Here is a 132,952-nt window from a genome sequence, read left to right on the forward strand (position 1 = left end):
AAGGACTCTTACTTTTGGACTTTATTGATTTTTTTATTATTCTCTCTATATTGCAGTCAGTTTCTTTACATTTATTTGTTTACATGTGTATGCTGTGCACAGTTTTTATTGCACTACCAATAAGTGGTAATTCTGCCTCACCCGCAGGGAAAAGAATCTCAGGGTAGTATGTGATGTTGTGTATGTGCTCTGACAATAAATCTGAAATCTGATTCTGATCCTGTGTGTTCCTTGAGTGACTGGTTCCCAGCATTAATTCTGAGCTGAAAGCCAGTGAGGAGGTGACCTTGCTTCCATGGGGCAAGGAGTGGGGTCTCGTTCTCTGACCCTTTTCTGTTTTCACTGTCATGTCGAGAGTAAGGGTCATTTCAGCTCTAATCCAACCTCCTGATTCACAAATCCCAAAATCCATCCCCTGACTCCAACTCCCACACAATATCTGCTCATGTCCCCTTCCACCAGGATGCAGTGAAAAGTTTTGTTTGGCATGTTTTCCAGGTACATTGACTCGTAACTTAAATAGAGCGGACAACGCGATAACGCTTGTCAACGAAGATTTTGCTTCCTGAACACTTTTGGTGCATTTGATGGATTTTTGGGCTGCTGATCAGACAAATCGCCTTCAAAATCTCCTATCACGTCCTGTTCCTTAGATTCCTATAGATGTGTTTCTGGGAGATAAATTGTAAAGGTTTGTTAGAGTAGGTCACATACAAACACTTTAAAACAGATCTTATTTAAAATACTGGAGCTCTGCCCCATGCTAGACATGTCGGGGCCTCAGAGCCTTTGCAAAAGCTTTGAAGAGGGCCCAAGAGACTTCACTAATGGATTGTTGTTTAAAAAAGGCAACAAATGAAAGAGCTTGTCGGAGCCGCTGATTGCCTGCAGTGGAACTTGCTGTTCTAGGAGGGTCATATGGTTTTGCAAGCAGAGAGAGTCAAAAAGGCTTTCTCTATGTGTGTTTGTGTGCGTGTGAGAGAGAGAGACACACAGAGATTAGTTTTAAAGTCAGGATCAGCAACTGGAACTGGAATAGGACAAGCAGTCAAGCTTGTGGAAAACCCCATTTGGAAGATGGGTTGTGAGCGCTTAGTTCGGCCTGGTCAAAGCCCTTGTAGTTCATGCAAGAGGAGAGGACTGGCTGTCTAATGTTTCACTTGGAATAAGGGAAACAAAAGGGAACTCTATGGTGACCTGAAAGAAAGAGGTTATCATCTGGAGAAACCTGACAGGGCAAGTTTCGTCAGCAAGACACTGGAGTGGCTGATGGAAGTAAATCAGTTCTGGGTATCCTGGAACAATAAATCTCTCTTTCTGAAAACTGACAAGAACCTTCCTGAGAGGTAGCCATTTACCAAAGCCTGGTGAACTTTATACATGTTAAATTCTGTGCACAGTATAAGAATTGTCTGCAACCAGTGAACTTGGAGGAATGAGAAGTGAGATTGGACTGTGAATCAAAGAACTTTTCTGAACTTGCACACTGTGGTGATATGACCACTAGCCGACTGCAGGGGGCAATCTCTGTACCTGCAGGAAGATCACCGGAGGACAGACCACACCTGGCCGACTGTCAGTCAGCCGACCTGAATAGACTTAACTCCAGCCGGCCGGCTATCAATCAACCACCTGGGATATAATCCCGAGCCAGTCACTCGGAAGCCATCAGTACAACTACCGCTGTAGCAGAGACTTTTAACTGAATAAAGCCTGTGTATGGTCTTTCTCGAGTTTTGTGTCTGCTCACTGCTGCAGCCGTGCATCACACACACACACACACACACACACACACACACACACACACACACACACACACACACACACACACACATAACATACACGTGTGTGCTTAGATTTAGAAGGGGATTGTAGGTTAGTTAAATCAATAGTGATAAGTTAAAATGTGATTCTGGTTTCATTTTTAAAGATATTAAAAGCAACTTTTGTTTAAGTAACCATTTGTCTTGGTGAATATCTATTGCTGCTGGGTTTTGGGGTCCTCTGCGCTTGTAACAGGATATAATCTATTTTTGTGATTTCATGTCCTATTTTAAGTCCACCAATATATTTCCCACAAAGCAAGCTGTTTAGGTCAGTCCCAGCATGCCTGGGCATGCACTCAGGGCAGGATCGAGGATCTGCTGGTGAGGCCGGAGGAAAAAGCCTTTAAAGAAGTTGTTGAGAATTTTTTTGGCAACTACAGAGCACCTAACTACATCCAGCTGATCAACAACGTGCTTCAGGCAGACATGAAGTGAAACATGTCATTGCAAATTCATTTTCCACATTCGCACTTGGGCTTCGTCCCTGCTGATCCTGGTGCAGTCAGTGACGAACACGGTGAAAGGTTTCACCAGGACATTGCGGAAAGCGGCTTCAGGGCAACTGGATTCCATCAACGCTCACCGACTATTGTTGGACACTGACATGAGAAGCATCGGATGCTGAGCCAAAACGAAAATCAGCGGCAAAACATTTTTAGGTCAGTTGAACTAACGCAATGTGTCAGCGTCATTTTGCGATCAAAAGTTAATTTAATGTTTCTCCAACTTCCTACGTGATGCTGCAAATCTGAAATTATCTTTGTGTTCACCTGGATGTTGTCTATCACAATCCCCAATTTCTTTTCAGGAGGCAAACCTTTTGAAACAAGTTGTTACCCAATGTAATTAAGCAAATGTGAGGTGTGTAGAGTTACAACAAGCCACCGGGGGGGGGGGGTGAGTTCAAATCCCATGCTGTCTGTAAGGAGTTTCCTCTGGGTTTCCTCTGGTTTCCTCCCGCCATTCAAAACATACCCGGGTTGTACGTTAATTGGGTGTCATTTGGTGGCACAGGCCCGTGGGCCGGAAAATCCTGTTACCGTGCTCTATGTCTACATTTTTTTTTAAATTAAAAAACAAATTTTCCTGCTTGATACAAGGGGTGATAAATTTGAAGTTGAAGGTGGGCATTGGAATTAAGTAAGAAGAAGAAAGCTGCATAAAGCTCTGGGGAAGGGGATTAGGCAGGTAAAGAGTAACATGTTAACGTGTTGGTCCAAAGTGAAGAGATGTTTATGGAGATTTTGACAATTTATCATTTGTCATCCTTGCGGGAGAGAAAACAAAGACTGTGCTCTACAAATATGTCAGGGCAGCTGACTGAACAAATCATCCATGATACAACAATTTCACTCATCAATTGAACCATAAAATGTTCTGGGCAAGTGTCTGGGCAAGTCACGGTGGACATGAATCAAATTTTTATAGTCATGAGCATTTCACACAATTCGTTGTTTTGCGGCACCGTTACAGGTGAAAGATTGCTATAAATTACATTAAAAATAAATTGGCGTAAAAGTGGGGTAGTTTCTGTGGGTCATTGTCCGTTCAGGAGCCTGATGGCAGAGGGAAAAGGCTGCTTTTGTACTGTTGGGTGTTCGGCTTCAGGCTCCTGAACCTCCTTCCTGATGGTAGCAGAGTGAAGAGGGCGCAGCCTGGGTGGTGGATAGAGCCTGCTTTCTTGAGACACTGCTTCTTGGAGATTTTCTTAATGGAGTGGAGACTGATGCCCGTGATGGCACTGGCCGAGTTCATAACCCTCTGTAACCTCTTCTGGTCCTGTGAATTGGCACCAGACTGCGATGCGACCAGTCAGAATGCTCTCCACGGTTCACGTGTAGAAATTTGCAAGCGTCTTTGGTGATGTACCAAATCTCAAGCTCCCCACGATGTATGGCCACTGTTACCTATACCCGGATGTTACCCAGAGCAGCCAGGGTCAGAGGATAGTAAGCTGGGGGTGGTAATACTGCCAGTAATTAAAGGCCATTGGAAGGGTACTGAACAGGCAGACAAAGGGCAAAGTTAACGTCACCAGTACCCCATTCCAGGATATCAAGGAGGAGAGCAGTCTTCACTGCCCCTCACTGTCATAAGGTAGTTCCTCGATCCTTACTGATAAGAGCGGGATTTAGCCATTTGGCCCATTAAGTCTGCAGCTCCTTTCAAATCATGGCTGACCTGTGCTCCCTCTCAACCCCATTCTCCTGGCTTCTTCTCCATGACATAGAACATTAGCATTTGAGGAACGTTTGACAGCTCTTGGACTGGACTCCTTGGAGTTCAGACCAATGAAGGGGGACCTCATAGAAGCATTTCGAATGTTGAACAGCCTGGAGAGAGTAGATGTGGCAAAAGTATTCCTATGGTAAGGGAATCTAGGACAAGAGGGCATAACATCAGGATTGAAGGGCGCCCGTTTAAAATAGAGAGGCGGAGTAATTTCTTCAGCCAGAGAGTGGTGAACCTGTGGAATGTGCTACCACGGGTGGCTATGGAGGACAGGTCATTGGGTGTATTTAAGGCAGAGATTGATAGAGATCTGAATATCAAGGGTTATGGAGAGAAGGCAGGGGAATTGGGGCCGATTGGGAGAATGAATAGGCCTATAATAGAATATGGAGGAGACTCGATGGTCTGAATGGCCTATTTTCTTCTATATTTTATGGTCTTTATATTGTAACACACTATAGATCCTTCGGCCCATGATATTGTGCTGACCTATGTAAACCTACTCCTATAAATTTTAAATGTAGACATACAGCACGGTAACAGGCCACTTCGGCCCCCAAGCCCATGACGCCCAATTTACACCCACATGGAGTACGTTTTGAAGGTAGGGACGAAACCAGAGCCACCCAGGGAAACCCCATGCAGACACAGGGAGAACTTACAAACTCCTTATAGATCGCGTGGGATTCGAACCCTGGTCCCAATTGCTGGCGCTGTAAAAGCATTGAGCTAACTGCTGCTCCAACAATCTAACCCTTCCCTTCCTCAGACCCATAACCCTCTTTATTTTAACATAGGGACGTAGGTATAATAGGAACATTTAAAAGACTCTTAGACAAGCACGTCTAAGTAAGGAAACAAGGGTTATGGGTGTGAGGGAGGGAAGGGTTAGATTGTTGTAGAGTAGGTTTACATCGCTCAGTACAACATTGTGGGCTGAAGGGCTTGTACTGTGCTGGAATGTTCGATGTTCTATCCTCACCCCAGACCCACACATATCAACTTCTCTGCTTTTTGCTAACTTCCTCGCCTTTTCTTTCCCCTTCCCCTTTATTCCAGTTCTCCCCTCCCTTCGCCGCCTACCCACCCAGCACTTTCTCCTCCCGCTCATCACTGCTGGGTTCTCCCTCCTTCACCTATCATCTCCTGCCTTTCCCCCCATCCTTTTGTTCAGACATCTGCCAACACTCTCTCATACTTTGATGAAGGGCTCAAACCCGAAACGTCGGTTCTGTATCTTTATCTTTGCTGTATAAAGGACACTTGTTTGACCTGCTGAGTTTCTCCAGCGTCATGTTTTTTACTTCAACTGCGGTGTTTGTAGAATTTTTGTGATTTACTTATCTGTGCTACCTGAAGGCAGCAATCAATGCATTTGTCGTGAATGTTCTTCTTGATGGAAGGGGATGAGGAGGGTGTGGTCGAGTGTTTTAATATGTTGGCTGTTAAAATGTTTGAGTGGTTGAGTCTTTTAATATGATGGCTGCTTTGTAAGGTAGCAGGAGTAATAGATGGAGTGGAACGAGGGGAGGGTGTGCATGAGAGGGATTACTTTAGGTGATATAGGGAAGGAAAGAAAAAGTTTGAAAACCAGTTTTAATCGTTCCTCATTGACTCGTTATGTGCAGGGTTTCAGAACCCCAAAGGAAATGGGCCAGTGACCATTTTTCTCAAGCCAAATATTTCAGTTACAATTGGGTCTAGAGCAGTGATTCTCAACCTTCCCTTCCCACCCACATCCCACCTTCAGCAATCCCTTACTCATCACAGAGCACCAATGGCACAGGGATGACTGAAAATGGGATGTGAGTGGGAAGGAAAAGGTTGAGAACCACTGGGTTAGTCAATTCCTCCCCTGTATCAAGTTCAAAGCAGTGACTGTAAAATAATTCATGAAGGCACTAGGAGTGGGAGGAGGAGAAATGTGCTGCTGTGATCTGCTACGATGATGGGAGCGGTTTCAGTAGATGGAACCATATAACAACTACAGCACAGAAACAGGACAGCTCGGCCCTCTAGTCTATGCCGAACACCTGCTCCCATTGAATCGCATAACTGTCCACACCTCTCTGGCATGGAGGTGCCAATGCACAGGACAGGAAACGGCTATAGGGAGTTGTTAACTCGGCCAGCGCCATCGCTGGCACCCAGCTTCACTCCATCAAGGACATCTACAAGAGACAGTGTCTCAAGAAAGCAGCCTCTATCCTCAAGGACCCCCACCACCCAGGCCATGACCTCTTCACTCTGCTACCATCAGGAAGGAGTTACAGGAGCCTGAAGATGAGCACCCAGTGGCACAAGGACAGCTTCTTCCCCTCCGCCATCAGATTCCTAAATGGACAATGAACCACAGACACGACCTCACTCTCTCTTCTTTTGCACTTATCTATTTATTTTAAAATACAATTTACAGCAATATTTTCACCTGTAATGCTGCCATAAAACAACAAAATTTTGGTTCTGAGATCGATATGTATATCTCTAGGCAGGAAAGGTTTTCAAATCTTGCAGAGAGATTTGGATAAGTTAGAAGTTAGAAGAGTTGGCAAATGGAGTTTAATGCTGACAAGTGTGAGGTGCTACATTTTGGTCGGACTAATCAAAATAGGGCATACATGGTGAATGGTCGGGCATTAAAGAATGTTATTGAACAGAGAGATCTAGGAATAATGGTCCACAGTTCTCTAAAGGTGGAATCTCAGGTGGAGAGGGTCATGAAAAAGGCCTTTGGAGTGCTGGCCTTTATAAATCAGGGCATAGAGTAGAAGAGTTGGGAGGTCATGTTAAAATTGTACAAGGCATTGGTGAGGCCAAATTTGGAATATTGGGCGCAGTTCTGGTCACCGAACTACAGGAAGGGTGTGAACAAAACAGAGAGAGAACAGAGAAGGTTCACCGGGTGATCCCTGGGTTTCAGCACCAAGTTAGGGCTTTACTCCTTGAAGCGTAGAAGGCTGAGGGGGGGATTTGATAGCGGTCTTTAAAATGTTGAGGGGGAGAGAGAGAGTAGATATGGATAGACTTTTTCCATTGAGGGGAGGATAGAGGATATGAGCTGAGAGTTGTGGTGGGGGGGGGGAAGTTTAGGTGTAACAAAAGGGGAAGCTTCTTCACTCAGAGAGTGGGGTCTGTGTGGAACAAGCTTCCGGTGGAGGTGGTGGAGGCAGCTACAAGATTATCTTTTAAGAAAAATGTGGAGAGGTATATGGATGGAAAGGGTATGGAGGGTTATGGGCAGAATGCAGGTCAGTGGGACTAGGAGAAGGTAAGAGTTTCGGCACGGACTAGAAGGGCCATGATGGCCTGTTTCTGGGCTGTAATGGTTATATGTCCATGATCTTAGTGTCATCTGCAAACTTGCTGATACAATTTACCACATTATCATCCCGATCACTGATAGAGGTGACAAAAGCACTTGACATAGCACCGTTACTTGAGGAACACCACTGGTCATAGGCCTTCAGTCTCAGAGGAAATTAGCTGGGATGGATTTGGATCAGGTCAGATACTGGCTGGGACAGGTATGGAGTGGGACAGATATGGAGTTGGACATATATGGAGTGGGACAGATACTGAGTTTGACAGATATGGGCTGGGACTGATATGGAGTTGGACATATATGGGCTGGGACTGATATGGGCTGGGACAGATATGGAGTTGGACATATATGGGGTGGGACAGATACTGAGTTTGACAGATATGGGCTGGGACTGATATGGGCTGGGACAGATATGGAGTTGGACATATATGGGCTGGGACTGATATGGGCTGGGACAGATAGGAAGTTGGACGGATGCAGGGAGATACAGAGATCATGTCAAGAGTGTGAACGCTAAAATCCGGTGTTACTTCACCTTGAGCACAGGGAGTGATGCTCTGACACACCAGGAGCAGGGGGAGCAATGCTGTGATACACCTGGAGCAGGGGGAGTGACACTCTTACACACCTGGAGCACAGGTGTGTCAGAGCACAAACGCAAAGTATTTTCAAATAGTGAGTAGGTCAAAAGTTTTAATGCCGAGCGGATGAGGACAACTCGTAAGATTTTACCCCGTTCCGACACCTGTGTTAGAGTGTCTTATATGTGTTACTGAATATTGGCAAATACAGTAGGATGTCAGATTGATTGCCAGAGAACATACATGACATCACATACAACCCTGAGATTCTTTTTCCTGTGGACAGACAGTATTTCCACTTACTGGCAGGTGCAAAAAAACGCTGTACACAACATAAACATGAAAACAAATAAAGAAATGTAAACAAACTGTGCAATACATTGAGAAAAATATCAGTAATGTGCAAAAGTAAGTCCTTAAATGAGTCCCTGGTTGAGTTTGTGGTTGAGGAGTCTTTTGGTGGGGGGGGGGGGGGGAGCAGCTGTTCCTGAACCTGGGGGTGCGAGTCTTGTGGCACCAAGACCTCTTCCCTGATGCCAGCAGCGAGAACAGAGCGTGCGCCGGAGGGTGTGGATCCCTGATGATCGCTGCTGCTCTCCGATGGCAGCGTTCCCTGTAGATGTTCTCGATGGTGGTGCCTGTGAGGTCCTGGGCTGTGTCCCCTACCTTTTGCAGGGGTATTGATGGCCCCATACCATTCTGGGATGCAGCCGGTCAGCACACTTTCCACCACACCTCTGTAGAAATTTGCCAGGGTTTCTGGTGTCATACCAAATATCCGCAAACTCCTGAGGAAGTGGAGGCACTGTCGGGCTTTCTTCACGATGCTGTTGGTGTGTTGGGTCCAGGAAAGATCCTCTGAGATAGTGATTCCCAAGAACTTAAATTTTCTTAGCTCCCGCAATGATCATTGGAATGTACACCTCTGGTTTTCCTTTCCTGAAGTGAAATTATATGTGAAACTATATTTCACTCCGGTTGTATCAGGAGGAGATTACAATATATATGCTCCCAGGAGAGAACATCTGTTCTCCCAAATGGGTTCAAAATACTGAATAAGAAGTTCAATCAGTGATGAAGCCCCACTGGAGACTGCAGACGCTGGAACCTGGATCAAAAACCAATCTGCTGGTGGAGCTCAGCAGCGTCAGTGGGAGTCAAGCAACGGGTGAGCTTTTGGGTTGGACCTCTTCCTCGAGCTGCCCGTTCCCTCCGAAATTTTCCATCCTGATGAAGGGTTCAGGTCGTTCTTTCTCTCCCCCGATGCTGAACAGCCTGCTGAGCTCCTCCAGCAGGTTGTGCTTGATCACAGAGATGGCAAGGCTGTCACATGAGGAGAGTTTATAAGAATGAGAGGAGAAGGCAGTGAAATATACCAAATCCTGACAGGGTAGATGTGTGGAAAATATTCCAGTCCCCGGCGTGTGCAGAAGAAGGGGTTACAGTCCAGTGGTTCTCAACCTTCTTCTTTCCACTCGCAACCCTAGGCCATCGGTGCTCTGTGATGAGTAAGGGATGGCTTAAGGTGGGATGTGGGTGGAAAGAAAAAGTTTGAGAACCACTGTTTTAATCGTCCCTCTTTGACTCGTCATGTGCAGGGTTTCAGAGCTCCAAAGGAAATGGGCCAATGACCATTTTTCTCAAGCCAAATATTTCAGTCACAATGGGGTAGCAACTACTTTAAGTATTCCCTATGCCATCGGTGCTCTGTGATGAGTAAGGGATTGCTTAAGGTGGGATGTGGGTGAGAAGGGAAGGATGAGAATCACTGCTCTGGACCCAATTGTGACTGAAATATTTGGCTTGAGAAAAATGGTCTTTGGCCCATTTCCTTTGGAGTTCTGAAACCGTGCACATGACGAGTCAATGAGGGACGATTCAAACAGTGGCTTTCAACCTTCCCTTCCCACTCACATCCCACCTCAAGCAATCCCTTACTCATCACAGAGCACGGATGGCCGAGGGATTACTTCAAGGGGGATGTAAGTAGAAAGAGAGAGGTTGAGAACCACTGATGTAAACAGTGTGGTACTGTGATGGTTAATGCCTTGTTTCTCCCTCTGTTGTGGAGTGAGCTATTTAATCAGAGAGAGAGCTCAGTGTATTGCATAACAGGCAGGGGAGTACAGTGGGAAACAATAGGCCTGGCTCCTGGACAAGTGAAGAGGCTTCCTGTTGGCTCCCAGCCTTGGAGGGCGATTCCCCATACGGGGTGTGAGGAAGGAGTAGAGAGAGGTTGCGGGAGCTCTGGGGCTGAGCAAGGAGGGGGGAGGGGGGGGGGGGGGGGGCTGCTTCTCCTCTCTGTCTCCGCTACTCCTGCTGGTTGGTAGGATCTGTGCGAGTGAGGTAATGTCCCAACACTTGGCCGTGTGTCCCGGCAGTGGGAGCTGGGTGGCGGTGGGGCTTTAGTGTGGCAGGAGAGAGCGTTATTGGGGGGCTTGGGGTGGGGTGGGGAGGGGGCTTGGGGTGGGGTGGGGAGGGGGCTTGGGGTGGGGTGGGGAGGGGGCTAGGGGGGCAGGCACTCTCTCTCTGTGCAGGGGGGAGGAGGTCGAAGAAGCTGGCGTATGAATGGATACACAAACAATAGAGGAGGTGAAGTCTCCGCAGACCAGAGGCAAAAGGGATGGATGCGACCCTCCTCCCCAGGTGGGTGATGTGCCCGAGAAGCGGCTCTGCCTGCACGAACGCCCGTGGCTGGGGATGGGGACGTCTTTCCTTGAAGGGGGTGGGGGGGCTCCACTTTGTTCCACTGTGCTCCGGCGGAGGGGTCCTTGTCTGACCGGAGGGTGGGCTTTTGGGGGAAGCCCAGGCTCGCTCCCACTCTCGCTGCTACATCGAGCCTTTGTCTCTTGCTGGTGTTGTTGAGGGGCAGTGGGGAGGGGGGAGGTGAGAGGAGGAGGAGGAGGAGGAGGAGGGGGGGGTTCCTCCGCCGAGGGCAGTGGGAGGTGGTGGGGATCCGTGCCGACCCCCCGAGGCTGCGGCTGTGCGCTCGACGCGGTGCGATGGACCCGGCTGATGGGAGGGGGGCAGTGGGAGGGGGCAGTGGGAGGGGGGCAGTGGGAGGGGGGCAGTGGGAGGGGGGCAGTGGGAGGGGGGCAGTGGGAGGGGGGCAGTGGGAGGGGGGGAGAGGTGGGGGGGATGATGTAAGAGGGGGAGAGACAAGAACGGGGCGAGAGGAAGGGAGTGGGAACAGAAGGGGGTTGAGAGAGAAGGGGCAAGAGAGGGTGGGAGAGGGGGTGGAGGAGAGAAGGGGATGAGAGGGGGTGCATGAGAGAGAGGGGACGAGGGTGGGGGAGGAGGAGAAGGGAGGGGATGGTGGGAGAGGGGGTGTAGGAAAGAAGGGGATGTGAAGGGAGGGGGAGAAGGTGCATGAGAAGGGGAGAAAGGGATGAGAGAAAAGGGAGAGGGAATGTGATGGGATAGAATGCAGGAGTGAGTGAGGGAGGGAAGGAGAAACAGGAAAAATAATGGGGAGAGGGGGGAGGGAGGCAGGATGGGGGAGAGGAGGTGGGAGAGAATGGGGAGGGCCAACAATCATCAGCAAGATGCTGTGAAAGTGTAGGAGGAGCATGTAATGTGAGGGGGAGAGAGGAAGGGTTAAGAACAACAGGGTATCTGAGACAGGGGTGGGAGGGGGGGGGGGAATCCTTGTTGTGGAAAACCCTTGCTTTGTTTCAGACAGCCTCTGTCTACTGCTGCTGTTTCTCTCTCTCTCTCTGTTATTTGAATGCCTAATTCCCTGATGCTCACTGACTGAGATGGTGTTTGAGCGTTCCACGTCCTGCCACCCTTTCATTGCCGTGTACTTTTTTGCTGCTACGATATTCTGTCTCCTTTCAGTGGTCAAGATGTGGCCAACGACCAAGTCCGCAGAGGCTGGGGTCGGGTGCCGGACACGCCGGAAAAGCTCAGTCAGTCATGCAGCCCTCCATGGGAAGGGGAGGCAGTTGACGTTTCGGTCTTGAGCCCTTTGTCTAAGATGGCAGTATAAATTAGTGGGGGGGTGGAGGAAGGGGGTAGCTGAGGCTGGCAGGTAAGAGGTAATGGAATGGATACTGATGGGAGGGTAGAAGAGAAAAGCTGAGAAGGAAGAGAGATAGCTCTCTGGTAGGAGAAGGAAGGGAAGGGGGTGGGGAACTGATGGAAGGAGCAGAGGGGGTTGACGGAACGTGGAGAATTCGATGTTAATGGTTGGAGAGGGCTGAGATGGAGTGAGGGAGGGAAGGAGAAATGAGGTGTTGTCCCTCCAGTTTGAGGGTGGCTTCAGTTTGACAGTGCATGAGGCTATGGACAGACGTGTCGGCGTGGGAATGGGAAGTGGAATTGAAATGGTTGGCTCTGGGAGATCCTTGCAGTGGCAGCGAAGGTTCTCGACGAAGTGATCTCCCAGTCTGCGGCAGGTCTCTCCGATGTAGAAGGCTGCATCGGGAGCACCGGAGGCGGTCGATGACTCCCACAGATTCACAAAAGCATTGGTGGGACTGGCGGGGGTCACAAATGGTGGTGAAGGAGGTGATGTGGGCGCAAGTGTGGTATTCCCATGGTGGATAGTCTAGGACCAGTGGGCGCAACTTCGTAAGAACAGAGATGCAGAGGAATTTCTTCAGCAGGAGTGGGGGGGGTGGGGGGGGGTGAATCTGTGGAATTTGTTCCCACAGGTAGTTGTTAAGGTCGGGTCATTGGGTGTATTTAAGGTAGAAATTGATAGGATCTTGATTTGCCAGGGTATCAAAGATTATGGGAGAAGGCCAGAAAGTAAGGCCGAGTGGGGAAATGGATCAGCTCATGATTGAATGGTGGGACGGGCTCGATGGGCTGATTAGCTCCTATATCTTATGGTCTTTCCTGTGGTTTCAGTGGTAGGTGCCAAGGGGTGATTAGTGGGCAAGGATGAGTGGACGAGGGAATTGTGGAGGAAGCAAGAGGAGAGGGGAGTGGAAGATGTGTCCAGTGATGGGATCCCATTGCTAAAGAAGCAGAAACTTCCTCTGGATGCTGCGTGACCTGATGGGTTTCTTCAGCACTTTCTATATCTCACTAGATGTGCTGTATAACTGAAATCGTTCATTCTTTTCGGGACCAACCGGTGTAATGGTCTTCTTTGTCGTTTTGAGGGAGGATCGTGGAGTGACAGAGTGTAGAAACAGACCCTTTGAACCAACTTGCCCATACCATCCATCAAAAAAAACCCCACTGTTCCAAGTTCTCACTGATACTTTGGGTACCCACATTTGGATTATGGCCTGCAATCTGCAGCCAAAGGCCTCAATGAGCGTTTCCACCACCAGCTGAAAGCAGCTTTGACAGCAGGTCAACGAGAGTTTGCCCAAGGTCCTCCTTGGCACGTGCATTGCTGTCAAAGCGGACCTCAGTCGTTCAGCTGCAGAACTGGTACGTGGCACCACACTGGCACTGTCTGGCAAATTTGTTGTTTTGTGTATGGTAACTGCGCTGTACGATCCGTCCAATTACGTTGACTGCCGACAGGAAAGCATGCAATCGGTCAGACCAACACCTACGTGATTGTGTACTTGTGTGGGTCGGGAGTAGAGCTGGTCACCGCTGGCGACGTACACTCCCGATTGTGACAGGCTGCTGGCTGCTCCTGTCAGCTGTGGCTTTGTGGAAGCACCCTGGACTCTGAGACAGGGGGTCGTGTGTTCAAGGCCCACTCCGGAGGCTTGAGTGCAGAGTGGAGGTTGGAATTTCCAGCGCTGTCTTTGTCCCCTAGATATCTGCAATAAACCCCTCATTCATTCACAGTTAGAGCAGAGGTAAGGAGACACTTCTTCAGCCAGAGTGGAACGTGCCACAGACTGCTGCGGAGGCCAAGTTACTGGGTAGATTTAAAGAGAAGGTTGATTGGTTCCTGGTGCGTCAGGATGTCAAAGGTTACGGGGAGAAGGCAGGAGAATGGGGTTGAGAGGAAAAATATATTGGCCACGATTCGAATGGCGGAGCAGACTAGATGGGCCGTATGGTCAAAATCTACTCCTACGTCTTGTGTTCACTGAGGGAATGGAGGAACTTGCCGACGAATGTAAACTTTGAAGTTGAGTGGGGCGGATAACAAGAATGTATGGATTTAATTTTTGTCGATGAAACATTCTCTGGTTTCAAGCAACAGTTACCATGTTACTACAGAGGCCACTATTTTCTTTTTAATTGAGCTGAATTGTTTATTGTAAGACATACAGTGAAAAGCTTTGTTTTGCGCGTTATCCAGACTAGATAGCCCTTACTGAGGTACAGCTGGAGGTGCAATAATTATCGCGCAGGGTGTGGTGTTACAATCAGTTGGAGTGTATGGTGCAGAGTTGCACAGAAGTGTAGGGTTTCATGTTGGAGTAAGTCAAAGAGTGCTGAGACTAAACACAGGAAAAAGTAGTTACAGAATAGATCAGGCACCACCTTTTACCAACAAATTTTCCATGCGTCAGACTGAAAGCAGTAGGAAAGAAACTGCCTTTGTATCTGCAAGTTTGTAATTCAAGCTCGAGTATCCTCTCCTCGGCAGAAGTGAGGGTAAAGAGTTAAACTAGAGAGTCAGCAGACACTGGGGTCGAGTGCAGTGCACAGTCGTGCTGGAGAAACTCAGCAGGTCACCCAGCGTTCGTGAGAAGTAAAGGATAATTAACGTTTCAGGCCTGGGCCCTTCGTCAGGTGCAAGCAAGAAGCAGGCAGGCACTGAATTTAAAAGAAAAGGTGGGGTGTCGGAGAGGAGGGAGGAAGGGGCAGGGGGAGGAGCACAGGCTAACAGGTAAGAGGTCACAGCAGGATACAGGTGGGAGGGTAGGAGAGGGGAAAAATACTGATGAGGGAGAGGGTAGCTCTTGGATAGGAGAGGGAAGGGAAGGGGTGGAGAGCTGGAGATAGAGGAACTGGAAATGAGAGAGGCGGAAGGGAGAGAGGAAATTGGAGGTCCATGTCAATGCCATCAGGTTGGTGAGTGCTGAGATTGAATGCAAGGTGGTGTTCCTCCAATTTGCGGGTAGCCTGGGCTTTGCAGTACATGAGCAGAGTGTGTGACTGGGGAGGGACAGGTCCTCTAATACAATGGCAGCAGTCCTAAGGCAATGGGAAGTATGCTCTGAGTCACTGGAGGGGAGAAGGTGGGCTGGCTGCTTTCACAGCTTCCCATAGTTTCTCACCATCTTGGATAGAGCAGTCCCTTTCCTGCGCTGAGGTGCATGTGCAGGGTTCAGAGGAGGTTCTCAAGGATGATTCTGGGAATGAAAGGGTTATCATATGAGGAGCGTTTGACAGCTCTTGGCCTGGACTCGTTGGAATTTAGAAGAATGAGGGGGGATCTCATTGAAACATTTTGAATATTGAAAGGTGTGGACAGAGTAGATGTAGAAAGGTTCTTTCCCATGGTGGGAGAGTCCAGGACAAGAGGGTACAACTTCAGGATTGAAGGGAGTCCACTTAGAACAGAGATGTGGAGGAATTTCTTCAGCCCAAGGGTGGTGAATCTGATGAATTTTTTGCCACAGGTGGTTGTGGAGGCCGGGTCATTGGATGTATTTAAGGTAGAGATTGATAGGTCCTTGATTCGCCAGGGCACCAAAGGTTATGGGGAGAAGGCCAGGCAGTGGGGCTGAGTGGGGAAAGGCAGGGCTGACTTGATGGGCTGAATGGCCTATTTCTGCTCCTGTGGTGCACTTGTAAATCTCAGTGAGAGACATTGGGAACATGGTAAAATTCATTTGGCCTTTGAGAAATTAAAATATTGGTGAGCTTTCTCGATCATGGTCAACGTGGTCGGACCAGGGCAAGTTGTTGGTGGTGTTTAGAGCCCAATGCTCAGGGTCAGAATTTATTGTCACAAATTCGTTGTTTTGCGGGAACATTACAGGTGAAAGTATTGCTGTAAATTACATTTTTATAAATAAATAAATTAGTGCAAAAGGAGAGAGAAAAGTGAGGTGGTGTCTCTGGGTCATTGTTCAGAAGTCTGGTGGCGGAGGGGAAGGAGCTGTTTCTATTTCGCTGGGTGCTCATCTTCAGGCTTCTGGACCTCTTCCCTGATGGTAGCAGTGGGACGAGGGATTGGCCTGGGTGTGGGGGGTCCTTGAGGATAGAGGCTGCTTTCTTAAGACATCCTTGATGGAATGGAGACCGGTACCAGTGTTGGCGCTGGCCAGGTTCACAACTCTTGTTTTCCCCTGTCCTGTGCATTGGCACCTCCATACCAGACAGGGTGCAGCGTCAGAATGCTCTCCACCTGTAGAAATTTGATGACATACCAAATCTTCTAAAACTCCTCGCCAAGGATAGCTGCTAGTGAGCTTCCTTTGTGATTGCATCGACGTGGAGGCCCCAGGACAGCTCTCCACCTCGGTACAGCTGCGAGGCTCAGGGATGCCGACCCCCTTCTGTTTGCTGAGGGTTAATGAGCAGGTCCTTTTGTTTTGATGACAGAGAGAAGTTGTCATCCTGGCCCCAAGCCACCAATCCCTCCACTTCCTTCCTTCCGATAATCCGTCTCATCCCTGTCTGAGATTCAGCTCCCAACGTGGTGTCATCAGCAGGACTGCTGGGCTGGGATACTGCTTCTTCCCGCAGGCTGTGAGATCAATGAACAGCATTCTGTAACCGTGGCTCTCATTAATGAAACTGAGTAAATTGTTTTACAATGTTCATACAGTAAAAGTCCTAAAATCCAAGCTGGTCGGGAATTGGGTCTGTCGGGATTTTCGGATTTTCCAGATATAAATTTTTTAATTTAGACATTCAGCACGGTAACAGGCCTTTTGGCCCACGAGCCCGTGCCGTTCAATTACGGCCAATTGATCTACAATCCCTGAAGGGTGGGAGGAAACTGGAGCCCCCGGGAAAAACCCACATAGACACAGGCAGGACATACAAACCCCTTACAGACAACATGGGATTTGAACCCAAGTCCTGATATCTGGTGCTGTAACAGCATTGCACTAACTGCTGTACTAACTGTACTGCCCTCATTCTTGGGCAGTATGTTTAAAATTCAAATTAAAGGAGAATAAACAGGTAAATTTTGATAGTTTATGAACAAAACACTTTTTCATATAAAATACGAAGTACAGAAAAATAATATTTTTCTTACATTTCCACCACATTATCATGGTTGCTCGTTGCACACACACAATGTCTTTGTGTTACTTGGGAGGCTTCTTCAATAATGTAAAGATGCAAGATCCAAATAACAAAAGAGACTTTACTTACTGATGCCTTCCAACTTCTCAGGAAACTGTTCACACAGACTCTTTACATATACATCCGACCCACAATAGTGCACTACAGTTACTACAGTGAGAAGGGTGTATTCTTACACGATTACAAAATAGTTCACATTATCCTGACTATAAACCCCACACACACACACACACACACACACACACACACACACACACACACACACACACACACCAAGAGTTTTTGAGGTTTGGATTCTCGGGTTGTCTGGATTTTTGAACTTTTGCTGTGGACGGCATGGTTGATGTAGTGGTTAACATAATGTCTTTACAGCGCCAGCGATCGGGACCAGGGTTCAAATCCCACGCTGTCTGTAAGGAGTTTGTACGTTCTCTCCTTGTCTGCGTGGGTTTTCCCCAGGGGCTCCAGTTTCCTCCCACCATACAAAATGTACTGGGGGTTGTAGGTTAGTTGGGTGTAATTGGGCAACACGGACTTGTGGGCCAAAATGGCCTGTTACTGTGCTGTAGGTCTAAATTTAATTTAGTTCATATGGATTTTTATCTGTGTGTGTGAGAACTGTATGCACTGTGGTCCAGAGGAACACAGTTTGGATGGGAGGGTTATGGAGGTGCAGGGAAATGGGAACAGGCAGACTGGATGGACCAAAGGGCCCATTTCTATGCTGCAGTGTTCTATGGTTCTAAATAGGAGAGGAGGGTGCTGCCTCCAATCTCCACGGATCACGGTCTGCAGGTCGGATGATTTTCTCCCAGTCCAGCTAAACCCGTCGATTTTGCGTCCATGTGGAGGTCCAGTGCGTCTGTCCCCTGCCCAATCTCCTCGCCGTGCAGGGACATAGGAGCAGGCAGAGGCCCCTCCAGTCTGCTGGACCATGATCACTGTAGCTGATGTCCTAGATTCTCCAGGGATGCTCTTCTGTGCCAGTTCCCCATGGCCTTCAAGCTGAATTTGAGCCTGCAGTCACTACTTCAGGTGGCAGCTCACTTCACACCCTACTCTCTGTGTGAAGAAGTTCCCCCTCATGTTCCCTTTAACCTTCTCCCCTTTCACCCTTACCCGTCTCTAGTTCTTGTCTCACCCAACCTCAGTGGAAAGAGCCCACTTGCATTCACTCTCATAGTGTTTAGCTCAATGCTATTACAGACCAGTGACCTGGGTTCGAATCCAGCATTGTCTGTTAGGAGTTTGTATGCTCTCCCCATGTTTGTCCTGAGTGCTACAGTTTCACCCTCCAAAACATACATGGTTGTAGGTGAATGGGGTAATGACCATAACCTTGTGCTCAATGTCAGCAAAACCAAGGAGATGATTGTAGACTTCAGGAGAAAGGCAAGGGAACACTGCCCAATCCTCGTCAAGGGCTCAGTAGTGGAGAGGGTCAAGAACTTCAAATTTCTGGGTGACAGCATCTCCGAGGAACTGTCCTGAAGCCTCCATGTTGATGCAATCACAAAGAAGGCTCGCCAGTGGCTAGACTTTGTGAGGTGTCTGAGGAGGTTCATTATGTCACCGAAAACTCTCGTAAAGATCTACAGGTGGACCGGGGAGAGCATTCTGGCTGGTTGCATCATTGCCTGGTATGGAGGTGCCAACTCTCAGGCAAGAATAAATGCCACAGAGATGTTAACTCAGCCTGCAACATCATGGACACCACACCATGAGGACATCGACATGAGGTGGGGTCTTAAAAAAGCAGCCTCTATCCTCAAAAGACCCCCCACCGCCCAGGCCGTGCCCTCTTCACTCTGCTACCATCGGGGTAAAAGTCCAGGAGCCTGAAGACGAGCCCCCAGCGGCACAAGGACAGCTTCATCCCCACTGCCATCAGATTCCTGAATGATCAACGAACCAAAGACACTGCCTTACTTTTTGTGCTCTAATAGTATTTATATAGTGATGTTGTAAGACGGTTATAATGTGAATGTTTGGACTGTGACGCTGCCACAAAACCCCAAATTTCATAACTTGTTCATGAGGATAAATCCTGATTCTGGTTCTAGTTGGAGTATAACTGGGCAGGACAAATTTAAATAGCTTAAATTGGCTTTTACTGTTCTGTCAATAAATTTAAATTTAAAATTTAAATAATTTTGTATGCCTCTATCAAATCGCCCCCTCATTCTCTGATGCTCCAGGGAATCAAGTCCTAACATGTTTACCCTTTCTCTGGAACTCAGTTCCTCAACTCCCCTGATCTTCAAAAAAATTATTGACCTTCTCTTTTAATCCCTCCCCATGAGCCCTTCTGGAGTAGAAATCTCCAGAGACTCATCAAACTCTCCAAAAAGAATTCCTACTCCCCTTGGTTTTAGACAAGGGCACCAGATGCTGGCATTTTGAGCAAGCAAAGAGGGGCTGGAGGGTCTCAATGGGTCAGGCAGTGTCCGTGAAGACAAATGGTCAGTCAACGATTTAAGAAACGCAAGAACGTGTGTAATAGGAGCAGGAGTCGACCATCCGGTCCAATGTGGTGATGATGAGGCTTTATAAGAAACTCCATGTGGAGAATTGTGGGTAGTTTTTGGCTCCTCATTTCAGAAAGGATGTGCTAACATTAGAGAGGGTTCAGAGGAGGTTCACCAGGATGATTCTGGGAATGAAAGGGTTATATTTTGGAGCGTTTGACTGCTCTTGGCCTGGACTCGTTGCAATTTAGGAGAATGAGAGGGGATCTCATTGAAACATTTTGAATGTTGAAATGTGTGGACAGGGTAGATGTAGAAAGGTTGTTTCCCACAGTAGGAGAGTCTAGGACAAGAGGGAACAACTGAAGGGCGTCCACTTAGAACAGAGATGAGGTGCAGTTTCTTCAGCCAGAGGGTGGTAAATCTGTGGAATTTGTTGCCACAGGCAGTTGTGGAGGCCGGGTCATTGTGTATATTTAAGGGAGAGATTGATAGGTTCTTGATTAGCCAGCGCATCAAAGGTTGGGCAGTGGGGCTGAGTGGGGAAATGGATCAGCTCATGATTGAATGGCGAGACAGACTTGATGGCCTGAATGGCCTATTTCTGCTCCCATGTCTTATGGATGTAAGAAGTAAGTTTTTTCATACAGCGCGTGATGGGAGCATGGAATGTGTCGCGCAGCAACGGTGGTGAAGACAGGTACAATAGGATCTTTAAAGAGACCATAAGATAGGTACGTAGTACGGAGAAAAATGGGCGGGGGGGGGGTGGTTTGTGCAGTCGGGAAGGTCTAGGAAGTTATTAGAACTGGTTATTAGATCAGCACAATGCTGTGGGCCAAACGGCCTGTACTGCGCTGTAGATTTCTATGTTCTAAACACAGGAGACACTCGGCAGGCCAGTCAGCACATGTGGGGAGATGACCGAGGTTAACGGTCCAGGTGGAAGATGCACAAGGCCACGGCTTGCGGCTCCATGAAGTGTTTCCAGTATTTGTCTGGGTTTGTTTTTACTGTTTCCAACATCTGGTTTTTAATCCCTGGATTTTCATCCGCAATTCCCTCGTGGGTATAACCCGCTCTGTAATTGCAAGAGTTTCTATTTCTACATATTCTGTGGTCGTCTTGATGCAAAACACTGAGGCTCAATGCATAGTTCTGGCCGAGCAGTTTTCCACAGCTGTACTGCAAAGGGATTAGCAGGAACACTCTGTACGATCCAATAACTCTTTAACTCTGGATTTTTTTTGCGTGAAATTTGGAAGGATGACGATAGGATAGATAAGGCAACACACAAACGTGCTGGAGAAACTCAGAAGGTCACACAGCAGCCAAGGAAGTAAAAGGCAGCCAACATTTCAGACCTGGGCCCTTTGTCAAGGTTTGAGCAAAAACAGGCAGGCACCTCACAAAAAGGTTGGGGGTGGGGGGAGGAGAGGAGGAACAGGCAGGGCAAGGAGGAAAGGCCCACAGGCATGAAAGATTGTTGGTGAGTAACCATCTGGGAGGGTACAAGGGAAAGCAGAGTATCTCTCTGAATGGAGAGGGGAGGGGAGATGGAGGGGTAAGGAAAGAGAGAGTCCCAGGGGAGGGGGTCAATGTTATTAATGCCACCTGGTTGGAGAGTGCCCAGATTGGTCGTTGCTCCCCCAATTTGCAGCAAGGCGTGATTTGGCAGCGCATGAGGCCACGGGCAGACATGTCGGTGTGGGTATGGTAGAAAGCGGAATTGAAATATTTGGCCCCGTTATTGCAGTGGACAGAGCCGAGGTGCTCAACAAAACGATCTGCTGGTCTGCGACCAGTCTCTCCAATGTGGAGGAGACCACAGCGAGAGCAGTGGATGCAGTAGGCGGCCCCTGCAGGTTGCTTCACTTGGAAGGACTGTTCGGGGACACATCTGGTGGTGAAGGAAGGGGGTGCAGGGCGCAAATGGAGCATCTCCTGCCATCACAGGGGGAGCTGCCTTGGGGAAAGATTAGTGGGAAGGGATGAGTGGGTGAGGGGGGTCACGGGGGAAGCGGTCCCTGCCTAAAGCGGAGAGGGGAGGATGTTGGATATATTTGAAATTACTGTATATTTTAAGTGCAGGGTAGATAGTATTTTTTTTCCATTGGTAGGGGTATCTAGATGACATCGGGTTAAACATGAAAGATAGAGGTAGGTAAGTTGTTCCCATTGGTGGGGGAGACCAGAACTAGGGGACATAGCCTCGAGATCCAGGGTGGTAGATTTAGGATGGAGATGAGGAGGAACTGCTTTTCCCAGAGGGGGGTGAATCTGTGGAATTCGCTGCCTGTTGAAGCAGTGGAGGCGACCTCAGTAAATATATTTAAGACGAGGTTGGATTGATTTCTACTTCGTTGGGGAATTAAGGGATATGGGGAGAAGGCAGGTAGGTGGAGATGAGCCCATCATCAGATCAGCCAAGGTATCATTGAATGGCGGATCAGACTCGATGGGCTAAATGGCCTACTCCTGCTCCTGTTTCTTAAATTTAGACATACAGCACGGTAACAGGCCCTTCTGGCCCATGAACCCTTGCTATCCAAATACCCCAATTAACCTACCACCCCTGTACAATTTTTTGGGGGGGGAGTGGGAAGAAACCGGTGCACCCTGGCAAAACCCACACAGGACACAGGGAGAATGAAAAATATCCCTTACAAACAGCGCAGGATTCGAACTCAGGTCACTGGCGCTGTAAACCGCGTTGCACTAATGCTAACCGTGCCACCAATGTTGGAGGAACGAGATTTAGAGGGGGTCTGAGGGGTGGATTTTGATCCAGAGAACTGTTAACCTCTGGAACTCGATGCCAGAGGAGGTGATGGAATCGGATACAGTCACCATGTTTAGCGAGAAGTTGGACGGGCAGTTGAATCACAGGAAAGAACATGCAGCTATTGAGGGCAAATAGGGTTGGTGTAGGCAGAGAAGAGTTTAAAAACTCACAGAAATGCTGGAGGAACTCAGGAGGTAAAGATATTTTACAGGTACAAAGGTCAAGGTTCCATTATTGTCACCTAACACTACATTTAGACCAGTGGTTTTCAACCTTTTTTGCCCTAGACTCCACTTTAATTATTCAAAAAAATGTACAACCCCACCGTTAGTGGAAAAAAGTTATATATTCAAAAGAAGTTTTAATTAAATAATTTACTGCAAGATTATTTCAATGCAATATTTCATATTCAACTATGACTTCAATGTCAACCATCTCAAACACACATTCAACAATTGTCGTCACTTCATTGGGAACCTTGCCCCGACACTGGCTGCAGAATTTTTTGATTCGAGGGACTAATTTTGTTAGTTTCAACCTTACAACTCAATGTTTTGTAATTTCCAGTTGGTTTCTCTTAGCTTGTAGCAAATCACCTAGCAGCACTGAAGCCACATTCTACTAAATAAGACTATGGAAAATGTTCCCTTGCTAAAGTAGTCGAGTCTGGGTATCTCTTTTCAATCTCCTTAGATTAGACGGCCACATCATGGTTCATTTCACTTTGAACAGAGCTTTCACAGATTCATCATGTTGCAACTCAGATAACTTCTCTTGGTATTGCACAGGAACTTCAGAGAAGTCCACCAGCAATGGGTTGAGTAAACCAAGAGGGAAAATCCACTGCCTTTAAATCACAAAATCTATAATTGAAGCCAGTAACCAACATTTTCAAATGGTCAAACTATTTTTAAAATTATTTCCCAAAATATTCCTGCACCCCACTAAAATATTCTTAATCCCCAGCAAAATATTTCCATGCCCCACCTTGAGAATCTATGATTTAGAATGTAACATTCATGAGATTCTTTGTCCAGCGCCCCTTGCAGAAATAAGGACCCAGCAAGGAACAAACTCACAGCCCCAGATCCTCTACAAAACTAGCGGGTTCCTACGGAACCATCGACTTGTCCCTCTCTGTCAATGGCTCTAACAATAAAATGCATCAGACTTTGCATGTAGTGAGCCTTAATTGTGGCTCTTCGACCTTGGTCACAGGGTGGCAATCTCACACGCTTTTCCGTAAAAGCAAACACAGCTTTCCTCGTCAAGCAAATTTGTGTAAAATGAGTATTCATAAAGCAGGGCTGTACCTGCGCAGAAGTTTCGGGCCCCAGCGCTTCTAGAAGATATAAGCAAAAACCAGGAAGGCGTCTGAACAAAGGCTAAAGAGTGGGAAGGGTGTCCAGACCTACAGTCAAAGGGTGATAACTTGATATGATAAGAGGAGAGGTGATGATTGATTTTGGCTCTGTGAAAGGAGACAGAGGGAAAATGGAAGAGAGAGAGAGAGCTGAGGGTAAGAAGATGGAGGGGAGGGAAGAGTTCACGGAAACTGGAGAAGTCGATGTTAATACCATCTGGTTGGAGGGTGCCCAGACAGTTGCTTATACCTTGAAGAAGTGCTCAAGGATGAAACCTCGGTATATCTTTTGCCTCCTATGGACACTGTGAGACCGGCTGAGATCCTCCAATGTTTCTGTGTGTTTTTTACTGCAATCACAGCATCTGCAGACTTTCGTGTTTCATTCTAGATGGGGAAGATGGCCAGCATAGATATTGTGGGCTGAAGGGCCTGTGATTTGAGGAGCGAAGCAGGGTTGGAGGAGGTATCTTCCTAGTGAGGAGCGGAGCTCAGACCACCATCTGCTGAGAGTCCACGGAAATTCCGAGAAGTGACGAGGAGTTCCACTCTCAGCCAGCATCGCTGAATGAAAACAAAGTAGATGATGGCGTGAGAGAGGGCCCACTGAGCCTGCTGGCCAAGCAACACCCACAGACTTGTCCATTTTAAACTCCCCACACGACCACCATATGAACCTTCCCAGGGAAGGGGGGGTGTAATTCACAGGGATGTAGGAGGCATTCAGAGAACCCAGGGGTAAACCCATGTGGTTCCAAGGAGAACGTGCAAACTCCACACAGACAGCCCTAGAGGTCAGGATCGAACCCAGATCACTGGAGTTTGAACATAGAATGTAGAAGAGTACAGGCCCTTCAGCCCATGATGTTGTGAGGCCCCATGTAAACCTACTCCACAACAATCTCAACCCTTCCCTCCCTCATACCCGTAACCTTCGATTTTTCTTACATCCATGAGCCTGTCCAAGAGTCTTTTATTGTACCAGCGTTCACCACCACCCTCGGCAATGCATTCCAGGCCCCCACTGCTCTCCCCCTTCCCCCACCCTTTTGTTAGGACACCTGCTGACATTCTCTCATACTTTGATGAAGGGTTCAAGCCCGAAGCGTCGGTTCTGTATCTCTGCCTTTGCTACACGAAAGACACTGTTTGACCTGTTGAGTTTCTCCAGCATTTTGTGTTTTTACTTCAACCACGGTGTCTGCAGATTTTCATGACTTACTGCCTGTCCAAATTATTCTTAAATGTTAAAACTGAGCTCGCATTCATCACTTCAGCTGGCAGCTCGTTCCACACTCCCACCGCTCTCCGTGTGAAGACGTTCCCCCTCACCCTTGACCCACGTCCTCTGGTTTGTATCTCACCTCCCCCCAGTGGAAAAAGCCGACCTACATTTACTCTGTCTGTCCCCCTTCATCATTTTAAATTCCTCCATCAAATCTCCCTCATTCTTCTTCGATCCAGGGAATAAAGTCCGAACCTACCTTTCCCTGTAACTCATTTCCTGAAGTCCGGGCAACATCCTAGTAAATCTTCTCTGCACTCTTTCTATCTTATTGATATCTTTCCTGTAGTTCGGTGACCAAAACTGCACACAATCCTCCAAATTTGGCCTCACCAATGTTTTGTACAACTTTACCATAACATCCCAACTCCTCTACTCAATACTTTGATTTATGAAGGGCAAGTTGCCAAAAGCTCTCTTTACAACCCTATCTACTTGTGATGCTACTTTCAGGGAATGATGCATCTGTGTTAGAAAAAAAAACCTACAGCACAATACAGGCCCTTTGGCCCACAAAGTTATGCTGAACATGTCCCTACCTTAGAAATGACAAGTCTTACCCATAGCCCTCTACTTTTCTAAGCACCATGTACCTATCCAAAAGTCTCTTAGATCCACCTCCACTTCCGTTGCTGGCAGCCCATTCCACGCGCCCACCACTGTCTGTGTATAAAATTTACCTCTGATGTCTCCTGCATCTTGAACCCATGTCCTCTTGTGGCAACCATTTCAGCCTTGGAAAAAAAACCTCCGACTATCCGCACGATCAACATCTCTCATCATCTTACACACCTCTATCGGGTCACCTCTCATCCTATGTCACTCCAAGGAGAAAAGGCCGAGTTCACACAACCTGTTTTCATAAGGCCTGCTCCCTAATCCAGGCCACATCCCTGTAAATCTCTCCACCCTTTCTAGGGCTTCCACATCCTCCGGTCGTGAGGCAACTAGAACTGAACATGGTACTCCAAGTGGGGTCTGACCAGGGTCCTATACACTGTAGCTACAACATCTGTATTCCCAGATCCCTCTGTTCTACCATACTCCTCAGTACCCTACCTCCATTTAAAGCAGTGGCCCACCCTTGGTGAAGGTTTTTGGGGGATTCTGGTTCAGTGAAGGTTCCCTCTGAGCTGGGAGTGTTCCCACCGTCTCGCGCAACGTTCCCCGCCATCCTCCGAGAGAGACGGAGGAATGATTCCCTCAAGACAAAGAGCTGCAGCTGTGTTGGGGAGTGAGTTCCTGAGCGGTTTGGGAGAGGGAGCAGCCTCGCACTTGAGTCACTCAGCATGCGTGCCAAGAGTTGGTTTATGGCCTGAGAGACGCAAGTTCAAATCCCACCATGCCAGCTGGAATTTATATTCTGTTAATTAAATAAATCTGGAATAAATCAGCCTTGGAAAGTCATTGATCGTGGTACAAACTCCAGTGTTTGAGAAGTAAAACATGAAAATCTGCAGACACGGTGGTTGAAGCAAAACTACAAAGCAGGTCAAACAGGGAATTTGATATAGCAAAGGTAAACCTTGGTGAAGGGCTCAAGCCCAAAACGTCGCTTATGTATTTTTACCTTTGTTTCTTAAAGGACAATGTTTGACAACTGTTCTTTCTTTTTAAATTTTTAAATTTGAAAAATTACTATGAAAATCCATTAAGAGGGTGTTAGACGTAGCTGTTCAACAAGTGGTACATCAAGGCAAGTGTATAAATTGAAAAACGCGTCCACAAATCACAGTCTGGGTTGAGAATTATATTTGAACAAAAGGAAAAAGGGTAAAGAGAAATAGAAAAAAATCCCAGCCCTTTCCCTTCCCATTGTTTAATGTTAGGACTGAAATAACAGCAAAGGGAGAAGAGAAAAAGGAATCTCAAGTCAGGCAGTCAAATTATGTTGATCAATTATAAAGTGGGAAAGTGAGTTGTGAATGACCCCCCCCCCCCCACCCCACACAATGTCTGAAATCTTAGACCTGAATGACTAGCTGAATACCGAATCTTTTCCCTATTCAGACAGGACCTGATGTCCCCCAGCCACCGGCTGTGAGCGGGCGGGAGGGGGAGCATCCCTCCATTTAAGCAAAATCGCACGCCTTGCCAAGAAAGAAGCAAAGAGGACGACCCTTAACTGGAGGCAAAAGAGCGCCGTCCTTTCCTGCTGTACCAAAGAGAGCAACCAAAGGATTCGGTGCTAATTGTATGTTCAGAAATTAAGGATAGGGTGCGGACAATCTCTCCCCAGTACTTTTCCAGATTAGGGCAAGTGCCGAACATATGAATTAAGGAAGGATTGACTGTTTTATATCATGTTCTGGACGGAAGTGGCTGCTGTCAGAATCAGGTTTATCGTCACGAACAAGAATCACAAAATTTGTAGCAGCAGTGTCATTCATTGCAAAAATTGCTATCAATTACAAATCCTTAAATACAAGATTTAAAAAAATAATTAGTGCATGTGATGTGTCTTTTATTGTAATAAAGATTCTCGGGTTCTTTTAAAACAACTATATTTTATTAGCTAAAGAATTCCTTCAGGACTGAGTGGAGGCATCCATCTTTAATCCAACCAAAGCTGCAACAAACTAGTCTCTGACTCCCTCCAGTGGTCAGGAGTATCACTAGCACTCTATTATTACATCCTCTTTCCTTGAGATGTTTAATCTAGCAACATGACACACTAATACAGTATTCATTTCAATTTAAAGTTCAACACAAATGCAAACACAACATCAGCAGCACAAACTTTTTAAGTGAGCAGTTCTTTTTCTTTTTTTCTTGATTCAGTCTGTCGGGTGCTTTGATTGTGCGTGTGGATCCTCTCAACACAGGTGCTTGTGTCGGCTCCGCTGGTCCACTACGGTCCATCACTGGTGGTGTTTCCTCTGTTGCTGTGCAGGCCGGATCTTCTGTATTTGTCTGTTCCTGCAGTGTCTCTTGCATTTTCAGCAGGCTCTTTCGATTCCTCCTCAGTATTTGACCCTCCTCTGTACTGACCGTGTAGGATCTTGGATTTACTTCCTCCAGAACAGTGGCCTTTTGGTCCCAAGCGTTGGAATCTGAGTCTCCCTGTGTCATGTTGTGCCAGTCGCCGAAGCTTCTTGTTGACTTGTCATAGTTTGCTTTTTGTTTCCATTGCCGACGGTTTTGTTTCTGTTCGACATCTTCAACATCTCTGTTCTTGTTTGGGTCTGCAGAGTAGGGAAGTGCGGTGCGTAGCTTACGTACCATCAGAAGCTCGGTGGGTGACATGCCATGTTAAAGTGGCGAAGCTCGCCAACTCAATAGTGCTAAATGTGGATCTGAGCCACTGTCTAGTACTTTCTTGAGCAACTGTTTAACTATGTGATCTCCCTTGTCTGCTTTACTGTTTGACTGTGGATACAGAGGACTTGAAGTCACGTCAAAAATCATACTCTTCTGCAAAGTTCTGGAATTGTCTGCAGCTGTAGCATGGTCCATTGTCACTGTGGACAATTTGAGGAATTCCATGTCTTGCAAAGATTGATTTCATATATTTGATCACACAAGCAGCAGACAGGTTAGGAAGCAGCGCATTCTCCAGATAGTTCAATAGATAGTCAGTAACCAGCAAGTAATTAATTCCATCCATGTGGAACAGATCAGTCCCAACTTTCTGCCACAGTTCTGCTGATAAGTCAGTTATGATCATGGGTTCCTTCGTCTGCTTTCCGTGATGTTTCAAACAGGTCCCACAACTGGAAACCATCCTGTCAATGTCAGCGTTTATCCCTGGCCAATAAACAGCAGCTCTGGCCCTCCTTTAGCATTGTTCCATTCCAAGGTGCCCCTCGTGCACCCTTTTCAGCATCTCTTGCCACAGTGATTGAGGAATGATAATTCTTCTCTGTCTGAGTAGCAGCTCATTGACAATCCTCAGCTCAGCTCTGATGTTGTAGTACGGCTGACATTCACTTCTAGGCCATCCTTCATTCGGATTCTTGATGACCTTCTGTAGAATGGTGTCCTTTTCTGTTTCAGCTGCGGCCTGCTTGGATTTCATGTCAGATACAGGAAGAGATTCAGTGATCAGGTTCACGTGGAGATTCACATCAATATCTGTGGAAATCTCATGGGGTGCTTCACTCTGCACCATTGCCCTGGATAATGCATCAGCTAACACCACAAGTTTCCCTGGTGTGCATACCCTCTTGACTAGGCTTAAGTTTTCAGATGCTTTGTCACCCAGCAGTGATTTATGTCCATCTGGGACCACTGTGAACTGGAGGTGATGTTTTATAACCATATAATTACAGTACGGAAACAGGCCATAATCGGCCCTTCTAGTCCACACCGATTTATGTGAAACTCAACTAGTTCCACCTACCTACACCCTGACCATAACCCTCCAACCCCCTCACATCCAGGTACTCATCTAACCTTAAATGACAGAATTGACCCTGCCGCAACTACCTCTTCTGGAAGGTCATTCCACTCAGCCACCACTCTGAGTGAAGAAGCATCCTCTTATATTACTTCTCAAGCTTTGCCCCCTAACCTTCAACTTATGACCCCTTGTTCCCATCTCCTCTACCCTCAGGGGAAAGAGCCTATTCACATCCACTCTATCTATTCCCTTCATAATTTTAAATATCTCTATCAAATCCACTCTCAACCTTCTACGCCCCAATGAATAAAGTCCCAGTCTACTCAGTCTTTCTCCGGATTCTAGATGCTGCAATCCAGGCAGCATTTTTGTAAACCTTCTTTGCACCCTCTCTACCTTACTTATATCCTTCCTATAATTTGGAGACCAGAACTGCACACAATTCTTTATCTTTAACTTTCACCTTGAGTTTACATGTACCTTTCATGTCGATGCTCTGTCCATGGATGTATGGCTTTATCTTCATTGACCTTTGTCACTGTGACCAACTTGAAAGGAACATTTGCTCCTTTTGTATGTAATGACATAGTCCACTTGTCCTGCTCCACTCTGTTCATGCTTAGGCTGTTCAATGTCAATTGATTTCAAATCTTTCTGCACTACCATGCCTACAAAGAGTATATCACTGAGGTCAGTTTCTTTTATATTGTGTACAGTTTCACTTCTGTTTTGTTTCCCTTTGGAAAAACATTAATTTGTGTAATGATTCTGCACTTTGAACTTATTACAGAAGTTTCCACAGGTGGGGCATTGTTTTGGTGGATGTTGAAGGCCACATCATTTGCAATTGAATGTCTCTCCATCATATTATTTCCCATATCTTGTTTTTTGTTTATATATGTGGACACACCCTATGGCGACGGCTATGCCTTAGTTTTTACTGGCATTTGCCAACTCACTGAACTTTTTTGCATGTTGCAGAGTTAATTCACTGTCATGGCTTCCCTTCACAGCTCCAACTAAGGTAACTCTGTCTCTTGCATCAACCCCTCTCTCCCTTTCTTATCAATAATTCCGAACACAATTTGATCATGGATCATCGAATCTTGCAGCGATTGAAAATTCCATGTTCTTGCTGTTAATTTCAAGTCCGTTAAAAAAGTATCAAAGCTCTCTCCCTGTAGCTGCGTGTGTGAGCAAACATACCTCTCGAACGTTTCATTTTTCTTTGGTGAGCAGTATTCATCAAATGTCTCAATAACCTTGTTGAACTTGCTCTGGTCTTCTGCCAGTGGAAAAAACAAATGTATTGAAAACCTCTAGTGCTTGAGGTCCCACCACAGTAAGTAGCAGTGCAATCTTCTGTACATAAGGTTTGCTATCGAGCCCAATGGCTTGTGGGTACAGCATGAATCTTTAAACAACCTCCACTTGTGATCGACATTTTCAGTCCAGTTTACAGCATCAGGAGTCTTTAGAATCTCCATATCTCTGCTGATAACCACTGATGCACACACCTGGTGTTTTTTTCCACTCCTGGTACCATGCATATGATGTGATGTTTCTTTTATTGTAATAAATAAACTTGGGTTCTTTTAAAATTACTATATTAGCTAAAGAACTCACTCAGGACCAAGTGGAGGCATCCATCTTGAATCCAACTGAAGCTGCAACAAACTAGTCTCTGGCTCCCTCTAGTGGTCAGGGGGATCAATACAGTACAAAAAGAGAAAAAAGTGAGGTAGTGTCTGTGGTGTATTGTATGTTCAGAAATCTAATGGTGGAGGGGAAGAAGCTGTTTTGATGCTGTTAGATTATGGACGGAGGACCCAAACCCGAACGGCTGCTGTGTAACCTGCGGTGTTTCTCAAACATGTTTGAATTGAGATTCTCAGTGGCCTCTGAATTTCAAAGGTTCAAAAAGAGTCAAAGGTTTTTTTTTTAAAAAGAGCTACTGTAATGGCAGCACCAGAGAGAGTGCGGATCTGGGGAAGCAGGGAGTGGAGACATAGGCTGCTCCACAGGGTCCTAAAGCCAGGTCCTGAAGATGACGGCTCTGTACAGGCTTTAAATGGCATGTTAGAGGAGCAGGAGGAGTTTTTTTTCTTAAATCCTGCAACCACGTGGTCGGGGCCCAAGATGGTGGAGCCTGTGCTAAGCAGTATAACACAAAGGGTTGCAGACTTCGGGGGGAGCAGTGGACCATCGCAGGGCACCAGAACCAGAGAGAACAACACCCGGTTTAGAAGGAGAAGCAGAAGAGATGACCCAACAGGACGGGGGAACCAGGGCAGCGGACCAGCGAGGGGTTCAGTGGCTGAACGACCCACACTGGCTGTGTACGACTTCCGGTCAAAAGCCCCACTCGTGCTGCGGAGCACTGGAGACCGGCTCGTGGGAATCAGATATTGGAACCGGGATGTGAGAGGGGGGCTGAAGGCGAGAAGGGCTCCTGAAGGGCCTTGGGCGCTGATTGTGTTGGAGGTGTGGGATCTGGAGCTCAGGCGGCCGATGGATCAAACAGGAGTCTGTGCGGCTACAGAGGCTGCAGAAGCAGCTGGAGGTGCATCCACGGACACTCAGTGACTCTGAAGGAACTCTTTTGCTTCTCTTATTTGTTAGGGACGTTGGACAATGCTCATGGCGACTCTTTGCATCATGTATTTTATATTTTTAAAGTATTATTACATGGCAATAATAGGAACAAAGAACCTCTAGAAGCCAACCGATGATGATCTCTGGACATGAGCCCCTCGTGGCTGCTAAACCCCCAACGCTACACCAGGGGTTCCGGCAGCATCCGCTTCCAATGAGCAACCATCTCCTCTCTACTCACCCTGATGCCACACAACAAGGTGCCTCCGGCTCAACATCCAGCTCGTTTATTGCCCCAGGTATTGAAAATTCAGTGACAGAGATTGTTCAGGAATGGAACACCAGAGGTTTACAATCCAGTTATCACTGGGGGAGTCAGAGGGAGAGAGGGCAAGCAAATAAAAGTTCTTTGGAGTGATTACCTCGGAGGATCATTCCTGGACCAAAGGCACCGTGAAGAAAGCCCGTCAGCGCCTTTACCTCCTCAGGAGTTTGTGGAAGTTTGGTATGATACCAGAAACCCTGGAAAGTGCTGACCATCTGTATCACGGTCTGGTCAGGGGACAACAATATCCCTGAGTGTAAAGCCCAGGAGATCACAGGCTAAACCCTCCCCACCATCGAGAACATCTACGGGGAATGCTGCCGTCAGAGAGCAGCAGCAAAAATCATCAAGGATCCACACCACCCAGCACACACTCTGTTCTTGCTGCTGCCATCCGGAAAGACTCGCACCAGCAGGTTCGGGAACAGCTGCTCCCCCTCCACCATCAGACTCCTCAACAACAAACTCAATCAAGGACTCTTACGTGCACTTATTGATTTTTTTTCTTTGTATTGCATAGTCAGTTTGTTTATATTTCTTTATTTGTTTATGTGTACATTCAGTCCATTTTTATTATTGCACTGCCAATAAGGAGTAATTCTGCCTCACCCACAGGAAAAAGAATCTCAGGGTTGTATGTGATGTCATGTATGTACTCTGACAATCAATCTGAATTTGACAGACGGAAGCAGGAGATTAGTGGATTGGTGGACCAGGAAGGGTGACAGACAGAGGCAAGGGATTGGTTGATTGGTGGACCAGGAAGTGTGATGGACAGAGGTAGGAGATTATCGAATGCCAATCAAAGGGAGAGGGGTAAAAAAGGAAAGGTGTCAGATTGAGGAAGATGTCACACAGGCTGGAGTGTATCTTCTATCGCTGATCAGCTGTGATCATGTTGATTGATAGGGCAGGCTCGATGGGCTGAATAGCCCTCTTGCCCTTATTTTCTGTGCCTGTTGTGGTGGGAGCGAGTTCCAAACCCTCCCCACTCCCCAGTCACAAAGACCACATCTCAACAGTTGAACGCCACTGAATGTTTTATAGAGATCACTTTGGCCTTCGTACAACAACCCTGCAGCTTACTGGCACAATCTCTGCTTGCTTTTAAATCCCCTGAATGCATTGTGTACGGACAGGACCTCATTAGTGAGAGCAAAGCTGCAAATGGCCTTTAAGTGCTTCCTTTCAACCATGGCCAAAAGCTTGGGAGAAGGAGTCTCCATTCTGCATTGAACAATCTAATGTGAAATGACATTCAGCCAATGGAAAACGCCATCAGTGCAATGGTCTGAAGCTCCACACAATGATACAGACGAGGCAGTAAAGCGGCCAAGCTACACAAAGGGCGCTGGAGAAGGTACTGAGGAGATCCATCAGCAATGTTGCCTGGATTAAGGTTATAGGGAGAGGTGGGACAGGGTGGGATTGGCAGAGGAAACTGAGGCTGCACAGATGGAGGGGCTCAAAACTATGAGTGGTGGTCGGCAGTCAGGTTGTCGAAAACAGGAAGCAATTACATATGGGAGTGTGGAATGAACTGCCGGCTGAGGTGGTGAATGCAGGCTCAACTTTAACCTTTAAGAAGAATTTGGGCAAGTACATGGATGGGAGAGGGATGGACGGATACAGATTGGGTACAGGTCAGTGGGACTTGGCCAATGGTTCTAAACCTTTCTCCTTCCACTCACATCCCACTTTAAGTAATCCCTCTGCCATCGGTGCGCTGTGATTAATAAGGGTTTGCTTAAGGTGGGATGTGAGTGGGAAGGGAAGGTTGAGAATCACTGCTTCAGACTCAATTGTCACCAAATATTTTCCTTGAGAAAAATTGTCCTTGGCCCATTTCCTTTGGAGTTCTGAAACCGTGCACAGAACGAGTCAATGAGGGACGATTAAAACAAGTGGTTTTCAAACCTTTTCTTGCCACCTACGCCACACCTTAAGCAATCCCTTACTCATCACCGAGCCCCGATGGCCTAGGAAATACTTAAAGTGGGATGTGAGTGGAAAGAGAAAGGTTGAGAACCACTGGACTAGGCAGAAAACTGGTTCAGCACAGAAAGGGAGTTTAGGAGAGATATCAGGGGCAAGTTTGTTTTAAACGTAGAGTGTTGTGGGTGCCTGGGATCCCTTGCCAGGGGTGGTGATGGAGGCTGAAACATTTGGGGCATTTAAGACACTCTTGGACAGGCACAGGGATGGAAGGAAAATAGAGGGTTACGGGGAAGGGAATATCTGGGTCAGAACAAGATCGAGATCCAAAGGGCCTGCTTCGATGCTGTAATGTTCTATTAGTTAAACAAGAAAGTCTGCAGGTATTGGGTTGAGCACCACACACAAACGTGCTGGAGAAACTCGGCAGGTCACATGGCATCCACAGGGTGAACAACGTTTCTGGCCTGGGCCCTTTGTCAAGGTATGAGCAAGAAACAGGCGGGAGCCAGAATAAAAAGGGGGGGAGGGGGAAGAGATAGAAGGGAGGAAGAGGTAGAGGGAGGAGCACAGGGTTACAGGTAAGAGGTCACAGGTAAATACTGGTGGGCAGGTAGAAGAAGCTGAGGTGATAGGGGGAGTGGGTAGCCGTGATCAACGTGGATGTGGGCCGAAGAGCAGAAAGGAGAGGGAAAGGGAAAGAGAGAGACTTGAGGGAGGGGGAGGAATGGAAACTGGAGAAGTCAGCATTAATGCCATCTGGTTTGGGAGCGCCCAGACGGAATATTAGGTGTGCTTCTTCCAATTTGCAGCAAGCCTCGGTAAATCTCATGGGCAACGTTTCCATAGCTTCCACATCCTTCCTGTCATGAGGCACTTGGTGGAGCAGAGGATGCGGGTGAATTTTTAATATTTGAGGGTTTCAAAACCATTTACGTGGACAACATCAACATACCGAGATGGTGAGACCGTGTTGGGAGCATAGTGTGTTGTTCTGGTCATCTAGTGATGAGGGGTGCCATTAGAACCATGGAATATTACAGCACAAAAACAGGCCCTTCAGCTCTTCTAGTCTGTGCCAAACTATTTTTCTGCCCAGTCCCACTGACCTACACCCAGTCCATATCCCTCCCATCCATGTAGCTGTCCAAATGCTTCTTAAATGTTAAAACTGAGCCCTCATTCACTTCAGTTGGCAGCTCGTTCCAAACTCCCACCACTCTCTGTGTGTGAAGAAGGCCCACCCATTTTCCCCTTTCACCCTTGACCCACGTCCTCTCGTTAAGTTGGCAAGGGTACAGAAAAGATCGAAGGTGTTACTACATCCTCGAGGTCTGGACAAGCAGGCATTGTTAAAACAGAAATACTGGAGGAACTCAGCAAGTCCTGCAGTGTACATAGAAGGTCAATGTCCCTTGAAGAAGGCCTTAGGCCCGAAACTTCAGTAATATATCTTTACCGCCAATGGACGCTGCGAGACCCGCCGAGTTCGTCCAGCGTTTACTGTGTTACCGATGCTGCAATCGCAGCGTCTGCAGGACTGTTTCCCCTGACTGTAGGAGGATGAGGAGGGAGAAGTTTATAAAATCACGAGTAATGAGGTGAATAGTCTTTGATTTTCCCCCAGGGTAGGATGATCATAGCGGGGATAGGTTTAAGGTGAGATTGGAAGGATTTAAAAGGGAACAAGGAGCATCTTTTTCGCACAGTGGGTGGTGGGTGTATGGAACGAGCTGCCAGAGGAAGTGGGAGAGGTGGGAACAATGACAATGCTCCAAAGATATTTAGACAGGGAGATGGATAGTGGGGGGTATACAGAAACAGAATGGGCTGGCTGAGGAAAACAACTTAGCCAGCATGGATGAGTGGGGCCAAAGGGACTGTTTCTGTGCTGTAAGGCAACGTTACTGCGATTTTATTTTAATCGCCATTACCGATCCTTCTTGTTACCCTCTCAAGGAACACTGGAGCAAATTTTTGTGTACTGTCCCTGAGTAATCTGTGCCTTTGCGAACGAAGGTTCACCCCCATCTCTTGGAAGGGTTACAGTCCTTGAAGCAATAACCCGTGGACGCTGCGAGACCTGCTGGGTTCTTCCAGCATTCCTGTGTTTTCACTACAATCACAGCATCTGCAGACTTTCGTGTCTCACGGGGATTCCGATTCTAACTTCCCCACAGGGGACTGCAGATGCTGGAACCTGAGGCCGAACATACTCTGATGGAGGAACTTGGTGGGTCTGAGAACATCGACCATCGTTTCTCTCCCACTAATGCTGCTCGACCCCACTGAGTTCCTCCAGCGGACTGTGTCTGACATTACATTTTGACTTTAGAAGCAGTGCGATAACAGATCCTTCCAGCACGAGCCAATTAACCTAAATGCATTAAATGGTAGGCTATTGAGACGTGCAGAGCAACAAAGGGATTTAGGAGTTGTGGTGAACAGTACCCTCAAGGCTGATACTCAGGTAGATGGTGTGGTGAAGAAGGCATTTGGAATGTTGGCCTTCATAAATCGGAGTATTGAATTCAAGAGTAGGGAGGTTATGATGAAATTGTACAAAGCATTGGTGAGGCCAAATTTGGAGTACTGTGTACAGTTGTGGTCATCAAATTATAGGAAAGATATAAACAAAATAGAGAGAGTGCAGAGAAGGTTCATGAGAATGTTGACAGGGTTTCAAGGTTTGAGTTACAGGGAAAGGTTGTGGAGACTGGGGCTTTTTTCTCTGGAGCGTTGAAGATTGAGAGGGGACTTGATAGAGGTGTTTAAGATTTTAAAAGGGACAGACAGAGTAAATGTGGATAGGCTTTTTCAATTAAGAGTGGGGGAGATTCAAACTAGAGGGCATGGTTTAAGATTGAAGGGGGAAAATTATAAGGGGAACATGAGGGGAAATTTCTTTACGCAGAGGGTGGTAGGGATGTGGAATGAGCTTCCGGCAGACGTGGTCGAGATAGGATCATTGGTTACATTTAAGGAAAGACTGGATCGTTACATGGAGAGGAGAGGACTGGAGGGGTATGGACCGGGTGCTGGTCAGTGGGACTAGGAGGGTGGGGATTTGTTACGGCATGGACTAGTAGGGCCGAACTGGCCTGTTCTGTGCTGTAAGTGGTTATATGGTTATATGGTTAAATGACCCGTATGTTTTGAAGGGTGAGAGGAAACCGGAGCCCCTGGAGGAATCCCACGCAGACACAGGGAGAACGTACAAACACACATTGCGGGATTCCAACCCGAGTCACAGGCGCTGTAACAGCGTTGAGCAAACCTGCTTGACCTGCCCTGCTTCTATAACCATATAACAATTACAGTACGGAAACAGGCCATTTCAGCCCCTCAAGTCCGCACTGATTTAAGTGAACTCCATGAGTCCCACCTACCCGCTCCCTGTCCATAACCCTCCAACCCCCTCACATCCATGCACTCATCCAACCTTCTCTTAAATGACAAAATTGACCCTGCTGCAACCACCTCTTCCGGAAGGTCATTCCACTCAGCCACCACTCTTAAGTGAAGAAGCTCCCTCTCATGTTACTTCTAAACTTTTGCTCCCTAACCCTTAACTTATGACCCCTCGTTCCAATCTCAAGGGGAAGAGCCTATTCACATCTACTCTCTCTATCCCCCTCATAATTTTATCTACCTCTATCAAATCCCCCCTCAACCTTCTACACTCCAATGAATAAATCCCAGTCTACTCAATCTTTGTAATCTAGATTCTGCAATCCAGGCAACATTTTAGTCAATCTCCTGTGCACCTTCTTTACCTTATTGATGTCCTTCCTATAATTTGGAGACCAGAACTGCACACAATATTCCAAACTTGGCCGCACCAATGCCTTGAACAGACTCAACGTTACCTCCCAGCTCCTATGTTCTGTGCTTTGATTTATGAAGGCCAGCATACCAAAACCCTTCTTCGCCACCCTATCCACATGAGATTCCACTTTCAAAGAACGATGAACTGTTATTCCAAGATCTCTCTGTTCCTCCGCATGTGCACCAATCTCCCACTATCGCTCGCCATCTCTCTGTTCCCTGCCTTCACTGCGCACTCCCCTTCAACACGTTGCAATTTCCCCACAAAACCCTGGATTAAAATCTCAGCCAACTCCTTGTATATTCACTTGTACCATTTTGCCCTGAAGTTCATCCTGAGTTGCCTTTGAGAAGGCCATTAGTTTCATGCTCTGTGCTGGAAACCTATTTTTAATATTAGAAGCCAATTCTGGCCATTGAAGCCTGGGCAACCCAATTACACCCAATTAACCTACCAACCCTGTTGGTTTTGGGAGTGGGGGTGAGAGGGGAGCACTGGGGAAATTTCATGCAGAGAGAAGCACAGAAGTCTGCAGACACTGCAATTGTTGTAAAAACTCACGTCCATAGATATATTCAGAATCAGAATTTATTGTCATAAGCAAGTCATGAAATTCAGTGTTTTGTGACAGTGAAGACATTCATATTCTAACCATATTACAACATTACTATAAAAAGAAATGGTGCATGAAAAGTGAGGCAGTATCTTTGGCTCATTGATCCTTCAGGGGTCTGATGGCGGAGGGGAAGAAGCTGTCCTTGTGCCGCTGAGTGCTCATCTTTAGGCCCCTGTACCTTTTCCCCGATGGTAGTGGAGTGATGACCTGGGTGGAGCGGGGTCTTTGAGGATAGAGGACACCGCCTCATGTAGACGTCCTCGATGGGGTGAAGCCTGTGATGTTGCAGGCTGAGTTAACAACCCTTGGGAGTTTTTTTCCTGCTCTGAGAGTTGACGCCTCCAGTCCAGGCAGTGATGCAACCAGCCAGAATGTTCCCCACAGTCCACCTGTAGATGTTTATGAGAGCCTTCGGTGACGTACCAAATCTTCTCAGACACCTCTCAAAGTATAGCCGCTGGCAAGCCTTCTTTGTGGTGGCATCGACGTGGAGGCTCCAGGACAGATCCTCGGAGATGTTGACCCCAGGAAGCGCCTGTTCAGCCTTGCAAGTAAGGATTCCGGTGAACATGTACATCATACAATGTGTACGACAACAAACACTTTCATTTTTGTTACCGGCTCATTGATGGCTGTGGACCAAGTGCTGGAAAATGGGATGGGCACCATGACATGATGGGTCGAAGGGCCTGTTTCTGTGCTGTCGACTCCATGAAACCCAGCAGCCAATTTGTGCACATCAAGATCCCACAAACAGCAGGGTGGGGGAGAAGCAACCTGCTTGTTAAGGAAAGGGGATATCTGGTCATTATCTCAGCACTGCTTGCTGGAATTATTCCTTGAAGAAGGGCTCAGGCCTGAAACGTTGGCAATACACCTTTGTCTCCGATAGAGGCTGAGAAGTCTGACTGGGATCCTCCAGTATTTTGGTGTGTTTCTAAAACCCATGCAGGTCACGGGGAGAGCATATAAACATCTTACAGACAGCGCTGGTTTCGAACCTGGATCACTAGGCGCTATAAAAACGCTGCACTAACCGCTGTGCTAACTGCGCCGCGAGTATCTTAAGACCATAAGACATAGGAACAGAAGTAGGCCATTCAGCCCATTGAGTCTGCCCCACCATTTACTCAAGAGCTGATTCATTTTTCCCACTGCCCTGCCTTCTCCCCATAACCTTTGATGCTAGTCTCTCCCTTAAATACACCCGATGACCCGGCCTCCACAAACGTCTGTGGCAACAAATTCCACAGATCCACCGCCTTCTGGCTGAAGAAATACCCCCTCATCTCTGTTCTAAGTGGATGCCCTTCAATCCTGAAGTTGTGCCCTCTTGTCCTAGACTCTCCCACCGTGGGGAAACAACCTTTCTACATCTACTCTGTCCACACCTTTAAACTTTTGAAATCTTTCAATGAGATTCCACCCCCCCCCATTCTCCTAAATTCCAATGAGTACAGGCCAAGAGACATCAAACACTCCTTGTACGATAACCCTTTCATTCCCAGAATCATCCTTGTGAACCTCCTCTGAACCGTCTCCAACGTCAGCACATGAGCCCAAAATTGCTCCCAAGTGGGGCCTCACCATCAACGTCACATCCCTGCTCTTATAGTCTATCCCTCTTGACCTTCCCTCATCCTTCTAACCTTCAGTGAGTGCAGGCCCAGAGCCATCAAACACTCCTCATACGTTAACCCCTCTCATCCCTGGGATCATACCTGCACACCCTTCCTTGGATATAGGGTCACAACACCCAAAATGTGGTCTGACCAACTCCTGAAGAGAGAAAAGGGAGGGGATGCAGGGTCATTTACCTGAGGATTGAGCACACTCTTCATTCCTCGAGAGAACAGGCGAGGCCTGGAAAGATGGTGTAAATCGTCCAGTTCCCGACAAGCTGGTGGGGACAAGACACCTCCTAATGCAAGGATCCGTCACATCCACTTAGCGAAAGTAAGGCCTCGCGGTGACCTTGTCATCGGGCCCAAGTGCTTTAAGGTAGGGAAGCAGGCCCTTCGGCCCAACTTGTCCATAGCAGCCTACAAGCAGCGCCTGTGTCGTCGGTGATGATGAGAGATCATTGTCCTATACCTGAGTACACCGTGCAGAGGCACTGAGATTCCTACTTGTGGCAGCCATCAAGGACCATAGTACAACGTGTGCACTGCCCTGACCAGTGCTGATCAGATGTCAAGATGGCGGCGCTGCTGCAGCTCTGGCGATGGCAGTGTTAAGGCTGGTGCGGACTGCGGGGGAGCAGAGGTGCGTCTTCCAGCACCCCTCCAAGTGGTTACCGATTCCCCTACTCTGAGCAAAAGACTCTGCATTCAGCCGATCTAATCCTCTCATGATCTTGTCTATCTCCGTGGGATCTCCCCTCATCCTCCTGCCCTTCAAGGAATAAAGCCCCGGCTGGCTCCACCTCTCCCTGTAGCTCAGACCACCCCCCCCCCCCCACCGATTGTAGTGTTGGACTAGTGGTACCTCTTTGAGCGCCTTTACAAGATGAGCAAAGAAAAGCAAATGTCCAAGGTTCCTTTTATTGTCACTTAATAAAACATTAATGTTGATAGACTTCAGCATTAGCCCTCCGTAAGGCAGACAAAGAGAGAAAGAGAAGCAAAAGAGGTTCCTTTCAGAGCCACCAAGTGTCCGTGGATTCGCCTCCCACAGCCGCACAGACTCCTGTTCGATCCGTCGACTGACCCGAGCTCCAGACCCAATCCTCCGACGCAACCAAGAAGTCTTCAGCGCCCCGGGGCACCTTTGGGGGCCCTTTCTGCCCTCAGCACCTCACAAATCCTGGTTCTGATTCCAGTGATAGCTGATTCCCGCAGCCTGGTGCGAGTCCCTCGACCGCAAGTCGCACGCAGCCCACAGCCCGTGCAGGTCCTTCGATGTCTGCCGCAGCCCGCGGGAATCCTGCCACTGCTGCTTGCCAACAGCCCGCAGCCTGTGCAGGTCTTTCAGCCGCTGAGCCCCTCGCTGGTCTGCTGCCGTGCTGCGTGTCTTGTATGCATGACAATGAAGGAACCTTGACCTTGATTAGTCCACTCGGGTCCAGAGCAAGTCTTGAATGTGGACGCTCATTGATCAAGTGAAAGGAAGGTGCCCTTGTGAGCCAATCAGACCTCAGTGGCTGGTGGACCTCTGTCTCATTCATTGACCTTCTTGCCAAGGCTCAGTGGAGGGCAGGAAATGTTGGTCATGAAGTGTTTGTGGTCCCTGATGTGACAGCAGTGTATGGGATGATTTATGGGATGTGAGCTCTCGGAAACCATTCCCATTCTTCATTATTGATCCCCAATGTGGTGACATTCAATTCGATGAGTGAACTGGTTGGTTCGCTGCTTCCAGGGTCAATATTCCCCTTTCAGCTCACATTACTCCAACAGATCCATTCATTCAAAACTCTTCCAGGCTCGGGGGCTTCCCTGAACCAAATGGAACTGAATTATTTTCATTGTCGCATGTACTGAGATGCACAGAACACAGAACACTACAGCCCAGTACAGGCCCTTCAGCCCTCGATGTTTTGCCGACCCATATATTCCTCAAAATAGTACTCAACCCTCCCTATCCCGTAACCCTCTATTTTTCTTCCATCCATGTCTAAGAGTCTCTTAAATACCCCTGATGTTCCAACTTCCACCATCATCCCCTGGCAAGGCATTCCATGCCTCCACAATTCTTTGTGTTTAAAAAAAACTTACCCTTGGTGTCTCCCCTAAACTTCCCTCCCTTCACTTTGGACACATGTCAACTGGTATTTGCTATTCCTGCCCTGGGGAACAGGTGCTGGCCGTTCACCCTATCTATGCCTCTCAAAATCTTGTAGGTCTCGATTAAGGCTCCTCTCATCCTTCTACGCTCCAAAGTGAAAAGTCCCAGCTTTGATAACCTTGCCTCATAAGACTTGTTTCCCACTCCAGGCAACATCCTGGTGAATCTCCTCTGCACCCTCTCCACAGCTTGCACATCCTTCCTGTAATGAGGTGACCAGAACTGAACACAATACTCCAAGTTTGGTCTCACCAGAGATTTGTAGAGTTGCAACATGACCTCTCGACCCCCTGAACTCAATCCCCCTATTAATGAATCCCAGCCTCCCATAGGCCTTCTTAACTATCCTATCAACCTGTGCGGTGACCTTGAGGGATAAATGGATTTGGACCCCAAGGTCCCTCTGTTAATCTACACTCTTAAGTAATCGAACATTAACCCTGTCCTCACCCTTCTGGTTAGTCCTTCCAAAATGCATCACCTCACATTGATCCGGATTGAACTCCATCCGCCACTTTTCTGCCCAACTCTGCATCCTGTCCATATCCTCTTGTCACCTTCGACAACCCTCAGCTCCATCCACAACTCCTCCAACCTTCGTATCATCCGCAAACTTACTGACCCATCCATCTGCCTCTTCAACCAGAGGTCAATGAGAAAGATCACAAAGAATGGGGGTCCCAGAACAGGTCTCTGTGGCCCCTCCACTAGACTCTGACCTCCAGGCAGCAAGAAGCCCCGTTTTGTGCGCTGTCCAGGCATGTTAATCTGTGCAGCAGGCAGAGCAAGAAAACGAACAGCAGTGTTCACAGGGAAGAGGGTGCATAAACTTTGTGAGGTCTTGAGGGGCCATTGCCTATACATAGTTGAGAATGACTGGCACCGAGGGCATTGTATAGAGACACCTCAATTCTTGAGTGAAGCACGGAAGTCTGCAGGTGCCGTGATTGTAGTAAAAACACACCAAAAAGCTGGTCTTTTCAGCACCCATAGGAGACAAAGATACCTTGCCGAAGAGCCCTTCTTCAAGGAATAATCCAGAAGCAGGAAATCTCAGACAAAGGAGGAGGAATCTAGACCAACAAAAGGTGTTGGATGTGAGAAGGGACGAGGTGAGAATTGATCATGTTTGTACGGAAGGAGGCGGAATGGAGAGACAGAGCTGGGGGGAGGCGATGGGGGGAGAAGGGAGGGGAGGGGGGTGTAACACGACTGATTGCACTCAGATACAAGTGAGGAGTAGAAACATGCTTTTAACAGCTTACAGTCAATGGCCGGTAGACTCAATAGTCCTCAGGTGAATCTGAGGTAAGGCGGGAAAACCAGGGTTTGTATTGGGGTAAGTGAGGGGGGGGGGGGAGTCAGGCATTAGAACAATACACGGACAGTGAATTCCAGTTCACTGCAGGGGATTTAAAGAGAAGTCGCTATTAATGCCTTCCCAGTCCCTTGTCGACATGTCTTTTCATGATCTAATGCACTGCCCCGCAAATTGGAGGAACAACACCTTTTATTCCAAATGGGAACCCCCCCAACCAGATAGTGCATGCTTACACCTTACAGGCAGTGCCGGATTCGATCCCGGGTGGCCTGCTGCTGTTCTTAACATATCCTATGCAATCATTGGGAAGGCTTTATATATACGCGATTAGAGCAGTTTGGAGCATTAATGGGGGGAGAAAAGAAAGACCTCTTTATGTGCTGTCGACTCCATGAAACCCTGCAGCCAATTTGTGTGCAGCAAGATCCCACAACAGAGGAGGGGTAATGACCAGCTCTCCATTGAAAGGAAGGGGGATACCTGGCTGTTTTCTCAGCACCGCTTGCATGGTTCCAGAGGACTGGAAGATCGCAAATGTAGTTCCGCTGTTTAAGAAAAGAGGGAGGCAGAAAAAAGGAAATTGTAGATCTATTAGTCTGACGTTGGTATTTGGAAAGTTATTGGAGTCAATCCTCAAGGACGAGGTTATGGAATACTTCGAGATGCATGACATGATAGGTTCAAGCCAGCATGGTTTCATGAGGGGAAGATCCTGCATGACCAACCTATTGGAATTTTTTGTTGAAATCTCAAGCAGGGTGGACAAGGGAGAGGCTGTGGATGTTGCGAATTTGGATTTTCAAAAGGCCTTCGATAAGATGCCGCTTAAGAGGCTGTTTAATAAGATGAGAGCCCATGAAATTACCGGAAAGAGATTAGATTGGGTGGAGCATTGGCTGATAGGCAGGAAGCAAAGCCGGGAATAAAGGGATCCTGTTCTGGTTGCCGGTTACTAGCGGTGTTGGGGCTGTTTCTTTGTACAGTGTATATCGATGATTTAGATTAGGGAGTGAATGGTTTTGTGGCGAAGTTTAGAGATGACACCAAGATGAGTGGTGGAGTAGGAAGTGTTGAAGAAACCAAAAGGTTGCAGAGAGACAGTTTAGGAGAGAGGGCAAAGAAATAGTAGATGAGGTACAATGTGGAAAAATGTACGGTTGGACATTTTGGAAGAGGAAATAAGCAGGCAGATTATTATTTGAATGGGGAGAAAATTCAAAATTCAGAAGTGCAAAGGGACTTGGGGGTCCTCGTGCAGGATACTCTAAGGATTAACCACCAGGTTGGATCGGCAGTAAAGAAAGTGACGTTCATTTCAAGGGGAATAGTGTATAAGAGTAAAGAGGTGTTGATGAGGCTCCGTGGGGCACTGGTTACACCTCATTTGGAGAACTGTGTGTAGTTTTGGGCCCCTTATAATGTTGGAGAGAGTACAGAGAAGATTTACCAGGATCATTCCTGGAATGGAAGGGCTAACATACGAGGAATGTTTATCACCTCCTAGAATGTATTTGTTGGAGTACAGAAGAATGAGAGGGAATCTTATAGAAATATTTTGAATGCTGAAAGGATTGGACAGAGTCAATGTGAATAAGATGTTTCCCTTGGTGGGTGAATCGAGGACAAGGCCTTAAAATTAGAAGTTGTCCAATTAGAACAGAGAGGAGGAAGAAATTCTTTAGCCAGAGGGTGGTGGATCTGTGGAACTCACTTCCACATACAGCAGTGGAGGCCCGAACTCTGGGAGAATTTAAACAGGAAGTTGATAAGTATCTAATTAGTCAGGGATATGGGGAAAAGGTCAGAAATTGGAACTAAATGAGAGAATGGTTTAGTTCAGGGTGGAGTTGCAGAGCAGGCTCAGTGGTCCGAATGGCCTGCTTCAGTTGCTTTATCTCGAAGGGCCTGTTTCCGTGCTGTGTGGCCTCGTGGCATGAACAGCTTTAAACGTTAATTGGAGTGAAGTCTTTAGACCAGTTCCCCAGTCTCTGCCCATTGCTGGAAACTCCCTGGAAAGTAGATTAACACAGGTGTGACCTGCTAATCATTGCGAGGCATTAACTCTGTAATCTCTCTGAGCAATCAGTGGGGAATATAAATAATAGGCTCCCAGGCAGCCAATAAACTGGCTCAGTGGGATGTCCGGAGCATTGCTCTGTAGTGGTGAGTTGCTGTCTCCGCAAACCTCTCCAAATTTACACGCCCTCACCCATTGTTCCACAACCCCATCCTTAAACCGGTATTCTCTGCTATCATCACCCCAGGAGAAACATAGGTGCTGGCTGGCCCACCTGGTCAAAGCCCCTCATAATCTTAAATAACTGATGTAACTATGAAAAGGGGCAGCACGGTGGGCATAGCGGTGAGCGCAACACCTTTACGCCGCCAGCAATCGCGACCGGGGTTCGAATCCCACGCTACCTGTAATGAGTGTATGTTCTGCCCGCTTCTGGCTAAGATTTCCCCAGGAGGGCTCTGGTTTCCTCCCACTCTTCAAAAAAGTGTTACTGTGGGGGGCGGGGGGGTGTAGGTTAATGGGGCAGCATGGACTCATGCACCGATTGGCCTGTAACCGTGCTTTGTGTCTACATTTTTTAATATATATATAAATTCAAACTCTATTCAGTCAGTCTCATCCTTCGTAAATGAATACATTTTGTGTGTGGCCAACCAACTGAATATTTATTATTTATTAAAATATTATATATTTCCCTATTCCTTTTATATTTGTTATCTTGCTTTTCATTGTTGTACCTTAATTTGTGTCAATGTTTTCATGTTGCAAGTAAGACTTTGGTGCTCCTCCAATAGCACCAACAGGATCAAAGATAGTTTCTTACCTGCATGTATCAGGCTCTTGAATGAACCCCACCATAGTTCCATCATGCTGGCCTGTCTGATCTTTTTATTTAAAGGAACTCTACTTTGTGAATTGTGTTCAAAATTGAATCCAATCTGATCCTGGATTGTGCAACAAGTCTTATGAGGCACGGTTAGAAGAGCTGGGTCTTTTCACTTGGGAACAAAGAAGGATTAGAGGAGACTTAATAGGGGTCTAAAGGATTCTGAAGAGGCATCAACAGGTGGATGGCCAGCACCTGTTTCCCAGGGCAGGATCAGCAAACACCAGAGGACGTGTACAAAGTGAAGGGAGGGAAGTTTAGGGGAGACATCAGGGGTATGGTTTTTTTTTTAAACAGAGAGTTGTGGGGGCCTGGGGATGGTGGTGGAGGCTGAAACATTAGGGGCATTTAAGAGTCTCTTAGACAGAACCATGGATGGAAGAAAAATAGAGGTTACGGGGTAGGGAGGGTTTAGTACTTATATTTGTAGACATATATGGGTTGGCACAACATCGAGGGCCGAAGGGCCTGTACTGAGCTGTTGTGTTCTATGTTCAAGTTCAGATTTATTGTCAGAGTTACATACAAGACATCACCTACAACCCTGAGATTCTTTTTCCTGTGGGCCGAGCAGAATGACCACTTATTGGTACTGCAAACTGTACTTAAGATATGTATACAAAAAAATGAAATGTAAACAAACTGACTGCATATACAGAAAAAAATAATTATTCAATAATAAATAACATGCAAAGTAAGACTCCTGATTGAGTTTGTTGTTGAGGAGTCTGGTGGTGGAGGGGGAGCAGGTGTTCCTGAACCTGGTGGTGCGAGGCTTGTGGCATTGAGACCTCTTTCCTGAACTAACCATTCTCACATCTAGTTCAAATTTCCGGCTTGCTGTGCTCAGCTGAGAGTCAGATTTCCAGGTGACCGTTATGCATTTCCTCATCACCGCCAAGTCGACCTTCGCGGACCGAGTTTGGTAACTTGGGCTCACGTCTGTAATATTCCCCCCAGCAGGAACAGCGCTGGGTCCTGCAGGTAGTCCGCCCCTGTAATTTTTTTCCAAAGCATCCCCTCGTTCCACCCCGAAGGGTCTCACCTTGGTGCGTAGCCACGCTCCTGTCTCTACGCCGCATCTAAAACATAATTCAGGGATTTCTGATTCTACCTTATGTCATTTTTTTTAGCTGGTGCAAGAAATTAAATTGCACCAGCCTGTATCTGGCCTAAGTAACCGCCGTCATACTGTCCTAACCGAAATCGGACCAGCTTCATCCAAGACTTGTTGTTCCTGGATCTGACTCCCACCTTTGCCTCGATTTATGAAGACCCAGTTTCGGGCTAATCTCCCCTCATTCTTCTGCGCACCAGGGAATTAAGTCCTAACCATTTAACTTTCCCTGTAACTGAGTTCCTCAAGTCCTGGCCACACCCTTTACTCAGTTGATTGAATATTAGAACTAAGCTATCAGATGTCTCTCTGTACTCGAGATAATGTGGCAAATAAACTGAAACTGAACCCACGTGACAATAAATTCTCATTCATCATGAGAGCTCACTGCGCATCGCTTTGAGGATGTTCACTGACCCGTGATTGGCCTAAACCACGGGCGAGCCTTGTGACGTCAGTCAACCAGAGGGCAGGGGCCAAGAAGATCTTCCCCAGCGGTTCATGGGCGCCCACTGTAAACATGAATCACTTCAATGTTCAGAGATGGGGGTGGGGTGGTGGTGAAGTTTGGGGAAGGATGGTCATCAGAGAGAGAGCACTAATGAGGAGGATATGGGGTTCTCTCTGAGAGCAGAGAAGGCTGAGTTCTTCACCTCAGGTAATGGAAAGATCATTGGAAGGGTTAAGCTGCAGGTAGATAAATATTTGCAAGATCAGGGAATAGAAAGTTATGAGGAATTGAATTGAGCCCAATTGAACTGAACTGAACTAAGTTGAATTGAATTGAACTGATTTTATTGAACTGGAATTGCATTGAATTGTGATGAGTTGAATTGATCTGAATCGTTTATTGATACATGTACCTTGGTGATAAACATTGGTTTGTGCGCTATCCAGCCTATCTTTGAATGCAACGTGTAATGCAATATAAAACAAAAGTGCAGAGAACAGCGTTTACAGAGAGAAGGTTCAGCTAAGTCAGTGCAAAGGCAGCGTCGTTTTACCAAAGAGTCTGATAACAGCGCAAAAGAAACTGTCCTTGAACCTGGATTTTCATGCTCACCTACCTTCTGCTCAGCAGGAGGGTGGAGGGGAGAGAGTGAGGAGCAAGGTGACCATTGAATGGTGGGGCCTGCTCAAGGGGCTTGAGGGGCACTCAGAATTTTGCAGGGTTTGTTCGAATGAGCAACTGGGCACTGTTACCAGTGGCAGGAGGTTCAGAGACGAGAGGAGACAGAGGTCAAGTGGGAGGTAAAGAAACCAGAAGGTAGCATAAGGGTGCAGGAGATCAAACCCAGCCTCTGTAGTCCCTCCTCGGAACCGAAACACTCCCATCCAGGCAATATCCTTAACCCTGCCTAATACACAGTGTTTCCGTTATGCGGACATTGCTCGGATTGGGGAACATGCTTCATGAGGAAAGGATGGCAGAGCTCAGGCTTTTCTCTTGGGAGTGACAAAGGATGAGAGGTGACTTAATGGAGGTCTATAAGGTGATGAGGGGCTTCGATTAGGTGGACAGCCAGCTCCTTTTTCCCCTGAGGCGATAGTAGCAAATACCAGAGGACATCTGTCTAAGTGAGGGGAGATGTTTAGGGGAGACATCAGAGGTAAGTTTTTTTCATACAGAGTGTAGTGGGCGCTTGGAATGCATTGCCAGGGGTGGGATGGAAGCTGGTACAATAGGGGCATACTAAAGTCTCTTAGACAGGCAAATGGATGTAAGAAAAATAAGGGTTACGGGTGTGTGGGAGGGAAGGGTTAGATTGTTGTGGAGTAGGTTTACAAAGGTCAGCATAGCATCATGGGCCAAAGGGCCTGTACTGTGCTGGAATGTTCGATGATCTGTCTTTATGAGTCTCTTCTGCACCCTCTCCAGAGCAACCATATCCTTTTATTATATATAAAACAAAATATTTATTTCAACAAACAACATGACAAAACACCCAACTGCTTTTAATAAACTACTTGCATTAACATAACATATAACATAACAATTACAGCACGGAAACAGGCCATTAGGCCCTTCTAGTCCGCACCGAACCAAACACCCCTTTCTAATCCCACCTCCCTGCACAATGCCCATAACCCTCCATCTTCTTCTCATCCATATACCTGTCCAACCTTTTCTTAAATAATACAATTGATTCCGCCGCCACTATTTCTCCCGGAAGATGATTCCACACAGCTACCACTCTCTGAGTAAAGAAGTTCCCCCTCATGTTACCTCTAAACCTCTGCCCCTTAATTCTTAACTCATGTCCTCTTGTTTTAAACTTTCCTCCTCTTAACGGAAATAGTCTATCCACATCCATTCTGTCTATCCCTTTCATAATCTTAAATACTTCTATCAAATCCCCTCTCAACCTTCTACGCTCCAAAGAATAAAGACCCAATCTGTCCAATCTCTCCCCATACTCCAGATGCTTAAACCCAGGCAACATTCTGGTAAACCTTCTCTGTACTCTCTCCACTCTGTTTATATCCTTCCTATAATTAGGCGACCAGAACTGCACACAGAACTCCAAATTAGGCCGCACCAACGTCTTATACAATCTCAACATCACCTCCCAACTCCTATATTCCATGCAATGATTGATAAAGGCCAGCATACTAAAAGCCTTCTTCACCACCCTATTCACGTGAGTTTCTACCTTGAAGAGAGAAAAAAACAATTTGTAGTAGTGATAAATTAATGCTGCCTGTTTGTTACATACAATTTACATTTTCACTTTAAAATCCCCTGGGGGGCCCACCATTCCTGGAAATCAGCCACCGTCCCCTCAGACATCCCATGCACCCATTCTAATGGCACATGGGCCTGGACGTAACCCCGAAAGAGGGACAGGCATTCAGGTCTCCCCACACCCTCGACCATCCACTGCCTTGACCCATGAATGGCCAATTTGGCCAGGTCCAGTGACAACCCCACCAGGAGAACTTCCGAGCACCCGCTCCCCCCCACCCTGCTCCAGCCGTGCAACTATAGATCAGGAGCGTTGGGCTGAAGTGCAGCCAGAACTTGAGAAAAGCACCCCCTCACATCTTCCCGGTAGTGTGGCTACCAGAACTGCCCACGAAACCAGCCAGCCCAGCCTCAGTGGCCCTCATTCTGCATTGCAAACGTCCAATGAAATATTACCCTATGCACCCGTCACAAGCCTTGGTTTGAATTTTCAGGTTTCATGGAACAAGTAGAGTTCTGGAGGGACAATCTTGGAGACCAGTGCTGGTGACTGGGGTTCCCTGACTTTCTGGTTCTGTGCTTCCAACAACCAGAGCCTCTCCTGTCACTCGTCCTGCACAGCCGTCCCTCTCAACACATCGAATATACGTCGAAATCTTGGGAACGTGAGAGGCTGTTGTGTCCATCAATTCAATGGTGGACTCTGACAGAGCAATCAAGTCAGTCTCATTTGCTTGTGGCTTTCCATGGCTCTGCCATCCCGTTCTCGTTCAAAGGGGGTAAATCAATTTTGTGTCCAGCAGCCCTTCAGGCAATGCATTCCTGATCATGTTTAAGTGTGAAATAGTTCTTCTTTGAATCCTTTGTCCACACATTTATTATTGAACCATCTGCCAATGGGAATAGTAGAGAGACACAGAATCGATGTACTCCTTTGAATGAGAATGTGAATGGGACTGCAGAGCTTTGCTGAGCACCTTTGCTCTGTCCACACCAGTGACCTCCCAGTGGCCAACTACTTCAGTTCTGTGCCACGCTCCCATGTCCATGGCCACATCTGTTATCCCGCCAAGACCACCCATAAATCGGAGGAACAATGCTTGATTTTCTGACTGGGCACACTATCCAGCCAGACGGCATTAACATGGACTTCGGTTTCTGCAAACCTGCTCTCCTTTCCCCCTCCCTTCCCCCGTCTTCTTTCACTCAGCTCTCCATCCCCTTCCCCCACTTATTCACCGGGCCATCCCTCCTCCCCTCGCTCGCTGCTGTCCCCTCCCCCTTTCTCCGCCTATCACCACCTGCCTTTGTGACCATGCCTCCACCACCCACTCTTTTATTCGGACGCCTGTCAACATTTTCCATATCCTGATGAAGGGCTCAAGCTCGAAACATGTCTTTACCTTTGCTGTATAAAGGACACTGCTGAGTTTCTCCAGTGTTGTGGTTTTACTGACAATGGGAATAGCTTCCCTCTATTCCTCCCTCTCTAAATCCATCATAATCTTGACCAGCTCTAGCCAACCTCCTCCCAGCCTTACTTCAAAGGGTGGCAGGTGCCTTGAATGCATTTTTGGGGGTGGTGGTGGGGGGGGGGTGCTAGTACAATAGGGACATTCAGAAGGCTCTTGGATGAGATGAGTTTTGGACTGTGAGGGAAGAAAGGGTTAGATTGATCGTGGAATGGGTTTATATGGGCCATCGCAATTATGTGGGCCGAAGGGTCTGTACTATGCTCTGTAACCAGGTCCAATGCAGGAGCTGGATCTGTATTTGCCCTTCCAGTGAATCTTTGCTGTAAATTTCCAGGACATTCATGTCCTCTGCAAAACGTGGGACAGACTTGGCCACCACTTCAGTTCTGGGTCACACTCCCATGTCCATGGCAGGGTCTGCATCACCCCCTCCCCCCCACCCCCACCACCACCTTCCTCCCTGTATTTCCTGCCTCTGTTTACAAGACCCAAGATGCTGCGAACGCTTTCACCAGCTGCACCCACCACAGGCTTTGTCACCTTCTGACGATCACTTCCTTCACTGAGAAGCAGGTGCATGAGAGATGCATCACCTTTAATCGCACACAGATCATCGCAGTCTCCTTCTGAGGCTCGCACCATTCCGATCAGGAATTCTTTCCCTGAGTCCATCCTAGGGCAACAGTAGCCAATACCAGAGGACATCGGTTTAAAGTGAGTAGAGGAAAGTTTGGGGGAGATGTCAGAGGTAAGGATTTTTATGTGGAGAGCGGTGGGTGCCTGGAATGTATTGCCAGGGGTGGTTGCGGAGGCTGGGGGAGTTCATAAGACTCCTGCTCAGGTATATAGATGTAAGAAGGATCAGAATTTATTGTTATGAACATGTCATGAAATTCGTTGTTTTGCTGCAGCTTTCATAATGGAAACATTGTAATATAATTATATTTAAACAATAATTAAATTAGGGCAAAAATAAGAGAAAGTGAGGCCGTGTCTGTGGGTCATTGTCCATTCAGGAATCTGATGGCGGAGGGGAAGAAGCTGTCCTTGTGCCACTGGTTGTTCGATTTCTGATGGTGGCAGTGAGAAGAGGGCATGGCCTGGGTGGTGGGGCGTCCTTGAGGATAGAGGCTGCTTTCCTGAGACGCCGCCTCTTGTAGGTGTCCTTGATGGAGTTGAAACTGGTGCCCGTTCACAACTCTCTGTAGTCCATTCCTGTCCTGTGCATTGGTGCCTCCGTGCCAGGCTGTGATGCCTCCAGTCAGAATCCCCTCCACGGTACGCCTGGTGAAATTTGCAAGAGTCTTTGGTGACGTGCGGAATCTCCTCAAACTCTTCGCGAAGTACGGCCGCTGGCGGGTGTGAGGGAGGGAAGGGTTAGATTGTTGTGGAGTGGGTTTACATAGGTCAGCACGACATCATGAGCTGAAGGGCCTGTGTCCTATGCTGTGGTCATTTAATATCTGCAAAATAGAAAATAAATGTGTTCTTCACAGTTTATGATGTTTCGCTAACTGCCAGCTCTGAGAGCTGGGAGGGAAGTGAACCCAGATTAGTGACGTTGACGAGGGCAGGCACATGATGTCAGTTGCTGTTGGACAGTGTCGAAATTAAAATGTTCCACCAGCTCTGCTGGCGGTGCGTCCCACACACCCATCAATCCCTGAGTGAAGACGTCCCCCTTAAACTTCACCTTTTACCTTTAACCCATGTCCTCTGGTTCTAGTTCCCAGGGATGGTGATGGAGGCTGGTCCATTGGGAACATTCAAAAGACAGGCACCTGGATGTAAGAAAAATAAGGGTGTGAAGGAGGGAAGGGTTAAAGTGTTGTGGAGTAGGTTTGCATAGGTTGGCACAGCATTGTGGGCCAAAGGGCCTGTACCGTGCTGAGGTGTTCTATGATATATCCCTGTGAGGACATCTCCAGATAGACTGCAGAGGCTCACAAAGCTAGCATAATGGTACCCATACCTGCACAGTGGCCCGGCATTTAGATCCGCTCCCTCAGAGATCCAGAGACGCCGTTCAATCCTGACCTCAGGCGCTGTCTGGGTGGGGTTTGCACCGCGTGGGTTTCCTCCGGGAGTTCCCGTTTCCTTCCACATCCCAAAAACAAATAGAACCGTAAGAGTTTATTGCCACGTATACAATTACAATGCCTGATGCATTAAAATTCTTGCTTCCAACAGCCACACAGGTGCCCAAGGTGCACCAACCATAATTGGAACACTAATCTCTCTTGAAATTAAATGTAAATTTTTGAATTGAAGTTTAGTCCACAACCCCCGGTACGTTTTGGAATGGTGGGAGGAAGCCAAAGCAGACATGAGGAGAATGTACAAACTCCTTATCGACAGGGTCGGATACATACCAGGGTCGCTGGAGCCATAGTAGCGTTAAATTACCACAAAGAGAAGAAAGATATTACAGAACAGATGGATAAATACTTGCGCTTGTGGTATGGAAAAAAAAAGTGACATTTCAGAGGTGCAGACAAATCTTTTGGTGGTTCCGGAGTAGGATATGGGTAGGGTAGTACGGGGAGGTTCAAGACCCTGATACAGTAAAACGTAAAACACACAAGTCTGCAGACACCGTGGTTGAAGGAAAAAAATGATGCTGGAGAAACTCAGCAGGTCAAATAGTGTCCTTTATTCTTTGGCTTGGCTTCGCGGACGAAGATTTATGGAGGGGGTAAATGTCCACGTCAGCTGCAGGCTCGTTCGTGGCTGACAAGTCCGATGCGGGACAGGCAGACACGGTTGAAGCGGTTGCAGGGGAAAATTGGTTGGTTGGGGTTGGGTGTTGGGTTTTTCCTCCTTTGCCTTTTGTCAGTGAGGTGGGCTCTGCGGTCTTCTTCAAAGGAGGTTGCTGCCCGCCAAACTGTGAGGCGCCAAGATGCACGGTTTGAGGCGAGATCAGTCCACTGGTGGTGGTCAATGTGGCAGGCACCAAGAGATTTCTTTAGGCAGTCCTTGTACCTTTTCTTTGGTGCACCTCTGTCACGGTGGCCAGTGGAGAGCTCGCCATATAACACGATCTTGGGAAGGCGATGGTCCTCCATTCTGGAGACGTGACCCACCCAGCGCAGCTGGATCTTCAGCAGCGTGGACTCGATGCTGTCGACCTCTGCCATCTCGAGTACTTCGACGTTAGGGATGAAAGCGCTCCAATGAATGTTGAGGATGGAGCGGAGACAACGCTGGTGGAAGCGTTCTAGGAGCCGTAGGTGATGCTGGTAGAGGACCCATGATTCGGAGCCGAACAGGAGTGTGGGTATGACAACGGCTCTGTATACGCTAATCTTTGTGAGGTTTTTCATTTGGTTGTTTATCCAGACTCTTTTGTGTAGTCTTCCAAAGGCGTTATTTGCCTTGGCAAGTCTGTTGTCTATCTCGTTGTCGATCCTTGCATCTGATGAAATGGTGCAGCTGAGATAGGTAAATTGGTTGACCGTTTTGAGTTTTGTGTGCCCGATGGAGATGTGGGGGGGCTGGTAGTCATGGTGGGGAGCTGGCTGATGGAGGACCTCAGTTTTCTTCAGGCTGACTTCCAGGCCAAACATTTTGGCAGTTTCCGCAAAACAGGACGTCCAGCGCTGAAGAGCTGGACGTCCTGTCCTTTATACAGCAAAGATTAAGATACAGAACCAAAGTTTTGGGCTTGAGCCCTTTATCAAGGCACTCGAACAAAATGGTGGCGGACGGGGAAGGGCAGGGGGAGGAGCACGGTCCCACAGGCCGGAGGTCATGGATGAATAAGGGAGCAACAGCAAACAGGGGAGGGGGGCTGGACGGAGGTGAATGGAGGGGGAAAGGGGTGGAGAGCAGAAGGAAAGAAGATGAAGGGATGGGGAAGGGAGGGAGAATGAAGAGTAGGCTATAACAAACTGGATTAGGGTAACATGGAGAGGTTCAGGAGCCTGATGGCTGTTGGAAAGAATCTGTTCTTGGAGCTGGAGGTGCTGGTCTTCAGGCCTCTGCACCTTCTGCCCAAAGGGAACAATGAGGAGATTGTGACCAGGGTAATGGTGGGTGGGGGTGGGGTGGTCCTTTATGGCTTTGGCTGCCTTCTTGAGGCAACGCTTCATAGAGATGTCTGCAGTGGATGGGATGTCCCTTGCAGATTGGTAAGCTATTTGCCCACTGTGCATTGCCCCCAATGTGTGGGTGAAGGGTAGACTCTGGGTTAAATCGATGGGAATGTGGGGAGAAGTTACAGGGGAAAATTACCGGGTAGAGCGATTTCTCTAAGCCAGCATTGATTTGATGGGCTGAATGACTTCCTTGTATGGAAATCACTGCCTTGTTGAACCATAAAGATTTACAGCATGAAGAAAGGCCCGTCAGCCCAACTCATCCATGCTGATAATTGTCAACGGTTACTAAACTGCTGGCTTCGACCGTGATATTTTCAGGGAAACATTGAATGATGAAATTGAATGATTAAGGCGATTTTGTTTATTGATGACGCAGATTTAAGGGCCGAAGACCGACCTGCTGTTATTTCTCAGAATTTTATGCTTAATGTCCTTCCCTGTGGAGAGTTCCAAATGTAGACATCCACATACGAAGAAAACTTTCTGAACAGCAAAGAACAGTCCTCCTGTTCTGGACACCAGCTGCATGCCTGTTTTATCTTTTAGATAGAAGTGTTTCCTTCATATCCTCTACCTCTCTTGCTCCCTTTCTCTCTCTGTCTCTCTGTTCTTCCTTTGCTCTTGCACTCTTCTACCCCCTTGCCCCTCTCTGTCTCCCCTCTACTCTCCAAACCCCCATATCTCTTTCTCTATGCCATCATCTCTCCCTTCCTCACTCTCCAAACCCCCTCTCTCTCTTTCTCCTTCTCCTCTCTTTCTGTCATTATCTCTCCCTCCCTTTCTAAGCCCCCCCCTCTCTCTCTCTCCCCCACCCCCCTCTCTCCCCTGCTGTCTCCCATCTCTTTCTTTTCCCCTACTTTAACATAGAAATCTACAGCACAGTACAGGTCCTTTGGCCCACAGCGTTGTGCCGACATAATAACCTACTCTAACAACTGCCTCGAACAGTGGTTTTCAACCACCTTCTTTCCACTCACATCCCACTTTAAGTAATCCTTGTGCCGTAGGTGCTCTGTGATTAGTAAGGGATTGCTTAAGGGGTTATGTGGGTGGAAATAAAAAGTTTGAAAACCACTGTTTTAATCGTCCCTCATTGATTCGTTATGTGCACGGTTTCAGAATTCCAAAGGAAATGGGCCAATAACAATTTTTCTCAAGCAAAAGATTTCAGTAATGATTGGGTCTAGAGCAGTGATCCTCAACCTTCCCTTCCCACCCACATCCCACCTTAAGCAATCCCTTACTAATCACAGAGTACCGACGGCCTAGGGATTACTTAAAGTGGGATGTGGCATGGGCTAGAATTTCCCGACTGTACAACCCAACATTTTTCTGTCTTCCACGTTCCTTTTCCCATCGTTAACAAGCCCAGCTCCCTGGAGCGGAATAACAAGTTATGACACAGGCCAGGAGTGGCCAACAAATAATCCCTATTGTGGTGGCCCAGACATTCTCAACCTTTTTTTTTGGCGATGGGCCCCTCTAGGTCTCTGCTCAAAGTTTATGGGCCCCTTTCCCTGCGAAGCATTCAAGTTTTGGAGACAGCCGAGGTCATCTAGGCTGTCTCCAAATGCATCCAACCTTGGAAAAAAAAATCTTACATTGCTTGGCAACTAATACAAAGAAGCCTTGCTGCAAAGTCCTTTCCCCATAAATTGTTTAATCTATTCAATTTCCATGCCTCCCTCTATGAAAAAAACTATACTCGAGAAAAGATTCATATGCCAAAAAGAGACATAAACAAGAAGGAAATGCAAACAAACTGACTGTGCATTACAGAAATATTCAATATTAAATAACGTGCACAAGTCAGAGTCCTGAAATGAGTCCCTGATTGAGTTTGTTGTTGAGGAGTCTGATGGTGGAGGGGGAGCAGCTGTTCCTGAATCTCTTTCCTGATGGCAGCAGCGAGAACAGAGCGTGTGCTGGGTGGTGTGGATCCTTGATGATCGCTGCTGCTCTCCGACAGCAGTGTTCAAGATCCTCTGTGAAACCATGTAAGCTTTTAGTTATCAGTTATCGATCGTGTTAGTGTGTACGTGCATTGGTTATCAGCCCAGTCCCTCACTTCCTCCCGACTGCACGGGTAATCGGATTCTCTCTCCACTCTCATCTCACTAATGGATTCCTCCAAACTATCTTTGTCCACAGTTGGCAAGATAATTAGGTTTAGAACCGCTCCAATCTATCAGGGGAGAAAAACAAAGAGGAATTTTCATTTCATATTGCAAGCTGCATTTGCAGAGAGCCAGAATTTGACACAGCTAGAATGCAGATGTTTGGTTAATTTTACTGGAAACTTGAAAGTAGTTGAGACTGACTTTGCTCAGGTCATCTGGTCACTGTGTTTTACAGAAGAAATAATTATTTTCTTTGAAGAATTTAATGAAGTTTTACTTATTGATTTTGTTTGATTTTTTTTAAAATAGATTGGTGGAGATTTTGCATAAAGTTTGATTACTTTCTGTATTTTTAAATAGACTTTATGGACAGTTAGGTATAGTGAACTAATCAAATAGACCCTGTGGATGGTTTGAAACAGTGCACCTATTAAATAGACTGTGGATGGTTTGATACTGTGCATTGATTAAATAGACTGTGGATGGTTTGATACTGTGCATTGATTAAATAGACTGTGGATGGTTTTGTACAATGCAGTGGTTAAATAGACCCTGTGGATGGTTTGATACAGCACACGGATTAAATAGATTGTGGATGAATTGATACAGTACACTGGTTTAATAGACTGTGGATGGTTTGATATAGTGCCTTGCTTTATACACTGGATGATTTGATACAGTGCACTGATTACATATTCCCTGTGGATGGACTGATACAGTGCACCTATTAAATAGATTGTGGATGGTTTGATACTGTGCATTGATTAACTAGACTGTAGATGGTTTGATACTGTGCATTGATTAAATAGACTGGATGGTTTGATACTGTGCATTGATTAACTAGACTGTAGATGGTTCGATACTGTGCATTGATTAACTAGACTGTGGATGGTTTGATACTGTGCATTGATTAACTAGACTGTAGATGGTTTGATACTGTGCATTGATTAAATAGACTGGATGGTTTGATACTGTGCATTGATTAAATAGACTGGATGGTTTGATACTGTGCATTGATTAAATAGACTGGATGGTTTGATACTGTGCATTGATTAACTAGACTGTAGATGGTTTGATACTGTGCATTGATTAAATAGACTGGATGGTTTGATACTGTGCATTGATTAAATAAACTGGATGGTTTGATACTGTGCATTGATTAAATAGACTGGATGGTTTGATACTGTGCATTGATTAACTAGACTGGATGGTTTGATACTGTGCATTGATTAACTAGACTGTAGATGGTTTGATACTGTCCATTGATTAACTAGACTGTGGATGGTTTGATACTGTGCATTGATTAAATAGACTGGATGGTTTGATACTGTGCATTGATTAAATAGATTGTGGATGGTTTGATACTGTGCATTGATTAACCAGACTGTAGATGGTTTGATACTGTGCATTGATTAAATAGATTGTGGATGGTTTGATACTGTGCATTGATTAAATAGACTGTGGATGGTTTTGTACAATGCAGTGGTTAAATAGACCCTGTGGATGGTTTGATATAGTGTCCTGCTTTATACACTGGATGATTTGATACAGTGCACCTATTAAATAGACTGTGGATGGTTTGATACAGTATACTGATTATATAGACTCTGGATAGTTTGATGCAGTGGACTGATTAAATAGACTCTGTGGATGGTTTGATATAGTCCATTGATTAAATAGGCCATGGATGGCTTTCCACATTTGAAATGTTTTCATGAGATCCCTCCCCAACTATTTTTAAAGAAACAATCTAGTGTGTTGGCCAGTTGGAAGACACTGTGGACCTCGAATATCTTTGTGGGGGCTTTGAACACAACCACAACACAAGATTTTTAATACTGAGGCATTGGTTGAATTTCTGAGTTCAAATGTCTGGGATATCGGAGCTACAATCAAGGAATGATGAATATGAATGGCATTCAGAGATATGAAACATTGAGTAGAAACTTTTTTTAGATATACCCACATCGTGATAACAGGCCCTTTCCATCCACGAGTCTGCATGGCCCAATCACACCCAATTAACCTGCAACCCCCATACATTTTGAATGGGTGAGAGGAAAACCAAGGACCCGGAGGAAACCCATGCAGACATGGAGAGAATATATAAATTCCTTTCAGACACCATAGGATTTGAACTTGGGGTAACTCAGTAAATTATCCCAGTAAATCTTCTCTGCCCTCTTTCTATCTTATTGATATCTTTCCAGTAGTTAGGTGACCAAAACTGTACACAATCCTCCAAATGTGGCCTCACCAATGTCTTATACAATGTTACCATAACATCCTAACTCCTGTACTCAATACCTTGAAGGCCAATATGTCAAAAGCTTTCTTTACAACCCTGTCCACCTGTGATACCATTTTCAGGGAATTATGTATCCCAGATGTTCCCAGATTCCTCTGTTCTACTGCACTCCTCAGGGCTCGACCATTTACCGTGTCCGTCCTTTCTTGGTTTGTCCTTCCAAAATGCAACACCTCACACTTGTCTGCATTAAATTCCATCGGCCGTTTTTCAGCCCATTTTTCCAGCTGGTCCAGATCCCTCTGCAACCTTTGAAAACCTTCCTCACTCTCCACAATGTCTCCAATCTTAGTGTCATCTGCAAACTTGTTGATCCAATTTCCCACATTATCATCCAGATCATAAATATGGATGACAAACAACAATTGCCCCAGCACTGAGGCAAACCACTAATCACAGACTCCAGTCTGAGAAGCAACCATCCACCTCTACTCTCTGGCTTCTCCTGTCCAAACATTGTTGAATCCAGTTCACTTCTTCACCATGAATACCCAGCATCTGAACCTTCCTGACTGACCTCCCATGTGAGACATTGTCAAAGGCCTTTCTAAAATACATGTAGACAACATCCACAGCCTTCCCTTCGTCAACTTTCCTGGTAACCTCCTCGAAAAACTCTATAAGATTGGTTAAACATGACCTACCACCCACGAAGCCATGTTGACTATCAACACCTTCCAATAATTTACCTACTACTGACGTCAGGCTCACCACTCTATAATTTCCAGGGTTACTTTTGGAGCTTTTTTTTTAAAACAATGGAACAACATGAGCTAAGCTCTAATCCCCTTGCACCACATCCGTTGCTAAGGACATTTTAAATAATTCCGCCAGCCGCTGCAATTTATATATTAGCTTCCCTCAAGGGCTTATTGCCTTGAAGACAGCAAAAACTTCCTCCTCTCTAATGTGTAGGTTCCATGACCTCACTGCTTATTGGTGGAAAGTGTGCTGACCGGCTGCATCATGGGGACACCAATACCCCTGAGCGTAATGCCCTGAAAAAGGTGGTGGACACAGCCCAGGGCACCACAGGCAAAATCCTCCCCACCATCTAGAACATATACAGGGAATGCTGCCGTCGGAGAACAGTAGCGATCATCAAGGGTCCACACCACCCAGCACACCCTCTGTTCTCGCTGCTGCCATCAGGAAAGAGGTCTAGATGGCACAGACTTGCACCCACCAGGTTCAGGAACAGCTGCTCCCCCTCCACCATCAGACTCAACGACAAACTCAATCAGGGACTCGTTTAAGGACTCTTACTTGTGCACGTTATTTATTATTGAATATTTATTTTCTATAATGCACAGTCAGTTTGTTTGCACTTCCTTCTGTGTTTACATTTCTTTCTTTTGTATATGTATACAGGCTCCGATAGCTCAGTGGTTAGAGTACTGGTCTTGTTAAAGCAGAGGGGTCACAAGTTTGCTCCTCGCTGGGGCTTCATTTCTGTGAGGGGCGCTGGACAAAGTGGCGACTCTCTGTCTTCTTTACAGTAGGCAAAGTTAAAGAATTTCATGCATGTTACATTCTAAATGTAGTATCACGTGACAGTAGTGGAATCTTTACCTTTTCATGTGTACAGTTGTTTTGCATGACTGGTAAATAGAAATTCTGCCTGGCCTGCAGGAAAAAGAATCTCAGGATTGTATGTGATGTGATGTTTGTTCGCTGACGATAACGCTGAACTTTGAACTTTGGCTTTGAAAGTGAACGGCACAGTTGGCGAACACTGTTACAGGGCCAGTGACTGGGGTTCGAATCTGGCACTGTCTGTAAGGAGTTTGTGCATTCTCCCTACGCCAGCATGAGTTTTCCCCGGGTGCAACAATTTCCTCCCACCCTCCAAAACGTAGCGGGTTGTAAGTTAATTTGGGTTTAAATGGGTGACACAGGTTTAAATTGCTGGAATCAGTTTTACCATGCTTTAATTGTTTTTTAAATTGCTGGAGGAACTCAGCAGGTCCCGCAATGTCCATATATCATCATATTTTGGGCCTGTTGAGTTTCTCCAGCAATTTTGTGTATTTTCCGTAAAACCCCTGGTATCTGGCACCTATTGGTGATTGGTAGATGCTGAATAAATGTATTTTTCATTTGATTGAGATTACTAATACACCTGCATTTAAGAATAAACAGTTTAAAAGACAAAAAAAAACTGTATTTCCACTGAACAAACTTCACGTGCATGAATATGTAAACCTTAAAGCATTTTATTTTATTTTCAGTCACATTCTTAGAAAACGTTTAACCGTTGCTACATCTGCAGGTTCCTCCCCTCCCCAGAGCTGCCCAAAAGAAGAACAATAACGTTATAGATAATTAATCACCCCCTCCCCCTGCCAAGTTTACAAATAAAGCCTCTGACTGAGGCAACTCTTACTAAGCAGGGATAAGGAGACACTTTAAGAGAGTCACTGCAACGGAGAGCGGCATCAACCAGCTCTTCACCCTGGGCGACGCCATTGCTGTTTCACACAACTTTATTCAAACAGCTGTTATGAGCAAGGTCCCACCAGAGCCCTCCACTGGCTGAATATTTGCTCCTGTCTTCACCAAAGGTTTATGTGTTACTTCTGGGAGCATTTACTTTTACAATTTTAAACAGGTATTTTTAAAATTCTTATTTATTTTAATTTAATTTACTTATTTTCCTTGATCTTTTGCCAGTAGCTTGAATTCTAGATACCAGGGGTTTCATCTTGTGTTCATATGTGTGAGTTCTTAGACAACACATGAATGAAGGAAAAGGTTATTTACTTTAAAGTTGTTGTAAACAGCACCATGAGGCAGGCCATGAGGCTGCAAACCTCCATTACAAGTCTGTATACTGTCATCTCCTGCTCTGGGTCAGCCCCTGGTGACAGCCAAGTCTAATCAAGCAGTAAGGCATTGCTAGTTGCCTTGCAACCATGATCACTACCATTACACCAGGGGTTTTATTACACTACAATCACAGCGTCTACAGGCTTTCTTGTTTCATTGACATGAAGGTTTTGTTTATCAGTCTTAAGTCCCAAAGCAGAAAGCTCTGGTTGGACTCAAAGCCTCTTGCTTGCCCCATGCTTATTCAGAAGAGGCTTCTCACTGGGTTCTTTGGGACTAAGTTAAAAGTGGAGGGGAGGGGTCACTCAAGCATGGGACCCAAGGGAATATTTATCACTCTGTCATCAGCTGCCAGCCGCCTCCCGACTGTGAAAGGGTTTCTGTAACAAGGGGGCATCTGGGCCAAGGATATGGCTAGGCTGTGGTGCAGAAATAAGATCATGGATGGGATCAGCTTGGTTTTGACCCAAGAAACAATGGAGTTCAGTTCCCTTTGGAGTTCCTGTCCCTGTCTTCAGGGATTACCATCAAGCACATACACTGCATGCGGGTGAAACAGGAAAGGCTGCAAACGCTGTAATTGTATATAAAAACATACCAAAATGCTGCAGGAATTCTCAGGCCCGAAATGTCAGTAATATATCTTTATTTCTTTATCTCCCTATGGACACCGTGGGACCACGTGAGTTCCTCTAACATTTCAGTGTGCATCCCTGTTTTCCAGGACTGGCTTTATACCTGACTACCAGCTGGTTCATTCTCGTGTTCGTACTGTAGTTTATCCACAAACTCAGTCTGGAGTATATATTATGAAAAGTTAAAAATGGCTGGAATCCAAAGGGTTGTTCGTAGTAATTCAAAAGGAATTGGCTTAACTTGCACTTCCCCACCCACCCCTCACCCAAGTTCAGGGTCATGGGAATTTCTGAGCAAACTTGATGACATTAACCCTTTGCTTGAAGGCAATGTAGTGACTCCTTTCTCAGCCATTGGTAAACACTTCCTTATTAGTCCTAAACTAGCGATTTCTTTCAACACCGCAATGTGTGCTGACCGTCTGCATCACAGTCTGGTACAGGGACACCAATACCCCTGAGCGTAAAGCCCTCCAAAAAGCAGTGGATACAGCCCAGGACATCACAGGCAAAACCCTCCCCACCATCAAGAACATCTACGGGGAACACTGCTGTCAGAGAGCAGCAGCAATCGTCAAGGATCCACACCACCCAGCACCCACTCTGTTCTCGCTGCTGCCATCAGGAAAGAGGTATCGGTGCCACAAGTCTCGCACCCACCAGGTTCAGGAACAGCTGCTCACCCACCAGGTTCAGGAACAGCTGCTCCCCCTCCACCATCAGGAATTCCTCTGCATTTCTATTTTAAACAGGTGCCCTTCAATCCTGAAGTTGTGCCAGAATCCAGGACAGCCCAATTAGAGGACACTCTGCCCATTGAGGACAGGCTAGCCCTATGTTCAGTTCTGCCACTCTATTCACTGGAGTTCAGAAGGATTAATCGCATGGAAACATATAAAATTAGCTAAGGATATTTTTTTTTCCAAAAATGACTTTAAAGCAGACAGTTGGCTTCAATGATTAGTGTAAAAGCTATTACAGCACCAGCGACCCAGGTTCGAATCCGCCACTGTCTGTAAGAAGTTTGTACGTTTTCCCTGTGTCCGCGTGGGTTTCCTCCGGATGCTCCAGTTTCCTCCCACCTTTCAAGTGGCTGGATAAGGGAGATGTAGTGGATGTTGTGTATTTGGATTTTCAGAAGACCTTTAATAAGGTGCTGCACATGAGGCTGCAGAACAAGACGAGAGCCCATGGTACAACAGGAATCGTACTAGCATGGGTAAACCATTGGCTGATGGGAACGAAGCAGAGAGTTAGAATATAAGGATCGTAGTCTGATTGGCTGCCGGATACTCGTGGTGTCCACAGGGGTTGGTGTTGGGGCCGCTTCTTTTTGTGTTGTATATTAATGATTTGGATGATGGAATAAATAACTTTGTGTTCAAGTTTGCAGATGATACGAAGGGAGGTGGAGGAGCTGGGAGTGCGGAGGAAACAGGGAGGCTGCAGAAGGACTTGGACAGATTGGGCAGGGAAGTGGCAAATGACAATATGTCGGAAAGTGGACGGTTACGCACTTTGGTAGAAGAAATAAATGGACAGACTATCTTTTGAATAGGGAGAATATTGAACATGCCCAGATGCAAATGGACCTGGGAATCCTCATGTGGGATATCCTGAAGGTCAATTTGCAGGTTGAGTTGGGGGTGAAGGGGGCAAATGCGATGCTGGCGTTCATTTCAAGAGGAATAGAATACAAGAGCAGGGATGTGATGCTGAGGCTTTATAAGGCCCTGATGAGACCTCACTTGGAGTACAGGGTACAGTTTTGGGCTCCTCATTTAAGAAAGAAGGTGCTGATGTTGGAGAGGGTTCCGAGGAGGTTCTCCAGGATGATTCCGGGAATGAAAGGGGTAAAATGAGGAACGTTTGACAGCTCTTGGCCTGTAACTCACTGGAATTTAGGAGAATGAAGGGGGGTCCCACTGAAACATTTTGAATGTTGAAAGACGTGGATAGAGCAAATGTAGAAAGATTGTCTGCCATGGTGGGAGAGTCTAGGACAAGAGGGGACAATTTCAGGATTGAAGGGCATCTGCTTAGAATAAAGATGCAGATGAATTTCTTCAGCCAGAGGGTAGAAAAACCATGAACTTTTTTGGTTGTGGAGGCTGGGTCATTGGTTGTATTTAAGGCAGAGATTGATAGGTTCTTCATTAGCCAGAGCATCAAAAGTTATGGGGAGAGGGCCGGGCAGCGGGGGAAAATGGATCAGCTCATGATTGAATGGTGTGGCAGACTCAATGGGCTGAATGGCCTATTTCTGCTCCTGTGCCTTATTGTCGTAACTGGTGTATTTGGGCGGCATGGGCTACAGGGCTGGAAAGGCCTGTTGCCTGTATGTCTAAATTTAAATGTTAAAATTATTTACATAATAGAAAACCGTTGAAAGATTTTTTTTCACACCCTTAGAATCATGTCCATACATTTCTATCACACCACATTGAAATATACATTCTTTAGCTCTCTAAATACAACAATTTTACGACTTTTAATTTGCTTTGTAGGTGGTAAATCAAGACTGCCATTTTATTATTTATCATTCATAAGTTACAGGTACTATTTTAGTCCACAATTCAGACTATTCACACTAAACACAAGTTATAAATTGAAACATGATTATCTCCGTCGACAACATCAAACTGTTGGGGAGCCAACCATTCCCAGAGATGCTCCAAACCGTCCATGAGCATCGAGTGCTCCATCTCAGGGATACACGGGCACACAGGTGTCCTCAGAAGAGGGGCAGGCAGCCCGAGCTGAACCCTCGATTGCCCATTGCCATGATGTGGCACCTTGTCGTTACCCCCATCCCTCCAGGTTGTTTGAGGGGCTTCCCCTCGCTCTCATCCCCTCAATGCCCTGGTGATGGAAAGTCTCTAAACTGTGGTCCTTCTTTTGGAAAGGGTAGATAGAAATAACATTTTTAAATTAAATTTTAAAATTTAGACATACAGTACAGTAACAGGACATTTTGGCCCACGTGTCCATGCCCAATGAAGCTACACCCCCGGTACAAGGAAACCGGAGCCCCCCCCCCCTCCACCGGGGAAACCCACACAGACACAGGGTTGAAATTGCAAGTGAGATGGCTGGTGCAAAGTTTTTCATTAAATTGGATGCATCCAGGGCTTCTGGCATGAAGATAGCACAAAATACAAGGTTTGGCCAGTACTCCTGTCTGAGGATGCCTTTTGGAAATTCCTCAGCTCTGGAAATGTTCCACAGGACAATGGAGCACATCATAGAAGGAATAAATGGGGTACGTGTGTACATGAATGACACGATCCTATGGGGATCCACACAGGAACAACACAATGAGAGGCTCCTCAAAGTACTACATCACATCCAGAAGTAGGGATTGAAGTTAAACAGAGAAAAATGTCAGTTTGGTATCAGAAGCAAATCACCTTTCTGGGAGATAAACTGTCAGGGGCAGGTGGTAGAGCCAGACAAGACCAAGGTGAAAGCAATTCTAGAGATGCCCAGACCCACTGACAAAAAAGGGTATATTGAGAGTGCTGGGATTGATCAATTTCATAGGTAAATTCACACCAGACCTGTCTTCCAAAACAATGTACTTAAGGAAGTTGTTGCAGGACACGGGAAGAACGCACAAGCTCCTTACAGACAGTGTGGGATTCAAACCCGAGACGCTGGCACTGGTATAACCACTCCTATTACAGCTATCTCTTCCATTCTCGCCCTGAAAATGAAAGGGGAAAAACTCTAGAGTCTAGACCAAGGGAGTGTTGTCGTTTGGACAAAATGCTTTGCGAGAATTAGATAGGTCAGAGCTTTTATTCCCAGGGTGGAAATATCAGATACAAGAGGGCACACTGTTGCTTTAAGGAGGAGGGGGCTTTGAAAGAATGCAGGCAAGGTATATTCTGACTGAGAGGGTGGTGAATGCCTAGAACTCACTAACAGGGTAAGTGGAGGAGGCAGATAGGATGGCATCATTAGGAAGTTCTCAGTCAGAAACATAAACAGCCAGGGAAGGGAGGGACATGGACCATGTACTACAGGGGCTCAGGTTAAATTGGCACCCTGCTTAGTACAGACATGATGGGCCAAATGGCCCATCCCTATGCTGCACTCTCCTATGTTCCATGAAGGAGGGATTGATGGATAGATATGATTTCTCACCTTGCAAGAGCAGAACCTGTTGTGATGTTGCCTCCAGTGAATGAATGGGAAGACCCCTGAGGGATCTTGCTGGCTCCCGAACAGAGAGCGGTGTGGGGGAGGGGAGGGCTTTCTCGTGGACCAGACTGAAATCCATTTCCCAGTAGTTATACTATAACAACATGAGAACATAAGAAATAGGAGCTGGAGTCGGCCATCCGCCCCATTGAGCCTGCTCCACCATCCAATGTGATCATGGCTGATCTGATGATGGGCTCATCCCCACCCACCTGCCTTTCCTCATATTCTTTAATTCCCCAACTATGCAAAATCTATCCAACCTTGTCTTAAATATATTTACTGAGATCACCTCCACTGCTTCAATGAGCAGTGAATTCCACAGATTCCCCACCCTTTGGGAAAAGCAGTTCCTCCTCATCTCCGTCCTAAATCTACTCCCCTGGATCTTGAGGTTGTGTCGCCTAGTTCTGGTCTCCTCCACCAATGGGAACAACTTACCTACCTCTAGCTTATCTATGCGTTCGTAATTTTATACGTTTCTATGATCCCCCCTAAACACCAGCGAGTACAGCCCCAGACAGCTCGATCTCTCCTCGAAAGACCAACCCACTCATTTCTGGAATCAACCTGGTGAACCCCTCTGCGCTGCCTCCAAAGTAAGGAGGCCAGAACTATGCTCTGATGTAACTGCCTCTGTGGCTGCAGCCCCCATCTGCAGCCCCTGCGGAGAGGTAGGGGACGGACAAGAGGGCCGCCTTGTCAACCCGCTCCCAGGACTGATCAAGGTGCCCATTCACAGCTCCAGGCAGCGGGCTTTCAATTTCCCTGCCTCTTCTCTGAGTTAACGCCCATGTTGTAAACACCTGCCAGGATTGTCAGGCTCTGCTGGGGCTTGAGGACATTCTGGGTGTGGAAGAAATATTTAATTTGTTATTGTTGGTGTTGTAAAGAGGAATGGGGAAGGGGGAAAGAGAGGTCTCCAAACCTGGATTGATGATAGAGACTCTGAAAGAAAGAGACTCCCCTGGGGTTTAAGCACCTGAGACTGATTTAATCAGATATGCAATAATTTCCACAAGGCTACAGGCTCTAACGTTTCAGACACAGATTTATTCATGATGGTTCTGGATTATGCTGTCATTGAACACGCTCACTGCAGGTGGCTGGGGGAGAGAGAGAGAGAGAGAGAAAAAGAATGATAGGGAGAAGGAGGGGGAGAGAAAAATAAAGAGAGAGGGGGAAAGAGAGGAAGGGAGCAAGAGGGAGAGAGAGAAAGGGAGAAAGGGGGAGAGAGAGATGAGATAGGGAGATAAAGAGAGAGAGGGATAGAGAGGAAAGAGGGTGGGAGGGGAGAGAGACAGGAAAGAGGGAGAGAAAGATGAAATAGAGATAGATAGAGAGAGTCCTCTTTCCATTGAGAGATAGATTGTGGATTCTCTCGTTCACTCCTCCCTCCCCACCAATCACCCCTTGGCACTTACCACCTGCGCCCACACCTCCTCCATCTCCACCATTCGGGACCCCAAACAATCCTTCCAAGTGAATCTTCAGGGGTGATCTACTGTATCCGGTACTCCCATTGTCATCTCCTCTACATCGGAGAGACTGAGCGCAGACTGGGAGATCGCTTCGTTGAGCTCCTCGATTCTGTCCGCCGCAATAGTGTGGATCTCCCAGTGGCCACCCATTTCAACTCCCCATCTCATTCCCTTGCCGACATGTCTGTCGGCCAGACTGAGACTACATGGAAATTGGAGGAACAACCCCTTATCTTCTGTCCAGGCAGCTCCCAACTGGGTGGCATTAATAAGGACTTTTCCAGTTTTCTCTTGCTCTCTCTCTTTCCACTTTTCCCTCTGTCTCCTTTCCCCCAGCTTTGCATTCACAAAGCCAACTCCCCCCCCATTCCACCAATTAATTCTCACCTGTCCTCTCCATGTCCAATTATCACCTTTTATCTATTGGCTACGCTTCTCACCTTGCCCTTATCCAGCCTTTTAATTCAGGCACCTGCCTGGTTTTTATTCATCTCTTGAAGAAGGGCTCAGGCCCGAAATGTCAGTTCTATATCTTTACCTCCTATGGATACTGTGAGACCTGCTGAGGTTCCTCCAGCATCTCTGTGATTTTTTTCTGCTATCACAGCGTCTGCAAAGTTTCCTGTTTCACTCTATCTGGTGTACTATATATGGATTAACATGCCTGGATAGCACACAAAACAATGTATTCAACAGTAAGGAGCTGGGAAGTGGGCTCATTCCAATTTTTGGCTGAGATGGGCTGAAAAGCCTCCTGTGGTGATTCCATAATCTTCTGCACAACTCTGGGCGCAGCCTGTGATCAATCTGTGTATGATTCCTCTGGGTAATTTGGGAGAATGATGAGTGATTTGTTAATGGGTGATACGAGATCGTGAACAGTTATTGATGAGAAATTTGGGGACCAAGACTGTGAAGTCGTTTCAGTCGGATTCCACAGAATGGCAATGCTTTGCCCATGGATTGGGGGTGTTAAGAACCATAGAACATTGCAGCGCAGAAACAGGCCCCCTCTCCCTTCTAGTCTGAGCTGATCCATTTTTTTCTGCAAGGTTCCTCCTCATGTTCCCCCTAAACTTTTCCCCCTTCACCCTTAACCCATGTCCTCTGGTTTGTATCTCACCTTCCCTCAGTGAAAAAAGCCTATCTATATTTACTCTGTCGATCCCCTTCATCATTTTAAATACCTCAATCAAATCTCTCCTCATTTTTCTACGCTCCAGGGGATCAAGTCCTAACCTGTTTAACCTTTCCCTGTAATTCAGTCCCTGAAATCCTAGTAAATCTTCTCTGCCCTCTTTCTATCTTATTGTTATCTTTCCTGTGGTTAGGTGACCAAAACCACACACAAACTTCCAAATTTGGCCTCACCAATGTCTTATTCAACTTTACCATAACATCCCAACTCCTGTACTCGGTACTTTGATTTATGAAGGCCAAACACTCTCTTTACAACCCTATGCACCTGTGATACACTTTCAGGGAATTGTGTATCTGTATCCCAGATCCCTCTGTTCTACTGCACTCCTCAGTGTCTGACCGTTTACCATGTACGTCCTTTCTTGGTTGGCCCTTCCAAAATGCAACACCTCACACTTGTCTGCATTAAACTCCATCTGCCTTTTTGCAGCCCATTTTTCCAGCTGGTCCAGATCCCTCTCCAACCTTTAAAAACCTTCCTCACTGTCCACCACGCCTCCAATCTTAGTGTCATCTGCAAACTTGCTGATCCAATTTACTGATAATTGTAATTCTCTTCCTGGATTATGTGCCAGAATAAGTCGAGTTGAAGACAAAGGTTTGCAGATGCTGCGATTGTAGTAAAAACACAGAAATGCTGGAGGACCTCAGCCGGTCTCGCAGCGTCCATGAAGACCTTGATGAGGACCCAGGCCAGAAACGTCGGTAATATATCTTGACCCCACCACCCCCCTCCCCCACCCCATGGACACTGCGTGACCAGCTGAGATTTTACTACAATCACAGCATCTGCAGACTTACGTGTGTTCAACTCAACTTATTCCGGCAGACATGTGTTCATGAATTGATTGTCGTGAACATGTGTCACAAATTGTGTTATTTTGCAGCAGCCATATTGTGCAGTACAGGTGCACAAATTGCTATTAATTAAATTTCCGTAAATGCTCTATTAAAAGAATAAATTAATTATTAGAAAAGGAGAGAGAGTGAGGCAGTGTCTGTGGGTCATGGTCCGTTCAGGAATCTGATGGCGATGGGGAAGAAGCTGTTTCTGTGCCGCTGGGTGCTCATCTTCAGGATCCTGGACTTCCTTCCTGATGGCAGCAGTGAGAAGAAGGCATGGCCTGGGTGGTGGGGGTCCTTGAGGCTAGAGGCCGCTCTCTTGAGATGCCACCTCATAGATGTCCTCGATGGAGTGGCGACTAGTGCCTGTGGTGGCACTGGCCAAGTTCTCTGCAGCTTTTTGCCAGAATGAGTTCATCATTTTCCCTCTATCTCTGCTTTATCACGCCCACACAGGCTCCAACGTTATTCTGAGGGAGCTATTTAAAAACGAACCAGGGAGTGAATTCTGGATTTTTTATTTGCGTAATGAGAAGCTCCCGACTTGACCAGAAAAAGAACTAATTATGCAGAAAGCAATGATGAGCTAATTGTGAGCTGGTTTCTTGGCATCAGAAAGGAATGTAATGCAATAGCAGCGGGGAGTCAGGGAGTGTGGGGGTGGGGGGGGGAAGTGTGAGTGATGGGGGCTGCAAGATAAAGGAAGCATGCTGTGATGAATCTGACCTCCCTCACTTTTTCCCCCTCTTTTGCCTTTTTGTGGGTCAATCAATACCTCCCCCTTTAGTATCTTAATCCAAAAGTTACAACTCCCACTATCCAAAATGGTCAGGACTGGGCCCATTTCGGATAAACAGTTTAATCGGAGAAACAATCTTTTTTTAAAAAACAGCCCAGCAGCAGCAGAAAATCACTTGTTTCAATGTTTAAACAACAACAAACAACAAGGGAAGGCTTTTTTAAGCAATAAAACAATATTTAATTCTCACCCAAAAAAATGCTGGCCATCACCGATCACTGAAACCTCCCCACTGAAGTCCCGCTCGTGCCGGGAGTCTGAGAGCCCCACTCCTGCCTGGGAGCTTGAGGTCCCTGCTGCCCCGCCGGGAGCCCGACGGCCCCCGTCAGTTCAGCTCCAAAAACATTTTGGATAAATGAGGATTTCTGATTTGTTTCGTTTATCCGAATTTTTATTTAAATTTCGGATAATTGAGGATTTCGGTGAATCCGATTTTGGAATATAGGTTATAAATTGAAACAGGATTATCTCTGTCGATACCCATCAAATCCCTGGGGAGCCAACCATTCTCGGAGACCCTCCAGTCTGCCCGTAAGCGCCAAGTGCTCCTTCTCCAGGGAAACATGGAGACGCCGCAGTCCTCAGAAGAAAAGCAGGAAGTCAGCCCAAGCTGAACCCTTGTCTGCCCACTGTCTGACCGATGAGGACAATCCTCGACCGACCCGCCCTCCTCTGGTACCAGGTGCCCAAAGATCAGGAGTGTGGGGCTGGAACTGGAGGAGTAACCCCTTCAAACACCCTCGCACACACCATACCTCCGTAAAACAGTCTCAACCAAACTGCTGAAGTGACAGACAGGTGGTGAGTCCATGAATGGGCTCAGCTAGTGACTAGGCCCATCGCCTTAGTGTTTCATACGGTTTTCCCCTCCATTTTCACACTCACTATAATGGCCTTGATGCCATCGCTCCTCATCATTGGCTTTGTGCATTTTCCAACCGTGATAGTTGGCGACAAGTATCATGAACGCATTCTTGTCTTCCAGTGATGCAAAAGAATTCCTGGCCACAGGGGTCGTTGACATTGCTGGCCCAGCACGACTCCTGTAGGACCCAGGTCTTTTTGAAGATGGGTCTGGCATATTTATGATAAACAAACAAACTAGATCACTGCATAAAACTATCGTCCACAACAGGAGAGGGCAAGACTCATTGTTGATTGAAGTCATGCTAACTCAGTCCGCCTCAGAGCCCACCATTCCCTATACCTCACATTGAAACGAGAGTCCGGGATGCGAGTCCTTTCTCTGGACGATGAACAGAAATCCCCAGATACTTCGCAAACTGGCTCCCTAGCATTCCACCAAAACCTCCCGAACTCCTCGAAGGTGAAGCTCCCAGGCCACGAGACGCCATCCAAAAGTCACCAACAACCGATCGCCGAGCTAATCAGTGATGAACTGGTGGTGGAGTCACTGATGTTCAACTTTTAACGAGCAAGTTAGATGAAAGGTAGTTCTGCGGTGGAGTAAATCCATCCCGGCAAACTGCCAGCTAATTGCTGGAACCGTGTAGTTGGAGACAGCAGAGACGTCTTCTGAACAAGGGTACTCCCACACCACACACACAAAACCTCCTTTCCATTCAAATCCCATTTCTGCCATTTAAATCATTTATCTTTCTCCATCTTCCCGGTGAACATCCACGCCGCAGTGTGACCCTCCCTCAGTACTGATTCAGAGTGGAGTGAGCTGTCCTGACCAGCATTCGGCATAAGCAGTTGGAATATGCGATGGGAGATCAGGGTACAGAGGGAGCGATATTTTTCCCCTTCTTTGGGAAGTTTGACTTGGGCTGGGATAGAAGAATGGGCAAGGGCATAAGAAACAGGGGCAGGAGTCAGCCATCTGGCCCAATGAGCCTGCTCCGCTGCTCAATAAGATTATGATTGATCTTGCAGTGGACTCAGTTGAACCTTGTTCCCCTTAAACCTTCTGTTATGTAGTCAGAATAATGTGAACTATTTTGTAACCACGTAAGAATCCACCCTTCTCACTGTAGAGACTGTAATGCACCACTGTGGGGCGCATGTATATGTATATGTTTATGAACAGTTTCTTGAGATGGTGGAAGGCATCAATAGTAAAGTCTCTTCTGTCATTTGAATCTTTTCATTTCCAAGTTATTTAAGAAGCCTCCCAAGTAACTCAGAGACATAACACCTTCCTTCCCCAATTCTTCAAATATTTAGCTCGCTGTGTCTTAAATATGTTTCACCAGGCAGCCTCCACTACTTCCTTGGGCAGAGAATTCCACAGATTCATCACCCTCTGGGAGAAGCAGTTCCTCCTCATCTCTGTCCTAAATCTACTCCCTTGAATTTATGTGGAAATCAGCGGTGAACGCCGCCGTCGGAGAGCAGCAGCAATCATCAAGGACCCACGCCACCCGGCGCACGCTCAGTTCTTGCTGCTGCCATCGGGAAAGAGGTCTCGGTGCCACAAGACTCGCACCCACCAGGTTCAGGGACAGCTGCTCCCCCTCCACCATCAGACTCCTCAATGACCAACTCAATCAGGGACTCATTTAAGGACTCTGACGTCCACATTATTTATTCTTGAATATTTCTTTTCTGTTTTTCAAGTCAAGTTTATTGTCATCTGATTGAACAACAACAGCCTGACGAAATAACGTTCTCCGATCCTCGATGCAAACCAGGCATTGCACACACAGACACATAATGTGAATGTAGGAGACAAGTATTATATCTATAATAATAAATAATCTTTGTTTTGTACAAATTAAAGTCTCAGATAGTTGGTTGGTTGTTCAGCGTGCTCACTGCCCGTGGGACGAAGCTGTTCCTCAGCCTGGTGGCGCTGGCTCTGATCCTCCCGTGTCTCTTCCCCGACGGGAGCAGCTGAAAGATGCTGTGTGTGGGGTGGAAGGGGTCCTCCATGACTTGTTCACCCCCTTTAGACAATGATCCCAGTAGATCATGTTGATGGGGGGGGGGGCGAAGAGGTGATCCACTCTGCCACTCTTAGGGTCCTGTGGATTGACCTCCGATCCATTTCTCTGCAGCACAATTAGTTTGCACATCTATCTTTGTTTACATTTCTCTCTTTCGTACACTTATCTTTTCTTGCACTGCCAACAAATAGAAATTCTGCCTGGCCCGCAGGAAAAAGAATCTCAGGGCTGTATGTGATGTCACGTATGTACTCTGACAATAAATCTGAACTTAAAATGTGAGGCTGTGTCCCCTCGTTCTAGTGGCAGCTACCAGTGGAAACAACCTCCTGGCTTCTGTCTTATCTATTTCTTTCATAATGGTCTGTTTCCATTAGATCCCCCCCTCACCCTTCTGAACTCCAATGAGTAGAATTCCTGGCCACGCCAGGTCTCTCGTTCGTCCCTGGTTACTAAATGTACCTCAAAGGAAGTGGTGCATTAGTCAGAGGATTAGCAGTGAGTAATTCTGTGAAAAAGCGTGTTTGCCATCCCAGGGAAGGCAGAGATGTCTTGTTTCCATGCCGACCAACAGCCTCTGACATTTTCCCAGGCTGCTTCTGCTTCAGATCGGGATTGGGGGGGGGGGGGGGGGTGGTGAAGAGTCTCTAATTGGGGAATTTAGAAAATGGAAATGAAGGTTATAGCTTGGTGGGAGGGCAGTTACTAGGACGGGCAGGTCAGAGAGGTTGAGATTGCCTTGAAAAGACACTCCATGGAGATGTTCAAAATCATTTATGTCAATCGGTTAAAGAGTCTCACCAATGTCCTATGGAACCTCACCATAACGTCCTAAATATTTTGATTTATGAAGGCTCTCTTTACAACCCTACCCACCTGTGATGCCACTTTCCGGGAACTATGTATCTGTGTTCCCAGATCCCTCTGTTCCTCTGCACTCCTCAGTGCCCGACCATCTACCTTGGATTTTCCTTCCAATATTCAACACCTTGTTGTGGCGCACATTCTGATGCAGGCGCACCGACTCCGTGTCTGTCACGGCCGTGGCAGCGGAGCAGCCATGTCAAGATGGCGCTGCCGGGTTTTGCTTCCCTCGTGGTCAGAGTGGCCATGCAGGCGTACTCGGCTGCGTTGTTATGTCACTGCCCATGCAGAGGCGGGACTTGCCAGCCATATCATAAGGCACAGCATGGGCTTTTCAAATAAAACCATTGGAAGCGAAACTGACTCAGTGTGTAGTCTTGTTCTTTCGCTCCCTCTCAGTTGCCACCTCACACTTTTCTGAATTAAATTCCATCTTCCATTTTCTGGCCCATTGGTCCAGATCCCTCTGCAAGCTTTGAAAACCTTCCTTACTGTCCACAATGCCTCCAATCTTAGTGTCATCTGCAAACTTGCTGATCCAATTTCCCATATTATCATTCAGATCATTGATATAGATGACAAACAACAATGTTCCCAGCACCAATCCCTGAGGTGCACCACTAGTCACAGGCCTCCAGTCTGAGAAGCAACATCCACTACCACTTTCTGGCTTCTCACATTCAGCCAATTTCAAATCCAGTTTATAACCCCTCCTAGATATATAGTGTCTGAATCTTCTGAACTAACCTCCATTGTGGGAGCTAGTCAAAGGCCTTACTGAAGTCTATGTAGACCACATCCACAGCCTTTCCTTCATCGATCTCCTGGAACCTCCCCAAAACATTCCAATTTCTTAAATGTTAAAATTGAGCCCACATTCACCCCTTCAGCTGGCATCTCATTCCACACCCCCCCTAAACATCTCCCCTTTCACCCTTAACCCATATCCTCCACCCTCAGTGGAGGTCCTACTTGCATCTCCTCCATCTAAAACCATCATAATTGAAAATATCAAATCTCCCCTTAGTCTTCCATGCTCCAGAGAATGAAGTTCTAACCTGTTTAACCTTTCCTTGTAACTCAGTTCCTCAAGTCCCGCCAACATTGTAGAGATGTAATATGATATCTTAACTCTTGTACTCAGTGCCCTAAATGATCGTGAGGAATTCTGGGCTCCTTATCTAAGGAAAGATGTGTTGGCATTGGAACAATCCTGGGGATGAAAGGGGTTGTCATATGAGGAGTGTTTGATGACTCGAGGACTGTAATCGCGGAGTTGAGAAGAATGAGGGGGGAATCTCATTGAAACCTATCAAATGCTGAAAGGCCTGAACAGGGTGGACGTGGAGAGGATGTTTCCTGTGGTGGGAGGATGTCTGGGACCAGAGGGAACAGCCTCAGAATACAAAAAAGTCTCTTTAGAACAGAGATGAGAAGGAATTTCTTTACCCAGAGGGCGGGGAATCCATGGAAATCACTGTGGAGCCCAGGTTATTGGGTAAATTTAAGACGGAGGTAGATAGGTTCTTGATTAGGAAGGGAATCAAGGGTTAAGCGGAGAAGGCAGATGAATGGGGTTAAAAAGAATCGTGAATCAGCCATGATGAACTGGCAGGGTGAACCTGATGGGCTGAATGGCCTCATTCTGTTCCAATCTCTGGTATTCTTGTGATGAAAGGAAGCATGTCAAATGCATTCTTCACTGGCCCATCCACCAGTGCCTCCAATTTCAGATAACTCAGTCCCTGTATTCTGCAACACTCGCCAGGCCCCTACCCTCTCTTGCGTACATCCTGCCTTGGTTCAATGTTCTATAATACCACACCTTTCACTTATTCAAATTAAACTACACCTCCCGTTTCTCAGTCCACTGACTCAGTTAATCCCATGGTCACCTTAGATTTCCTTCTTTATTGCTCACCAGACAAAAAAGGCGTTGATGAAAAGTTTTGGCACAACACATTAAGGCTGCAGAGGAGATTTGCCAGCATGTTGCCTGGATTGGAGAACGCGCCTGATGAGGCAAGATTAGCAGAGCTGGGGCTCTTCTCTTTAGAGCGAAGAAGGAAGAGAGGAGACTTGACAAGATTACGAGGGCCTTAGATCGGGTGGATGGCCAGCACCTGTTTCCCGGGGCGACAATACCTGGGGACATCTATTTAAGGTGAGGGGAGGAAAGTTTAGGGGGGACGTCAGGGAGCAGTGGGTGCCTGGAATGCATTGCCAGGGGTGGTGGTGGAGGCTGGTACAATAGGAACATTCAAAAGGCTCTTAGACATGCGCATGGATGTAAGAGGGCTATGGGTGTGAGGGAGGGAAGGGTTAGATTTTGTGGAGTACGTTTACATAGTGGGCTGAGGGGCTTGTACTGGGCTGGAATGTTCTGGATGTTATTTCTCCCTTCTACAGACGCTGCTTGGCCCTCTGAGTTTTTAAATGTTTAAAATTTAAATTTAGGTTTGCATTTAGATCATTGGTTTTCAAACTGCCCTCCTAAATTCACATACCACCTTAAGTAATCCCTATGCCATTGGTGCCCTGTGATTAGTAAGACATTGCTTAAGGTGGGATGTAGGTGGAAAGAAAAAGTTTGAAAACCACTGTTTTAATTGTCCCTCGTTGATTCGTTATGTGCACAGATTCAGAACTCCAAAGGAAATGGGCCAGTGACAATTTTTTTCAAGCAAAATATTTCAGAAACAATTGGGTCTAGAGCAGTGATTCTCAACCTTCCTTTCCCACCCACATCCCACCTAAGGGCCTGTGCCACCCAATTTGCACTGAATTGGCCTACAACTCCCGGTACGTTCTGGAGGGTGGGAGGAAATCGGAGCCCACCGAGGAAAATCCACGCAGACATGGGGAGAACGTACAAACTCCTTACCGACAGCGTAAGATTCGAACCCAGGTCACTGGCGCTACAACGGGGTTGTGATAACTGTGCTGTCGTGATGTGATGGAATGGTAGTGCTACCTCCTGCCCTGATTTTCAATGGTTAGGGGTCAAATCAGGGGCAGGATTTGAAGCTCAGGATCGTTGACCTGAGACGCAAAACCCATCTCCATGAAAGCAAATTATAATGAGTCTGAAAGATTACCCTTGAGAAGAGAAGGCGGCATCGTAAAATGCAATCTAATCCCCATTGCCGTTACACAGGAGGCTCATTGATTGGATAATTGTTGTATCCAATTAACCTGTGCAAGTTAATGCAACTTTTTGCAAGTTTCTGTTGCTCTGAGGGTGAGAACTGTCCAGATTGGATTAAGGTGGTTTGGCAAGGAGAGACGACTTGCTGAAGGGGAGCTCAGCTCTGTTGCTTGTTTGGAACCTTTCTCCCGGAGCGACAGCAGCAAGTACCAGAGGTCAATCTGTTTAAGGTGAGGGGAGGAAAACTGAGGGGAGACGTCAGAGGTAAGGGTTTTACTCAGAGAGTGACGGGTGCCTGGGGTGGTGGTGGAGGCTGGCACAACGGGGTCATTCAAAAGACTCTTAGATGGGGAAATGGATGTAAGAAAGGTTAGAGGGTTATGAGTGTGAGGGAGGGACGGGTTAGATTGTTGATAATGAAAACACAATGCTGGGGAACCTCAGCTGGTCAATGTACCAGAGATAACGTTGGGAGCGCTGCATCGATTAGGTTTACATAGATAGGCACAACATGATGGGCTGAAGGGCTTGCACTGTATGTAATGGTGGATCATCTGCATTCCGTGCTTGTATCTGGAGCAAACTACTGGAGGAACTCAATGGATCGAACACGATCAGTGAGATAATGGTTGATGGGCTGTGAGGTTGGAATGGGATCAACATGATATTGTGGGCTGCACGGCCGGCTCGGTTCTGTGCTCGACGGTTTGTGTGAAAGGAGAGTGATTTTCAACCTTGGTTCAACTTCCTCATAATGGTTTTCAGCTCAATTGGTCTCAATATGGAATCGCTTTGAAAACAACAGCAATAAATTGCATTTGGATAGCAACTTCAACATGGAAGCACATCCAATGGCTGCTTCAGATCGAGAATCCTTCACTTATAGGAGGAACTCTTGGAAGACTAGTGGACGCACTCTTGGAGGAGTTCGGCAGGGGGTTGAGCAGAGTCAGGGCGTCAGCGTTTTGAGCCGAGTCTCTCCCTCAGCACTTCTCACATTCACTGAGTTTCTCCTGCAGACGGGGTGACCTCCAGATCTGCAGGCTCCTGCGTCGAGGACTTGGCAGGTTGATTGGCATCCGTGGAGGCAAGGGTCCTGCAACAGGGCTGAGTGCAGGGGCGAAATGGGCAGGAACGCAGCAAGGGCAGGCAGGTGGTGGGTGCAATGAGGAGCAGTGGGGGGGTGATGAGGTGATCCAGATCTCTCAATTGGATGTGTACAGTGGTTTCACACGCTGTAGGCTTGGTGGAGGTTCGGGCAATTGGGAGGATGTGGGAAGATGTGATTTCATTGGAATGGGAGCAGAGGCGGGAAGTTGAATGTGCCACCGATTTGCAAAGGTAACAGAGATTTAGTGATAAAAATAGATTTGAAGATAATCCAGAGAAAAGATGTACTCCCTCCACACATCTCACCCTACACTCCCTGGGTCAGACACAGAGTGAAACTCCATACACACCATCCCATCACACACTCCTGGGTCAGACACAGAGTGAAGCTCCCTCCACACCGTCCCATCCTATACTCCCTGGGTTAGACACAGAGTGAAACTCCATACACACCATCCCATCACACACTCCTGGGGACAGACACAGAGTGAAACTCCCTCTACACCGTCCCACCACACACTCCCGGGGTCAGAGAGAGTGAAGCTCCCTCCACACCGTCCCATCACACATTCCCAGGGTCAGACACAGAGTGAAGCTCCCTCCACACCGTCCCATCACACACTCCTGGGGTCAGACACAGAGTGAAGCTCCCTCCACACCGTGCCATTACACTCTCCCGGGGTCAGACACAGAGTGAAACTCCAGTTAACAGTGCAGTGCAGAGTGCTGCATTTATTTTTCGGCACAGACCTTACCAGAGCGAGTTGAAGCCTTCAACTCGCCATTCAGTGGCCTAGAGCTTCAACCCACCTACCCATTGGCTTCCAAGAGCACCAACTCGAGGTGAAGAAGAATAGGGGCACCCAGGAGACCTGCCCCAGGGGTCTGAATGGAGTGGGCAAAGTTAGCATCGTGAGATAGGACCAGCTACAAAGCAGAGGAGGCTCCCAGGAAGTGAATCCATGCATCCCACCTCGGGACCTCATCTTTCCTGGAGTGCAGGTGGTTGGGTGGGGGGGCATTTCAAATTGGAGTCACTCCTGGGATAGCCAACAATTTCAATTCTATTCCCCATTCCCGCACTGATGTGTCTGTCCATGGTCTCATGCGCTGCCAAACAGGGACATATGTACATTGGAGTAGCAACACCTAATTTTCCGTCTGGGCCCTCTCCAACCGGATGGCATTAACAGCGATTTCTCCAGTTTTTGCTAGCCCACTCCCCCGTCTCCCTCTCTCCCTCATCCATCCATTCCTCCAGCTCTCCACCCCCTTCCCCCTCCATCCACAGAGCCATTTCCCCCCTCCCCCATTTGCTGCTATTCCCCTCCCTACCTTATCCACCTATTACCTCCTGCCTATGGGACAGTGCTCCTCCCTCCTGCCCCTCTTCCCCCCCCCCCCCACCATTTTATACAGGCGCCTGCCGACATTTTCCTCATGACGGATTCAAGCCCGAAATATTGGTTATGTATATTTATCTTTGTGACTTGCTGAGTTTCTCCAACATCGGCTTTTAACGCCAATCACTGCATCCACAGAGTTTTGTGTTTCACTCCACTCCTCGGATGTGGCTACTGGAGGCTCTTCGTCCCATCATCGTGGTGCTGGATCTTGGGATGGGTCATTTTGTTTTACCTTCTCTCTAAGACAGTGAGAGAAATTTGTCTGTGCAATGAAGTGTGGAATTTTAGAGTTATGCAACATGGAAATGATGTCATACGCTTATATTTTGGATGGCAGAATAAATTGTTCCTGACTAAGTTTGCAGATCATACAAAGATAGGTGGAGGGGCAGGTAGTGAGGAGAAAATGCTGGAGCTTCAGAGAGACTTAGATGAGGAGAAAGAGTAAAGAAAGGGCAAATGAAATACAATGTTGGAAAGTGTCCGGTCGAGCTCTTTGGGAGAAGGAATCAAAGGGCCGACTATTATTTGGATGGGGAGAAAATTCAATATTTGGAGGTACAAAAGGACCTCATGCAGGATAATCTAAAGGTTAACCTCTCCAGGTTGAGTTACTGGTGAAGAAGGTGAATGCAACGTTGACATTAATCACCATCCTGTCCATATCTGAGGATGACATGCGGATGAAAGCACCCGGCCCGGACGGAGAACCTGGCTGAGTATTAAAAATCTATGCTGACCATCTTAGAAAGGTATTCACGGATATCTTCAGCATCTCACTCCAGCAGGGTGTGGTACCCACCTGCTTCAAAGAAGCATCAACTATACCGGTGCCCAAGGAGAGTGCAGTAACCTGCTTTAATGGCTACCAACCAGTCGCACTTACATCAACAGTGATGAAGTGTTTTGAAAGGCTGGAGCTGAAGCCTATCAGCTCCTGTTTGAGTGATGGCATGGATACGTTCCAGCTCGCTGAGTGATGGCATGGATACGTTCCAGTTCGCCTATCGTAGCAACAGGTCTATGGCGGATGACAGGTCACTGGCTCTACACAAAGCCCTGGAACACCTGGACAGTAAAGGTGCAGACATCAGGATGATGTCATTTAACACCATCATCACCTCAAAACTCCAAGACCAAGGGCTCAACGTCCCTCAGTGTAATTGGATCATGGATTTCCTCACCTCCAGACCACAATCAGTGAAGATTGGCAAGAACTCCTCCATAATCTCCATCAGTATCGGAGCAGCACAGGGCTGCATTCTTAGAACCCCTTGTCTACTTACTTTACACCTATGACTGTCTGGCTCGATACAACAACAACACAATCTTCAAATTTGCCAACAATACCACTGTAGTTGATTGTATAAAGGAGGGGGATGAGTCAGCTTACAGGAGGGAGATTGAAGGGCTGAATGGTGCACAAACAACAACCTCGCACTCAATGTCACCAAAACTAAGGAGCTGATGGAATTTAATGCTGATAAGTGTGAGGTGCTTCATTTTGGTAGAAGAATCAGAACAGGACATACGTGGTAAATGGGAGAGCATTGATGAATACAGAAGAGCAGAAAGATTTGGGAGTAACGGTACATCGTTCCCTGAAGGTAGAAACTCACGTGAATAGGGTGGTGAAGAAGGCTTTTAGTATGCTGGCCTTTATCAATCATTGCATGGAATATAGGAGTTGGGAGGTGATGTTGAGATTGTATAAGACGTTGGTGCGGCCTAATTTGGAGTTCTGTGTGCAGTTCTGGTCGCCTAATTATAGGAAGGATATAAACAGAGTGGAGAGAGTGCAGAGAAGGTTTACCAGAATGTTACCTGGGTTTAAGCATCTAGAGTATAGGGAGAGTTTGGACAGATTAGGTCTTTATTCTTTGGAGCGTAGAAGGTTGAGAGGGGATTTGACAGAAGTATTTAAGATTATGAAAGGGATAGACAGAGTGGATGTGGATAGACTATTTCCGTTAAGAGGAGGAAAGATTAAAACAAGAGGACATGAGTTAAGAATTAAGGGGCAGAGGTTTAGAGGTAACATGAGGGGGAACTTCTTTACTCAGAGAGTGGTAGCCGTGTGGAATGATCTTCCGGGAGAAATAGTGGCGGCGGAGTCAATTGTATTATTTAAGAAAAGGTTGGACAGGTCTATGGATGAGAAGAAGATGGAGGGTTATGGGCATTGTGCGGGGAGGTGGGACTAGAAAGGGGTGTTTGGTTCGGTGCGGACTAGAAGGGCCTAATGGCCTGTTTCCGTGCTGTAATTGTTATGTTATATGTTATGTTATGTTATTGTTGACTTCAGGAAAGGAAAGCCAGAGGTTTACAATCCTGTGATTGTTGGAGAGCAAACTTAGGTTCTTGGGAGTGACTAACTTGGAGGACCTTTCATGAATCCAACACACCAATGGCATCGTGAAGAAAGCCCGTCAGTGCCTCTACTTCCTCAGGTGTTTGTGGAGGTTCGGTATGACACCACTACAGAGGTGTGGTGGAAAGTGTGCTGACCGGCTGCATCACAGTCTGGTACAGAGACACCAATACCCTGCAAAAGATAGTGGGCATAGCCAGGACATCACAGGCAAAATGCTCCCCACTACTGAGGACATATACAGGAAACACAGCCTTCAGAGAGCAGCAACAAATATCCACACCACCCAGCACACGCTCTGTTCTCACTGATCCCATCAGGAAAGAGGTCTGGATGCCACAAGACTCACACCCACCAGGTCCAGGAACAGCTGCTCCCCCTCCAGCACCAGACTCCTCAATAACAAACTCAATCAGGGACTCGTTTAAGGGCTCTTACTTGTCCACTTTATTGATTTTCTTTTTGTATTGCACAGCCAGTTTGTTTACATTTGTTTATCTGTTTACAGTTCTTTATCTGTTTACATGTTAATGCTGTGTACGGTCTTTTTTTGTCCTGCCAATTGGTGGTCCTGGCCCGCAGGAAAAAGAATCTCAGGGCTGTATATGATGTTGTGTATGTACTCTGACAATAAATCTGGAATCTGAAATCTGAATAGGATACAAGAGTAGGGATGTAATGTTGAGGCTTTATAAGGCACTAGTGAGGCCTCCCTTGGAGAACAGGGTACAGTTTTGGGCCCCTTATTTAAGAAAGGATATGCTGGTGTTGGAGGGGGTTCAGTGAAGATTTACAAGAATGTTTCCTGGAATTAAGGGATTAGCGTATGAGGAACGTTTGACAGCTCTTGAACTGGACTCCTTGGAGTTCTGAAGAATGAGGGGGACCTTGCAGAAGCATTTTGAACATTGAAAGGCCTGGACAGAGTAGCAAAGTTGTTTCCCATGGTAGGGGAGTCAAGGACAAGAGGGCACAACTTCAGGATTGAAGGGCACCCATTTAAAACAGATGTGGGGGAATTTCTTTAGCTAGAGAGCAGCAACCTCTGGAATTTGCTACCATGGGTGGCTGTGGAGGCCAAGTCATTGTGTGTATTTAAGGCAGAGATTAATGGGTATCTGAAGAGTCAGGGTATCAAAGGTTATGGGGAGAAGGTTGGGGAGTGGAGAATGGATTAGGTCATGATGGAATGTCAGAGCGGAGTCGACGGGCTGAATGGCCTAGTTCTGCTCCTATATCTTATGGTCTTATTCTTTAAGAGGAGGATGAGGGGTGATCTCACAGTGGACAAAATCATGAGGGGAATAGATCAGTCTTTTGCCCAGAGTAGGGGAATCGGTGACCAGAGGATATAGGTTCCATTTTTTTCTTTTACAAAGCTGGTGGTGTTGAGGTAAAGATGAGCTACGATGTTAAGAGCGGTAGAACAGAATTGGTGGGCTGAATGGCCAGCTATACTCTCTATATCTGATACAGTTACAGGTTGCCAGCAGGATTATAATGCCTTATTTCTAATAATATTCTGGTCATTGAACAGTACAGGCCCTTCGGCCCACAATATTGTGCTGACCAATGTAAAACTTTCCACAACAATCTAATCCTTATCCTCCGTCACCCCTCGAACCCTCTATTTTTCTTAACTCCGTCTGCCTGTCTAAGAGTCTTTTAAATATTGTTGTATCAACACCTGCCACCACCCCCGGCAATGCATTCCAGGCACCCACCCGTCTCTAGGTGAAAAAAAAGCCTACCTCTGACATCTCCCCTGAACTTTCCTTCCCTTCGTTGCCCCCGGGGAAAACGTGCTGGCTCTCCACCCAATCTAAGCCCCTCATCGATGAATATATTTTATTTAGATATCCACCGGCTCTCTCTACGTCATTCTCTCTCTTTCTCGCTCTGATCTGAAGGGTAAATGTTTCAGACAGGGGGGTGGCTACCTGCAACGATCTGATACAGGCAGATACAATTACGACCTTGCAAAGTTGTTCGTACAGTGTCATAAGTTATATGGTACATAGGTTTGGGCAGGTTGCACGACGCTGATACAGCGCCAGTGACCTGGGTTCGAATCCCATGTTGTCTGTAAGGAGTTTGTCTGCGTGGGTTTCCTCCGGGGACTCCGGTTTTCTCCCACTGTCAAAAGGTACCGGGGGGTTGGAGGTTAATGGGGTGTAAATTGGATGGCGTGTGCTCATGGGCCGAAATGGCCTGTTACTGTACTGTATGTCTAAATTTAAAAATTTAAAAATCAGGCTCTTCAGCCCAACTCATCCATGCTGACCAAGTTGGCATTCTGGGTTGAGGCCACTGGCCTGCATTTGGTCCATATCCCTTCCTGTCCATTAATCTGTCCAAATACCTTTCGAACATTGTGTTGTACCACTTCTACAGTTGCCTCTGGCAGCTTGTTCCAGATCCACACCAGGCCTTTGAGTGCAAATGTTGCTCCATACACCCTCTTAAATCTCTGCCCTCTCACCTTAAACCTACACCCTCGAGTTCCAGATCCATCAATCCTGGGATATAGTCTATGGCCATTTACTTTATGCATGCCCCTCATTCTCGTATGTTCCAGGGCATAAAGACCCAGCCGATGCAGCCCTCTCCCGAAAATGCAAGCCCTCAAGTCAAGGAGGATCTCTTCCCTCTCCTTCAAACTTATCCTTCTGGATAAGCTAGGAATATCTCAGGCAAATGTGATTACGATAGATAAGTGATACGATTACATTTACACCATTGGCTTGTGTTTTCCAGCTGATCTGACCTTGAATGGAAGCTGTCCTTTGACTTCTGCTCTGACTGGATGCTGCTACAGACAACGCAAAGCCATGACCTCTACACTTCAGACCTTACACTTCAAGCTCCTGACTCACGGGACAGGGCAGAGTGCAATCCACACGTGTGACCAGGATATTGACCGCAAGTATGACATCGTGCCGTCGGTGGTCTGCTCCATGTGCTGTCTCTTTGGAGTCATCTACTGTTTCTTCGGTAAGTGCACGGAATTCAGGTGGGAGAGTCTGAGGCTTGTGTTTCTCCTCCCGAATATCATCACACACTCCCGGGAACAGACCCAGAGTGAAGCTCCCTCCACACCGTCCCATCCTTACTCCCTGGGTCAGACACAGAGTGAAAATCACAACACACCGTCCCATCACACACTCCCAGGGTCAGACACAGAGTGAAACTCCCTCCACTCTGTCCCATCACACACTCCCAGGGTCAGACACAGAGTGAAGGTCCCTCCACACCGTCCCATCACACACTCCTGGGGTCAAGACACACAGTGAAGCTCCCTCCACACCGTCCCATCACACACTCCCAGTGTCAGACACGGAGTGAAGCTCCCTCCACACCGTCCCATCACACACTCCCAGGGTCAGACACAGAGTGAAGCTCCCTCCACACCGTCCCATCACACACTCCCGGGGTCAGACACAGAGTGAAGCTCCCTCCACACCATCCCATCACACACTCCCGGGGTCAGACCCAGAGTGAAGCTCCCTCCACACCGTCCCATCACACACTCCCGGGGTCAGACCCAGAGTGAAGCTCCCTCCACACCGTCCCATCACACACTCCCGGGGTCAGACACAGAGTGAACCTCCCTCCACACCGTCCCATCACACATTCCCGGGGTCAGACACAGAGTGAAGCTCCCTCCACACCGTCCCATCACACACTCCCGGGGTCAGACACAGAGTGAAGCTCCCTCCACACCGTCCCATCACACACTCCTGGGGTCAGACACAGAGTGAAAATCCCTCCACTCTGTCCCATCACACACTCCTGGGGTCAGACACAGAGTGAAAATCCCTCCACTCTGTCCCATCACACACTCCCAGGGTCAGACACAGAGTGAAGCTCCCTCCACACCGTCCCATCACACACTCCCGGGGTCAGACACAGAGTGAAAATCCCTCCACTCTGTCCCATCACACACTCCCAGGGTCAGACACGGAGTGAAAATCCCTCCACACCGTCCCATCACACACTCCCAGGGTCAGACACGGAGTGAAAATCCCTCCACTCTGTCCCATCACACACTCCCAGGGTCAGACACAGAGTGAAAATCCCTCCACACCGTCCCATCACACATTCCCAGGGTCAGACATGGAGTGAAAATCCCTCCACTCTGTCCCATCACACACTCCTGGGGTCAAGACACAGAGTGAAGCTCCCTCCACACCGTCCCATCACACACTCCCAGTGTCAGACACGGAGTGAAGCTCCCTCCACACCGTCCCATCACACACTCCCAGGGTCAGACACGGAGTGAAAATCCCTCCACTCTGTCCCATCACACACTCCCGGGATCAGACACAGAGTGAAGCTCCCTGCACACTGTCCCATCACACACTCCCGGGATCTGACACAGAGTGAAGCCCCCTCCACACCGTCCCATCACACACTCCCGGGGTCAGACACAGAGTGAAGCTCCCTCCACACCGTCCCATCACACACTCCCGGGGTCAGACACAGAGTGAAGCTCCCTCAACACCGTCCCATCGCACATTCCCAGGGTCAGACACAGAGTGAAGCTCCCTCCACACCGTCCCATCACACATTCCCAGGGTCAGACACAGAGTGAAGCTCCCTCCACACCGTCCCATCACACACTCCCGGGGTCAGACACAGAGTGAAGCTCCCTCCACAACGTCCCATCACACACTCCCGGGGTCAGAAACAGAGTGAGGCTCCCTCCACACCGTCCCATCACACACTCCTGGGGTCAGACACAGAGTGAAAATCCCTCCACTCTGTCCCATCACACACTCCCGGGGTCAGACACAGAGTGAAAATCCCTCCACTCTGTCCCATCACACACTCCCAGGGTCAGACACAGAGTGAAGCTCCCTCCACACCGTCCCATCACACACTCCCGGGGTCAGACACAGAGTGAAAATCCCTCCACTCTGTCCCATCACACACTCCCAGGGTCAGACACGGAGTGAAAATCCCTCCACACCGTCCCATCACACACTCCCAGGGTCAGACACGGAGTGAAAATCCCTCCACTCTGTCCCATCACACACTCCCAGGGTCAGACACAGAGTGAAAATCCCTCCACACCGTCCCATCACACACTCCCAGGGTCAGACACGGAGTGAAAATCCCTCCACTCTGTCCCATCACACACTCCTGGGGTCAAGACACAGAGTGAAGCTCCCTCCACACCGTCCCATCACACACTCCCAGTGTCAGACACGGAGTGAAGCTCCCTCCACACCGTCCCATCACACACTCCCAGGGTCAGACACGGAGTGAAAATCCCTCCACTCTGTCCCATCACACACTCCCGGGATCAGACACAGAGTGAAGCTCCCTGCACACTGTCCCATCACACACTCCCGGGATCTGACACAGAGTGAAGCCCCCTCCACACCGTCCCATCACACACTCCCGGGGTCAGACACAGAGTGAAGCTCCCTCCACACCGTCCCATCACACACTCCCGGGGTCAGACACAGAGTGAAGCTCCCTCAACACCGTCCCATCACACATTCCCAGGGTCAGACACAGAGTGAAGCTCCCTCCACACCGTCCCATCACACATTCCCAGGGTCAGACACAGAGTGAAGCTCCCTCCACACCGTCCCATCACACACTCCTGGGGTCAAGACACAGAGTGAAGCTCCCTCCACACCGTCCCATCACACACTCCCAGTGTAAGACACAGAGTGAAGCTCCCTCCACACCGTCCCATCACACACTCCCGGGGTCAGACACAGAGTGAAAATCCCTCCACACCGTCCCATCACACACTCCCAGGGTCAGACACGGAGTGAAAATCCCTCCACTCTGTCCCATCACACACTCCTGGGGTCAAGACACAGAGTGAAGCTCCCTCCACACCGTCCCATCACACACTCCCAGTGTCAGACACAGAGTGAAGCTCCCTCCACACCATCCCATCACACACTCCCAGGGTCAGACACGGAGTGAAAATCCCTCCACTCTGTCCCATCACACACTCCCGGGGTCAGACACAGAGTGAAAATCCCTCCACTCTGTCCCATCACACACTCCCGGGGTCAGACACAGAGTGAAGCTCCCTTCACACCGTCCCATCACACACTCCCAGGGTCAAGACACAGAGTGAAGCTCCCTCCACACCGTCCCATCACACACTCCCAGTGTCAGACACAGAGTGAAGCTCCCTCCACACTGTCCCATCACACACTCCCAGTGTCAGACACAGAGTGAAAATCCCTCCACACCGTCCCATCACACACTCCCAGGGTCAGACACGGAGTGAAAATCCCTCCACTCTGTCCCATCACACACTCCCAGGGTCAGACACGGAGTGAAAATCCCTCCACTCTGTCCCATCACACACTCCCAGGGTCAGACACGGAGTGAAAATCCCTTAACTCTGTCCCATCACACACTCCCAGGGTCAGACACAGAGTGAAGCTCCCTCCACTCTGTCCCATCACATACTCCCAGGGTCAGACACGGAGTGAAAATCCCTCCACTATGTCCCATCACACACTCCCAGGGTCAGACACGGAGTGAAAATCCCTTCACTCTGTCCCATCACACACTCCCAGGGTCAGACACAGAGTGAAGCTCCCTCCACTCTGTCCCATCACACACTCCCAGGGTCAGACACGGAGTGAAAATCCCTCCACTCTGTCCCATCACACACTCCCAGGGTCAGACACGGAGTGAAAATCCCTCCACTCTGTCCCATCACACACTCCCAGGGTCAGACACGGAGTGAAAATCCCTCCACTCTGTCCCATCACACACTCCCAGGGTCAGACACAGAGTGAAGCTCCCTCCACACCGTCCCATCACACACTCCCAGGGTCAGACACGGAGTGAAAATCCCTCCACTCTGTCCCATCACACACTCCCAGGGTCAGACACGGAGTAAAAATCCCTCCACTCTGTCCCATCACACACTCCCAGGGTCAGACACGGAGTGAAAATCCCTCCACTCTGTCCCATCACACACTCCCAGGGTCAGACACAGAGTGAAGCTCCCTCCACACCGTCCCATCACACACTCTCAGGGTCGGACACGGAGTGAAAATCCCTCCACTCTGTCCCATCACACACTCTCAGGGTCATACACAGAGTGAAGGTCCCTCCACACCGTCCCATCACACACTCCTGGGGTCAGACACAGAGTGAAGCTCCCTCCACACTGTCCCATCACACACTCCCGGGGTCAGACCCAGAGTGAAGCTCCCTCCCCACCGTCCCATCACACACTCCCAGGGTCAGACCCAGAGTGAAGCTCCCTCCACTCTGTCCCATCACACACTCCCGGGGTCAGACACAGAGTGAAAATCCCTCCACTCTGTCCCATCACACACTCCCGGGTCAGACTCAGAGTGAAGCTCCCTCCACACCGTCCCATCACACACTCCAGGGTCAGACCCAGAGTGAAGCTCCCTCCCCAACGTCCCATCACACACTCCCAGGGTCAGACCCAGAGTGAAGCTCCCTCCACACCATCCCATCACACACTCCCGGGGTCAGACACAGAGTGAAGCTCCCTCCACACCGTCCCATCACACACTCCCAGGGTCAGACACAGAGAGAAGCTCCCTCCACACCGTCCCATTACACACTCCAGGGTCAGACACAGAGTGAAGCTCCCTCTACTCTGTCCTGCACCTTCTGTGTGAAAAGGTTGCCCTTGAGATCCCTTTTATAGATAGATGTACAGCACAGTAACAAGCTGTATGTTTTTGAAGGGTATATTTCGAATGGTGGGAAGAAACTGGAGCCCCCATGCAGACATGGGGAAAACCTTACAGATGGGCGTGGGATTTGAGCCCCAGTCCCAATGTTTGGCACTTTGCACTAACCACCACGCCAACCGTGCTGCCCTAAATCTTTCCCCTCTCACCACAAATCTATGCCGTCTAGTTTTAGACACCCACTTCACACTCCAGTGAAAAAAAGTCCCAGCCTATCCCGAATCAGAAATCAGGTTTATTGCCATGAATACGTCTCATGGAATGTGTTGTTTTGCAGCACCTATGTTGTGTATTACAGGTGCAAAACCTGGTGTAAATTACAATTCCTAAATGCAAGATATTAAAAATTAAATGACTAAATAGTACAAAAAAAAAGTGAGGTAGTTCCCATAGGAAATCTGATGGTGGAGGGGAAGAAGCCGTCCTTGTGCCGTTGGGTGCTCACCTTCAGGCTCCTGAACCTTTTCCCCGATGGTAGCAGAGTGAAGGGGGCGTGGCCTGGGTAGTGGGGGACCTTGAGACGCCGTCTCTTGTCGATATCCTTAATGGAGTGGTGCCCATGATGGCGCTGGCCAAATTCACAATCCTCCCTAGCCTTTTCCTGAGAATTCAAGTCCTCCAGTCCTGGTAACATCCTTGCGAATCTTTTCTGTTCTCTTTCCAGCTTACTGATATCCTTCCTGTAACTGGGTGGCCAAAATCACACATGGCACTCCAAGTTTGGTTGCACCGACATCCCGTACAGTTGTACCATGATGACCCTCCCCAACTCCTGTACTCAACGCCCTGATCGATGACGGCCAAACACTTTCTTCACCGCCCTCTCTACCTGTGTCATCACTCTCAGGGATCAATGGGCCTGGACCCCTTGGGCTCTCTGTTCTGATGGTTCTGTGTTGGCTGCATCTGAGGATCAGTTCAAGTTCATTTTATCACTTGACTGTATATGTAGAACCAGATGAAACACTGCTTCTCCGGAGCGTGGTACAAACACACATGTACACACACAATGCAGCACATAACAACCACATATATGCAAAAGATAAAATAAATATATCAAAATATTTTGGGATGATTTACTCTGTGTTGGACACTGTTCATCAATCTCACAGCCTGTGGGAAGAAGCTATTCCCCAGCCTGGTCGTCCTGATTTTGGTGCCTTCCTGATGGTAGTGGGTCAAAGATACCACTCTCTGTGTAGAGACCTTACTCTAACAGCTCCCTTAATTAAACTTTCGTCCCCTCACCTAATAAACCTTTGGCAGTCATTCCTAGCAATACCTCTCAAAATCTTCTATACTTCTATTAAATCTCCTCTCATCCTTCTTCGGTCCAAAGAGAAAAGCCCCAGCTCATGACCTTGCCTCATAAGATACATTCTCCAATGCAGACATGCCAGACAGTCTCCTCTGCCCCCTCTCCGCAGCTTCCACATCCTTCCTGTAACGAGGTGACCAAAAATATGCACAATGTTTTGTGTGTGGTCTAACCAGTGATTTATAGAGCTGCAGGATTATCTCATGACTCATGACCTCAAACTCCTGACAAGTGAAGGCCAGCGCACCATGCCTTCTTAACTAGGGGAGGTACAGTTTGCTCCAGATCTGCCTGAGTTTCCTCCGGGTGCTATGGTTTCTTTCCACGTTCCAAAGATGTACAGGGGTTGTAAGTTAATTGGGGAATATGGGTTGCATGGGCTCATGCGCCAGAAGGGCCTGCATGTCTAAATTATGTTTCGGACTGCGCGTAACGAGCAGCACAGACAATGAACCAGACAGTGTTTAATGTTGAAACACTAATTTTATTTCTAACTCTTAATTTTTAAACTATCCTTAAGTTCAATCTTTTAAATTCAGTGTTGAAGCGTAGGTCTTTGAAATTTGATGCCCAGAATTAATGATGAACTGGTGGGAAGACTGGAGTTGTGGCTGGTACAGACTCACAAATTCTTCTTGTGTTGCCTTTGAAGAAATGTCCATCCACACGAGCTGTGACCACAACACTCCTGGTCCTTTTGTAGGCAAGACTTGAACTGCGCAGCCTCCACGAAGCTTCCAAGACCCTGGCACCGGTCTCTCCAAGCAACTTCACTGCTTGTCACACTTTAAATGAAGCCGTCTCTCCAAGTGACCTCCACTGTTAGTCACAATCAAAATGGAGCACTTTGCTTCCCATAAAGACCCTCCTGGTACAGGTCAATCCACTGAAAAGGCCCAGTCATTCACAGAGCTGGCTTTCCTCTGAATTCCACAGAAATGGCCGGCCACAAAACCTCTTCAAAAAACTCCTCTCTTCAGCATCAGTATGGCTCTCTCTTTGTAAAATCAGCGACTTTGCAAATGAATTGAATCTGGAACAGACTATGACAAGCCTTCCCTCAGTCCTTCCAATGTATTGAATTGTTGCTAGGTGTAACTTGTGCTTGTGTGAAATGTTAACTGTGACCATTCAGCCCCTCCTATCTATACTATCCTTTAAAGTGATAATCCCATTCTACTGAAATGGGAGCTCGTAATAATTAAAAGATTTAAAACCTGTGCGGCAACCTGAAGAGATCTATGGATTTGGACCCCAAGGACTCTCTGTTCTTCCACACTGTTAAGGATCCTGCCATTGACCATTCAAGTTTGACCCTCCAAACTGCATCACCTCACACTAATCCTGATTGAACTCCATCCGCCACTTTCCTGCCCAACTCTGCATCTGAACTCTATCCACTCGTCTTTTCGGGATGCTGCCCGAACTGCTGGGTTCCTCCAGTAGAGTGTTCTTTGATCCAAGTTCTAGCCTCTGCAGTCTCCCGTGTGTCTGAGATCAGATAGTATTGCAGGTTGTGTAATAAAGATCAATAAAACAGCGGTTCAGCGAATAGGGTTGCAATAGTCAGCGGCGCAGGGTACGGAGAGTGACGCAAACCTGCTGGAGAAACTCAGCAGGTCATGCAGCATCTGTAGGAAGTAAAAAGTAATCGGTGTTTCAGGCCTGTACCCGTCATTGGAAATAGCTGCCCCCTCAGGACCCTCTTAAATCTCTCCCCTCGCGCCCGAAACGGATGCCCTCTGGTTCTGGAATCATCTATCCCGAGAACGGGAGGGGGGGCTGCAGGTGCCAGAGTCAGGGTCCTTGGCCCCTGCACTCCCTTCAAACTTGTTCCACCTCCACCTATTCTCCAGTTTCTTTCCACCAGGCTCTTGAACCTATGTTAAAGCAGGGATGGCTCCGACACCACAAAAGGATGGTCTGCAGTGTTGCAAAGTCGCTTTTGTTTTGCTCTGGGATAATCGTGAATATTTATATCAAGCTCTTTTTATTGGAAGTTATCATGTGTTTTTAGTTTAATTAAAGTTTTGGTCACTTTACCTGTAGGAAAGCTACCAATAAGCCTAAAAGAGTGCAGAGATGATTGGCTAGGATGTGGCTGGGACGGGGAACTGAATTACAGGGAAAGGTTAAACAGGTCCTTGGAGCGTTGGAGAATGAGGGGAGATTTGATAGAGGTTTACAAAATTGTGAGTTGTTTAGGCTAAGTAAATGCAAGTAGTTTTTTACCAATCTCTGTCACATCTGCCTCCAGTCCAGATCATCTGAGATGTCCTCCTTCTTCAAAAAAAATGTGGCTTCCTCTCCACCACCATCAACTCAGCCTTCACCTTCATCTACTCCATTACCCATTCATCTGTCCCGGCCCCCCCCCCGCCCCTCAGGATTTCCCTTTGTCCTCGCCTGCCAGCCTTCACACCCGGCGTTCTCACCCTCCGCAATATCCTGCTGGTCCAGTCCTGCCTCGATGACTACATCCCTGTCACACTCATGTCCATCGCCATGAGTGCTTTGAGAGGCTCGTCAAACTCCTGTTGCCCCTGTCACTAGACTCCCTGAAGTTCACATAGAAATCCAACCACTCTACAGATGATGCCACTGCCACCGCCCTCCGTATAACCCTCACCCACCTGAGAAACAAGGATTCGTATGTTCGAATGCTGTTTATTGACTTCAGTTCAACATTCAACACGATCATAACTCAGAACACTTGATAAGGAAGTTGAGCTGCTGGGTCTAAACTTCTCCCTCTACAATTGGATTCTCAACTTCCTGTCGGGAGACCTCAGGCAGTCCGGATTGGAAACAGCCCCTCCAAAGCCGTCACACTGAGCACGGGTGCCCCCAGGGCTGTGTGCTCAGTCCACCGGTGTTCACTCTGCTGACACACTCTGCTGTGCAGCCACACGCAGCTCGATCCATATCAAGTTCGATGACGACATGACCATGGTGGGCCTGATGAGTAAGAATGAGGAGGCAGCGTACAGAGATGAGATGCAGTCACTAACGGGCAGGTGCAGAGCCAGTAACCTCTAACTGAACATTAATAAAACAAAAGAGATGGTTATCGACTTCAGGAGGGATCATGCTCCGGTGACCATTCATGGTTCTACCATTGAGATCATCGAGAGTATCAAGTTCCTCAGTGTGCACTTGGTGGAGAATCTCAACTGGTCCCTTAACACCAGCTCCATCGCCAACAAAGCCCAGCAGCACCTCTACTTCCTGCGAAGGCTGAGGAAAGTTCATCTCCCACCCTCCATCCTCACTACATTCTACAGAGGATATATTGAGAGCATCCTGTTTAACCGTGTCACCGCCTGATCTGGGAGCTGTACCACCTCGGACTGCAAGACCCCGCAGAGGATAATAAAATCAGCGGAAAAGATCATCGGAGTCTCTCTTCCTACCATGAAGGACATCTATAACACTCAATGCAGGCGAAAGGCAATAAATATTGTGAAGGGCTCCGCACACCCCTCATGTAAACAATTCTCCCTCCTGCCATCTGGTAAGAGGTACTATGGCACTCGGGCCCTTGCGTCCAGATTGGGCAACAGTATTTACTCCCAAGCCATCAGGCTCCTGAATTCCCAGAATGTTTGTGGATAGTGCGCCGTGGACTTTTACTGTATATGTGTTAATATTTTAATGTGTTTCACTTTTATTTTAATTTATATTTATGTAAATTTTCTCAGTGGTCCTGGAGAAACGCTATTCCGTCTTTACCGTGCGAGCATGCTATGAATGATAAAGGGGACTTGACTCTATCTTTGAGATGCTCCAATTGCACCCACACCTCTTCCCTCACCACCATTTAGGTCCCCAAATAGTCCTTCCAAGTGAAGCAACACTTCATTTGTGAATCTGCAGGGGTCGTCGACTGTATCCGGTGCTCCCGCTGTGGTCTCCTCTACATTGAAGAGTCTGGATTCAGACTGGGAGATCGCTTGGCTGAGCACCTCCGCTCTGTCCACATTTGTGACAGGGATCTCCCAGTTGGCCAACCACTTCAATTCTACACCCCACTCCCACACTGGCATGTCTGTCCATGCCCTTAGGTACTGTCAAGCCAGGGCCACCTGTAAATTGGAGGAGCAACACCTAATATTCCGTTTCGACACTCCCCAGCCAGATAATAAAGGCGTCGCCTACTCTGATTTCTGCTAGCCCACTCCCTGTTCTCCCTCTCTTCCCCATCCTTCTCTCTGCTATCCTCCAGCTCTCCATCCCCTCCTCTCTCTATTCACAGAGCCATCCCCCCTCCTCCTGTTTGCTGGTATTCCCTCCCCCCCTTATCCACTATTACCTCCTGCCTGTGGGACTGTGCACCTCCCCCCACCTCCCCCAGCACCATTTTGCTCATACATTGATGAAGGGCTCAGGCCTGAAACATTAGTTATGTAATTTTATCTTTGTAATATTATGTGCGCTGTTTGACCTGCTGAATTTCTCCACCATCATGTTTTACTAACCTTGCCTACCCCACTTCTTCTTCACTACCCTAAGGAATGGTTTGACCCACTCATACATCTCTCTCTCTCATCTCCTCTCTCCCCCTCTCTTTCCCCCTCTTCTCTCTCTCCCTCTCCCTCACTCCCTCTTCTTTCCTCTCCCTCTCTCCCTTTCTCTCTCACACCCTCTCTCTCCCTTTCCCCTCTCCTGTCTCTCTTCCCTTCCCCTCCCTCATTCTTTACTCCTCTCCCTCCCTCTCTCTCACCTCTCTCCTCCTTCCTTTCCCCCTCTCCTCTCTCTCCCTCCCCCTCCCTCCTTCTTTCCTCCCCTCCTTTCCTCCTCTCCCTCTCTCTCTCTTACCCTCCTCTCTTCTCCCTCCCTCTCCCTTTTTCTCTATCACCCCTCTCTCCCCCTCCCTTCCTCTCTTCCTCCCCCTCCCTCCTTCTTTCCTCCTCTCCCCCTCTCTCTCTCTCTTACCCTCCTCTCTTCTCCCTCCCTCTCCCTTTTTCTCTCTCACCCCTCTCTCCCCCTCACTTCCTCTCTCCCTCCCCCTCCCTCCTTCTTTGCTCCTCTCTTTCCCTCTCTCTCTCTCTCTCTCACCTCTCCCTTTCCCCCTCTCCTTTCTCTCTCCCTCCCTCCTTCTCCCCCCCCCCCCTTTCTCTCTCCCTCCCTCCCTCCCCACAGGTTATCGCTGCTTCAAGGCCATCATGTTCCTCACCGGCCTAATGTTTGGCTCCATCATCATCTTTATGCTGTGCTACAAGGAGAGGGTCCTGGACACCCAGCTCAGCATGGAGGCCAGCATCGGAATTGGCCTCGGGATCGGCGTGCTCTGTGGCCTGGTCACCATGCTGGTTCGAAGCGTTGGCCTCTTCATGGTGGGCCTGTTGCTGGGACTGTTGGTCGCTGTGGCAACCTTGGTGGTCCTGGAGCAGTTCTATCATCCCCGCACCGTCTGGGTGCCCATCGGCCTGCTGCTGGGCGCCGGGATGTTTTTCGCCGTGTTGACCCTCCAGTGGCAGCGGTTCTTCACCGTCCTTTCCACCGCTGTGTTTGGCTCAGCCGTCATCACTGTCACCGTGGACTACTTCATCGAAATCTTCCTGCTGGTCCAGTACGTCTATGAGAGGATCAAGGTGTCCCCTCCCCAGCCCATGTGCTGGTATAGCTGGGTGATCCTGGGCATCTGGCCCGTGCTGACCACCCTTGGGGTCCTGGTGCAGTTGAAGGTGACGGCAGAAGGCTACTCGCATACAGAAGGTAGGCCCATCACCCGGGCAACTGGCCTAGACGGGCTGCTGAGTCAGGCAGTGCATGGAGGAGGAATTGTGGGCAAACGAGAGAGCCAGCAGATGCTGGCGATATGGAGCAATGCATAAAGTGGTGGAGAAACTCAGAGAATTAGGCAGCATGAGTGGAACAAAGAACATTATAGCACGGTGTAGGATTGTGGTGGTCCACCACCGGCCTACTGCAGGGGGAAACCTCTGTACCTGCAGGAGTGTAAGGGGACAGGACAACACCTGGCCGGCTGTCAATCAATCGGCCTGAATGGATCAAGCCCCACCCGGTCGGGTGTCAATCACCCTCCGGGATATAAGCCTGCGCTGGCCTCCCGAGGCTTCACTCAGAGTTGCTGCAGCCACAGCCAGTCTGGCTCTGTGGAAGTCTGTGGATTAAAGTCTGTTGTACAGTCTTTATCTCTGTGTGTGTCTGATTCTGGCTAACAGTGCACCACAAGGCCCTATATATTCCTACCAAAAATAAATACTAAATACCTACCCCATAACCCTCTATTTTTCTGGCATCCATGTGCCTGTCTAAGAGTCTCTTAAATGCCCCTATTGTTCTAGCCTCCTCCACTAGCCCTGGCAAGGCATTCCAGACATCCACAACTCTCTGTGTAAAAAATTTACCCCTGACATCTCGCCTAAACCTCCCTCCTTTCACTTTGTACACACGTCCTCTGGTGTTGGCTGATCCTGCCCTTGGAAACAGGTGTTGGCTGTCCACTGTATCTATGCCTCTCAGAATCTTGTGGATCTCTTTAATTCACCTCTCATCCTTCTTTGCTCCCAGCTCTGCTAACCTTCCCTCATAAGACTTATTTTCCAATCTGGGTGACATCCTGATAAATCTCCTCTGCACACTCTCCATAGCTTCCACATCCCTCCTAAAATGAGGTGACCAGAACTAAACACAATACTCCAAGTGCGGTCTCACCAGAGATTTGTAGAGTTGCAACATGACCTCTCTACTCCTGAACTCAATCCCCCATTAATGAAGCCCAGCCTCTCATAGGCCTATCAACCTGTGCGACATGCATGAATTTGAAACCACAAGGTCCCTCTGTTCATCCACCCTGTTATGAATCCATCCATTAACCCTGTACTCAGCCTTCTGGTTTGACCTTCCAAAATGCATCACCTCACACTTATCTGGATTGAACTCCATCTGCCACTTCTCCACCCAACTCTGCATCCAGTCTATGTCCTCTTGTAACCTTATGGCAACCCTCAACACTAGGAGATAGGCAATCGACGTTTTGGGCCAAAACCCTTCATCGGGACTGAGGAAGAGGCCAGAAATGGAAGGGGAAAGGAGCACAGGCTACCAGGTGATAGCTAAATGCAGACAGGAAAGGGTGGGAGAGATCAGGGGAAAGAGCTAGGAGGCGCTGGGAGGGTGAGGCAAAGGCCTGAGGAAAAACTCAGGAGCAAGGAAAGGAATGGGTCGGGGAACAGAATGAAGGAAGGTATGAGTGATTGGCAGGTGGAGAGGAGAGGGGGAAGGGAGAGAAGAACAAATAGGGTTAGACAGTTCAGGAAGCAATGGAGGGATGGGGGTTGAAAATAAGGAAGGAGGTTATTGGAAATTTGGAGAAGTCCTTGTTGATTTCATTTGGTTGGAGATACAAGGTGTGGGTCTTCCATTGTGAAAGCAATCTGGGAGGAGACAGATCCCTCTTTGGGTAAACGTAAAATATCCAATTAAAGTTCAACTTCAAGTTTATAGCTCATGTTTCAGTGGCAGTGATAGAGGTTGTTTTGCGAGCAGTCCAGTTATACATCTCATACAGAGTACAGAAGTTCAAAGTGCAGAGTTACTGAGAGGGATCAGTTGGTACAAAGAAAGGGGATCCTAATTTTACTATTTTGTAATTGGGGTTCATTCAGGAGTCCGACATTGGTGGGAAAGAAACTGTCCTTGAATCCGTGAATCTTCTTCCCGACAGGAGGGGAGGGGGTGAGGAGAATCTGTCCAGGGTAGGATGGGTCTGTTAAGGTGTTGGCTGCTTTTTTGTTGCAGATGGAGGGGAAATGATGTTTGATGGAGGGGATGTTTGATGGAGGGGAGGGGGTTGTGTGATGGAGTTGATGACGGGGAGGGGGGTATGTGATATTGTCAATGGAGGGGAAATGGGTGTGTGATGGAGTCAATGGAGGGGAGGGGGTGTGTGATGGAGTCGATGGGGAGGGGATGTGTGATGGAGTTGATGAGGAGGGGATGTGTAATGGAGTTGATGGGGAGGGGATGTGTAATGGAGTTGATGGAGGGGAGATTCAGAGATGCATAAAAATTTCTTTAGTCAGAGGGTCGTGTGTCTGTGGAACGTTGCCACGGGCAGTTGTGGAAGCGAGGTCTTTGGAAGTATATAAGGCAGAGGTTGACAGGTATTTGAATAGTCAGGGCATAAAGGGTTACAAGGAGAAGGCTGGGGGGTGGGGCTGAGAGGAAGATGGATCAGCTCATGATTAGAATGGTGGAGCAGACTCGATGGCCCAATGGGCCTCCCTCTACTCCTACACCATGTGATCCTCTGTGCCCTCTCCAGAGCTTCCACATCTTTCCTGCTGACCTTCATAAATCATAGTATAGAACATAGGCGCTGGGAGGTGATGCTGCGGCTGTTTAAGGCATCGGTGAGGCCAGGTTTGGAGTACTGTGCTCAGTTCTGGTCTCCAGATTATAGAAAGGATATAGATAAGGTGGAGAGGGTGCAGAGAAGGTTTACACTGATGTTGCCTGGCTTACAGCATCTAGATTACAGGGAGAGATTAAGGAGACTGGGACTTAACATAACATAACATAACAATTTACAGCACGGAAACAGGCCATTAGGCCCTTCTAGTCCGCACCGAACCAAACATCCTACTCTAGTCCCACCTCCCTGCACAATGCCCATAACCCTCCATCTTCTTCTCATCCATATACCTGTCCAACCTTTTCTTAAATAATACAATTGACTCTGCCGCCACTATTTCTCCCGGAAGCTCATTCCACACGTCTACCACCCTCTGAGTAAAGAAGTTCCCCCTCATGTTACCTCTAAACCTCTGCCCCTTAATTCTTAACTCATGTCCTCTTGTTTTAATCTTTCCTCCTCTTAACGGAAATAGTCTATCCACATCCACTCTGTCTATCCCTTTCATAATCTTAAATACTTCTATCAAATCCCCTCTCAACCTTCTACGTTCCAAAGAATAAAGACCTAATCTGCCCAATCTCTCCCTATACTCTAGATGCTTAAACCCAGGTAACATTCTGGTAAACCTTCTCTGCACTCTCTCCAATCTGTTCATATCCTTCCTATAATTAGGCGACCAGAACTGCACACAGAACTCCAAATTAGGCCGCACCAATGTCTTATACAATCTCAACATCACCTCCCAACTCCTATATTCCATGCAATGATTGATAAAGGCATACTAAAAGCCTTCTTCACCACCCTATTCACGTGAGTTTCTACCTTCAGGGAACGATGTACCGTTACTCCTAAATCTTTCTGCTCTTCTGTATTCCTCAATGCTCTCCCATTTACCACGTATGTCCTGTTCTGATTCTTCTTTCCAAAATGAAGCACCTCACACTTATCAGCATTAAATTCCATCTGCCATTTTTCAGCCCACTTTTCTAAGCAGCCCAAATCCCTCTGCAATCCTTGAAAACCTTCTTCATTATCCACTATTCCACCTATCTTAGTATCGTCTGCATATTTACTAATCCAATTCACCACCCCATCATCTAGATCATTAATGTATATAACGAACAACAATGGGCCCAATACAGATCCTTGAGGCACACCATTTTTTATTCATTGGAACGTAAACAGCTGAGAGGGGACTTGATAGAGGTATTTAAAATTATGAAAGGAATAGATAGACTAGACGTAAACAGACTCTTTCCGCTGAGGGCAGGTGAGGTTGGAACAAGAGGCCATGAGTTAAGGGTAAGGGGGCAAAACTTTAGGAGAAAGATTACAGGTGGCTTTTTCACTCAGCGAGTGGTGCCAGAATGGAATGATCTTCCGAAAGAGATAGTTCCATCAGGGTCCCTTCTGTCATTTAAGAGAAGGTTGGATGTGTACATGGAGGTGAGGGGGTTGCAGGATAATTGGCGGAAAGCGGGAGGTGGGAGCTAGTGGAGTTGTTCTAGAGAACCGGTGTGGACTCAAAGGGCCGACAGGGCCTGTTTCCACTCCGTAAATGGTTCTATGGTTAAAGGGACGGCCGGAACTGAACACACTCTCACGTTTCTTTCCCCTACCAACCCCTCCCAGTCATTATAAGCAGGAGGCAGAGGAGGGTGCAGTTGATGCGAATACGGCAGAGGGAGAACAAAAGGAAGCAGAGGAGACAGCGCAGGACCTACCAGGAGCAGGCATACCGCAGGAAGCCCAACCCCATCCGACGCTACGATGGAGATGTGCTTTCTCCGGTGAGTGCCCACACTGACCAGTGCTCATCTGTCTATGGGGATGACTGGGCAGTCCGACAGCTACCCTTCTACTGCTGCACCTCATTTCACATCCCAGCCCCTATCTGGAGGGGGAGGGTGACTGTCAAAAGGGTTAAATGTTTTCACCATACATTACTTCCATGGGAGTGGGGACAGACACAGAGTGAAGCTCCCTCCACACTGTCCTATCAGACACTTCCGGGGTCAGACCCAGAGTGAAGCTCCCTCCACACCATCCCATTACACACACCCGGGTTCAGACACAGGGTAAAGCTCCCTCCACACCATCCCATCACTCACTCCTGGGGTCAGACTCAGAGTGAAGCTCCCTCCATACTGTCCCATCACACACTCACGGGGTCAGACACAGAGTGAAGCTCCCTCCACACCATCCCATCATACACTCCCAGGGTCAGACTCAGAGTGAAGCTCCCTCCACACTGTCCCATCACACACGCACTGGCTCAGACACAGAGTGAAAATCGCTCCACTCTGTCCCATCACACACTCCCAGGGTCAGACACAGAGTGAAGCTCCCTCCACACCGTCCCATCACACACTCCCAGGGTCAGACACAGAGTGAAGCTCCCTCCACACCATCCCATCACACACTCCCAGGGTCAGACACAGAGTGAAGCTCCCTCCACACCGTCCCATCACACACTCCAGGGTCAGACTCAGAGTGAAGCTCCCTCCACACCGTCCCATCACACACTCACGGGGTCAGACTCAGAGTGAAGCTCCCTCCACACTGTCCCATCACACACGCACTGGCTCAGACACAGAGTGAAAATCGCTCCACTCTGTCCCATCACACACTCCCAGGGTCAGACACAGAGTGAAGCTCCCTCCACACCATCCCATCACACACTGCTGGGGTCAGACACAGAATGAAGCTCCCTCCACACCATCCCATCACATACTGCTGGGGTCAGACACAGAATGAAACTCCCTTTACACTGTCCCATCACACACTTCCAGGGTCAGACACAGAGTGAAGCTCCCTCCACACCGTCCCATCACACACTCCTGGGGTCGGACACAAAGTCCACACTTTGACACTGACTGGGAAGACTCATCTTAAGGAAGATTCAAAGTGATGGTTTTAGTCTCAATTTGTGGTGCCCAGGATTATCTGCAGTGTTTCCTGGTGAACCCCGTGTTCGGCATTCTGGGGTCTCACTTTGTGTGTATTTTCCTAGGTTGCCTGTACATGTGTGAGAAGTGAAAGATGTCTAATGAAACTGTCAGATTTTACAGGGGTGCCCCAAAGTCTGTCACCATATTCAGGAGACTACAGGGCGTGTGGAGTACTGAATTTGGGTGCTGTCTGTTCGAGTTTAAATGCTCTCCCCACGACAGCGTGTATTTCCCCAATCCTCCAGCTTCCACCCGCATCCCAAAGAGGAGTAGGAACAGGGAGAAATCGCTGGGAATGTGGTGAGGGTGAGAAGTGGGAATGACTGTGAAAGTGAGTCTGATGGTTGGGGCAGATTTGATGGGCTGAAGGGCCCGTTTCTGATTCAATGGTCAATAAATACTAGCCATCATACTGCTGTAGTCGGAGTGCTGTGCTGGACATGTGTGAGACAGGCTAATTTCTCCGGTGACGATGTCACGTAAAAGTGTGGGAAGAACTCAGCTGGTCAGGCAGCATCTGTGGAATCCAAGGGCGGCCAACGTTTCCAGCCTGAGCCCTTCATCTGGAGGGCGGTAAATCACGCTAACAGCCAAACAAGATTGGTGGGCATGGAGGAGGGCAGGTGGGAGGAAGAAAAGCACTGGCGATTGGTGGATACAGGCAGGCGGGGGGGGGGGGGGGGGAGATGTACCTTCCATTCCTCCAGCTCCCCACCCACTTCCCTTCCTTCTTCATTTGGAGAACCTTCTGCCTCCTGCCTCCCTCCCACCCGAATCCAGCCATCCCCCGCTAGCCTGTGCTCCTCATCCTCCCACCTTTTTATTCAGCTGACTGCCCAGTTTTCAGAACTCCTGAGAAAGGTCTCAGGCCCAAAACATCACAGAACACAAAAGATTCCAGCCCAGTACAGGCCTTTCAGCCCACGATGTTGTGCTGACCTATGTGAACCTTCTCCACAGCTATCTAACCCATAACACCCACAACCCTCTACTTTTCCTACGTCCGTGTTGAGTGCCTTTTGCTTCCCCTGAATGCTGCCTGACCCGCTGAGTTCCTGCAGCATCTCCGGGTACCTCACTGGACGCCCAGCACCCACAGGTGGTTAGCGGAGCACCGTTACAGTGTCAGCGATCGGGACCGGGGTTCAAATCCCGTTCTGTCTGTTAGGAGTTTGTGCGTTCTCTCCGCATCTGCGTGGGTTTCCTCCAGAGGCTCCAGATTCCTCCTACCATTTGAAATATATTGGAGGTTGTAGGTTAATTGGGCGGCACAGGCTCTTTGGCCGAAATAGCCTGTTACTGTGCTGTATGTCTATATTTAAATTAAAAAACATCTTGTTGACCTGTCTCTGTTTCCTGTTCCTCGCAGAGCTACATCCAGAATTTCCGAGAGCGTCAAGCCGGGCCGTCTCCTGGAGCCAACACACAGGCCACCGTGGACGTGGACTACGACTGCGGCTCCATGGTGCCCCTCACTTCCTCTGCCCCTGCTGTCCGAGTCTGAGGCAACAGCATGGACCATCCGGAGGGTCCAGCCTGGGGCCCAACTCAACCAGAGAGCGGGGTGGGTCACGCTCAACACGGCAATTCTCTGAAGGACCTGCCCTCAATGCAAAACCCCACCCACCTCCCCCAAACCGAGAGCTTGCCCCTGTCATCAGCTGCGCCTCATTCCCAACCCTCGTCTCGAAGAGGAGACTGATATTTCTGGAGGACAATTCCGTCCCAATATCATCAGGAAGATGGGGTTCCTGATGTGCGATGAGTGGGGAAAGGGCTCAGATCACCGATATGGGGACAGGACCTTGATCCGGTATGGGTGGCAGGACACTTGATGCCCAAACCCAGACACTTGGGTTAAACTCGCAGAAGGAGGAGCAGTGTTTGGTGAGGGAGGAGAAGCAGAACCACAAGCTATTAACCCTCTCTGCCTCACAAGCACCCCACTAATCCTTCCATCCCAACCTGCCTCCCATAAGGTGTGATTGGCATCGAGAGGTGGGTATCAGGAGAGAGTGGGGGGGGGGGGGGGGATTCCAGTCCTGAAAGTCACTGCACTCCTCTTCGGAAAGAACATTCTACCCAGCCATTGCCTCACTTCCCGCATCCAGCTGCACGTCTGCAGGATTCCCGGAGGAGTACGATGCTGGGACAGACTTCCCCTGGCCATGGCTGGCCAATATCGTGCATGTTACCAAACTGTGTGTGTACACAGAGACCGGTGTGCGTGCCGTTACATAGAAACCGCTGAATGTGCTCCATTTTAGAAATGACACTGGTCTCAGCCTGGGAGGCTAACTCTACCATATTTTGCCAAATGTAACCCTCACCTGAACCCCAAACCCAATCCAGAAACCCCATCCAGAACTTTACATCTCTTACCCTGACATGAACCATAAGACGATAAGATGTGGGAGCAGAAGTAGGCCATTCGGCCCGTCGAGTGCACTCCATCATTCCATTATGAGCTTATCCATCCTCCCACTCAGTCCCACTCCCCGGCCTTCTTCCTGTTGAACTGAAACTGGGGCTTCCCATTGCAAAATATGTTTTCATTAAACATATTTAAAATTCGGTGAGATAAATTTTTACATGATAGAGGAATTAGAGGATATGGGGAGAAGGCAGGTAGGTGGAGTTAGGTCATAAATAAGATCAGCCATGATCTTATTGAATGGCGGAGCAAGCTCGATGGGTCATTTTTGGCCGACTCCTGTTCCTACTTCCTATGTTCCTATGTTCCCACATCCTTTGATTCTCTGAGTATTCAGATACCTCTCTCAAGCTCTGCCTTAATTACACCCAACCAGCTTCTCTCCACAGCCACCAGTGGTAGCAAATTCCAGAGGTTCGCCACTCTTTGGCTAAGTAAACTTCTTCACATCTCTGCTTTAAATGGGTGCCCTTCAATCCCGAACACAAGAACCCAAACTCTGACCAGAAATCAGGAACTGGAACCTGGAGCAAAATGCTAAAACCCAACTAGAACCCAGGATCAAACCCAAACCAAAGCCCTAAATCCCTCACTCTAACCAGATCCCGAGAGGAGCAGCATATATTCCGTCTGGGCACTCTCCAAATGGATGACATTAACATTGACTTGTCCTGTTTGTTAGAAACCCCCACTTCCCCATGTACCCCCTTCTCTCCTTTCCTCTAGCTCTGTCTCTCTCTCTCTCTCTCTCTCTTCCCGTCCCCCTCTGACTCCTTTCCCTCAACTCTGCATCTACAGAGCCGAACACCTCCCCCCCCACCCCAATCAATTCTCACCTTTCTTCTCTCCTGTTCTTCCATCCATATCCAATTAGAACCTCTTGTCTGTTGGACTGCACTCCTCCCCCAGCCTTTTAATTCAGGTGCCTGCCTGCTTTTTACTCATACCTTGAAGGGCTCAGGCCTGGTAATATACCTTCAACTCCAATTAATGGACACTGCAAGACCTGCTGACTTCCTTCAGCATTTCTCTTTTTACTACCCTCACAGTGTCTGCAGCCTTTTCCTGAACCAAAACAACCCAAACTCACATCAGAATCCCTGTCACTAACCAGGTCCCAAGAAACTTAGCCCGACTGGAACCAGAGAACCATAGCTCTTACCCAACCTGACCTCAAGAACATGAACTCTAACTCGAGCCAGGAACCAAAAATCGAGCACTAACCAGAACCCAGGAGCCTTCACTCTACTCCCACACCATATCAAGAACCTCTCAATCTCTGCCTTAAATACGCCCAATGACCCGGCCTCCACAACTGCCCATGGCAACAAATTCAACATATTCCCTGCCCTCTGGCTGAAGAAATTCATCTGAATCTCTGTTCTTAGTGGACACCCTACAATCCTGACGTTGTTCCCTCTTGTTCTAGACTCTCCCACAGTGGGAAAATAACCTTTCTACATCTACTCTGTCCACACTCTTCAATATTCAAAATATTTCAATGAGATCCCCCCCCGCCCCTCCCCACCATTCTCCTAAATTCCATCGAGTACAGACCAAGAGCTGTAAAACGCTTCTCACACAATAACTCTTTCATTCCTGGAATCATCGTAAATGACCTCTGAACCCTTTCCAATACCAGCACATCCTTTCTTTAACGAGGAGCCCAAAACTGCTCACAATACTCCAAGTGAGGTCTCACCAGCATCTTTTATAGCCTCAACATCACATCCCTGCTCCTTTATTCTATTGAAATGAACGTTGGCATCGCATTTGCCCTCTTCATCACTGACTCAACCTGCAAATTCACCTTCAGGCCCTCCTGCACGAGGACTCCCAGGTCCCTTTGTATCTGGGCATTTTCCACCCATTGAGAAGAGAGTCTGCCCATTTATTTCTTCTACCAAAGTGCGTGACCATCCACTTTCCGATGTATTGTCTTTTGCCACTTCCCTGCCCATTCTCCCAATCTCCCCAAGTCCTTCTGCAGCCTCCCTGTTTCCTCCGCACTCCTGGCTCCTCCACCTCCCTTCGCATCATCTGCAAACTTGGCCACGAAACCATTTATTCCATCATCCAAATCATTAATATACAACGTCAAAAGAAGCGGCCCCAACACCGACCCCTGTGGACACCACGAGCATCCGGCAGCCAATCAGAATACAATCCTTGTATTCTAACTCTCTGCTTCGTTCCAACCAGCCAATGGTCTACCCACGCTAGTATGATTCCTGTTGTACCCTGGGCTCTCGTCTTGTTCCGAAGCCTCACGTACGGCACCTTTGTTGTACTGAAACTGGGGTTTCCCATTGCAAAGAACACAGCACACAGAAATGGTTCAGTTAACTCTTTATTAGACACCAAATTAGCCTGCTTTCCATCTCAAAAGCAGTCTCCTTGGGTCCCCTCCTAAACCAAGGGATGCATCAATTTTTATACACTGGAGTAAACAAGTCAAACTAAAAGTTTACCTCATGATTCTACATGTAACACCCCTTGTAGCCCCCTCGCCTCTATCAAGGTTGAATGATATATTTTAGAGCACTGAGCAAAAACTCACATCCCTTCTCTGCACTCCAAAGCCATTTTCTGGTATCTCACAAAGGTTGTCCCAGTCTCTAACACGAGCACAGTGCCCCTGCCCCCTTATCTCTCAAGCTTCAGGTTTCCATTTGGTGCTTTAATTCTTCTAAATTATCTTAAGATTCACTTTAATACTACACCATGTTGAAGACCTGCTGAAAATCCACATCCGCTGCATTTCCCTTGTCCAGTTGGCTCGTCACTTCCTCAAAGAATTCCAATAGGTTTGTCAGGCAAGATTTTCCCTTCAGGACACCACATTGGATGGGCGCAGTCGAATGCACTCTGACACAAAAGTTGGGAGGTGCCCAAATTGGAGAAACCTCATCGAGTCTCCAGTTGGGTGAGGGGGTGGGAACCAGTGGAAGTGTGGGGATCGGTGAGAGGGCGTGGGATGGGATCTCCAGGGAACACTGCATGGGAACCAGTGGAAGTGTGGGGATCGGTGAGAGGGCGTGGGATGGGATCTCCAGGGAACACTGCATGGGAACAACCAGTGGAAGTGTGGGGATCGGTGAGAGGGCTTGGGATGGGATCTCCAGGGAACACTGCATGGGAACCAGTGGAAGTGTGGGGATCGGTGAGAGGGCGTGGGATGGGATCTCCAGGGAACACTGCATGGGAATAACCAGTGGAAGTGTGGGGATCGGTGAAAGGGCTTGGGATGGGATCTCCAGGGAACACTGCATGGGAACCAGTGGAAGTGTGGGGATCGGTGAGAGGGCGTGGGATGGGATCTCCAGGGAACACTGCATGGGAACAACCAGTGGAAGTGTGGGGATCGGTGAGAAGGCTTGGGATGGGATCTCCAGGGAACCAGTGGAAGTGTGGGGATCGGTGAGAAGGCTTGGGATGGGATCTCCAGGGAACACTGCATGGGAACTAGTGGAAGTGTGGGGATCGGTGAGAGGGATTGGAATGGGATCTCCAGCACAGCCTTGAACCGATTATCCCAAGAATGAAGTGAGCTAATGAGGGAGAGAGTTAGCTCCAGTTCCCAAGTGCTGTGTCCATCAATGAGGGAAGCCATCTTCCCTTCACATCCTCCTCAGATCAAGCTTCCAACATTGATCTTTCATTCATGTGGCACCTTAAAAAACCCAAGTGCCATCACACCAAAGCTGATCTACAGGAACATGGAATTTTAGGTGGGAAAGGTTCTGGAAAGGGGTAGCAGCACTCGGGACAGGTTGGCTGGGAGAGCAGAGGGGGAGAACTGCCTCGTGCAAACCCAGGTCTGGTCAATGCATGAGGTAACAGGCAGAGTGTGAATACATAAGTCTGGGCTGTGTGCACACAGCCCGCACATGCCTGCTTTACGCACATGGTCACATGGTATGCATATATTCCTGCTGTGTGCAGGACCCAAGCATGTGCTTGCTGTATGAAGCAGTGCGTGTGCTCTGACCACGTGTATGATGACTGCATGAATATACACATCTGTGCTGAATGTGCTCTGTGCATGAATGTACCTCTGATCTGCGCCTTATCCATGAATGTGTTCATTATATAAGACCACAAGACCAAAAAATGTAGAAGAAGTAGACCATTCAGCCCGTGGAATCTGTTCTGCCATTCTAATATGAGCTGATCTACTCTCCCACTCAGCTCCACTCCCCATGACCTTTGATACCCTGACTATTCCGATACCCATCAATCTCTGCCTTACATACACTCAACGATCTGGCCTCCACAGCTGCCCGTGGTAGCAAATTCCAGAAATTCACCGCTCTCTGGCTGAAGAAATTCCTCTGCATCTCTGTTTTAAATGGGCACCCTTCAACCCTGAAGTTGTGCTGTCTTGTCCTAGACTCCCCTATCATGGGGAACAGCTTTGGCGCATCTACTCTGTCCAGGCCTTTCAACATTCACAATGCATCTGAGGATTCCCCCTCATTCTTCTGAACTCCAAAGAGTCCAGTCCAAGAGCTGTCAAACGTTCCTCATATGCTAATCCCTTCATTCTTGTGAATCTTCTCTGAACCCTCTCCAAAGACACCACATCCTTTTTAAATAAGGAGCCCAAAACTGTATCCTGTACTCCAAGTTTCCATATTATACCTTGAGAGTAAGGGCAGGTCTGCCATGTCCCCATATTATGCCACCTGCCTAACCCCTTCCAAACCATCTTTACCCCTTCTGTTTCCTTGTGATGCCCTCAGAGACTGCTCCCTTCACTCACTCATACCTGTTTCCACCTGCCGGCCCCAATTAAGACCCTCCCATGTGGTTCCATTGTTCCACCCATACTTGATTCCACCAGTCCTCTGCTGGCCCCAGTCCTGCCCCTCTCCCTTTATACTGGCTGACCCCTCCACGCTTTCAGTGCTCATGTAGTGACTCCTTATTTCTGCATTTTAATTTTTTGCTCCAGATTCCAGTGTCTGCAGTCTGTTGTGTTCCATTATCAGATGCTATTTTCGCTCATAACTTCAAGAAGGGCTCAGGACCGTAGTGTCAGTAATTGATCTTTACCTCCGATGACTGGCTGAGCTCCTCCAGCATTTCTGTGTTTTGACGTCCATTATCCATGTCATATTTGTGTGTGTGTATGTGTGCCTCCAAGTATGCGTGTGTGTGTATATATGTGTGTGTGTGTGTGTGTGCATATGTGTGTGTGTGCACCTCCAAGTATGCATATGTGTGTCTCCAAGTGTGCATGTGTGTATATATATATATATATATATGTATGTGTGTGTGTGGTTATATATATGTGTGTATATACGTGTGTGTACATGTACATGTGTATATATATATATATGTATGCGTGTGTGCATATATGTGTATATGTGTGTGTACATGTGTGTGGGTGTGTGAGTACATGTGTGTGTGGGTGTATGTGTGTACATGTGTGCGTATGGTATACTTGTGTGTGGGTATATGTGTGTGTACGTGTATATGTGTGTGTGTCATTTCTCTCTCTCTCTCTCTCTCTCTTCCTCCTCCTTTTCTCTGTATCTCCCCTCTCCCCCACCTCTTGTTCTGGGTACTCCTTATGTTGGTTGAGAACTTCTGTTCCTCTGGTTTCCCCTCCTCCTCCTCACTCCCTGAGCAAAGACCAGTGCCAAGTGATCATTTCTCCATTACTTTGATAGCAGAAGCAGCATGTTCCGTGTTAAAGGCGTGTGGTTCTGGTTTTGACGCCATCTTTTTCCGTCAACTGTGTTCGAATACTTTTCTTTCTGGATGTGCCAAAACATTGGAACTTAGTGCAAAAACCTACGCTGCGTGTTCAGTTAAAAAGTACTAAATATTTATTTGAACTCCCTGTCTCCTTATGTGAAGTTTGACGAGCCTGATTTTTATTCAGGGAGGATTGGGGTGGGGGGGGGGGGGGGGGTGAGGGCTTGGAGATCCCGGAGGTGAAACTTCCCTGAACTTCCTCAGGATTGTGACTTGTCCCCTGACAGTGGAAATGTGTGTGTAACCGACTCGGTGAGTGAGCATTCCTGGCTGGGAGGGACGAGTCTGAGATTTGGTCATGGAGTCACTCAGCAAGGAAGCAGGCCTTTCAACCCATTCTCTCCATTCTGGCCATCAAGTATCCATCTATTCTTATCCTAGATACCTGCACTTGTCCCAGATTTAAATGCTCACCCAGATGTTTCTGAGATCAGACGAAACAGCGTCTCGCTGGACCACGGTGCACACACATACACACACAATACACAGCACTTAATAATCACATATATTCACAAAAATATAAGATCTTAAGATGTGGGAGCAGAAATAGGCCATTCAGCCCATCAAGTCTGCCCCACCATTCCATCATGAGCTGATCCATTTTCCCACTCAACCCACTGCCCAGCCTTCTCCCCATAACCTCTGATGTCCTGGCTAATCAAGAACTCTGCCTTAAATACATACAATGACAATGAATATGTATGAATATTTCAGTATAATTTACGTTTTATTTACGAGACCTAAGGTTATAGGATATTGTTCATCAATCTCACAGCCTGTGGGAAGAAGCTATTCCCCAGCCTGGCAGCCCTGATTTTGGTGCTTCTTTACCTCCTCCCTGATGGTAGTGGATCATCTTCCTGATGGTAGTAGATTACCTTCATGATGTTAGTAGGACACCTTCCTGAAGGCCTCCTCCTGATGATTGAAGGCCACCTCCTGATGATTGAAAGTCACCTCCTGATGGATGAAGGTCACCTTTATGATGGTATTAGATACCTCTGCCCACCTGATGGAAAACAGAGAACATCCATGAACAGGCCTTTTGGCCCACATGTCTGTGCCAAACATGATGCCAAAATTCAATTAAATATCTGCTGCTTGCACATGATCCATATCCCTCCACGTGCCACACATCCATGGGTCTTGTCCAGAAGTCTTTGAAACACCACCGTTGTCTCTGCTTCACCCACTACCCCCTGCAGCCCGTTCCAGTTACCACCACTTGCTGTGTAAAACTGTGCAAAAGAAACCAGCCCCAACACATCCTTTCACTCCTCCCCACATTTTAAACATGCCCTCTCAGTGAGTGACATTTTGTACCCGGGAAAAGGATTCTGACTGTTTTCCCTCCGCCCCCCACCCCCCATCAACACCTCACCCTTGATCTGGTCTCCACTTAGCCTCCGTGTTCCAGAGGAAATTACTCAAGTTTGTCCGACTTTCCCCATGGTCCACCCCCTCCAATCCACTGCTACCCTGGAGTCTGCATCCCCTCGTGACCGTTGCCGAGCGCAGGTGCCGCCATCTTGGGTTGCGGTATTTTACACCGTCGGCTCCTCTAACCATCCATTTAAAGCCTGAGGATCAGAGCCAGTGCTGCGTCTCTGCTCCTCCCCTGCGGGACAGGAGAAAAAGATATGTACAGGGTAAGTGAAGAAGAGAAAATAGTTCAGCACAGACCAGATGGACTGAAGGGCCTGTTTCTATGCTGCAGTGTTCAATGGTTCAAAGAGATGGAAGTAGTAGAACCAGATAGAGTTGGGAGGTTACCTACAATTGGAGAAATCGATGTTCTTGCCCTTGGGTTTAAGGCTGTCCACAAGGAATGTATTGATCCTCAAGTTTACTTTGAGCTTCACCCTGACAAGCGATGAGGCCAAGGACAGACTCATCTGTGTGGAAATGGTGGGGGGAGATGGAAAGGTCAGCAGCAGAAAGCTTGTTTTGACCCACACACAGTCCATGGGTGTTGGGCAAAGTGGTCTCCTCATCCGTGCTTGGTCTCACCGATGTAGAGGTCACATTTTGTTCACCAAATCCAGTCGATCAGGCTAGACAGCATGCAGGAGAAGCTCTGTCTCACCTGGAAGGTGCATCTTGGGCCCTGGGTGGAGAGGAGGGGGAGGTGTAGAGATTGGAGCTGTGGGTGGAGGGAATATGGACATTGAGGCACTGGGTGGAGGGGAAAGGGAAGATGTAGGGACGTTGGTGCCCTGGGTGGAGGGGAGAGGGAGGGAGTAGGAACATTGGGGCACTGGGTGGAGAGGGGGAAGATGTAGGGACATTGGGGCCCTGAGTGGAGGGGAGAGGGGAGATGTAGGGATGTTAGGTCCCTGGGTGGAGGGGAAGTGTAGGGACATTGGGGCCTTGGTTGGAGAAGAAGTGGGAGGTGTAGAGATTGGAGCTGTGGTAGGAGGGGAGGGGGAGATGTGGGGACATTAGGGTCCTGGGTGGAGCAGAAGGGAGAGATGTAGGGATGATGGGCTTGTTGGTGGTGGGGGGTGGGGGTGTAGATGTGGGGACTAGGATCCTGGATGAAGAGGAGGGATAGATATGGGGACGCTGTGGCACTGAGTTGTGGGGTGAGGGGGAGATGTAGGGACTAGAACCCTGGGTGGAAGGGAGGGGGGAGATATAGGGATGCCAGGGTCCTGAGAGAAGGGTAGGGGGAGATGTGGGGACGTCGGAGCCTTAGGTGGTGAGGAGGGTGGAGATGTAGGGATAGGTTTTGCACTTTCTGTGGTCACAACGGGGCGTGCCTCAGGGGGAGGAAGGGCAGAACAGAGCAGAGAACCTCGGAGAGACTGATCCTTGCGTAAAGTGGATTGGCCTGGTGAGGGGGATGATGTGGGATCGCGTTGAAGTTGGTGCAGGTGCTGGAGGGTAAAGCATCGGCTGTGGAGGCTGCTGGTGTGGGACCACCAGAAAACCCCTCCCTAACCCTGGGGCAAGTGTAGTGAAGGCTGACGCACGAATAACAGAGGAGGTTTCTGATGGGGGCTTTGTCAATGAGTCAAGATGTTGGTTAGAGATGTCCTCGAGTGGAATTCCACCTCCTGGGGACATGCAGTGGAGGAATTGTGAGAAACAAAGGGGGTTCTCACAAGGGGCAGGATGGGAAGAGGTGTAATTATCATCGTATATCAGCGCAGCCTGTTCAATCAGCGTCCTCAGTCACGGAGAATTGTTTGAGCAGTTCCTTTGGTCATTCACCATTCTCCCTGCCCGTGGGAAGAAGCTGTTCCTCAGCCTGGTGGTGCCGGCTCTGATCCTCCTGGATCTCTTCCCTGACGGAAGCATCTGGAAGACGCTGTTTGCCGGGTGATTTTTACTGATCCTCACAAACCCTCTTTAAACAATGACCCCAGTAAATTTCATCGATGGGGTGCGGGGGGGGGGGGGGGTGGGTGCGGTGTTGGAGGGAGACCCCAGTGGATCCTCTCTGCCACTCTTAGGGTCCTGTGGATTGACCTCCGATCCATTTCTCTGCAGGAACCATACCCACGCTGTGATGGAGCCGGCCGGGATGCTCTCGATAGAGGCTCCTGTAGAAGATGCTCTCGATAGAGGCTCCTGTAGAAGGTTGATGTGATGGTGGCCGGTGGCCTTGCCCACTCAGTCTTCTCAGCAAGTGCAGTTGCTGTTGTGCCTTCCTGACAAGTGAGGAGGGACAATAGGTCATAATTTTAGTGAACTCCAAGGAACTTGGTGTCTCCACTCTCCCCACTACTGAGCTATTAATGTGTAGCAGAGGGTGGTCATTCCTGGTCCTCCTGAAGTCCAAGATCATCTCCTTCGACTTGTCCACGTTGAGACTCAGGTTGTTCCTCTCACACCATTTCCTGAGATTTTCCACCTCTTCTCTGTTGGGCGACTCCTCGTTGTTCATGTGACGTCAGGTAGCTGAGCAGGTCAATGAGTCTGTGATAGGTGTTCGTGGATAATGGAGACAGAGAGGTCCAGGAAGGGTTGGGAGGGGTTTTAAACACTCCAAGTAAATTTAAGGGCCAGGTGGAGGTTGTCCGCGGCGAATGAAGTAGTCGAGTTCTGCACGGATACAGGAGGAAGCCCCCATGCAGTTGTTTATGCAGTGAAGGGAGAGTTGGGGGTGGGACCCATGGAACAGGAACTGGTCCACATACCCGAAATCAAGCTAGGTTTAGTTGAGGCCCATGCGTGTGCCCGTGACTACACCCTGGGTCTGGGGGCAGTGGGAGGGGAGTCTCAATGAAGGGCCCTGACCCGAAACGTTAACCCATTATTCCTACCCAGACGTGCTACCTGACCTGCCGACTTCCTCCTGCAGCTCACTGTTTGTGCTCGGCGGCTGAGGGGCCCACACAGGCTGTGGGCGGCCTTCGGTCGGGAGACCCGCACGGTCTGCTGGAGACCGGCTCACAGGTACCTGGTATTGGAGCCGGGATTCGAGAGGGCAAAAAAGGGCTCTCAACGGGGGCTTCCTGGCTGCATCAGAGGTTGCTGAGAGCCCTTGTCCCGGCATCTCTGGGTTTTTTACTAGTCACAGTGCCTGCGGACCTCCGTGTTTCACTTCTCTTGCAAACAGCCGTGAAGTCACGGAGCATGTTCCAGGCAGAGATCAGTAGGTTCCAAGCACTGAACCAAGGGATAACAAGCTGGTGCAAACGAGGAGTCCTGACGTTAAATCTCAGCAAAGGGCAGCACAGGCTCGAGGTATCGAACATCAGTTGTGGCTTCAATTTGCCAAATCTGATGAAGGAATCTTGTCCTGAGATGTTAACTCTCCCCCTCTCCCTCCCTCCCCCCTCTCTCCTTCCCTCTCTCTCCCCCTCCTTTTCCCTCCCTCTCCCTCTTCCCCTCTCCCCCTCCCTCTCTCTCCCTCCCCCCCTCCCCCCACCCTCTCCCCCTCTCCACCCTTGCTGGCAGTTTCCCACTCCAGCTTTTCTCCTGCTTTCATTATTGATGTTCTGGGGCTCTGCGCTAGGGTCCAGGGGTCGGTGCTGCCATCTCGTGGAGTCGTGGAGAAGAGCGGGGCGCTGCCGCTCGCACCATGGCCTCTGCGCGCCGGGGCGGTGATGATCAGGCGCAGAGGTTCAGGACGAAGAGGCTGGAAACGAGACCTGTGCAGGGAGGTGGAAGGGGGAGGGTCACAGTTCTCATCATCACAGGTGTGTTTCCAGAAAGGGATGGAGAGAATAGCACAGGAAGTCTGGAGAAAATCAACAGGTCAAACAGTGTCCTTTAGAGAGCAAAGATAAAGATACAGAACCGACGTTTCAGGGTTGAGCCCCTTCATCAAGGGATGAGCAAAATGTGGGCAGGCCCCCATCTGTCTGCACATTATCCGTGTGTCTGCGTGGGTTTTCCCTGGGGACATCAGTTTCCTCCCACTGTTCGAAATGCACTGGGGGTGTAGGTTAATTGGGTATATTTGGGCACAGGGACTCGTGGGCCAAAATGGCCTGTTTCCGTGCTGAATGTCTAAATTTTAAAAAACGTGCAAACACCACACAGACAGTGGCGGAAGGCAGGATTGAACCACTTATCGAGCTGTGAGGAAGCTCCTCCAGCAGCTGTACTGCAGAGGTTTAGGGTGAGAGACGAAGGCTTAAAGAGGACCTGAAGGTCAACATTTGCACACGGAGGATGGTGGAGGTGGGGACAATATTTAAAAGACATTTGGACAGGTACATGGACAGGGAATGTTTTGAGGGGCATGGGTCTGGAGGAGGACCAGGAAAGGCCATCCTCCACTACACATCAACAACTCTGTGGTGGAGAGAGTGGAGGGCACCAAGTTTCTTGGAGTTCACTTAACTAGTGACCTATTGTGGACGCTCAACATCTCCTCACTTGTCATGAAGGCACAACAGCGACAGCACTTACTGAGAAGACTAAAGTGGGCAAGGCTGCCGGCCACCGTCATGTCAACCTTCTACAGCAGCTCTATCGAGAGCATTCCGGCCAGCTGAATCAGAGAAGATCAATAGAGTCTCCCTTCCCCACCCCCCACCATCGACGTGATCTACCAGGATCGTTGTTTGAAGACAAAATCATCGAGGACCCCTACAGTACCTTTCAGCTGCTCCCATCGGGGAAGAGATACAGGAGGATCAGAGCCAGCACCAGCAGGCTGAGGAGCAGCTTCTTCCCACGGGCAGATTTAAGAGCAGAATTAGATCATTTGATGAATGGAGCATTTGGCGCATCAGGTCTCAGTCTGCCTTTCAAGTTCAAGTTTGTTATCTGACTGCACGTGGACAACCAAACGAAACGGTGTCTCTCCGGGCCACATGGAACATAGAACTCTACAGCAGCATACAGGCCCTTCGGCCCACAGTGTTGTGTCGACCTAATAACCTATTCTAACCACTGCCCAGAATTTCCCTACTGCATAACCTCCCATTGTTCTCAGATCCATGAACATGAATACACAGATGAAACAGCCTTTTTACTGGACCATAATGCACACACAATACAAAGCACATAATAAATTTCAAAGTTCAACTTTGTCCGAGTACTTACATGACGTCAAGTTCAGGTTTATTCTCATCCAATTGTACAAGTACAACCCGACGGTGTCCTGGCATTAAACAATTAATACTAAATATTTACGTAAATCAAATGACTTCTGAAAAGACATCAAATACACTCAGCAGGAAAGACACAATATTTCTGCAGATCAGAATAGATTAATTGCAAGGACTTTTTCTGCTCAGTTATTTCAAATAGAATTTTCAACAGGCCTTGAGAACCCTGCGTTTCTTTTCCTGTGGGCCAGGCAGAATTCCTACTAGTCCAAAAAAAAACAAATGTTCTCAAGGAAAGACAACGTCCACGCGAGAAAGAAATTTAAACAAAGAAAGTGCAAACAAATTGTCATATATACATAAAATATAATTTAGAATAAATGTATCTAAATATTTTGGGCTGATTTACTCGGTAACAGGACTCTGTTCATCAGTCTCCCAGCCTTTGGGAAGAAGCTATTCCCCGGCCTGGCCATCCTGATTTTGAAACTCTTGTACCGCCATCCTGATTTTGAAACTCTTGTACCTCCTTCCTGATGGTAGTGGGTCAAAGACCCTGTGTGCTGGATGGAAAGGGTCCTCACTAACTCTTTGAGCCCTGTTTAAGCCATGCTCCCAGGGAATGTTGTCAACAGAGGAAAGGGAGACCCCAGTGATTTTCTCGGCCGTTTTGATGATCCTCTGATTCAACTTCTAGTCTGATGCTTTGCAGCTCCCGTCCCCCACAATGATGTAGCCATGATTCGAATCATGGCTGATTTATTTTTCCTCTCAACCCCATTCTCCTGCTTTGACACCTTTACTAACTAAGAACCTACCAACCTCTGCTTTAAATCTACCCATTGACAGCCCCCAAAGCCGTCTGCGGCAACATAATTTTTTTCCAAACACTAAACTTTATTCACAATAAATAATTTACATAAAAAAACAAAGACCTTCAGGAGCCCCGGAGCGAAGAAGAATGAGGGGAGATTTGATGGAGGTATTTAAAATTATGAGGGAGGTAGACAGAGTAAATGCAAGCAGGCTTTTACCACTGAAACAGGACCTGGGTTAAGGGTGAAAGGGGAAATGTTTAGGGGGGACCTTCTTCATACACAGAGTGGTGGGAGTGTGGAACGAGCTGCCAGCTGAAGTGGTGAATGGGGCTCAATTTTAACATTTAAGAAGAATTTGGACAGGTACGTGGATGAGAGAGGTATGGACTGGGTGCAGGTCAGTGGGACTACGCAGAAAATATTTCGATACAGACAACATACCTTTTGCAGGGCTTTCTTCTCAGAGGTACTGGTGCCCTCATACCAGGCCACGATGCAGCCAGTCAGAACACTTCGACTATACATCTGAAGAAGCCTATAATCCTGTGCCTTTAGTTTTAGGATCATCTGCCCAAGGAACTTTCACATTAACTAAACCCTCACCGCCCCCCCACCCCCCGCCCCCAAATGATGTCAACCTTCAGACTTCTACATTTTCATAAATAACAACTCATCCAATAGGGCATCTACTTTCTCTCTCCTGAAGCAGGGATTCAATCCAAAACATTTACTGTTCTTTGATGCCTTGGATAATCCAGAACCTATCAATCTCTGCCTTAAATATACCTGGCTCCACAACCACCTGTGGCAACAAATTCCACATATTCACTACCCTCTGGCTGAAGAAATTCTTCTGCCTCTGTTCTATGTGGACGCTCTTCAATCCTGAAGTTGTGCCCACGTCCTGGACTCTCCCACCATGGGAAACAACCTTTCTACATCTACTCCGTCCACGTCTTTCAACATTCAAAATGTTTCAATGAGATCCCCCCTCATTCTCCTAACTTCTAATGAGTCCAGGCCAAGAGCAGTCAAATGTTTTGCATATGATTGCAGAATCATTCTTGTGAACCTCCTCTGTGCCCTCTCCAACGTCCTTTCTTAAATGAGGAGCCCAAAACTGCTCCAAGTGAAGTCTCACCAGGGCCTTATAAAGCCTCAACATCACATCCCTGATCTTGTATTCTGTTCCTCTTGAAATGAACGCCAGCATCGCATTTGCCTTCTTCCCCACTGCCTCATCCTGCAAGTTCACCTTCAGGGTCTCCTGCACGAGGTCTCCCAGGTCCCTTTGAGTCTGGGGATTTTCAATTTTCTCCCCATTTAGAAATAGTCTGTCCATTTATTTTTTCTTCCAAAGTCCGTGACTGTTCACTTTCCGACATTGTGTTTAATTTGCCACTTCCCTGCCCGTTCTCCTCATCTGTCCAAGTCCTTCTACAGCCTGAGTGTTTCCTCAACACGGCCCGCTTCTCCACCTCCTGGTTCTTATGTTTGATCATTATCTAAATATAAAACCAAGCAGCATTGCATGAAAACTTACACAGAGGAAATAAATAATTCAGATCAAGTCATTATACCTTGGAATATATTTCTTCTTAATGCATTGAAACAAGTAACTCGATCTGACACACTGTTGTTTGAGAATTTTTTTTTAATTTACATTTTTAAATATAACTGGATAACAGATCCTTCTGGCCCACAAGACGGTGCCGCCCAATTACATCCAATTAACCTCCACCCTGGTACGATTCGAACGGTGGGAGGCAACCGGAGCCCCCCCCCCCCCACCTGGGGAAAACCCACACAGACACGGCGAGAAGGTACAAACTCCTTACAGATTCAAACCCAATCACTGGTGCTGCAATAATGTCGTGCTGCCCTTTCCAATTATCGATAACTTTAAACTGTACTCAAGATAAAGGTTCGCAAACAAAAGAGAGAAATCATTTATATCTGGTGGTGTGTGATCTCACACTCTTGAATCTTCTTCTTAAATGGGGTTGGGGGGGCAGTCGAGGACTTTAGAGAATGTGGCTGGGGTGGGATGCATCTTTTAAAATGTCAACTGATTTTCCAAAGCAACAGGAGTTATAGATGGAGTTGATGGAGGAGAGTGGTGTGTGGGTGTGTGTGTGGCTCTCTGTGTGTATGTCTATCTGTGTGTAAGTGTGTGTGTATGTCTCTGTGTGTGTAAGTGTGTGTGTATGTGTCTGTATGTGTAAGTGTGTGTCTGTGAGTGGGTGTGTCTGTGGGTGTGGGGGTGGGTGTGTGTGGGTTGGGGTGTGTGTGTCTGGGTGTGTGTGTGTGTGTGTGTGTGTGTGTGTGTGTGTGTGTGTGTGTGTGTGTGTGTGTGTGTGAGTCTGAGTCACGTTCACAACCCTCTGTAGTTTCATGTGATCCTGGGCGGAATGGTTCCCATCCCACACAGTGATGCACCCTGACAGGATGCTTTCAATGCTGTTGAGGGACGCAGGTGACGTGTCATATTTCCTCAGGCTTCTAAGGGAGTAGAGACCTGACCCTGGTGCATTATATTGGCCGTGGCATTGACGTAGGTGAACCAGAACAGGTCACTGGAGATGTTTGCTACAGGAATTTAAATCCACCACTTCCACCTCACACCCTAAATGCAGGCCTGGGACTAAGCTCCACCCTTCCTCCAGATAATAATCTGGAACAAGGAGAGAAACACTTGCCTTGCCAATAGCAACCCATCTGTTTCACAAATGTTCTTCTGCCATTCTTACTGGGGCTGGTTGAAATCTTAACTCCAGGGAACTCTGGATTATGTCGGCAAAATATTGAACAGAAGGGGTGAATGGCCTTTTCCGGCTGACATTCCTCCTATAACTCCAGGACAGGCAGGAAGGTAAGGGAGATGGGGTATCACTCTTAGTTAGGGATGAGATCAGGGCAATAGTGAGAGATGATGTATGATCTAAGGGGCAGAACATTGAGCCCATCTTGATAGAGGTGAGGGAAAAGAAAATAATTGGTGGGTGTTGTCTCCAGGCTACCCAAAAATAACATTACAGTGACACAGACAATAAACCAAGAAATATTGGAGGCGCATAAGGATGGAACAGCAGTTATCGTGGGGGACTTTAACATACACATAAACTGGGTGAATCTGGCTGGTCAAGGCATCTTAGAGGAGGACTTTATAGAAGGTATCTGTGATAGTTTTCTGAGACATCATGTTGCTGAACCTACAAGGGAACATGCTGTCTTGAATATGGTCCTGTACAATGAGACGGGTGAAATTAGAGATCTCGTAGTTAGGGAATTACTTTAGAAGAAGTGATCACAGTATGATTTTCATGTAAATAGAGGGGACAATAGTTCAGTCCAAACCAGTGGGTTATGCCAAAACAAGGGGAACGACTGGGAATACAGGTGATATGGGGTGACAGTTGAGGAACAGTGGAGGGTGTTCAAATAGATTTTTCAAGGGGCTCAACAAAAGTATTATCCAGTTAAAAGCAAGGACAGTAAAGGGTGGGGAGAGAGAGCCTTGGATGGTAAGGAAATAAAGGAAGGTATCAAACTAAAAGCTCGGACGTACAAAGTCGCCAAAAGCAGTGGGAAACCAGAAGATTGGGAAAACTTTTAAAAAGCAACAAAGAAACCCGAAGTGAGCATTAAGGAGAGGGAAGGTTCTGAGAAAAAAAGATTAGCACAAAATATAAAATGGACAGTAAAAGTTTTTTATAATTATATAAAGCGAGAAAGCGTGACTAAAGTGAAGGTTGGTCCGTTGGAGGATGAGAAGGGGGAATTGATTTTGGGGAATGAGGAAATGCCTGAATGACTAATTTGAGGAGATCTTCACGGTGGAGAACACGTCTACGTGTCAAAGGCAGATGTTATGGATGTGAGGGGAGGTGAGGACATATATATAATAGTTGTCACTAAAGAGGTGATACTGAGAAAACTTGAGTGTCTAAAGCAGAGGCTCTCAACCTTTTTCTTTCCACTCACATCCCAATTTTAGTATTCCCTATGCCATCAGTGCTCTGTGATTAGTAAGGGATTGCTTAAGATGGGATGTGGGTGGAAAGAAAAAGTTTGAAAACCACTGTTTTAATCGTACCTCATTGACTCGTTATGTGCACTGTTTCAGAGCTCCAAAGGAAATGGGCCAATGACAACTTTTCTCAAGCAAAATATTTCAGTAACAATTGGGTTTAGAGCAGTGATTCTCAACCTTCCCTCCCCCGCCCCCCCCACTTAAAGTGGGATGTGAGCGGAAAGGAAAAGGTTGAGAACCCCTGGTGTAAAGGTTGATAAATCCCTGGTCTTGATGGAATGCATCCCAGGGTACTGGAAGAAATGGCAGAAGTTATAGTCGAAACTTTGGTGATAATTTACCAAAATTCTCTGGGTTTTGAAGACAACGAATGTCACACCACTATTAAAAAATTGACGTAGGCAAAAGGCAGGGATCTGTAGTTGGGACAAAGCTTGAAGCTGTCATTAAAGAGGCATCTGGAGCGAAATGATCCATCAGGCAGGTGAAGCAAGGATTCAGCAAAGGTGACAAATTTACTGGAGATCTGAGAGCTTATAATTGAGCGTGAGGAGTAGATAGATATATTTTACTTAAATTTCCAGAAAGCATTCAATAAAGGTGCCATATAAAAGACTTTTACACAAGTTAAGGATGCATAATGTTGGGGGCTGATGTATTAGCGTGGATAGAAGATTGGTTCACCAATAGATAGCAGAGAGTTGGGATACAGGGGTGTTTTTCTGATTTGCAATCAGTGGTGAGAGGGGGTGCCGCAGGGTTCGGTGCTGGCCCTGCAAATGCTCACAATATACATTAATGATCTGGAAGAGGGGGCAGAACGCAGTGTATCTCAATGTGCTGATGACACCAAATTGAGAAGCAAATTGTGCAGAGGATACGGAGAGTCTGCAGAGAAATATCAATAGGTTAAGCAGGTGACCAAGAAGGCAAATGGAATGGAGCAAAACCTGAAAATCTGTAGACACCGTGGTTGAAGTAAAAACCCACAATGTTGGAGAAACTCAGCAGGGAAAACAGTGTCCATGATCAAGCAAAGGTAAAAATACAGATCCGACATTTCTGGCTTGAGCCCTTCATCAAGGCGTGGGAAAGTATCGGCAGGCATCTGAACAAAAGAGTAGAGGGTGGAGGGCTGGTCACAGACCTGCTGAGTTTCTCCAGCTTTGTATTTTTACTTAAGGCAAAAGGGATGTTGGTCTTCGTTGCTGGAGGGGGTGAATTTAGGAGCAGGAAGGTCCTGTTGCATCTGTACAAGGTCCTGGTGAGGCCGCATCTGGAGGACTGCGTGCAGTTCTGGTCTCCTGACTCGAGGAAGGATGGACTGGCTTTGGAGGTGCATCACAGACAGTTGTTGAGGCCAGGTCTTTGGGTGTATTTGATCGGTTCTTGATTAACCAGAGCATCAAAGGTTATAGGGAGAAGGCCGGGCAGTGGGACTGAGTGGGGAAATGGATCAGCTCATGGTTAAATGGTGGGGCAGACTCGATGGGCTGAATGGCCTATTTCTGCTACAATCTCTTATGATCTTGTTTCAAGTCAAGGAGAGTTTAAATGTTGCTGTAACGGAGGTCTGAGGGTGTCAATAAATTCAGCAGGCATTAGGAAGGCGAGTGGAGTGTTGGCCTTTACTCTGAGGGGCATGGAGTATAAAAGTAGGGAAGTCGAGGTGCAATGTCACAAGATGTTGACGAAGGATGTGTGGTTTTGGTTGAAGGATGTGCCTGCTCCAATAATTTTCTCTGGCATGGCCAGAAGCAATCTGCCAGAGCAGTTTTCGTGGGAGTGTGGAGGATCGGTGTCGATCCTCGATCCAGGTTCTGGAATCAGATCGGAATCCTGTTTCCTCTCCTGTTTCTTTAGCCAATTCCCTTTATTCATTACACAGGCCTGTAGGAGGGTCCATCACCCCAGTGGGGGATCCAGGAGTTCTCTGAACATATGATTACATCGGTTTGTATGCCCCATCGCAATCTCACCAATCCAAACAAAGTCTTCTCCCATGTGACAAGCTTTACCTTATCACACTGTTCTTCTGCAAATTGCATCATTATGTGAATCAATCACGTCATCAGTTCTGAAGGTTGTCATAGCCGAAAGGTGGTCGTGGGGACAAGCTCCCACAAGTCCAACCCCTGGCCTTCACGTGTGGCATAGTTCTTAAGGCTGGCAGAACTATTCTCACTGACAGGAGAAGGGGCAAAGGTGCGCCAGTTGCTCTGGGCAGATGGGGCTCATTAACCACAGATGGTAACTCATCTGGGAGAGGGAAAACTCCGATTTCAAACCTCCGCTGCCTTGTGGCTACACCCGCTCACAGGAAAGACTTTGGGAGTAAACCCCAAGGGGGAAAAAGTCAGAGTCCCGAAGGCGGCTGACTGTTGTACCCAGCACTGGCTCGGCAACTCAATGCTGCTAGCACCAATCTGTATTGACTTTCGTCATTCCTTTGGACCTGTCATTAGCATGGAGGGGGGGTCCCCACTACATGGACCACAGACAGATCTCCATATCAACTCTGCCCTGGCTTGCACCCTGGAGAGGCCACTCCAGCTTTGCACTCCACATAACCAGGTACTTTTCCCCAGGAATTGTCCTTGTCACCTGAATGGAGAAACTCTAAGGCTGCTGGAAATTTACTAAGTGGGCAGGGGTTGTCCAGCAACAAACGTCAAAACATTATTGTATTGATCAAATTTACATTCTTGATTACATCACATCACACATGTCAAACTCAGGCCCGCGGGCCAAATTTGGCCCGTGATATAATTATATTTGGCCCGCTAGATCATATCAAATATGTATTAGAGCTGGCCGCCGCGCCAGTATAGCGCATGCACAGCTAATACTACAAATCCCAGAATGCTTTGCAAATGCATTGGTGTCAGCCCGCTAATCACCCCCACCTCCTCTCTTTACTTTCATCTGCGACCTGTCGCCTAACTCACATGTAATAAACCCCTTACGAAAAATGGCCAAACCAAAGACAGAAAACAGGACCTTTCAAGACAGGTGGGAGGCAAACTCTGACCCCAGAGTTTGATGAACTTGCATCTAAGAAGAGATGCCAAGTATCTGGTTTAGACCCAGGTGCATCAGGGTAAATCACAGTGTAGCAAGCTAAGCCTGGATTCATACTTTCTTTGGTTAACTTTGGACTGTTCATCGTTGAAAGATTGGATTTTCATTGAAGCAAGTTGTTATTTTTTTGACTTGTTGGCTTGTGAAAAAAAATACATTTAAAAGGAGCTTAAAGGCTAGAGAGAAATATTATTTATTGAATATTTTATTTCTCATTTGTTAATGCTTCTTCTGGAAAGAGTTTAACCAAAACTATTATTAAACATTTATTTTAATCAGAAAAAGTTTAACATTACATATGTTGAAAGAAGAGAAAACATGCAGATGTTGTTGAAAATTTTCAATAAATATTTAGTTTGGCCCACGACTTAGTCCAAGTTTTTAATTTTGGCCCTCTGTGAATTTGAGTTTGACACCCCTGCATTACATTGTTCAGGGACTTACTTCCATGGGAGAAAAGGACTGGCTGGTGTTTCTGGCAGACTGATTCAACCTGCTGAGTTCCTCCAGCAGATTGATGCTTTGCTCCATATTCCAACCTCTGCCTGTAGTCACTCGATAGAGTCGGTGGACCAGAGTCCAGTCCATTGAGGACATCTACAAGAGGTGGTGTCTTAAGAAAAAAGCTGCTATCCTCTTCACTCTGTGACCATCGGGGAAAAGGTCCAGGAGCCTAAAGACGAGCACTCAGCGGCACAAGGACTTCTTCCCCTCCGCCATCAGATTTCTGAATGATCAATGGACCACAGGCACTGACTCACTTTGACTTTTCATGCGCTATTTTTATTTATTGTTGAGAGGTGGTTTATATGAATATTTGCACGTGACGCTGCTGTAAAACAACTAATTTTGTGACTTGTTCATGACAATGAATTCTGATTCTGATTTGGGTCTCCAGTTCACTGGGTTAACTCTGTAGAACAAAGGGTCTTTCTCATTTACATGGATGTTGATTCATACATCAAACACCATTAACACATTAATTAATTATCCAAATATTAATACATAAATACAATTTGGCTAATCCTTGTGTAGGGGCAGTTGCAGATAACTAAAGTCAGTGAGAGGGGCCTACGATAGAACCAAAGAACATTACAGCACAGAAACAGGCCCCTTCTCCCTTCTAGTCTGTGCTGAACCATTTTTTCTGCCTAATCCCACTGCCCTGTACCCAGTCAGTAGCCCCTCATACCTCTCCCATCCACGTACCTGTCCAAATTCCTCTTAAATGTTAAAATTGAGCCCACATTCACCACTTCAGCTGGCAGCTCATTCCACACTCCCACCATTCTCCATGTGAAGAGGTTCCAGCTCATGTTCCCCCTAAACTTTTCCCCTTTCTCCCTTGGCTCACGTCCTCTAGTTTGTATCTCTCCTACCCTCAGTGGCAAAAGCCTATCTACATTTACTGTCGATCCCCCTCATAATTTTAAATACCTCTCTCAAATCTTCCCTCATTCTTCTACCTTCCATGGAATAAAGTCCAAACCTGTTTAAACTTACCCTGCAGCACATGTGTGTTGCCTGGCAATGACAGCCAAGCTGAAATTTCACTAACCCTGAGCAAGAAAGGGCTCTGGAATATGAGTGGCCTGATAACAGCCTGGCTGATAAATTTCCAGCAGTCCCGTTTCTCTCTGGAAACAACTTACAAGAATTAGGGGAATCAAAATTGTAAAAATACCTTAGAGGAGGGAACACGTCTGGGTGATTGGTCCACAATATGGTGCATCACCTAAATGGACATTGCATAGCTTAATGCTGTTGGGATGATGCTTGCTGCTTAGGAAGAACTGTTTTGAGATGGAGAATTTAAACCCACTCATTTGTATGTTGGGGGACCTCCTTGATCCCCTATTGGGGTCTGTTGGCCCTCTCGTCAAGCTTGTGATTAAATGGAACCATAAAATATTACAGCACAGAAACAGGCCCTTTGGTGCTTCTATTCTGTGCCAATCCAATTATCTGCCCAATTGCACTGACCTGCACCCAGTCCATAGCCCTTTATACCTCTTCCATCCATGTACCTGTCCAAATAAATTTTAAAATTGAGTCCACATTCACCACCTCAGCTGGCAGCTCGTTCCACACTCCCACCGGTGTCTGGGTGAAGAAACCCCCCCCACCCCTCACCCCCACCATGTTCCCCCTAAACCTGTGGTTCTCATCCTTTTTTTTTCCACTCACACACCACTTTAAGTATTCCCTATGCCATCAGCACTCTGTGATTAGAAAGGGATTGCTTAAGGTGGGATGTGGGTGGGAAGAAAAAGTTTGAAAACTACTGTTTTAATTGTCCCTCATTGACTCGTTATGTGCACAGTTTCATAACTCCAAAGAAAATGGGCCAATGACAACTTTTCTCAAGCCAAATATTTCAGTAACAATTGGGTCTAGAGCAGTGATTCTCAACCTTCCCTTCCCACTCATATCCCACCTTAAACAATCCCTTACTAATCCGAGAGCACCGATGGCAGAGGGATTACTTCAAGTGCTATGTGAGTGGAAAGACAAAGGTTGAGAACCACTGCCTTAAACTTTTCCCCTTTCACCTTTAACCCACGTCCTCTGGTTTGTATCTCAGTGGAAAAAGCCGACCTACATTTACTCTGTCTGTCCCCCTCATAATTTTAAATACCTCGATCAAATCTCCCCTCATTCTTCTACACTCCAGAGAATAAAGTCCTAACCTTCATTTCCTGAAGTCCAGGCAACATCCTAGTAAATCTTCTCTGCACTCTTTCTATCTTATTGATATCTTTCCTGTAGTTAGGTGACCAAAACTGTACACAATCCTCCAAATTTGGCCTCACCAATGTCTTATACAACTTTACCATAACATCCCAACTCTGGTACTCAAGACTTTGATTTATGAACGCCAACATGCCAAAGGCTCACTTTACAACCCTATCTAACTGTGACACCACTTTTTTTTTTAAATTTTTTATTTTTCACACCATAAATCACATTAGCCATGATATACACTGTTTCTTTTTCACACATATACAGTGACTTTTTCTCCCCCCCCCTTTCCTCCCGAACCACCCCCCCACCCACCCTCTCATCCATTTTAGGTATACAATCTAGGTTGCATTAAGCCAGTCAGACAATGTTGTCATTCTATAAAATTACACCAGAAATTCTATTGAGTCCATTCTTTTCTTTCCTTCTCCTTCCATCAACTTAGGTAATGTTTGTCCCCGGTAGGTTTTCGCTATTGTATTTAATGTAAGGCTCCTATACTTGTTCTAATATTTCAATATTATTTCTTAACCTATATGTTATTTTTTCTAATGGAATACATTTATTCATTTAAATTTAGTAGTTTCTTCCTTTTAATTTGGTTATGTATTCCATTAATATTTAAAGACATATAGTTCAGCGTAGCCCTTTTATATTTTGTTTATCTTCTCTTTCCGTTTTTCCATCCTTACCTTTCCTCCTTTTCCATTTCTGTTTTCTTATTTTCAACTCTTTATAAGACAACATTCCTACAACATCCAACATTTTCCTTATTCTCCTATTTCTATCTTATTTATCCCCAATCTCCCCTTCACCTCCTGAGTTGTCCTTTATCCCTTGTCGGACAACCACATCTCCCCTCTCCATTTGGATTTGCGAATCCACTCGCAAGCGTCAACTGATTTTGCAGTGACCGCTATTTCCCCCCACCCCGCCTCCCCCAGAAAAGATTTCACTTTTCATATGTCACAGAGGTCACTCTTTTAATTCCCTCCTTATTCTCTCTATTCCATTACCTTCCCTTATTAATTCTTGTCTATACTATCTATATTTTCCTCTAAGTACAGCTACATTCATGTATGCTCATTGTCTTTATTCACTCTTATACCTCTTTACCCGCATACATATCAATCGTGATCATTTTTACTCTCATTACCCATCTTCCTCCCTCAGTCTATTTTTGTCTTTACCCACATACATATCAATCGTGATCATTTTAACTCTCATTACCCGTCTTCCTCCCTCAGTCTATTTTTGTCTTTACCCACATACATATCAATCGTGATCATTTTAACTCTCATTACCCATCTTCCTCCCTCAGTCTATTTTTGTAATTGTTCTGCAAATTTTCGTGCTTCTTCTGGATCCGAGAATAGTCTGTTTTGTTGTCCTGGAATAAATATTTTCAATACCGCTGGATACTTTAGTATAAATTTATACCCTTTCTTCCATAAAATCGCCTTTGCTGTATTGAACTCTTTTCTCTTCTTTAGGAGTTCAAAACTTATATCTGGATAAATGAAGATTTTTTGCCCTTTATACTCCAGTGGTTTGTTGCCCTCTCTTACTTTTTCCATTGTCTTCTCCAGTACCTTTTCTCTTGTAGTATATCTTAGGAATTTTACTACAATAGATCTTGGTTTTTGTTGTGGTTGTGGTTTAGAGGCCAATACTCTATGTGCCCTTTCTATTTCCATTTCTTGCTGTAGTTCTGGACATCCTAGGGCCTTAGGGATCCACTCTTTTATAAACTCCCTCATATTCTTGCCTTCTTCATCTTCCTTAAGGCCCACTATCTTTATGTTATTTCTTCTGTTATGGTTTTCCATTATATCTATTTTTTGAGCTAGTAGTTCTTGTGTCTCTTTAGTTTTTTTATTAGATTCCTCCAATTTCTTTTTTAAGTCTTCTACCTCCATTTCTGCTGCTACTGCCCGCTCTTCCATCTTGTCCATTTTCTTTCCCATTTCTGTTAAGGTCATCTCCATTTTATTTATTTTCTCTTCTGTGTTGTTTATTCTTTTTCTTAAATCCTTAAATTCCTGTGTTTGCCATTCTTTAAATGACTCCATGTATCCTTTAATAAGAGCAAGTATATCCTTTACCTTGCCTTTCCCTTCATCTATTTCACCGTATTCTTCCTCTTCTTCTTCCTCTGGGTTGGCCATCTGTTGTTTCTTTGTTGCCCTTTCCTCCTCTTCTTTCTTGTTTCCATTGTCTTCTGTGGTCTCTTCTTGCTGCAGGTGTTCTGCAGCTGTCGTTGCCGGCTGTGGAGATCGACTCCCCAGCTGGTCCCCCCTCCCGTCGGTGTGTTTTTTTTCATTCGCATCGCGCATGCGCGAAGTATCGCGCATGCGCGGTTGCGCACTTTTACTCGGCTCTGCGAGCCATTTTTGTAGTCCATTATTTACCGACCTGAGGGAGCGGGTTTCTCTCTCCGCAGCGGGCCTCTTCGGACAGGTAAGGCCTTCACCTTTTTCCTCCTTTGTCTTCTCTTCCTCTCTTCTTACCGTTGCTTTCGATTTTTCTTTTTTTGTCGCCATCTTCTTTCCACCTTTATACTCACTTTTCTGTAACTTTTATTTCTGTGCCTTTGTGTTTTCCTTTGTTTTTCCCGACTTTTCTGGAGGGCTGGAGTTCACCGTCCGGCCACTACTCCATCGCGTGACTCCTCCCCTGTGACACCACTTTCAGGGAATTATATATCTGTATTCTCAGATCCCTCTGTCCTACCTCACTCCTCAGTGCCCAACCATTCACCGTGTATGCCCTTTCTTGGTTTGTCCTTCCAAAATGCAACACCTCACACTTGTCCGCATTAAATTCCATTGGCCATTTTTCCAGCTGGTCCAGATCCCTCTGCAACCTTTGACAACCTTTCTCACTGTCCACAACATCTCCAATCTTAGTGTCATCTGCAGACTTGCT

General features: G+C 47.5%; 1 protein-coding gene across 2 annotated transcripts; it reads left to right on the forward strand.

The window, feature by feature from the left end:
* Positions 1 to 10,478: 10,478 nt before the first annotated feature.
* LOC138762277 (transmembrane protein 198-like) lies at positions 10,479 to 112,918 on the forward strand. 2 transcript variants are annotated; one of them, XM_069935977.1, is made up of 5 exons: positions 10,479 to 10,607; positions 87,020 to 87,256; positions 98,444 to 99,019; positions 103,320 to 103,477; positions 106,008 to 106,237. In XM_069935977.1, the coding sequence occupies exons 1-5, from the start codon at positions 10,526 to 10,528 to the stop codon at positions 106,140 to 106,142; spliced, it is 1,188 nt and encodes a 395-aa protein (XP_069792078.1). In that variant the 5' UTR covers positions 10,479 to 10,525; the 3' UTR covers positions 106,143 to 106,237. The 2 variants fall into 2 exon arrangements, with proteins under 2 accessions (XP_069792078.1, XP_069792077.1); XM_069935976.1 differs by lacking the exon at positions 103,320 to 103,477 and having other exon boundaries at positions 106,008 to 112,918.
* Positions 112,919 to 132,952: the final 20,034 nt, after the last annotated feature.

The sequence above is a fragment of the Narcine bancroftii genome, chromosome 4, assembly GCF_036971445.1.
Source record: "Narcine bancroftii isolate sNarBan1 chromosome 4, sNarBan1.hap1, whole genome shotgun sequence".
NCBI lineage: Eukaryota > Metazoa > Chordata > Chondrichthyes > Torpediniformes > Narcinidae > Narcine > Narcine bancroftii.

Excerpts from the sequence above, each read along its gene's own strand:
- LOC138762277 (XM_069935976.1), top strand. The coding sequence starts at position 10,526 with ATGAATGGATACACAAACAATAGAGGAGGTGAAGTCTCCGCAGACCAG. Across the intron at positions 10,608-87,019 it reads GATGCGACCCTCCTCCCCAG|CTGATCTGACCTTGAATGGA; the intron begins GTGGGTGATGTG and ends TGTGTTTTCCAG. Across the intron at positions 99,020-106,007 it reads AGGCTACTCGCATACAGAAG|AGCTACATCCAGAATTTCCG; the intron begins GTAGGCCCATCA and ends TGTTCCTCGCAG.